The sequence below is a fragment of the Cornus florida genome, unplaced genomic scaffold (genome assembly GCF_030987335.1).
Source record: "Cornus florida cultivar Cherokee Brave unplaced genomic scaffold, ASM3098733v1 CherokeeBrave_3.0.0_Hap2_Chr09, whole genome shotgun sequence".
In the NCBI taxonomy this organism is placed as follows: domain Eukaryota; kingdom Viridiplantae; phylum Streptophyta; class Magnoliopsida; order Cornales; family Cornaceae; genus Cornus; species Cornus florida.
In genome coordinates, this window is record NW_026775579.1 from 85,137,933 (window position 1) to 85,254,488 (window position 116,556).

The 116,556-nt window shown below is 36.3% G+C and overlaps 5 protein-coding genes across 9 annotated transcripts; 4 read left to right on the top strand and 1 right to left on the bottom strand.

Annotated features, from left to right (window-relative positions):
- The first annotated feature begins 10,110 nt into the window (after positions 1–10,110).
- On the top strand, positions 10,111–55,584 carry LOC132274830 (protein NO VEIN-like). Of its 3 annotated transcripts, XM_059776172.1 has the most exons (14): positions 10,134–10,462; positions 11,999–12,480; positions 13,277–14,166; positions 14,292–14,415; positions 18,926–19,030; positions 25,975–26,152; positions 27,601–29,369; positions 38,725–38,937; positions 39,968–42,238; positions 42,727–42,839; positions 51,912–52,311; positions 52,401–52,718; positions 52,840–53,097; positions 53,876–55,584. In XM_059776172.1, exons 2-14 carry the CDS (start codon positions 12,019–12,021, stop codon positions 55,145–55,147), a joined length of 8,373 nt encoding a protein of 2,790 aa, XP_059632155.1. In that variant the 5' UTR covers positions 10,134–10,462; positions 11,999–12,018; the 3' UTR covers positions 55,148–55,584. The 3 variants fall into 3 exon arrangements, 2 of the variants coding, with proteins under 2 accessions (XP_059632155.1, XP_059632156.1); XM_059776173.1 differs by lacking the exons at positions 10,134–10,462; positions 11,999–12,480; positions 13,277–14,166; positions 14,292–14,415; positions 18,926–19,030 and adding an exon at positions 19,042–19,382 and having other exon boundaries at positions 53,876–55,575; XR_009470524.1 differs by lacking the exons at positions 38,725–38,937; positions 39,968–42,238; positions 42,727–42,839; ... (2 more) ...; positions 52,840–53,097; positions 53,876–55,584 and having other exon boundaries at positions 10,111–10,462; positions 25,975–26,247; positions 27,601–27,674.
- Positions 55,585–69,236: 13,652 nt separating this feature from the next.
- On the top strand, positions 69,237–73,216 carry LOC132274831 (elongation factor 1-alpha-like). Its single transcript, XM_059776174.1, has 3 exons — positions 69,237–69,355; positions 70,750–71,231; positions 72,047–73,216. Exons 2-3 carry the CDS (start codon positions 70,770–70,772, stop codon positions 72,926–72,928), a joined length of 1,344 nt encoding a protein of 447 aa, XP_059632157.1. The 5' UTR covers positions 69,237–69,355; positions 70,750–70,769; the 3' UTR covers positions 72,929–73,216.
- Positions 73,217–75,504: 2,288 nt separating this feature from the next.
- LOC132274833 (vacuolar protein sorting 38) lies at positions 75,505–82,202 on the top strand. 3 transcript variants are annotated; one of them, XM_059776175.1, is made up of 6 exons: positions 75,505–75,933; positions 76,779–76,985; positions 78,667–78,847; positions 79,314–79,462; positions 79,778–80,005; positions 81,944–82,202. In XM_059776175.1, exons 1-6 carry the CDS (start codon positions 75,739–75,741, stop codon positions 82,058–82,060), a joined length of 1,077 nt encoding a protein of 358 aa, XP_059632158.1. In that variant the 5' UTR covers positions 75,505–75,738; the 3' UTR covers positions 82,061–82,202. The 3 variants fall into 3 exon arrangements, with proteins under 3 accessions (XP_059632158.1, XP_059632160.1, XP_059632159.1); XM_059776177.1 differs by having other exon boundaries at positions 75,792–75,933; positions 76,745–76,985; XM_059776176.1 differs by having other exon boundaries at positions 75,794–75,933; positions 76,757–76,985.
- An 840-nt stretch (positions 82,203–83,042) lies between these two features.
- Positions 83,043–84,922, bottom strand: LOC132273037 (xyloglucan endotransglucosylase/hydrolase protein 2-like). Its single transcript, XM_059774070.1, has 4 exons — positions 84,748–84,922; positions 84,090–84,190; positions 83,733–83,932; positions 83,043–83,469 (listed from the first exon to the last, which is right to left on the bottom strand). Exons 1-4 carry the CDS (start codon positions 84,920–84,922, stop codon positions 83,043–83,045), a joined length of 903 nt encoding a protein of 300 aa, XP_059630053.1.
- A 5,186-nt stretch (positions 84,923–90,108) lies between these two features.
- On the top strand, positions 90,109–92,203 carry LOC132273038 (F-box/LRR-repeat protein At3g48880-like). The gene is made up of 3 exons (XM_059774071.1): positions 90,109–90,437; positions 91,380–91,937; positions 92,119–92,203. The coding sequence occupies exons 1-3, from the start codon at positions 90,109–90,111 to the stop codon at positions 92,201–92,203; spliced, it is 972 nt and encodes a 323-aa protein (XP_059630054.1).
- Positions 92,204–116,556: the final 24,353 nt, after the last annotated feature.

Below are 116,556 nucleotides of genomic sequence, written 5' to 3' on the forward strand. Positions count from 1 at the left end.
AAGTTTATTGTCAAGTTACAAGTCCATTACATACAAGATGCAACCATGTGAGGGAACTAATTAAATATAAGTTTGAAGACTTATCCGATTATTCTTGATTTGATACACCTGAGGGAACTTGCCAAGGAAATCATGAATACAAGGTTAGAAACTTAATCTAGCTCATGGAACCATTGAATGGATTTTAATTAATTCATTAAATTAAAATTTCTAAATTTTGAAACTCGTCCAAATGATCTCAAATTAATATATGTTATTAAACATGTCAAGACTTGATTTAAGAGCATGATACAAGTACATTCTATACAAGTTACGGCCATGTGTATTAAATTTTAATACAAGAAAAATAATAAGTGAAAGGCTTCAAACCAAATCAAATATTCTAAATTTAATATATGTGAAACTATATTGCATGCACATCAAGAATTTCAAGTCGAAAATCCAACGGGATGAATAGTACACTTGGAGCAAATTAATTAATCTAATAAATTAAATATTATTAGATTTCAAAACTTCTCCGATTACTCTCAATTTAATCTAAGTTGAAGAGCATGCTAGAGCCTAATATAATATACTATCACATGTTGATTTAAAGCTAGATAAGACCACATGATTTAATATTTTATTCAAGAAAAATATTAAATAAAATCTTTATTTCTTATCCAAATAATCTAGGTTTAATATATGTCAATCTACATATCAAGGAGTAATATTCTATCATGCCACATGATTAAACAAAGTTATGGACAACAGGGAAAATTAAATCCTTCACAAGAAAAATAAATAATAAAATCTCTAGATTTTGTGATTCAAGCATGCAATCAAGTTATAACACCCCCTACCTCAATTTGGATGAAAATCCCAAATCCCCACCGAAAAAAAAGTGTTCCGAATCCGCCGAAATTAAAGGGTTTTGTCGGGGACAACACGATCTACATGAATACCCAAGAAGCCCCATGAAAATCACAACTTGACCTCAACCCCAAACTCAAGAAATGGTCAGAAATGAATTCTAATAAGGGGTAATGGTAGAGCACAATGAGGCGAACAACAAATGTTAAGGCCGAAGGATTTTCACTTAGGAATACAAAGTGGAGGAGAAGGTCAAAGGGTGGCAGCCAAGGAGCTCCCATGGCTGCCGGCCAAGAGAGTGGAGAAGATGAGTGAAAATCTGATTTTTCACTTTAGGGCATCCTATTTATAGTAAGTCTAAAAAATTACCCCGAAAGGGCCCTACCGGGTCCGGAAAAGTGGATTTTGAGCAAACGCGCTCAAGCGGTAAAACTCCGTAAACAAAAAAGATTCAAAATGAGAAAATATGAACAACAGAAGAAATAACGTAAAAAACCGAGTTCCGAGCAGAGAGTTATGCCCCGAACAAGTTCGGCGACAACCGAGTCCAGAAACTTTGAAACTGGAGAAAAATGACTAGAAGGAAATTTTATGAATTTACGAGTCAACGAAAAGTGAAAATGAATCCTGTACAAGGATTCAGGCCCCAGACGAGATATTTGCAATAACTTTCGTTAATTACACAATGGCCCTTACAAAAAATGTTAACTGCGAAACTGCTCCAGAATGAAAATATCTTCCAAAAGATATTTTCTTAGATACCCCTGAAATATATATCTTGAAAATATATTTACGAAAAATACCCCAAGAACTGAAAATAATTCCAAAAAATTGTGCATCAATGCCCCTATGGACACCGGGAGCAATCAGAGTACTTTCTTGCAAAAGTAAAGATACGTATTTCGAGGAAACCACTCAAGATGAAAGCACGTGAAGTTAAAAACCAATTCTGAGCATGAGAAGTGAGGTTGTGCCAACAATGTGACAAACGGGGAAAAGACATAATAGGGAAAAAGACGAAACAGGGAAAAAAACGAAATACGCATAGTGTCCGAAAAGTAAAAATGCGAAAATGACTCGGTTCTCAAAGGAAGTTGTCAATTCACATGAAAGAGTTTCAGAAACCAATTCCGAGCACTCGAGATAACACTAAGCGACACGAAACAGAGCTCAGAAAAGAAAATTAAACGAAAAAAATTCATTCGTAAAATTTCAGGAAAAAGGAAAGGGAGGCAAATGACCGGGTCGTTACAGTGAGAGTCCTTTTAATGTGGATATATTTATTTATGGACTAATTAGTTATTGTTGAGTTGTCTAGGAAGTATCTGCGTATCGGATCTCTGTTTGGATTGTAATTATAGTAGAACTTGTTCGTGGGCCTGACCCATTATTATTTTTCAGGTATCGGACGGTTCCAGTTGTAGAACTTGTTCGTGCTGAGCTGAGACGGTCACTCATTCTTCCGACTACGTAGGACTGCTATTTATGTTTTAGTTTTGGATTTCTTCTTTAGTTCAGTTTTTTTGTTGGGATTTTTATTAGGGGTTCACTTGATGGATTCCCGAGTTGTTTATTTATTGGAGGATTTTATGGATTCTCTTGGAGGATTATTTAATTAGCATTTTTAAGGATTATTATTTAGAATTATTTTCAGCATTTTATCTTTATTCTTTAAATTCTTTTTGTAATCTATACTTGTTTAAATATTAATTGTTTGGTATCTCTCGGATCTGTACTCGGATTTGGTCACCCGTGGCTCTAGAATCGAGGGGTATCACAGTTACCACCTTCTACCACTACACCTCCACCTCCACTGCCACCATTGTCATTGCCACCGCGACCACTGTCGTCGCCTTCCACCACCACTGCTACCTCCACTACCACCGCCACTACCACCGTCGTCACCTCTATAACTATCGCCGCCTTCCACCACTACCACACCGCTGCCGCCTCCATTTTATTCCACCACCTTCACTACTACTGCCATCACCATTACCACTGCCTTCCACCACCATTAGGGATGGCAACGGGTGCGGGTTTGGGCGGGTGTACACCCCCCACCCCAGCAACCGTTTAGAAACCCCGCCCCCGTCCCCGCCAACGCCCAAAACCGTAAAAACGGGGGACTTTGCACCCTATCCCCGGCCCCCGTTTAACATTTTTACCCCCGTGGGTACCCGCCCCGCCACGTTTAAGACCAAAATTTCTCCTACATTTTTTTTTTTTATCAACTAAAATTATATAATTATTGAACAGATTCATTAAAAAATGGAAAATAAATAGTTAATTCAACATTAAAAACATTTTATAACAGCAGTTTCATAAAAGATAACATACCAAAACCAGACGAGTCAAATTACATCGTTCCAATTTGGCTTCCAAAAGAGTTTTAATAATAATAATAAAAAAGATAGTTCATTACATAGTGGCAAAAAGTTGTGATCAGAAAATTTAGATTTCAAAACAATCTTCTCATAAGTTTCTTCAATGTCTCCATAGTTACACAATTTCTTCAACATCCCCAAAAGAATCATATGCTGATGATTAATACGTAGAAACATCACTATTCACTAAAAAGTTCAAAATTAGCATGGAATATTAAAGTAGATTCTTATTAAAGTTGAAATAATACCTTGGCAAACCTCAGGAACACATTCATTATCATCATTATAATTATCATAATATATGTTGAGTTTGCATGGATCAAATATTGAATCAGTTCCTGAAAATAAAACAAAAGTGTCAGATAACTAATGCATTAGAAAACAATAAATTAAAGAATTTTAATATAATCAATTTACCATCCATGTCTTCACACATTAACCAATTATGAGCACATATCAAAGCCTCCAAAGTAGATGGATGAAGTCTACTCTGATGTGGACTAACCACTGTATCACCAGTGCTAAAAGTAGATTCTGATGCAACGGTAGACACATGAATAGCTAAAATATCACGAGCAATCTTCTCTAAAGTATGAAACTTAACTCCATTCGAACCCCACCAAGTCAAGACATTAAAATTTGGGATTCTCGGCGGCACACTCTCTTCCAAGTAAAACTCCAACTCAGTACTTGTATGAAAATTAGTCACACTCAAGTTGAGATACCTATCAAACTTAGACAGACTTGCATCCTCAGACAAATTAGTAGCTCAACTTAAAGTAGAATCAACATCAACGTCCATATTTCCATCTGTCATTGTATTGACTTGGTACACATAAAACAAGTCATGAACATTTTGGCGAACTTTTTGAATTTCACTATAAGTTTCACCTCCATATATCTCTCCAAAATGATATTCTACTAGTTTCATCTTATATCGTGGATCTAAAACCATAGCCACTGCCATCACCACATGACAAACATTCTAATATTTCAAAAATTTATCCATCATTTTTTATGCCATCACTTTAATGATCTCATTAGGACTTTGAAGCTAATGAGACAATTCCTCTCTAATTAAACAAACTTTATGAACATAACAATTGGAAGTAGGGTATTGAGTACCAGAAAATAATTTTGTGGTAGTGTAAAATAAATAAATTTTTTCACAAATTTCTTTTCCCCTTTCCTAATCTTCATTAGTTGGCAATCTAGTGTAAAGTTTCTCACGTTGTTTTAATCGTGGGAACACATCTTTATAATACAAAGCAACTTCAAGCATAAGATATGTTGAGTTCCAACGAGTTTTACAATCAAGAGTTAACTTTTTAGTATATGGGATCTTTAATTGGCGAGCGGTTTCTTCAAAATTTTCAATTCTACTTGGTGTAGCTGTCCAAAAACAAACACTATCACGTATTATTTCTATCCCATCCCTAATTACTTCCAACCTGTCTTTAACAATCAAGTTTAAGATGCGTGCACAACATCTCATGTGAAAAAAGCTTTCCTCAAGTAAAAATGCATTAGAATTAAGCTTGTCTAAAAAACAACTAATGATAGCGTCATTTGTGGTGCAATTATCCAAAGTAATTGTGGATAACTTCCTATCTATATTCCAATCATAAAAGGTATCCATAAGAACTTTAGAAATGACTTCCTTGTTATGTGGAGTAGGAACATACAAAAACCTAAAATGAATCAAAATAAAAAAATACTCAATTAATTAAGTATAACAAGTGAAATAAATAAAATAATTGAATATCTAGTGAATAAACATAAATATGTAAATGAAGAAATTAATATTAGTCTATTACCTCAAAATTCTTTGTTGCAACTCCCAAAAATCATCGATAAAGTGGGTTGTTATTACCATGAAACCTTTCTTCAAATAATTGCAAGTCCACATATCATAAGTGATGGCAACTCTACTCCTAAGGGTCTCCAACAACCTTGATGTTTTAGCTTTCTCAGATTCATAAATACTTAAGATGTCCCTTTTGATTGTATTTCGAGAAACCATTTTAAACATGGGTTGAAGGGCATTAACAAATCTTTGAAAGCGGGAATGTTCAATAATGGAGAGTGGATACTCATGCACTATGATCATCCCCGCAAGTTCATCACGTGCAACTTTTGTAGCTTGTTTATCAAACTGAGAAGTACGACATTCCAACTGTCCATCCAACTTTTTCAGATTTTGTTGCAAAACAAATTGTCTCATATCCTTATTTCCAACTTTCTTACACCTTTTTAAATGGTCGCGCAAGCTACTTGTTCCATTCCCACTAAATGCTTTCAACCTTGAAGTGCAATGGTTGTAAGCACCATACTCTGTCCCATTTATCTTTATCTTCTTAAAATCATTCCACACAGCTGATGTTATTTTTTTTTTTCTTAGGCGAAGTTGCTTCAAAACCTGATTCATCAACTGGATTTGTATTTGTTATTGGAGCAGAATCTGTTATTGGAGCAGAATTAGGGATTGGAGATGGGTTATCATTTGATGATAAATCTACAATCGTCCTTTTATCACCCTGTGACATCTTTCAATTTACTTATACTGCAAAACAGACAACAAAAAATAATAAAATTAAAATGATACATAATAAGACGTTAATAACCTATAAGTCCTATGCTGGAAAAGAATAAGAGACAATTCTAAATGATTGACCACTATTCAACATGTATAGAATATTTACATATCGTAATATATATATATTATACAATATCTACATAACACACACATATATATAATATTATATAATATATTATATGTATACGATATACATGTAATATATTATACATATATATAATAATATATATTATACATATATATAATAATATATTCTATATATACATGACGGGGCAAAGTAGAACTTACACAAAGAGAGTCAATTACAAATTCTGAAACTCCTGAGTGAAATTCCTTAAGCATATGTATACACTGAAATCAAAATATAACAAAGCTTAGAGTAAGGTTTTGCGAACTAAATGCCCAACATGAGAGTAAGGTTCTGCGAACTAAATGCCCAACATGCCACAATTCCAGACTCCTCGAGAAAATTCTCAGATGAAAATATAAAAATGACATTATAAAAAAATACGTATCATTTACAGGAATATATATATATATATATATATATATATATATATATATATATATATATATATTAAATAACAAAATTGATAATATGAAGTAAAAACAAAGTAAGGATATATATACACGTTATTGGAATCCATGATGTGTACGGATGAAGCTTGTTGGTAATATATTCTATATATACATATACATGTAATATATTATACATATATAGAATATATTATACATGTATTTCAATAGATTCTTCATTTTATAAGGGAGAGTGAATATAAAAAGACGTATACTCAAAAGCGTGATAAAATACAACATAAGAACCGTGAAAAGAATATACAAAAATAATATAAAACAACTTTTTTGGTCTAATTTCGAGATTCATTTACTTTCACAGTTTCACTATCCTTTTCCAATTATTGAAATATATAATGATATATAGACACACAAAGATAAAAGCACATTGTTGAAATATATAATAATATATAGACACATAAAGATAAAAACATAGAGGAATTAGAAATATAGAAGAGGAAAAGGGAGATAACTAACCCCTAAAGATCAGGTTGACAGTGACACGCCACTGACAATGAAGAAGATTGAAGAGTAATCAAGAGTTGTGACTTGTGAGGTCTAGGGTTTCTAATGCGAGTATATATACTAAATAAAATAAGGATAATTAATTACCTATTGGATGACGGGTAGGCGCCGCTGAGAGTAATGATGTGAATGAGAGAATTAACAAAACATAGGGTTTCTAATAGGAAATATATATAATAATTAATAAAAGGGTAGTTAAGTAATTTATATATCTAAACGGGGCAGGGCGACCTCCCCCAGCCTCCGCACTAAACTCGCGTGGGTTTTTGTTATATTAAACCATCCCTACCCAAATTAGTTAAACGGTCCCCTAAAACCGCCAAAAACGGGGCGGGGTAGGGCGAGTAACCGCGGGGGCGAGTCAAATTGCCATCCCTAACCACCACCACCATTGTCACCTTCATTGCCTTCCACCACCACCATTATCATCGCCTTCCACCACCACTACACCACTGTCTTCCATCGCCGCTGCCACCTCTACCTCTATTGCCACCACCAACGCCACCACCTTCTACCACTGCCACTTCGACCTCAACCTCCACCACCACTGCCACCACTTTCCACCACCACTTTCCACCAACGTTGCCTCCTCCACTACCTTTTACAATCACCACCATCGTCACCTCCACAACTATCGCCACTTTCCACCACCGCCACACTGGCATCGCCGCATGCGAGTGAGGAAATAGATAGAGCAAAATCTTGTAATATCGTCTAGTAAGCATTTCCACAAGGCAATAATCAAAGCAGCCATGAAAGTAGCCCTTTCCAGTGAGATCAACCAATCGTTTTGATACTTGCAACATAGGTAGGGCATGGTATTGTTTTTTTAAATAATCAAATTCCCAAAAAACCCTCATGTTACAAGTCCAAAAACCATCACCACCACCACCATTGCCTTCTACCCCCACTACTTTCCGCCACCGCCATTACTTTCCACCACCATCATCTTTCACCACAACCACTGTCTCCTTTCACCACCGCCACCTCAGTTGCCTTCCACCATTGTCACTATCATCATTACCATTGTTGTTGCCTTCCACCATCACATCACCACATTCTCTATTGCCTTCCACCACCGCAACCTCCACCGTCGCCGCCACCACCACCACCGACTTTCACCACCAACATATTCGACCAGCACCACCTCTATTACCTTCCACCATAATCGTTGCCACCATTACAACCACCATTACCGTTGACATCACCACCGCCACTTTCCACCACCACTGCCACCTTCCACCACTGCCACTGCCACCGCTGTCACCGCCTTCTGCCACTACCACACCACGCTTCCACCACTGCCATCCACCATGGCTGCCACCTCTACTACCTTCTACCATTACCACCTCCACCTCTACTGCCACTGCCATCGCGACCACTGTCGCCGGCTTCCACCACCACTGCTGTCATTTTCATAACTATCGCCGCCTTCCACCACTACCACACTGTTACTCCATTGCCTTCCACCACTACTGCTATCGCTACTACCGCCGCCTTTCACCACTACCACCATTGTCACCTCCATTGCCTTCCACCACTACCACTATCATTGCCTTCTACCACCACCACACCACGCCTCCACCACTGCCTTCTACCGCCGCCGCCACCTCTACTTCTACCGCTACCACCTTCTACCACTGCCACCTCAACCTCCACATCCACCACCACTGCCATCATCTTTTATCACCACAGCCACCACTTTCCACCATCACCGCCGCCTCTACTACCTTTTACCATCACCACCATTGTCACCTCCACAACTATCGCCGCCTTCCACCACCACCACACTGACGTCGCCGCATGCTTTGCCTTCCACCACCACCACCACCTCCACCACTACTACCATCGCCATCGCTAATGCCATCGCCACCTTCCAACGCCTCCACCTACACCACTGTTGCTTTCCACCTCCACCACCACCGTCACTGCCATTTATCACCAACGTCATTTCTTAAAAAAACTATAGAAAAATGCTATTTTGTTAAATTAATTTTTTTGTCAATTAATAAAAGGGGTATTTTGGATAATTTAATTTGAAATTCATTCTATTCTAAATTTTAAATTGATTCAACCAAACATTAGAATAATTATTATTATTTCATTCCTACATGTTTTAGATTTGCAACCAAACAATAGAATGAGAATGATCATTCCATTCCCATTTTAATTCTACCTGCACTTGCATTCTATTCAATTCCTGCACACCAAACATAACTTAATTTATTTTATTTTCATTTATCAATTAACCTAAGTGATTAACAATATCCTTTTCTTTCCTTTCATTTATTTATTTTCTCATAGAGTCATAGTCAGGGGCGGAGCCAGGAATTTGTTTTAGGGAGGGCGCCGTATTATATTTTTTCAAGCGAATGGTGATGGAAAACAATAAATCAAAAAATAGAACTGTAATAATGGTGGAATAATAATATTTAATAATTTAAAAAATAATTATTTAAAAAAAATGGAAACATAAAATACCAATCTTAAGAGTTTGTTTAGCAACAAATTTAATCACCAAACTTTGAAGAGAAAAAAAAAATAGTTTGAATACAGGAATGTAACTTTTTTGTTTTTTAAGAGAATATAAAAAAATAAAAAATAAAAGAAGAAGAAGAAGAATATAAAGAAGAAGTGGAGGAGGAGGAGTAAGAATGAAAAGAAAGGAAAAATTAAAGTTATTTTTTAAAAATAATTATTTTAGTGAGTATTTTTGTAAAATTTTATAAATTATAGGCCTATTTGCAATAAAACTTAATTGGCACAAGGGTAAATAATTATTTCACGGGGCATTTTTCACATTTTTATAAATTATTGGCCTGTGTATAATAAAAATTAATAGCCATTTTCTAGAAAAAAATTATTTTAGGGAGGACATTTTAAAAACTTTTTATAAATTATAGGCCATTTTGTAATTAAAACTAATGGGCCAGCATGGGCCCAGCCATTTTCTAGAAAAAAATTATTTTAGAGAGGGCATTTTAAATTTTTTTTATAAATTATAGGTCATTTTGTAATTAAAATTAATGGGCCAGCATGGGCCCACCCCCCGGGCGGGGCCTATGCTGGCTCCGCCCCTGGTCATAGTAATGTTATCACTTTTTTCATTTTCTGCTGTACCAAACATTACCTTTTAATTCACCCATTACCTTTCTTTTCTATTTCTTCCACCATATTTAGTAACGAAACTGGGCCTAAACACGGTACTACGTCTTACATTTCCCTCCGTGACCTTGCTTTTCTTTTCCTTTCATTTCTTCCCACTCAAACCGGGCATACTATACTGAATACGATTCGTGGAGCACCGAAGATCGGTCCTACACTCCTACTCCGCTACGCTATGTGACTTTTTGGTGTTAAGCAATATGCGACTTTATTTTACTTTCTACCGACTTTACTTTCCACTCCCTCTCAGCTTCGCTCTAGCGTCGCATGTCCTCGTCAACTCCGAGTCATGAACTCCCAATTCCCTCTCTATTTATCTTTGCTTTACTACTGCATTGTTGTAGCTGCGTCTTTCTGATCTACGAGGGTATATTCATTTCTCTCTCTCCACTTGTTTTATACTCAACACACACTATATGTATACACATGCATGTATATGTGTTCGTGGTAATGATAGTTGCGCTGATTCATTACATGCGATGTAGTTCTTTGTCTGATTTTGATGAATCGGTTGGTTTTGCTGTTGATTATTCTGTTGTTGACTGGTTGTGGACTCTTCTTAGACCTCAATTCAACTAAGTAAATGCTTTTCCAAAACTACCCTTCGTGGATATGTGAAATTCCTAATCAAATTTGCTGTTTTATTTGAACTTTTGTTGTTTCAGTCACGGGAGACACGCGTATAATTTTTTTTTTGTCCTTCCTGAGAAATTAGGCGCCCATTTGGGGACTTGAAAGTGGAGGAGATAACACTAAGTTACAAGCCCTCCACACACAAATTTATGTTTCTGAATCTATAGTTAAAGTTGATGTCCAAAGGATATAGATTATGACAAGTTTTTTTTTTTTTTTTATACTATTTCTAAATTCGGGTAACATTTGGTTATGTGTTACCATTTGCTTCTCAATATATATTGTCTAATCTTTGTTTATTTTTAATTTTTGTTTTTGGGTATGTATAATCATTTTCGGGTTGTCAGATACATAGAAGCTCTCATTTTGGATATATTTCTCTGCTTGAATTATGTTTATGTATAATAAAAATGATTAAATAATTTGAAGTTTTTTGTTTTTGTTTTTGTTGTTGTTGTTGCTGTCCTTTGAAATGCCAGGAATTGAGTTGTACAGTCATTTTCATATGTATGTTGATTTTGAGGATGTCTGGTTTACCCTTTTGTATCTCAATCCAAATTGCGTTGCAATAATATCTATATATTTTTTTCCTTCTTGTATAATGTTGTTGGTTGGCTGCCACATTAGTACTATTATTATTATTTTTCCCTTTGGAGTATTTAATTCTTTAAGTGTTTTGATTTTGTATTGGACTAAATATAAACTGATTGCAATGGACTTGCCAAGTGCCCAGTTCAGTCTGGTTTATTTTTGAAAATTTACCAAGTGGCTTTAGAGATATGTGTGGCAGGTCATTTAGTTTTTGCTTCTCAGAAGAACATACCGGCCTAAATTTGTATACTGTCTATTTTATGTAATTTGTATACTCTTTGTTTTACCTGTTTAGATTTTTGGGAATGATCTGATTTGTTTGCAAATCATGCAATCTTATAAATTTCTCTTTCTAGTGGAGTTTGGTTTGGTCAAAATATCGGAACAGGGATAATAAATGATTTGCACAATGAAATACTGTTTGAATAGTTAAGTGATACCCATGTGTTGGTATTTGAATTGGGGTATTGAGATTGTATTTGGTCAGTGTGGAAACTTTCGAGGATGAAAGCTCGTCTTTTTAGTTATTTTATTTATTTACTTATTTATTTTTGTGTTTGTTGGTTAATCATCAGTGTGTTTTTATTTTGCTTACCTCACCAATAATGTTTGTATTGTCATTGTTCATGTAATTTTAGTACTAATAGATCATTCTGTCATATTCAAATTTGTAATGCAGTCTAATTCCTGAAATCTATAATGGGTAAGGAGAAGGTTCACATCAACATTGTTGTTATTGGGCACGTTGACTCAGGCAAGTCAACCACCACGGGCCATCTGATCTATAAACTCGGTGGAATTGACAAGTGTGTTATTGAAAGGTTTGAGAAGGAAGCTGCTGAAATGAACAAGAGTTCATTCAAGTATGCGTGGGTGCTTGACAAGCTCAAAGCTGAGCGTGAACATGGCATCACAATTGATATTTCCTTGTGGAAATTTGAGACCACCAACTACTACTGCACAATCATTGATGCTCCTGGGCATCGTGACTTTATTAAGAACATGATTACTGGGACATCCCAGGCTGACTGTGCTGTCCTCATTATCGATTCCACTTCTGATGGTTTTGAAGCTGGTATTTCTAAGGATGGCCAGACTCGTGAGCATGCTCTTCTTGCTTTCACTCTTGGTGTCAAGCAGATGATTTGCTGCTGTAACAAGGTTGGTTATATTCTGTTTGCTTGTTATATTTGTTGTCGTCTTTACTTTTTTCTTGTGAATTGTTTAGTAATGCTCTCATGGCATGTGTTTTGATATACCTATTCCCCCACTCCATGAATTGGGGCCCGCCAATCTGCCAATACAATTCCTTCATAATATAAGTCAGGGATATCATGGATGATAGGTGGCAAATTAAGTCGGGTGTTCATTTCAAGGAGACTCCATATGATGCTTATACCACGGGATTGTGGTTCAAATGGTTAGAGCACCGCTCTTTGGGGCAGAAGCTGTGGGTTTGATCCCCATCAGTCCTGCTGGACGCCATAAAATTAAATCCCGTTTGCTTTCCACTAAATTTACTTTTGTATCAGATTTATTATTTACTTTTCCATGAATGTTGCAGATCATAAGATGAAATTCCTATTCATTGTTCAAATGGATCATCCTATAATATAGACCTGTTATGTGGTATGCTGATTGGTAGCACGGGAAACTGTGATTCATTTTTGAATGTCATCACGAGTCTGTATTCTGTTAATCTATATGCTGTCTCTATATGGTCTATGTTGTACCTGCTTCTGATAGTATCATGCCCACGGCAGTTCATCTGTGTGAAATGTCCAAGACAAGTGCTGTAAAATTGTTAGTTCTATTTTCAAGTGGTTTACCAGGGACCCATTATGTACAATGCAGTTACGTTTTCTAATATTTATTTGCATTTTGCACCTCATTTAGATGGTACATGGTAGCATGTGGTGTTCATGTAAGTCTGCGTCACTGCGTGTGTTGTCTGCAGATGGATGCCACCACTCCCAAGTACTCAAAGGCAAGATATGATGAAATTGTGAAGGAACTCTCATCGTACCTGAAGAAGGTTGGCTACGACCCTTACAAAATTCCTTTTGTTCCGATATCTGGTTTTGAAGGTGACAACATGATTGAAAGGTCAACCAACCTAGACTGGTACAGGGGCCCAACTCTTCTTGAGGCCCTTGACTTGATCCAAGAGCCCAAGAGGCCATCAGACAAGCCTCTGCGTCTTCCACTTCAGGATGTCTACAAGATTGGTGGTATTGGTACTGTCCTGGTGGGAAGGGTTGAGACTGGTGTCCTGAAGCCTGGTATGGTTGTCACTTTTGTACCAAGTGGGCTGACCTCTGAAGTGAAGTCTGTGGAAATGCACGACAAAGTCCTCCAGGAAGCTCTGCCCGGTGACAATGTTGGGTTCACTGTTAAGAATGTTGCAGTGGAGGATCTCAAGCGTGGCTATGTTGCATCCAACTCAAAGGATGATCCAGCCAAGGAAGCTGCAATATTCACAGCCCAGGTCATTATCATGGACCACCCTGGCCAGATTGAGAATGGGCATACTTCAGTTCTTGACTGCCACACCGCTCACATTGCTGTTAAGTTTGTTCATCTCATGACGAAGATTGACTGCCTATCTGGCAAGGAGCTTGAGAAGAAGCCCAATTTTTTAAAGAGCGGAGATGCTGGTATGGTAAAAATCCTTCCCTTCAGGCCCATGGTGGTGGAAACTTTCTCAGAGTACCCACCACTTGGACGATTTACTGCCAGGAATATGCGTCAGACTGTTGCTGTTGGTGTTATCAAAAGTGTCAAGAAGAAGAAGGAACCATCTGATTTAGGAAAAAAAAAGAAGGAACCATCTGGTGCAAAGAAGAAGTAAATTTTGCAGTTTGGAATTTTCAATGGAGATGCTTTACACCATTTTTATTACCATCATATAAAAGACCTGCCATATTCTAGTTTTATGGTCATAAGTCTTTTGGTTGATTTGTTTGCTGCAGCCCAAGGTGCAACTCGAGTGACGGACAATCCAACAACAAATGGAAATCTGAAAATCTAAGTGATTCCATGAGGATGTTCATCACAACATGGAAAGAGGCATGTCAAGAGCACAATGTTGATGAGGTATGTAGATTTCTCTTATTCAGAATACATACAAGTTATTTGGCAGCACACTCTATTGATCTGTATCTAATAGAATGTATTTGTAGTATCTAATATTAGGTTGTCCTTTCCTTCCTTACACTGAATGAAATTTGAAGTATCTAATATTAGATATCTTTATTTTGTTACGCAAGATTGAAATTTGTATGGTTTAAACCTGCTTCTAACTACACCATGGATCTCTGTCATAGAGACAGCTTTGTACTCATTTCTAGAGCTCCAACATATCTGTCCTTCCACATTCAGTATGCTGCTCCATCAAGTTATAGTTCATTAACCACCTTTTGAGCTGATTTCCCCTTCCACTAATTAGCTGCCCAAACAACCAAATATGATCAGTGAAGGTGTTCCCAAGGAATCCACAGATCCGAAGATCCATTAAGGGAAGGATTTGCAAAAACTCTGAATTTCATCTCGGATACTTAACCTTCCTAGAACGGCAAGTTACAATATTAGAATTCACTTAGGCACAACACCAGTTGGTATCATTGCACTATAGGGTGTTCTTTCTCCTAATGGTTTCCCAGGTTTTGGCAATTTTAAGTTTACCAAATGCAGTTGGGAACCTCGCCGCCATATATTTTCTATGGAACTTGAGAAAAGACTAGCAGGCATATTAATTTGCGGTTCCAGTACTTTGTGAGTGACGGCAGTATGTTTTTTTTTTTTTTTTTTTAACCAGTGACGGCAGTATGTTATACCTATTGAGAAATATAGCTGCAACTTTAGCATTCTTAGTGAGATTGTCATCCTCTATTATCTTCTCACCTTTTGCTGTACAATTGGACTAAAGGGATGCTACTTATGAATCCAGAAGAATGCCACCTGCCTATTACAAAGGCAAATCTTGAACATGTATCACACAGTCTTTTTTTATTTTTTTTTAAATTTTTTCCTGAATGTTGGAAAATTTATTGATACAAATAAGACAATGTAGTACAGAGGAAAAAGTGATCACCCAGAGAGATCACAAGTGGAAAATAGAAAATTCGGAAGATCAAGTCTTGGGCATACCCTTGACTTAAACAACAGACGAGAAGACTAAAAAGTCAAAAACTAACATGTAAGTCTGATAAAGAGATACCCAGGGGGGATATTCCTTCCAAACAAGCTTCCCTTGCTACATCTTCTGCTGTGGAAGGGAGTCCATCATGTAAGACCTTGTTCATGCACCACTGTCTTTCATACCCTAATAGGTTTCCACAAAATGAAGGATATTCTTGAGGTAATTTTTATATCCTTGAAACTTTTAGCTTAACTATATAAGTTTGCACCGGGTGCCTCATGAAAAAAATCCCCTTTATCAGTCAGAAGATGCCACATGTGCCTATACGCCCATAGGCCATAGACTTATTTCATTTTACCAGATGCTTCATCCTTAATCCCCCTTCCTTTTTGAGCCTTTTATATGATAGTGCATACGTCCTTTAATCCTGTGTTCTCTAGCTCTGTCCGAATCCTCAAAATAAGGTCTTAGGGTCTATTAAATTGATACAGAATTTTCTTCAGGAAAGATGAGTAAATTTGCCTAGAAAAGCTGAACTCTATATAACACAGGCTTTGTAACTGTAGCCTCCCGACATATGATAACAACCAACTTACCCCTGATTGTTCTTTTCACACATCATTGAGGTATTAAAAGTTTGCAGTCATCATCATTCAATTTTGAAGATATCACGGAGACTTCTGGGGGCTATTGCCTGTTGCAGTGGTGATATGATCTGGCTGTTAAGTCTGAGAATGCAAGTTTGAATCTTAAGAGCAGCCACTTTGTGCAAATAATGCCAACGATTAGGTCTGTATCCCGTCTGCTCCTCCAAGCATCCTCGTTTAGTGGGGACCACATTAGGTAATGACCATTAGGGGGACACCTCAATATTTTGCTGGTAAATCCTACTATCAAACACCTAATTATTTTTGATTAGTTCACCCTCAGTTACATCTACATCTGATAGAAACAAATTACTCCTCTATTAGAGATGAACCAAACTTTTGTTATCCAGAAAGTGGATGTTATGCCCTTGTCGGTTCGAGGTGTTACAATTGTTCAATGATAAAAACTGCTAACAAACATCTACTCTAAAATCTCAAGCTTTTAGAGAAGGTGTAACTTAAATATTTAAATCCTTCAACATGCCCCTTCACGTGTGGCCTTCTTTTGGTCCAACACATGTTTTTCAATTTAATTTTTTAGGGTGGCGGTGAGGTTTGAACTTGTGACCTTTGGCTCTGATATCATATTAACAACCATCTACTCTAAAAGCTTAAGCTGTTAAAGTGGGTGTAACTTAAATATTTAAATCCTTCAACAAAAACAATAATAAATATTAAAATAATCTATAGATGGTTAACCTAAATAAACTATTGAAGTATTAGATATTTTATTAGTAAATATATGAACTCAATGATTTGACTGCCACGAGAGGGTCAGCTTAATCTCGACCATGCGTAATAGGTTTGGTGAGGGCAACTCAAGTCAAATTAAATTAATAAATAAGTCAAAAATCTCTATTCAAAGCCTTAAATTTTGACTTATGAATTATAGCGGGTTTATATGACATGCAAAAATTGAAACTTCTATATAAGTGAGTACTTGAATGCCTTCCCATTCCCCACTCTCATTATATTCTCCAAATAAATTCATATAGTTCTTCATCCACCTTCCTTCGTGTTTTTTCCCCATCTCTCTTGTTTCTCCCTTTCTCTCTCCTCCCTGTCTCTCTCCCCACGATCAACCCTTCTTCCCGCTGATTTTTGTTTGCCTTTTACCTCACCAAAACCATAATATAGATAGAGTTTGAGAAATCAATTGCAATTCAATTCTTTTCCATTCTAGTATTTAAACTGGTGTAACTAAAAACTGGAATAAGAAAGATCATTTTATCTGTCACTGCATGTCTTCTACTAAAAAATGCAATGAGAATGACCATCTTATTATTGTATCTAAGGCGAGGCTCTTTATTATATAGTGTAGTTCTCTTTACAAGTCTTGGTTTTCATCCATACTGTATTTCACTCTGTTAAAAAACTAACGTGCCAAATGTTGATTGAGGACCTCATTGTGGTATGATGCTTGTGGTTAGTGGGTTAAATTAGTGTTTTGTTGGCAAATGGGATGGCTTGACGGTTTTGACTTTGTCTTTGATGTAGAGGCTTTTTGGAAGTGATGGCGTAGTCTAAGAAAGGTTGTGTTTGTTCCCATTATTGACAGACGATTGACCTGGAAACTTGCAGCAACGTGCAGTTTGTCTGCTACATATTATCATACTTGCCAAATTACCATATAATGCTCCGAAGCATCGTCTCTTTCTTTCTCTCTCACTTTTCTTTCAGCCTGCTTTACCATTTGTTCTATTTAAGTGGCCTTTCTCATTCCCCTATGTCCATATTGCTTGCTTCACCCACTCTAGCAAATGTACTTAAGACAGTAGTCTAGCCACCTTATTGGTCCTTACTTTATATGATTCTAGTCTTCTAGGCATTAATTTTACTATACAATGCTAAATGTTAATTAATGGGAATTTTTTTTATTTAAGTTGTACTGATGGAAACTTCTCGTGATACGGGATGCAGCACCATGGTAAATTCTTATGAAGTTGGAAATGGACAGGTTGGTTACAGGACTTGTGTGCATGAGAGAGAGAGAGAGAGAGAGAGAGAGAGAGAGAGAGGGTGGGTGGGTTTGAGCATGTGTAACCTTATATTACTCCCCTGATTGAACAAATGATTATATAATGGTTCTTTGCTTTTATTTTTTAAAAAAATGGTCCATCTTTGGATGATATGGTCATTGCTTGGTACAATGGTAAAACTTTAGGCTCACAAATTTTGAAGAAGGCAATCATTTTGTGTTAATACAGTGAAATATTAGATTTATACCCAGTTCATCACTTGGTATCAGTGCTACGTAGTGGACTATTTGTCTCTAGTTTATTATTTTTAGGCCATAACCTAACCAATGGAAAAGACACTTAAAAAGTCATTATGTGTCAGTGAATGCTATCAGCTTGCTACTATTGTCTAAAACTGGAAATTTGTTACAAATTATTGAAACATATGTAATGTGTCAGACAGGTGCATTAGCAGTATATAAGGTGTCAGTCACATGTTTGATTCTTTTATCGAAGTGCTCGAGCAACTTAGCTGGTGGGTGAGTTTATTTTATTATATAAAATATCCTACAGAATCAGTTTTTAGGTCATATGCGTCACTATGTGGTGGATATTATGTTCCTATGGTTGTTTTGTTGGTCAAGCTTTTGATAATTTGCATATTAAGATTCTGAAGCAAGATATTTACGTTGTTATGTTCAAAGTGATTCTTGTTGTATGTCTATGTGCGTATGTGCAAACAGTTATTTTTAAAAATTTTTTTTCACTTTTCTTTTCTTGATATCTTACATTCTTAGACTTTGTTGCTGTCATAAACATGTGCTGCTGTTTCTCACTGGATCTTGTCTTGTATTTTTAAGGTTCTTGAGAGGATGCTTCAATTCTATAAAACAAGTGATCGAAGAGTGAAGAAAATGAGATCAATGTTCACTTTATACCCATGTGTTGGATTGCTAAATCTCGCTGTAAGTTTATTGTTGTCAAATTCTGGCTTCCTAATTAATCATGGCACTTGTTGATTGGTATTTCTTAAATTGTTGAACCAGTAGAATGCTTCCTTTTAGAGTGGAATATCATTTGAATGATGCAAATTCATGACTAACTAACTATTGACACCAAAATGTGGTTTACTCTGTGAGATATTAATTTGTATTTTTGTTTATCTCGAGTCTTGGTCTTTCGGAGCTGAAGCGCAAGTGCCTCTTACTGTTGAATTCGCTGAGAACATCATTTAAATCAAGCATGTGAGTGAGGACACATTGCACTGTTATGTTTTGAGTTGATGGAGAATGCATTGATTTTTCAGAGTCAAAACAGGTATATTTTTGCTCCTTATAAAAGTTCAACCGGTTGCACTTTCAAACACAATCGGTTAAACTTTTTGCTGGTCAGAAAATTGCTCTCGGCCAAAATAGAACCTGTTGCACTTCTTGTAATCCCAGTAGTGGTCTAGGTAAAAACAGAACCAAAACATAAACATCTCATATTTCTAACCGTAATAGATATTGGATGCTTCAATTGGAAAAACAAATTTTCATCTTTTACATGAATATTGAAGCTTTTTGAGAGAGATTTTAGAGAAATCTGGTTGTTAATTGTTGAGAGTACATACTTAAACACAAGAGCGATTTAGAGTGATGTTCTTCTGATTAACGTAATCTTCAGAGTCTAAATCAGAATACACAGATTGATCAGTTCTGCAGAGTTTTCTTCTAGCCTTCAGAAAATTTAGATTTGAAGGAAGAGGAGGAATTGATTACACTTTGAAGGGGTCAGAGCATTCGAGGAGTGTTCGTTGATCTATTTGCAACCCTTCTACAAGCATCAAAGGATTAAGCCTGAATTCTAGTGCGTTTGGACAGGGAATCGCAAAGCCAGAGAGATGCTCAACAATTGGTACTTGGTAGAGCGGAGTGAGTGTGCACTTGAGTTAGAGTCCATTGTACTTTGCTTCAATTATAGTGGACCGTTTCACTTGGGACGGCGAAAGTCTCCGTGGTTTTTGTTGTTTCTTTTTCAACCACTCGCAAGTATACGAATCTATTGGAGTATAGACATGTAACAATGAGGTCGTATCCACAGGGATTGCTTAGAAAAATATGGAAAACCAATCCAAACCTAAATTAATTTAAATATAATCCAGTTGAACAAGTTGGTTGATTTGAGAAATTAAAAACATGCAAATTAAATGAGATACAATCAATAAAAACAAACAACAAGGCATGAATCCATAACCTTCGAGGTATTCATTTACTAATTCCCAAATTTAGAGTAGCAATCTAGAAATCAAATTATTGCTTTCTCAACATTTAGCAATAAGGCACACATGAAATATATATCCAAAGATAGATTCTTCTTCGCTTAAAAGAGAAAATTCTAAGCATCATATGAATCCAAAATATGAAAAACATAAGATCAAAGAAATTTACTATCAAGAGACAAAAAAAAAAAATCAAGCATTGATCAATTGAATATTGAACTCCTAAGTACCAAGAATACATGATGTTAATCATGAAAGTTCTGAAATTCAATCAATCATATGAAACAAGAATCATAAACGTTAAAACCATAATTAGGGATTTAAGTGAACGAAAACTAGAAGATCATTTCATTAATGGGGTTTCCTCCGCAACCTTAGGTGAGGAAATTAGAATGACATAACAAACACTTTAGACAAACAAAAGAATGAAAACATAGGCAAGGAAAAGAAGAAATGGGAACTGCTGTAAACAGCCCCAAAACCATGCAAAAAAAGCCTTGAACTCCTAGCTCAGCCTCCTTTTTCTTCCTTTCTTCCCCCCATTTTTCTGCAGCAGAATGGCTTATAAATAGGCAAATGAACTCAGGCCACTTGTGCAAGTGGCACAAGTTACTGAAATGAAAGGCCACTTGCACAAGTTGCTGAAGTGAGAGGCCACTTCCACAAGTTGCAATCTACTGCCTTTTTGCTGACTTTTTTTGCACCTGCTGATTGCTGACTTTTGCACCTGCTGATTGCTGAACTCTGCTGCACATGCTGAGAACAACCTGTTGTCCTTTTGCTGAGATCAATCTGCTGTCCATTTGCACAAGAAAATGCATAGAACACTACACAATCACAAGCAAATTAAGCAATAGACCAACAATCTCTAACAACAAAACATTTTACATAAACATACTAACTTATTTAATATTAAGGACTAGTAAATAATATTTAGGGATAATAATCATGGTATAAAATGTGCTCATCAGTTTTCATTCCTGTTGGTCGGATTTCTTCCAACAAATGTTTCCATGCTCAAAAACCCGGTGTCATCTCTCAAATTCTACTTCAGTTGCTTTACTTTACTGGCCTTAATTTTTTGTGGTTGTAGATGTGTAATTAATAATCATTGTGGGTAATTTAATCAATCACAAAAATCAAGCAAGTTGACCTATTCTCCCCCCTTTAGGTCATTAAAGTACTGTTTTCAACTAAATCAACATAACAACTTCCTCACCACGCTACTCACATACTCTACTGAGGGGGGAAAATGATTTACTCTTCTTAGTTAATGTCATTTTTCCGCTTTCCTTCTCACGCGATTATGCATGCTTGGTCAACTATTTGTGTAACCCTAGTACTCATTTTTACTTATGAAATAATCAGATTTTCCTCTTCTCGGGCTAACACGCATGCTGTCATTACAGCTTGGTTGATCTAGCTGTCGGGCTTAGTTTTCTTTATATTCCTAGATTGACTAAGTTGTTGAACTTTAGTCTCATTAATATTACCCTTAAAATGTAGTCTCGAGCTCATTGATCTTCAAGGTCCAAACTCCAGCCCTTGTTCCATTTGGCTGTCTCCACTTTTTAGCTCATCTTAAAAGCTTTTTTTCTACCAAGGCCTAAATTTCTATAACCTGTTGCGTGGCATTTTAAACCTCTCATGTGCATTATCATTTCCAAATTCAATATTCAAACCATTAGCTTTCACCCTCACCCTTTAAAATCCTCACCCTTTCCTTTCAACATGTTTGCCTCATCTCTGCAACCTCTCTACCATTGGGAGTTGCCTCAGCCTTCCTACCTCCATACCACTTCGATTCATCAGCATCATCTCTGTTTAGATGAGGCATGGCTTTCATGTGCACAGTCCACCCTTCATCATCTTTAATCTACTTGCCACTCAACTGCCCCGTTTTATCCTCCCCAAAGTGTATTATTAAGTTAAAATTCAGACAGATTTTACCCTTATCGGTATGACATACCTTTAAGGGCCTTCCTTGTCCTTTATGGATGCTTAAATGGTCCTACACATTCATTGCTACCAAAATCCAAGCCCACCTTTAATTTGGGTATAAAAGTATATATGTTTTATTGTCGTGTCCTTGCATGTCCGTGTCTCACCTTTATAAGATTTGTTGTGTCAACGTGTCCGTATCCGCGTTTCTTAGCTACACATCTCCTTAGCTACTCCTGCCTTTCAAAGGTGTTGCTGGATTCTCCTTGATCACTGTTTTCTGAAAATAGTATTTTCCTTCTTTACTTGTGTAGAGGTGGCGTTCGATGTGTAGGATGAAGGTGTCACCCGCAATACGAAAGACGTATGACAATAGGGTCCAAGGTAGCAGGCTTAGGTGGAAGTCCTAGCAAATCCAAAGAGAATCAAAAAAGTCAGCTAACAGGACAGTTCCTTAAGATTTCCCTAATAGACAGAGAGAGTTCTGAGGGGAGTTCCAAGTCCTACGATGGGGTTCCACAAGGGGCTTCTGCGAGTGGAGGGATAGAGATTGGGCTTGGTGCCTTTTATATAATGGTGGATGATTCAATAACCATGGGGTAATGAGCATTCGAGATTGTCAGACCAAGGCTCAAAGTCCAATAAAGTGGTCGTCTTAATCTATAATAGTATAATTATGGTGGCGCAACAAGGTCAAAAGACAAGGAAAGAATAACAATAAAATAAGGGGTACGGTTTGTGGAGGCATGGGCTATCTCGAGGAACTTGGAACCTCTGCACCCTCTTTGGACCCAGTCAAGGATCAGTCGTGCGAAATAAGCATCCTCAACAATTCCTGAACTCCTGCTTCCAAGCCACATGGCCTGAGGATCCCATGAAGTGACGTCATGAGGTTTTGTGAGCCCCCTAAGCTTTGCCTCCAACCTAGGCGACTAGGTCGAGGTGTCACTTCCCGCAATAATCTCCTTGAGTTTTGATAGTAGAATTGAGTTTTCTCGAGGTCTCCAAACAAGTCTAAAGGATGGGGTGTGATAAAGAATCATGGGAGGTCTTGAGGCCCAGTCAAATATATAGAATTTCCATGTAGCATAATTAGGATGCTGATGTGTCCATAACACTCTACATGCCACTTCACGTTGCTTTACCATAGGGGATTGTGTCTATTTGGGTTCCAACTATACCTCACTTGCCAAAAGGCCAATTTCACCTTCGATCTCCTCCGTGGATTTGAAGAATACCAGTGCATCATCTGCGTAAACAAAAGATGAGAAATAGGCTGGACATCCTTTCCAGTTTTAACACCACTGATGCGTGTCTTGCACAGATCAAAGGAGGATATATTAAAGGTTCACCAAAGAATAGGTACCCACAGCTTGCTTTTGGTTTTCCAATTCCCAAATTTTTCATAACGTTTCTGCTAGATTACTCTATACTCCCCGGTAAAGTTCTCTCGAATGAGCACACCTTGGTTAAAGCCAATCCCAACCTCTAACTAGCATACCTCCCTTCCAACATCCAGCAGTTGACCTTTTTAACCGAGATAGTTATCTACAAAAACTCATCACACATTCAAGACTGTTTCATACACCCAATCAAATCCTCCTTTCATCATTAGCATAAATCAAACGACTACTCAGCCCCCCTTTATAAGATTGAACTGGGATTCTGCTTCACTGCAACTTTGAGCATCAAATGTCTTGCTTCCTATCTTAACGACGATCCTACTGTCTTTGTTGGACTCCCCAGTCTATCAGACTCTTCTGTTGATCTTTGTGTAAGATTTTGAGAGCCTATGTTTCCTTAATATTTATACATATATTGATAATTAAGATAACATTAGAAGGCCTTTAAAAGGGGAACACATCCCACAAAATCTACGCAAGGACCAAATGGCGCCCAATTGGTGTAACCTAACAATCGTGACTTGCTTTGGACTAGGAAGCTTAAAGTCCATTGTTGCTCCTTATTGGCATAATGTGCTTGGGGTGTGGGTAATATGTTGATTTGGGCTTTGTGTGCCGTGGATGTAAGCCCTAGTGGTTGAACCACGTAATATCTTTGTGTTCTTCTTGTTTAATTTCTCTCTTCACTTGTATTTTATTATTTATATCATGGTATTAGAGCCTAATTTATGCCTTTTTTCTTGTTGCGACCGCCTAGGTACAGAAAAAATCCAAGGGTAGTCACCTGGAGTGTGCGACAGTGTAGGGAGGATCTCTTCCTAGGTTCGGAGTCCGGACCCCTATTTAGGGTATTCCTTTAGCGTCTGAAATGTGTTGGGGGTCTTTAGGTGCTATTTGTGACTTGTTTGGGCTGCCGGTGTGTTCAGTAACATTGTTCTTTGCCTTTGTTGTGTGTTCGGTGCTATTTGTGACTTATTTGGGTTGCCAGTTCGGTAGCATTGTTCTTCGCCTTCAAGGCTTCGCCATGTCTTCAACACTTTTATTGTCTTTTTCCAAATCGTTGGAAAAAGATCCGTTTTATGATTTGATATGCAAGTTGGGGGTTATTTCCATACACGCTCCAGCTTGTGGACGAGTGTTGGAAGATGTTATGCATGGAGAATATTATTATAGGAGTGATTTAAGCCCTTAAATCACCCATTGACAGAATATTGATATGAGTGAATCATGGGAATATTTTAGGAATCTTTCCTATATCATATTTATCACATGTTTGTATTTCTTTCACCTATAAATAGAGGTGATATTGTATGCAAAAACGAAGAGAGAATACAATAAATGTGATGTAGCCCTTTGGGCTTTCTGTGACGTGGATGTAAGCCCTAGTGGTTGAACCACGTAATATCTTTATGTTCTTCTTGTTTCATTTATGTGATGTTGTGGCCCGAATTTGGTGCTGGGTCGCGTTGCAACCCGCCTTTGACTCGATGACCGCCCTGAGGAAAAGTTTTGACCCGCCTTTTGCTCATGGGTCGTGGACCCTAATTAGTCTCTTGTAACCCGATATATAAGGGCGCTTAGGGTTTGGAGTGGTGTAAGAGAGAGACTCTGAAATTCGTACAGAAACAGAGTGAGGGGCTGAAAACTTGTAATCTCCGATTTTACACATAGTGAAGACTTTCGCCGGACCTCCACCGTAGACGTAGGCTGTTGCCGACCCACGTATAAATCTTTGTGTTCTTTGTGTGGTGTGTTTACTTTTTCGTCGTGATTCTTGATTCTATCTTGGGTTCGTTGCGTTTGTCGTAACAATTTCACTCTTCACTTGGATTTTATTATTTACAACAATTGATTTTTTAATTTTTTAATTTTTTTGGTCTCTTGTTGCTTTATGGAGGTGTTGTTTGAGCTGGGTTGCTCTTGCTTATATATGTTGGAATTCGGCTCATAAATTCAGTGGATAATTTAGAAGTTTTTGTAGGGAATACTCTCTTATGTTTATGCTTTTTGTTTTTATTTTTAAATTTAATATTTAATGTTGATAAAGGATTCTTTTATCGCTGCAAGTGAGATTTATTATTCCCTGGTTAATGGCACAGCGTAGGCACTTGATGATGATTGCCTTCTCTATATTCTAGTAGTAAAACTTATAACTAGCTTTCTGTTTGTATCTTCTGGAGCTTTGTTATTTGTTACATTAATTTCTACAAGTCTAATGTCTGGTATGAGGTCTTCGTATGCCCATTATTGCCTCATTGTGTTGTGACTGTATGCATTATAATCGAGTTGCTTGCTTCTTTTGCAGGTTACGTCTATAAAATGTGGAATGTGGGATAGTATGTATGATACCTTGCAAGCTTTTGATCAATGTGGAGTAGCAAATACACTTTCAGATAAACGTTCCGAGTATGACAACATTGAGGTTGAACCAGTTGAAAAGGATGCACTGGTCATCGCTGAGAATGTTTTAAAGCATAAGTGCAGTAAGTTGTGTTAGCTTAATCCAAATACGGATTTGAAATGTCAGGAATTTCAGAATGGCAAAAAGGGACACCAGAATGCTAAACTTTTGGTCCTCGTGAGTTTCCTACAATCGCTAGCTTTAAAATCCTCAAAAACAGAAACAACCTTAGTTGCCATCCAGGCTAGGAAAATCCACAAACCAATCAGTGAACCGTGAAAGACGGACCGACTAGGACAGATTGACAATTCAATTTTAATTTTGAGTTTGAAATACTCCTCCGTCCCAAAATAAAAAAGTCCCTTTTTGGGAATCTAACTTTCTTGGAGGACGAGTTTTAGTAATTTTGTTATTGTATTGGTAGTGAGTGAATTACCAAATCTATCCATAGTGGGGCCATAGGGATGTTATGGTTTACTTTTTATAAGTTCAATGCAAGAAAGTTAAATTGGTAATGTTATCAAGAGGGCAATTAGTAGTATCTGTTTGCCGTGACAATGATGACATTTAACATAACGGACACAGGAGGCAAATAATTAAGGAAGAACCTGAAGGGTCCATCCATCCTAGAATCTGCTAGGGCTTTGAGCCTATGAGGCAAAGAAAAAAGGTTTCTCGAAGAAGAAGAATCCACAAAATTATGCTTTACAGGGCTTTATATAATAGCAAACTCGAAATCCCATTAAAATACGTGACTCAACGCCTTAATAAAATAAACTACTTTTTTATATTGGGAGTTTCTTAAGGACTAAGTTCTTGTTTGCATTGGACCATCACATAGAAATATGGCCTGTAGTTTCCTAAACTTTGGGAATTTGACTTAACAAAAAATTAGACTTCTCTAAAAATTTTAGACTAAAAAGACCACAATTGGACCATGATCAAGAATTTCATAGGCGATATAACATAAAAATAAAATAAAAATAAAGCTGCGATAAATCACAGCAACGACCATTTTTTGTTCTGAAGATAGGTCAGTCTCCTGCAGAAGACTGGCCATGCCTTAAAATTTGTTTGGGGCTTCCAGTTGATATGTTCTGGTAGCTCATCCCTTTGAAAAAATTATTGCAGTTTAATGTTTCAACAACACAAGTTAGTGAGATCCTCTTGAGTTTTTAGGAACCCATCTGCTCCAGGTAGTCCACCACCACTTGTTCTACATTAGAAATCTAGGATATTGTAACTCTCCTTCCTCCTCTCTCTATCTCTCTCTCGCGCAAGCACGCGCACTCTCGAGACGATAGTTATTTCTTTTTATTATTATTACCATGTTCTTAATAAATGAGTTGAGGAATATGATAATATGATATTTCGAAGGAATTTTTTATTATTTTTTTGGTGGTGGGGGAGGGGCTTATTATTTTTACTTCTAAGAGAGTAATAGTCTCTCTAAACTATCTGCTACTGTTTAGAGGCTTCTTTTATCTGAACATAAATAGTTCTTTCTGATGTATAATCTACATTCCACAGATGTCACTCTTGAAGATATTGTCAAAAAAGTTTCTATATATTTTGAGCTTGATCATAACATTGTGAACAATGTCGGATCGTATTTGGAGAAACAATTTTCCTTCTTGCGGAAGCTTCGCAAATGTGAGCTTTGGCTGACTGAGCAATTTTCTGTCAAGGAATTTGACTCCCTTGGTTATGGAGAGTTTCTTACGTTCTTAGAGAATCATGCGTCTCTACTACCTAATGCATTGCAGAAGTGTTTGACTGGTGGCAGATGTGAAAAGTCCCCGTTGGAGGTTTGTATGCTCCATCATCAGTTATCTGTACTACTGTCCCAAGCTTCAAATAGCTTATGGGAAAATGAAAACATAACCAGGCAGGAGATTTCTATGCTGCTTACGAGGCAATTCCCATTAATCAGTTTCAAATTAGTAGAAAATGGTTCCATAAAAGATTTTCTGGATGGTGTAAGAGAGAACAAATGCAGTGCAATTTCTAATCGTGTCTTATTCTCTGCAACTTTGTTAGAAATGTGTTGTATTAGAGACTCATTGCCTCATGAGGAGGAAGATTTGTTAAAAGTTACTGGGGCGATAAATGGAGTAGGCCTTAAGGCAGGAAACCTTGGTTCTGTTACAAGCAAGGATGCAATTGAAGTCTTGCTTAGGGCACCAATGCTGTCAGATTTACATTCTTGGTCGCACTGGGACCTTATATTTGCTCCTTCGCTGGGTCCTCTTCTGGAATGGTTGCTGAGTGAGGTCAATACAAAAAAGCTACTGTGTTTAGTGACAAAGGATGGCAAAGTATTGCGGATTGATCATTCAGCAACTGTAGATTCATTTTTAGAAGCTTTTCTTCAGGGATCATCTTTCCAAACTGCAGTAGAACTATTATCTTTGTTTTCATTGTATGGGGGTAGAAAACACGTTCCGTTGTCCCTTCTAAAATGCCATGCACGGAAAGCTCTTGAAGTCCTTATGAAAAATTCTATGGAAATGGAAGTAACTGACTGTCAGAATTTTCTCATGCGCAGAAACCAATTGCATGGGCAGCGATTGCTTGATGAAGATGCATCCTATAATTTCAGCAGTAAATCATACAAAAGCAAAAACAAAGTTAATAGAGCGGTTCCTGCTGCATCAAGGTTTATCCTTGATTGTCTCAGTTATCTACCTAAGGAATTCTGTGGTTTTGCTGCAGATGTATTGCTTTCAGGGATGGAATCTGTTATCAGAGATGCTCCTTCAGCCATTTTGAGTGAATGCAAGCAAATTGAGCATCGTCTTATGCTTCATGAAGTAGGATTATCTCTTGGTATAGTGGAGTGGATTGAGGATTACCGCATATTTTGTTCATCTATGGCTACTGACTTGTCCAGTGGAGCATCACAAGTAAAACCTGTCAGTTCTGAGCTCAGCACAGGCTCAATACATATCCAAGATGCAGTAGATAAGAGGTGTTCCTCTGAAGGTGAAAGATTATTCTGTGTTACAACAGATCCGCATAATGAAAAAAGTTCTGGAGTTCGTCGCATGGTTAATAATGTAGCGGCTTCTTGTGATAACTTTGGGGATGATTGCGTACAACACTTATCTGAACTTGAAAAAGATGAGGATGCAGCCCTGGTTATTGAATCTATTAGGCGTCAAGAATTTGGTTTGGATCCAAGTCTTTCAGATTTGGAGAGGAGTATGTTGAAGAAGCAGCATGCTCGTTTAGGGAGAGCACTCCATTGTCTTTCACAAGAGTTGTATTCTCAGGATTCACATTTTCTTCTGGAACTTGTAAGTGTGCAGTTTTTCTTTCTTTTTTATATTGTGTATAAGATTTCTGTTTCTTAAAATAGTAGTTTATATCCTCAGACAAGGCTTTGTCAAGTTGAGCGTATAGCTGTTAATGTGCATTTCGATTCCTCTTCTATTGTATATAATTTTTGGTCAACGTGTTGGGACAAGGCTGAGTAATGTATATAATTGCTGATGTGGATTTCTGTTCTGTATATTATTTTCTTTTGTTGTCAAAATTATTAACACAATATATAGGCATATGCATACTTTTATGACATAATTAATGTGCTTTTATTTTTGAAGGATCTGGGTAAAGTCTCTTTGGTTTTGGATTTGTTTCCTCTTCCCTTTTTTTGTTTGTTACTTTGCACTTTGGTCCGTGTTAATCTGCTCCGTACTTGCAGGGTTTTCACACACGAGCCAGTGTGAGAGTCTGCTTGTGGGCTTAAATAAGGGGCAACATTTGCAAAACCAATAAGAAAGCCATCTATGATTCATTTATTGTGGGCTTAAGCTAGGCAAGTATGTTGATTAGGATTTAAGTGTGTGGAAGAAGGGTTGTTGGGTTTTATGATAACAAGGAATTGAGATTGGTTTGAATAGCCATTGTTAAGGATTTTAGGCGTTAGTGGTAAAAGCTTGAAGGCTAAGAAGAAGAACACTTCAAAATTGGAGCTAAATTTATGTTACACATGTTTCCAACATTGTAACCTTTTGACACTCAAACATGGCTTCCCTTTTCGGACTTCTCCATAATTTAAAACTGTTGAGAGAGAGAGAGAGAATATATGAAAAACCTGTATATTATTGAGTGAGTACTACAATAATACAATGGTGTTTATATAGGAGAAGCTACAGGAGTAGGTGAGTGGAGAACAAGTAAACACTATACATGGTAATGTTATATATGGTAACGAGGGGTAGGTGAAGGCGGCTACGGAATACAAAAAATACTAGTAAACCTTAGTATACAATGTAATCTAACTGTACACGTGTGACTTCTCATACAATATTGTACAACACTCCCCCTCAAGCTGGAGAGTAAATGTCAATAACTCCCAGCTTGCTGCATATCGAATCAATAGAGTTCTTGGAAAGCGCTTTAGTGAAGATGTTTGCCAGTTGTCTGCCAGAAGGAACAAAAGATGTAACAATCTCATTCGAATGAAATGGCAATCTACTTCAATGTGTTTCGTCCTCTCATGGTAGACTGGACTGCTAGCAATATGAATAACTGGCATTGTCACAATGGAGAGGTATTGGGTACTCGACTGAAATCCCAAGTTCCTGTAAAAGAGTCTTCAACCAAGTGCAAAAATGAAAAAAACTCACAAAGGAGAAAATTAGAGTTTAACTTAAGAAGGAAACTTTAACAAGGCTTGCCGGGGTCGGGGTTGGGGGCTGGGCCGAGGCCGGGGGGAAGTGCCCCCCGGGCATACATTGGCTCCACCCCTGTTGATTCTTCCGTCTATATATTTTTAAACATGTGTATGAAGGGAAATAGTCTGACAATAATGGTTGTTTACGGTCTGAGGAGACATGGTTGGTTGCTTATGGTAACGAGACATGGTTGGTTGGTTGCTTATGGTACGAGGAGATACTGTTAATGGTTTATGGTTGGGGAAAACACCAGCTGAGTCAGCTTATGGTTGGTGACGAGACATGGTTGGTTGGTTGCTTATGGTATGAGGAGATATTGTTAATGGTTTATGGTTGGGGAAAACACCAGCTGAGTCAGCTTATGGTTGGTGACGAGACATGGTTGGTTGGTTGCTTATGGTATGAGGAGACATTGTTAATGGTTTATGGTTGGGGAAAACACCAGCTGAGTCAGATAAGATGTATCCACGATGGTTTGGAGAAAATACTATGGTTATGTCTTGGCTAGTCAATTTAATATAGCTAAATATAGTCATTGGCTATAATTTATAAAGATCGTTTTTGAGGATGCATTGTCCAAGTTAGGCATTTGAGATATCCACGCATCATCTTAAGTGTGAGTGTTAGCCGAGATATGATAGTCTAGAATTATGGAAGTAACTTACTGTTAGCAGATATGATAGTCACAATTTATGGAATGAGTTACCATATTAACAGAGATTTGATTATGTTATAGAATATGCTGTGATTTGATTTAGTTTCCTTTCTTGTAATATGAGCATGTGCTCTTTATATCTATAAATACTAGAGCCGTTAATGAGTGATTTATCTCATTCAAGCCTTTACACAATTCTCTCTTTCTTCTTTTTATATTTATACTTGGTATCAAAGCTAGGGTAGTTCGACTGCAATGAGGGCATCGTGAGTTCGGCACCACCCATTCGGGAATGGTCTAAGGTGACATTGCCCATCCGGGAGGTGTCGGGTAGGCAGGGTGGTCCGACCTCAATGAGGGCGTTGTGAGTTTGGCACCACCCATTCAGAAATGGTCTAAGGAGACATAGGTTTTTTTTATTTTTTATTTTTTATTTATTTATTTATTTTTTTTATGGTTTGAGGAGACATTGTTGATTTTTTCATCTACATTGTTTAAACATATATATGAAGGGGAATGGTCTGAGGAGACATTGTTGATTCTTCCATCTACATGTTTTAAACATGTGGAGGGAAATGGTCTAAGGAGACACTTTTTGTTATTTACGATCTGAGGAGACATGATTGATAGTTTATGGTCTGAGGAGACATTGTTAATTGTTTATGGTCTGAGGAAACATTTTTGATTTGTTGATCGGCACTTCATTTGAGAGAAAATTATCGCTAGTCAGATTTGCACTTTGCAACTTGTAGATTTTGAAGAGGGTGCTAGCTAGATCGTGTTTGAAGATGCATTGTCCAAGTTGGGCGTCTCAGATATCCATGCACCAACTTAAGGGGGGGGAGTGTTTGTAGATATGATAGCCACAATTTATGGAATGACTTGCCATATTAGTAGAGATTTGATTATGCTATAGAATATACTGTGATTTGGTTTATGTTGGTCTGGGAATGTAAACGTTGTGGAAAAGTTTTGAGGAACACAATGGGTGGGCAATAATAAGTTAAGAGAAATGTTTGGAATGATAAACTAATGTTAGTCTATGCAAATAGGCCTGATAATTTAGTAATTAAACATATCTGAAGTACATACATTCATGCAAATGGAGGACACTTTTTTAGAATTCAAGAGTAAATGATAATCCAAACTGTATCTCATTAATGTCAAATTGTTAATTGTATTTAGTAACTAAATGTGAAGAAAAAAATGATACTAACAAACAAAAAGGTAATTGTTGGGAAAAGGGAAAGGGGGCAAGGAGAGGGTATGACACGTTACCGCTGTAAATACTCAGCTTCTTGGTCATTCATTGCTTAACATATGCTTTGGCTTAGCACGTGAAAGATTGCTTCCTTTATACTTCACAAAGCAGTAATAAGTTCATCCTGGATTTTTATCCTATTGTATTTTTATGTGGATTCATTTTCCCTGTGCCTGTGTTTGTTTGTGTTAGTTTCTTTATAAACTATTGAGAAACAATTGTGTTCTAATGCAAAACCATAGCTTAATATGCAGTGATTTTGTAGTTGTATCAATCATGCTACCATGTAACTTTGCCAGGAAAACAAATCACGCTACCATTGCATTTGTCAAAGATATACGATGTGCTGCACCAACATTTTTTGTTTCCAAAAGTTATTCTGCTGAATTTATTTAATATTTGTTGTACAGTATTGTATGAGTTGTCACGTTGTACATTATTATATGAGTTGTCACATTTGTACAGTTGATATTGTATGAGTTGTCACCTACCCCTCATTACCATATATAGAATTATCATGTATAGGGTTTACTTGTTCTCCACTCACTTACTTCTGAGCTTCTCCTATATAAACACCATTGTATTATTGTATTACTCATTCAATAAGATATACGTTTTCATATATTTTCTTTCTCTCTCTCTCTCTCTCTCTCTTTCAACATGGTATCAGAGTGGAAATCGATCCCTCTTAATTTTTTTTTTTTTAGTCTTATTCAGACTCCAATCTTGATTCCATCTCGGCTTTCTCTCAGCAATATTTTCTCGGCGATCTCTCCTCGGTGATCTAAATTTTCTTCTCGGCAATCTCTGTTGGATCCCTCCTCGGTTTTCTCTCAGCAATTTTTTCTCGGCGATCTCTCCTTGGTGATCTCAGTTCTCGTCTCGGCAATCTCTTTCGGATCCCTCCTCGGCTCTCTCCTCGATAATTTCTCTCCGGTTCATCTCGGCTAGATCTTGGTTCTCTTATCTCGGCTCCCTCTCGCTACTATATCTCATTTGTTCGGCAACTCTTGTGATGGATACTAAAGAATCACATCTATTTGGGTCAATCACTAGCACCAAACTGAAAGGCTCAAATTACCTTCAATGGTCTCGAGCCGTAGAGGTGTTCTTACGGGCTCAAGGAAAACCGTCATATCTTAAATCAACCAAATCCACCAGTGATGAAAAGATTATTGAGGCTTGGGAGAAAGATGATGCTCAGATTATGACTTGGTTATGGAACAGCTTGGAGCTTGAGATCTTCAACAATGTGTCATTCCTAGAATCTGCCAAAGATATATGAGAAAATCTTAGGGACATATATTCTTCAGAGAAGAATATTTCTCGTATTTATCAGTGGTACCAGGATATTTTTAATCTCCAGCAGGGAGATCGTTCTGTTAAACATTATTACACAGAATTGAAGGGCATGTGGGAAGAATTGAATGTCGACCAACCATTGACTACAAACATCGAACAACAAAAAGGGCATAGGAAAAAGTTTCGGGTGGCAAAATTTTTATTTGGACTTAGACCCGAACTAGCTCCGAACAGTTTGCAGATTTTGTCTGGCAAGGAGATACCCACAAGAAATGAGACTTTTGCTTGAGTTCGAAGAGCATCTATTCATGCCCCTGTGATTAAGAAGGACAACCACTCTGCACTTGTTCTTCTTACTGAGCAACATGATACTTTCTGTGGAGGACGAGGGGGCAGAGGTCCTTCTAACCCAAGCCGTGGTACTCGTGGCGGCAGAGGGGGTTGCGGCATCAAGAAGTGTACTCATTGTGGCCGAAACAATCACTATGTCGACTTCTGTTGGGCTCTTCATGGCAAGCCAACTTAGGCTAATCAAGCTTCGGTTTCGGAGGAGACTATTCCCACTCTTGTGAATGAATAAGTCGTTCTTTCCAAAACCAAATATGATTCTCTGGTAAAGCGTGAGCGAGCAAATCAACCCTCCTCCATCGCTACTATCGTTACTTCAGGTAATACGTGTCTCCATGCTTCATCTTCTACACCTTGGATCATTGATTCAGGGGCATCCGATCACATGACATGTAACCCATCTCTTTTTTCTGATATTTCTCATGTTTTCTGACCATCGGTTGTTACTACAGCAAATGGTGCCAAATCATCTGTTCATGGAATTGGTACCTTCCACACTTTGGGTCTCACTTTTTCATTAGTTTTATACATCCCTCAATTTTCATTCAATTTATTGTTAGTTTGCAAAGTCATATTAGATTTAAATTGCTCAGTTACTTTTTCTCTTTCCCGTTGTGTCTTTCAGGATCTCAAGACGAAGAAGACGATTGGTGGGGGGTTTGAGAAGGATGGTCTTTACTACTTCCAGCCAACTACTGCTCCGATAGCTCTACATTCCACCTCCTCTTCAGCTTACCAGTGGCATTGCCGTCTTGGACATCCCTCTTCAAATAGTCTTCGAGCCTTGGTCCCTTCTTTAGTTGATTTTGCTAAGTTTAATTGTACTACTTGCGAACTTAGTAAACATCGTCGGGCTACTTTTAAGTCTCGTTTTGATAATAAAAGTTTAAAACCTTTTGAGTTAGTACATTTGGATGTTTGGGGCCAGCTCATACTACTAGTTTATTTGGTGCTCGTTATTTTGTGTCATTATTCACGTTTAACTTGGGTTTATATTCTTAAAGATAGATCTCAAGTATTCTCCGTTTTTCAATCCTTTTATGCTGAAATTCAAAATCAGTTTAATGCAAAATTACTTGTTATTAGAATTGACAATGCCCTTGAATATAAACTTGATGTTTTTCAAAAGTTTATTGAGTCGAGGGGCATTATCCATCATACATCTTTTGTTGATACCCCTCAACAAAATGAAGTTGTTGAATGGAAGAATGACCCACTCCTAGCTATCGCTCGTGCCTTAATACTTTAAATGCATGTTCCAAAACATTTTTGGGCAGATGCAGTTCTGGTTGCTGCTTATCTTTTAAACTGCATGCTTTTTTAGGGTCTTTCAAGGAAAATCACCCTTCCAAATGATGTTTCCTGACAAAAACCCTTTTTTCATTCCTCCAAATGTGTTTGGGTGTGTCTGTTTTGTTCATAATCTAAGCCCGGGACGAGATAAACTTGATCCTTGTGCTCACAAATTTATTTTCTTAGGTTATTCTCGCACTCAAAAGGGATATTAATGTTACAGTCCAACTCTTCGTAAACAATTTGTGTGTGCAGATGTAACTTTCTTTGAGGATGTTCTTTATTATTCCCAGGAAGGCAGTCGTTTAGAGGACTCTATTCTTCAAGAGTTTGTTCTTCCAACTCCAGTTTTTGATTCTGACATCCCACCAGCTCTTTGTGTCCATGCTCGTCGCTGGAAAAGAGTATTTAATCATGTTCCAACGACTGAAGTAGTAAACCCAGCCTTGCCACTTCCACCAGTCACTTCAACGCCTGGAGATTCTTCCATCTTTCCGGACTCTGATCTTGATCAACCTATTGCTGTTTGGAAAGGTAAACGGTCTTGTACCAATCACCCTATCTCCAATTTTGTATCATATAATAAATTGTCCTCTTCCTTTCAAGCTTTTTCTTTGTCATTATCCTCTATTATTCTTCCCAAGTCCTACAGGAGGCACTTTCTCATCCAGGGTGGAGGAAAGCTATGGAAGAAGAAATAGACGCTTTAAAATTGAATCATACTTGGGACCTTGTTCCTAAACCTGCTGATATTCAGGTTGTTGGTTGTCGTTGGGTTTTTACTGTTAAACAGAAGCCTGATGGTACTGTTGACTGTCTTAAAGCTTGACTTGTTGCTAAAGGCTACACTTAGACTTATTGCCTTGATTATACTGAGACGTTCTCTCCTGTGGCCAAACTGAATTCTGTTCGTGTGATAATCTCTCTTGCAGCTAATCTAAACTGGCCACTTCATCAACATGATGTTAAAAATGCCTTTCTGCACGGTGACCTTACTGAGACAGTCTATATGACTCAACCACCTGGGTTTGAGTATAAGGGGGTGTGTGTGTGTCATCTCAAGAAGTTTATCTATGGCCTCAAACAGTACCCTCGCGCATGGTTTGATAAGTTCACTAAAGCAGTGGTAGCTCATGGTATGACCAGAAACCAGGCTGACCACTCTTTTTTTTTTTAAGAAAACGAACGTGGTATTGTGATTCTTGTGGTGTATGTAGATGATATCGTTGTCACTGGCAGTGACAAAGATGGGATACAAATTCTAATCCATCACTTAAGTTCTAGCTTCCTTACTAAGGATTTGGGCAAACTTCGGTATTTTCTAGGAATTGAGGTGGCTCGGTCGAAACAAGACATTAGTCTTTCTCAGCGAAAGTATACTCTTGATCTCTTACAGGATACTAGATATCTTGGTTCAAAACCTGTAGCTACACCTATGGAGACTAATGTAAAACTTAAGGTGGATGATGGTGACTCACTCGATGATCCAGAGATGTATCGGAGACTTGTAGGTAAACTTATTTACCTCACAATCACTTGTCCAGACATCTCCTATGTAGTTAGTGTTGTGAGCCAGTTCATGACCAGTCCTCGGGTACCTCACATGGAGGCAGTTGTACACATCTTGAAGTATCTCAAGGGTGCTCCGGGACGTGGTCTGCTTTATCAATCTTCTGGACAATCTTCGGATTGAGGGATACACAGATGCAGATTGGCCGGTTCTCCTTCTGATCGACGGTTCACCACTGGTTACTGCACCTTCATAGGAGGAAATCTAGTAACTTGGAGGAGTAAGAAACAGTTAGTTGTGGCTCGTTCCAATGCTGAAGCAGAGTATCGTGCCATGGCACACACTGCCTGTGAACTTACTTGGTTGAAAACTCTTTTATAGGAACTTGGGATTTCAGTCCAGTGCCCAATTCCTCTCCATTGTGATAATCAGACAGCTATTCATATTGCTAGCAATCCAGTCTACCATGAGAGGACTAAACACATTGAAGTAGATTGCCATTTTATTCGATCTAAAGTTGACTCAAATGAGATTGTTACACCTTTTGTTCCTTCTGGTAGACAGCTGGCATACATCTTCACTAAGGCGCTTCCCAAGAACTCTATTGATTCCATATGTAGCAAGCTGGGAGTTATTGACATTTACTCTCCAGCTTGAGGGGGAGTGTTGTACAGTATTGTATGAGTTGTCACACGTGTACAGTTAGTAGTGTATGAGTTGTCACCTACCCCTCATTACCATATATAGGATTACCATGTATAGGGTTTACTTGTTCTCCACTCACCTACTCCCGTAGCTTCTCTTATATAAACACCATTGTATTATTGTATTACTCACTCAATAAGATATACGTTTTCATATATTCTCTTTCTTTCTCTCTCTTTCAACAATATTCAATGATCATGCCCATATTTTACTGGTTTCAACTATCATTGGTGCAAGTTATTTGAATGGCTGGGGTTCTTATGTGGCTTCTACTAGATTAACTTGCCTTTCCTAGTTTATATTTCTCCTTTGGGAATTATTTATTTTATATTATGGAATTTGGTGGCTTCCCCCTGCTGTGTACTTATGTTTCTATGATTTAGCTGTCACAAAAAGATCATCGGGAACCAATTTTGATTCACGATGATGAGCCATTTTCAAGCTGTGATTGTGATTATAAGGAAAGGATAAAGATAACTTGGTATCATAGTAAACATTGGCTGTCTGGATACTTAAACATTGACTTTTTGTTAGAATTTCTTAGAAGATGTAGGTTTTCTTGTGAAGCTGCGAGCTTCTCTTACCAGGTGTGCTCTTTCTAACTACCATGGCAGATTTTATCGGTCAAGAATCCTGGTCATGTGGATTTAAATGAAAGCAACTGAACATAAAGTAAAATACTGCGATCCATTTATTGTTAAATGTGTTTCTCATTTTTATTATAATATTTTATTACTTTAATTAAGTACTAAAATGGTATATCTTGAGCTTTAACTTATATACTTGGTTTTTCATGTTGGAATTTTTTTTAGGCTTAGAGTAGCAAAGTAGATTCCCTTTTTTCCCCAGGAAAATCGTGGTGTTTTAAAGGCATCTACTTTCTGTTTTGTTGCCTCAGGTTCAGAATGCTGATGACAATGTCTACCAAGAAAATGTGGAACCGACTCTGACTTTCATTCTTCAAGAGGCAGGCATTATTGTTCTAAATAATGAACAAGGGTTCTCTGCTCAGAACATTAGAGCACTTTGTGATGTTGGAAATTCAACAAAGAAGGGATCTGGTGCTGGATATATTGGGAAGAAAGGCATTGGCTTCAAATCCGTATTCCGGGTATCATACAAGAAATATTGCTGCATAGTTTTTCTTTTTCTGTGAATAAAAAATTAGAGAAGGCAATATGTTGTATCCGATTGCAAATTGATAATAAAAATTGGACCGTATTTTGAAATAAAAATTATATTTGATTGTAAATTGATTTTTTTCATGCAATCCTGATCATTGACAATTGATGATTCAGGAATCTTTTATCTTATGTTTTAAATGTAATATTGTTACATATTACCCTAGATAGTTATATGTAAATTAACTGTTTCGTATACTAATAAGCTGTGTTTGTTTGAGGACTAATATGTTCTAAAATTATTAATGACAGAATTTGGAAGTATTTGTCTTAATTTTTAATTATTAGTTTTAAGCATGTTCTTTATGTGAAAAGGGGTCATTTTGCAGTCTGATCCTTGTTAACTGAGGGTGCTAGGTGGGTGAACCGGACACATACCTAACCTGTAGCACTAATTTTTTTTTTTTTTTGAAGTGTTTATTCTGAGGATTTGAGCTTGCATTCTCTCACTCGCGAGTCCGAGCATTTTACCAACTCACCAAGGGGGAAAGGCACTAACTTTAGAGTGCTTTTAGTGGCCTATGAAACAGCATCTAGTGTAGCTTCCCTCAAGCGAAAGCAGGCGAAGAGGAAGACTACTAGAATACCTCCTCCTATCCCTGCTTTCACACACCTCACAACCCGTAAACATTCCTGGCCCTTAAGATCTATATAAGTCTTATTAAGTATTCACTTTTCATTTGGTAAAACTGTACAATTCTCGATCTATCCTTTGATCCTATTTTCTACATTTTCTCATTTTGCCAATTCAGTTCTTACCTTTTTTGTGGGAACAATGATGAATCTGGGAATTCATCTTTTTGCCTGACACTAATAACATATATCCATTATAAATAGTTACCCTACATAAATTTACAGACGGAAGCGTACTAAGGTCGTTCATTGTTCTGGCGTGTTTTCATGATTCGTTGTATTCTATTAATATTCAATTCTCATGAAACATTTTTGGTCTTTCTGCAGGTCACAGATGCTCCAGAAATTCACTCCAATGGGTTTCATGTTAAGTTTGATATAAGTGAAGGCCAGATTGGTTTTATTTTGCCAACAGTTATACCTCCTTGTGATATTGATTTGTTTGGGAGGCTGGCATCTGCCGACATTGATCAAATGGATATTAATTGTTGGAACACTTGCATTGTGCTTCCTTTCAGATCAAAGTTGTCAGAAGGTTCTGCTATGACCAGCATTGTGTCTATGTTTTCAGATCTCCATCCATCTTTATTACTTTTTCTTCACCGCCTTCATTGTATTAAGTTTAGGAACATGCTTGACGATACACTCATCGCCATGAAGAAAGAAATTATGGGGGATGGTATTACAAAGGTTTCCCTTGGGAACAAGAAAATGACTTGGTTTGTAGCATCTCAAAAGGTGCAAGCTGATGTGATCCGTCCAGATGTGCAAACAACAGAAATCTCAGTAGCATTTACACTTCAGGAATCAGGCAATGGAGGTTACATCCCACATCCGGAACAGCAACCTGTTTTTGCTTTTCTCCCTTTAAGAACATATGGTTTAAAATTTATCCTCCAAGGTGATTTTGTTCTTCCTTCATCTAGAGAAGAAGTTGATGGAAATAGTCCATGGAACCAGTGGTTACTATCACAGTTCCCTGATTTGTTTGTCAGTGCAGAGAGATCATTTTGTGCCCTTTCCTGTTATAGGGAGAATCCAGGAAAGGCTGTGGCAGCTTTTATGAGTTTCATTCCCCTTGTTGGGGAAGTGCATGGATTTTTCTCTAGTCTTCCCCGATTGATTATTTCTAAATTACGCACATCAAACTGCTTGCTTTTGGAAGGGGATAATCACGAATGGGTCCCTCCATGCAAAGTTATCAGAAATTGGAATGAACAAGCTTGCACCCTTTTGCCCGATAGCTTGCTGCATGAGCATCTTGGCCTTGGATTATTGGATAAAGATATAATTCTATCTGATCCATTAGCGAGGGCACTGGGTGTTGAGGAGTATGGACCGAAAATCCTACTTCAAATTCTGTCTTCCTTATGTCATACGGAGAATGGTCTCAGACCATTTGGCCTTGTTTGGTTATCCTCTTGGCTCCATACTCTTTATACAATGTTATATCGTTCTTCTACGTACGGATCCCTGAATTCTGGGATGGAACTTGATCTTATAAATAACCTCAAAAAAATTCCATTCATTCCTCTTTCTGATGGTACTTATGGTTCAGTAAATGAAGGTACAATTTGGTTACCTTCAGATACTTTGGACACTGGGTTAGATAACAAGCATGGTCTGAAAGTTTTCCCAAAGTTGTATGGTAAACTGCGGACTGTAAGCCCTTTTCTTTTTGCTGCTGCTGCAGATGTTGATATCTCATGTTATGACGTGTCAATGGTGGACAATCTTACAAGGATGCTTCATCTTATTGGTATTCAACAATTGTCTTCACATGAAATTGTAAAGTTGCACATCTTGCCAGCAATTTCTAATGACAGGATGGCAATAGGGGATAAAACTTTGATGATAGAGTACCTCTCCTTTGTAATGTTCCACCTACAAGCAAGTTGCCCCAACTGTCGTGTTGAACGGGGGTACATAATCTCAGAGTTGCATAATAAAGCACTTATTTTGACAAATCATGGTTATAAACGACCTGCTGAAGTATCAATTCATTTCAGTAAAGCATTTGGGAATCCTGTTGAAGTAAATAAGTTGGTTGATGGCATGGATTTGAAATGGCATGAGGTTGATGTGTCCTACTTGAAACATCCGATGATCAAATTACTTTCAGGTGGGATGATGAAGTGGAGGGAATTCTTCCAGGAATTAGGCATCACGGATTTCATGCATGTTGCTTTAACTGAGAAGAGTATTACTGATATATCTCATGCTGGTGTGAATAAAATGATGTTGGATTGGGACCTGATTTCCCCTGGGTCAATTGCCAAGGATTGGGAATCCCAAGAATTGATTCAGTTGTTATCCCAATTATCCTCAAGTGGTGACCGGATAAGGTCTAAATACCTCTTGGAGGTGCTTGACACACTATGGGATGATTGTTTTTGTGATAAAGTTACTGGTTACTGCAATCTTAATTCTGCTGGGGATAGCAGATCATTCAAGTCTTCATTCATTAGTAGCCTCTATGATTATCGATGGGTGGCATCCAGTATAAATGATGAGCTTCACTATCCTAAAGATTTATTCTATGAATGTGATGCAGTGCGCTCAATTCTAGGTGCTACTGCTCCATATGCTGTTCCAAAGGTTGGTTTGATGATGCTAACTAGGTTTTTGCATTTTCACTAAAATAAGTAGAATACTGTTTTTTTTTTTTTGCTCAATATCTCTTGATCTGGAAAGGCATTGAGATCTCGATGGTTTATTGATTGCCTAAATTATTTGCATTACTTGGATTAAAAGTTAGTCATTGAAGTTATACCAATGTTTTGTAAACTTTTCTCAATGGTTGGTGTAATTTTTCTGAAGCTACATCAATTAACTTCATTGGCTGTATGTTAGAACGTAAATATTATAGTTGATATCGTTACCATTGTCGCCATTCATATGGGATAAAGGCAAGAAGGATTTTGATGATGTGATAATTAATATGGATATTGTTTCATTGCCTGTTGAAACATCCTACATTAATTGCATGTCACCTCTGATTATGAGTTCAGCTTTTTGGAACAACTGGTTGCTCTTTGAATTGGGTGAATTAGCTGATGCTAACTATGCATTTCTTTTTGAAACAGGTGAGAAGCGAAAAGTTTTTGGCTGATATTGGGTTTAAGACTCAAATTAACCTTGATGACATTTTGGCTGTTCTTCAAGTTTGGAGAAGATCTGAGACTCCTTTTAAAGCTAGGTATTGTTTCTTCCTCTTTCTATTATATAATAAATGTTTTTCTTTGGCATGCTATTTCATTTCCTGAATGCAAGATGGATTCATACATGAAGTCATGAACTGCCATTTGAAGCTTGGAAAATTTCATATAGTGTGGCTCTATTTTTGTTTTTATAATTATGAGGAAAATTATATCGAGTCCCTTTTGGTGTAGTCATAGCCAGGTTTCTTAGAGAGGAATGGATAAACCACTTATAGAGGTGCTAACTAAGCTTGCCTTATTTTTCTGATGAAAATCATGGCAAGCCCCATGCGCCTTGTTCTCTACGTACTTTTTATAGGTATAGGCCCAGAGGATGATTTTAGGATTTCTATATATTTATTATTGTTGAGAATTTTTTTTCCCAGAGGATATTATTGTAGAGATTTCCCTATATCTTAGGATTGTTAATTTTTGATGTAGGGTTTTATCAGGGCCTTATTTTATTTGCCTATATATATAGCACTTGGCACATTGAGTTGATTAGTTTTTGATGATTGATTGATAATATTGAGCATTGATATACGGATATCTTCCTCAATATTCCTCCTCTCCTTATTCTTCTTCTTTTCTGTCTCTTTATCTTCTTCTCTCTTGGTTCTACATCAATTTGGTATCAGAGTCAGGGACGGAGCTAGGATTTGGGCTCAGGAGGGGACAATCCTTGACTTGTATATGCACTTATATATACAAAGGCTAATAACAAAACTCAGGGGGGGTGTTTTGTATATTACAAATGATATATATGGTATTTTGTGCTATTATAAGATAGTATATATATGAAATTAAAAGAAAAAAAAGTCAGGGGGTCCAACTGCCCCTTGTGGGCCTTAGCTGCCTCCGTCCCTGATCAGTGCACTTCTGGTCTTATATTACTTAAACTACTCAAATTCAACTACATCCAACTCAATAAAAATTTAGTGCTTGTCCTTTCCGGAATAGATTATTAAATTGTTGAAAAGTCAACAAAAAACCACTTAAGTTATAATACTCCATTTCTAACCTAAATTACTCGAATTCAACAACATCTCAATTCCATGAGGAATTTTTTCTCAATTAGTTGGGATTGGATACACAAATCTTATTTTGTCATTCTGCTCCTCTTAAGCCAATGATTTCAATGATATTGAACTATCTTATCTTTCTTTACATAATATACATATCATTCAAGCCTTTACACAATTCTCTCATTTTCTTCTTTTTATATTTCTTCTTGGTATCAGAGCCGAGGTGGTCCAACTGCAATAAGGGCATTGCAAGTTCGACACCACTCATTCGAAAATGGTCTAAGGTGAGATCACCCATCCGGGAGGTGTCGGGTAAGCAGGGTGGTCCAACCTCAATGAGGGCGTTGCGAGATTGGCACCACCTATTTAGAAATGGTCTGAGGAGACATAGTTCTTTTTATGGTCTAAGGATACATTGTTGATTCTTTCGTCTACATTGTTTAAACATATATATGAAGGGGAATGGTCTGACGAGACATAGTTGTTTCTTTTTATAGTCTGAGGAGGCATTGTTGATTCCTTCATCTACATTTTTTAAACATATGTATGGAGGGGAATGGTCTGAGGAGACATTGTTGATTCTTCCATCTACATGTTTTAAACATGTGTATGAAGAGAAATGGTCTGAGGAGACATTGTTGGTTGTTTACGGTCTGAGGAGACATGATTGGTTGTTTATGGTTTGAAGAGACATTGTTAATTATTTATGGTCTTAGGAGATATTTTTTTTATTTGTTGATCGGCACTCCATCTAAGAGAAAATCATCGCTAGTCAGATTTGCACTCCATTTGTTACAAGCTCTTAGCAACTTGCAAACATTCTTACAAAGGGCGTCCGCAAGATTGTGTTTCAGATATCCACGCACCAACTTGAGGGAGAGTGTTAACAGATATGATAGCCATGATTTATGAAATGACTTACCATATTAGCAGAGATTTGATTATGATTTAGAATATGCCATTTAATATGCTTTAGAATATGCTGTGATTTGATTTAGATTTGATTTAGTTTCCTTTCTTGTAATATGAGCATGTGCTCTCTTTTTATCTATAAATACTAAAGCTGTGAATGAGTGATTTATCTTATTCAAGCCTTTACATATTATATATCTTATTCAAGCCTTTACATAATATACATATCATTCAAGACTTTACACAATTCTCTTTTTTTCTTCTTTTTATATTTCTTCTGTAATAACATCAAAAGTTGTAGCCTGCTGTCTCTTCTATTCTATAGCGTTATTCTCAGTTCGTTTATGCTATCTTATCTTTCTTTACTATATCAAACTATAAACTTGAAAGGAAAGAAATATGGAATAAACCTTTTTCCTGTATCAGCACACAATTCACAAGTTTACACGGGTTCTCCTTATAGGAGAGAATACACGCACATAACTAGCTGGCCTAATTAATAATTTCCTAATTTACTGCATTTGACCAATATTCTATTTATAGCAAATATCCTCCAAATATTATATTAACAGCTAATAATATTTGGTAGTATTACTACCGAATCTTACCCTTTCAACACTCCCCCTCAAGCTGGTTTGAAGATATCCTCCATAGCCAGCTTGCCAATTAGTCTGTCGAACTGTCTTGTAAGAAGTCTCTTTGTAAGCACATATGCAACTTGCTCGGTAGTAGGAATGTACGGCATACAGATCAATCCTTTTTCAAGCTTTTCCTTGATGAAGTGTTTGTCTACCTCCACGTGCTTTGTTCTGTCATGAAGCACTGGATTGTGAGCGATCGAAATAGCAGCTTTATTGTCATAGTAAATTTCATAGGCAACGGATTAGAGACCTTTAATTCATCCAATAGTCTCTTAATCCATAACACCTCACAAATTCCATGAGCAACTGATCTAAACTCGGCCTCTGTGCTGCTTCTTGCTATTACATTTTGTTTTTTACTTCGCCAGGTGACAAGGTTACCTCCAACAAAGGTGCAGTAGCCAGAAGTTGATCGTCTATCAATAGCACTCCCAGTCCAATCCGCATCAGTATAGGCTTCAACTTGTATATGCCCACGGTTTTTTAATAGTAGACCTCTTCCAGGGGTCCCCTTTAGGTATCTGAGAATTCTGTAGACTACATCAAAGTGTTCTCGTCTAGGTGAATGCATGAACTGGCTAACCATGCTGACTGCAAAAGTTATATCTGGACGTGTATGTGACAAGTAGATCAGTCTTCCAACAAGTCTTTGATACTGCTCTCTATTCATAACTTCGTCATCTTTAGAAGGCTGTAGCTTAAGGTTAGATTCAATGGGTGTCTCAGCTGGTTTACATCCTAGCAAACCTGTCTCACTAAGTAAATCAAGAACATATTTTCGTTGATTCACATATATACCTTCTTTGGATCTAGCAAACTCCATTCCAAGAAAGTATTTTAATGCACCCAAATCCTTGATCTTAAAGTCAGCTGCAAGTCTCTTTTTCAGTCTCTCCAATTCTTCATTGTCATTACCTGTCAAGACTATATCATCCACATAGACAATTAACACTGCAACCTTGCCTTCTCTACTGTGTTTGTAGAACACGGTATGGTCAGTTTGGCTCTGATAGTAGCCACAATTCTTCATAACTCTTCCAAATCTCTCAAACCAAGCTCTAGGGGACTGTTTGAGACCATATAAAGATTTTTTCACTCTACAGACTTTATTAGGTCCCAATTTTCCCTCAAACCTAGGTGGTAGATTTATAAAGACTTCCTCCTCAAGATCTCCATTTAAAAAGGCATTTTTTACATCTAACTGGTGTAATGGCCAGCTGAAATTCACAGCCAAAGATAACAAAATTCTGATTGAGTTTATCTTGGCTACAGGAGCAAAAGTTTCCTGATAATCAATTCCATAGGTCTGGGTGAACGCTTTTGCTACTAGTCTTGCCTTGTACCTCTCTATGTTACCATCAGTTTTACATTTCACAGTAAAGATCCACTTGCAGCCTACTGTTCTTTTCTCCTTAGGTAAATCAACTATCTCCCAAGTACCACTTCTTCTAAGAGCATTCATCTCTTCCATCACTGCTAATTTCCAATTTGGATCATCAAGAGCTTCCTGAATGTTTCTCAGGACAAACAAGTGTGAGATTTATGAGGTAAAAGCCCTATGAGTATGAGAGAGTTTTTTATAAGGTATTTGGCAATGGGATATTTTAGATTTGGATATTTGATTCGAATACCTTTCCTAACAGCTATAGGAATATCAAGGTCTGATGGTTCTTGGTTAGGGGAAACAATAGGAGCTGAAGATGAGTTAGGAACAGAATTACTTGTGATATCTGGAGGTCCAGTTCCCGGAGGTTGAGATTGATCATTTTCAAGAGGAATAGGCTGACTTGGACTCTTTTGATGAGGTATTCTACGAGTATAAACCAGAGGCTCAGTGTTGGGAACTTTAGTGCCCGGTTGTAGTGATTCTTCCCTTGTTTTAGATACAGTAATGTTTAGCACTATATGACTAGGATTCCCTTCATTGTTTTCATTGGTTTGATCACATTGTTCCTGACTTTGAATTTCGGGAATAACAGTAGGATGAGGTGAATGAGTCAAAATCACATTTGGTAAAGGAGTAGGAGATAAATCCCAAAAATTTTCTTCCATGACCTTATTCTCCCCCTAAAGAGAATTTTTGGGAAAGTAGGATTTATTTTCAAAGAAAGAGACATCCATACTTACATAAAATTTTCTTGTTTGGGGATTATAGCACTTATATCCCTTTTGATTAGAAGCATACCCTATGAAAACACATTTTTCAGCTCGAGGATCAAGTTTGGACCGAGTATTATTGCGTATATGAACAAAAGCTATGTAGCCAAAAACCTTTAGAGGTAAATCCGAGTATATCCTTGATAATGGAAAAATTCTTTTGAAACATTCTAATGGCGTGCTATAGTTTAAAACACGTGAAGGCATTCTATTAATCAAATATAAAGCTGTTAAACCAGCTTCCCCCTAAAGATATTTTGGAACATTTATTGAAAACATTATAGCACGAGCCACTTCAAGTAAATGTTTATTTTTTCTTGCAGCAATTCCGTTTTGTTGAGGGGTATCCACACATGTAGACTGATGATGGATACCCTTTTCTTTCAAAAAACTCCCCAAAATTTCATTAAAATACTCGGTTCCATTATCGGTGTGAAAAATGCTAATTTTTGCTTGAAACTGAGTTTCAACCATTGTGTAAAAATTCTTAAAAAAATTTTCAACCTCAGACTTTTGATTCATCAAATAAACTCAACATAAACGGGTATGATCATCTATAAAAGTAACAAACCATTTTTTCCTAGAGATATTAGTGACTTTTGAAGGTCCCCAAACATCACTATGTATTAAATAAAATGGTTTTGAAGAAGTATAAGGTTTTGGCAAATAAGTAGTATGATGACTCTTAGATAAGCAACAACTTTCACAATAGAATGATGAACAATCCAAACCTTTAAATAAAGCAGGAAACAAATGTTTAAGATATGGAAAGCTAGGATGTCCTAGTCTTAAATGTCAAAACATTATTTGTTCATAAATAGAGTTAGAACTAACACTACTAACGCCCTGAGCCTTTTTATTACCGGAGAAGTCCCCGTCAAAGTAGTAAAGTCCATCTATTATCTTAGCACTGCCAATCTTCTTCTCCAAGCTCCGGTCCTGAAATTCATAGTAAGAATCACAGAAAATTACATGACAATTAAATTCTTTGGTTAGTTTACTCACAAACAAAAGGTTACAGGCCTATTTTAGGGACATAGAGAATAGATTTAAGATCTATATTCTCGGATAATTTTATCAAACCTTTTCCTGCAATAGGTGAGAAACTACCATCTGCAATTCTAAGTTTTTCAAGGCCAAAACATGATGAGTAAGTGCTAAAAAGATTGGAAAGGTTGGTCATATGATCAGAGGTTCCAGAATCGATGATCCATGGAGTATAATTTAAACAATAAGAAAGGGCATTAAGTGCACTACCCGTTTGTGCAAGAGAAACACTAGGAATACCAGATGAGGAATTAAATTTCAGCAGCTTCAGAAGGTGATCCATCTGTTCCTTGCTTAAGGGACTTGTCTCAGCTTCATTAGCAGTAGGAACCGCATGCCTATTTCTGTCACCAGGCTTGCTACTCTTCCAATTCGCTGGTTTTCTGTGGATTTTCCAGCAGTTCTCCCGAGTATGGCGCGGTTTGTTGCAGAAGTCGCACCAGACCCGTGGCTTCTCTTTAGTTTTCGCTGAAAATTAACTGCTTTATCAGCAGCAGTCTTTGCAACAATAAGGGCAGAACTCTCAACAGGTCCGCTGGTAGTCTTCTTCCCCAACATTACATGTCTGCGGCTCTCTTTTCTTCGAACCTCAGCAAATACTTCACAAATTGGAGGAAGTGGAGTCCTGCCAATGATCCGTCCTCGTACTTCATCAAATTCCACGTTGAGCCCAGCAAGGAATTTGTAAATGCAATGAGCCTCCACGGTCCGTTTGTAGTGATTAGCATCTTCAGTGGATTTCCATTCATAATCATTGAACAGATCCATGTCCTGCCAAAGGCGCTTCAATGAATTGAAATACTTGGTGATCGAGTCTTCTCCCTGCTGAATCTCACCAAGTTTTAGAGTCAATTTGTAGATGTGAGACTGATTTCCCAAATCAGAGTACATCTGATTCATGTTGTCCCAGAGCTCCTTGGCTGTGGAGTAGCACATATAGTTGGAGCTAATATCCTCGTCCATGGAGTTCACAAGCCAAGTCATCACCATTGAATTTTCTACATCCCAGGTCACGTACGTTGGGTCCTCCGATGCTGGTGCCTTCTTGTCTCCCGTCAGGTACCCGATCTTTCCCCGCCCTCTGATGTACATCCGAACGAACTGGGACCACCGTAAATAATTGTCACCATTAAGGCAAATATTGGTGATCTGAACCGAGTGAGAATCAGTACTGGGGGCTTGGGTTGTCGGATTGGTTAACTGGGTTGTGATAGGTGAGGTTGAGATGGAGGACATGTCAGACATGGCTGATCAGCGAAGAAATTGTGCAGACAAGAAAATTAGGGGTTTTTTTTTTTTTTTTTTTTTTTTTCTTAGGGTGTCTCTGATACCATATAAACTTGAAAGGAAAGAAATATGGAATAAACCTTTTTTCTGTATTAGCACACAATTCCCAAGTTTACACGGGTTCTCTTTATAGGAGAGAATACACGCACATAACTAGCTGGCTTAATTAATAATTTCCTAATTTACAACATTTGACCAATAATCTATTTATAGCAAATATCCTCCAAATATTATATTTACAGCTAATAATATTTGGTAGTATTACTACCGAATCTTTCCTTTTCAACACAAATCATGGTGTGTTTTTTGTTTTTGTTTACTCTCAATGTAATCACATCACTCCTTAATTGATTCTCTTATTGCATCTCCAATTATGTTACTTCAATTCTCTCTCTCTCTCTCGACACGTCCATTTCAACATTTGCATGTTGGTTATACTTTTTCTATAAATGTGTTGTTTCTTAGCAGTTCAACATTTTCTCCTATAATTATAGTTGGTTTAATAATTGTTTTGTAAACATTACCTTTATATTTTAAAAATAAGCATCAATCACATAGTAAGCAAGACATACTCTACCATTTACCCATCTTGCTTTATTCTATGTTTTTATCATCATCCTCAATTTCTCCCCCTTGTATCTTCATTGCATTCCCCGCTTGTATTCCTAGTTTTACTAAAGTACAGTTACATTCTATATGTTGAAGGGGAGAAAAGGATTAGGAATAAGATGATATTTGCTTGAAGTAGTTCTACAGTGTGATTGAATATGACAATGAAGAAAAACATCAAGCAAGGAGCATATTACGATGCTAAAATAGTAATAAATTTTCTTGAAATTTTCTTTCTTGATTTAGTGGATTTTCCGTTTTTTGGTTCTTGGGTTTTTGGGGCCTGCCTTATATTGCCTTATGTTGTTACTTCTGAGGTATGGTATGTATTTTGTTAATAATCTATACATCACCTGCAAAAAAAAAATAAATAAATAAAAAATTCCCTCCCTTTCTGTTGTTTTAATTTTCACTTGCATTTTCGATGATCTCTATCAAAACCAGGCCTTGTCTCAAATTCCTATTCTAATTAGGATTCTATTTAGAGTTGTAGTATGTTAGTTAATTTCTTGTTTGGCAAATCTTGGCCTCTAAGAAATTGTAATCCTTATCCAACAAGGAATTGGGTTTGGAACTCTATAAATAGATACATAGGCTTTGGGTTGAGACTTATGAGATTGAGAGAGATGTAGTCTCATGAGGGAGTTGATGGGTAGAGGTAGTATGCTGGTTGGTAGAGTAGGAAAGACACTGGTAGCTAGGAAATAGACTCGTGGAGTGGTGGTGTTGGTACTCTATTGTTGTAATATCTCTACGAATCATAGTGGAATCTCTTCTCATCCATGGACGTAGGCCGGTTTTGGCTGAACCATGTATATCTTGTGTTTGTTTGTGATTGCTTTGTTGGCTTTCTTTGAATCTTTCTTATTCGCGCGCTTCTGCTGCCCCAATAGAAAGTTTAATTTGAAGTCACTGGTTCACAATGTAATTTGAATGACTTCTTGGCAGCTATTTTTTGAATCATGACCCATTTACTAATCTAATTATCTATCCCTTGTAGTTTCTGTACGGTGACTAAATGGTCATGTGTTTGCATGTATTATCTTTCTTGTGTGTTTTTGTGTTTGTTTGTTCCTCACGTGTTACTTTCAAGAGGCTCTTAGCTTGCCCCATGATTTTGCCTTTTGAAGCTTGCATAGTTTTCTTTCTTCTTGTTGTATATTGTGCGTGTGTGCGTGTGCGTGTTTTCTTTTTTATGATGGCGATTGCAAACTATGCTGCACTTCCTATAGTACTACTGTTTTCTTAATTTTTATTTTTCAAATATGAAATACTATTTTACAATTATGCATTTTCCATACAAGTCTCCCGTAATTTATCATTTTGATATGACCAGGATCATTTAATGGCTATTGACTCTTTATATTTTTTTTAATCTTTAATCTTATGCCAGCATTGCACAGATGTCCAAATTTTACACATTTGTGCGAAATGAAATGGTTACTTCAAAGCAAAAGATTGCAGAGGAATTACATTCGGGACCTTTTGTTTTTGTTCCATACTCATGTGGTTCCAGGCATGAGGATGTTGTACCTGGTGTATTTTACTCTCCTCAAGAAGTATATTGGTATGATCCAACTGGTTGTATCGACCAAATGACAGAAATCCATCCTCATTCTGGCTTAGGTCTGTCTAATCGTTCCTTAAACAAAACATTGCGGAACATTTATCCAGGCCTTCATTACTTTTTTGTTTATTACTGTGGAGTCAACGAGATCCCTTCTTCTCGTAGCTACCTTCAGATTTTGCAGGAGTTATCAACTATTGTGCCGCCTTCACAGGCGGCTCACATGGTAAGTAACCAAATTGTAAGCATTCTATATTGTGGTTGTGAGGAATCAGTAATTCTATGCCATGCATGTATTTCTTTTTTATGTCTCAGGTTTTTCAAGTTTTTCTAAGGTGGAGTGATGAACTAAAATCTGGATTACTGAGCTCTGATGATATTGTTTACTTGAAAGAGTGTCTTCTAAAATTGGAATGTACAGTTCTTCCTGTTATACAAGATAAATGGGTTTCTCTACACGCGTCATTTGGCCTTGTATGTTGGTGTGATGATGATGAGTTAAGAAAGGGGTTTAAGCATTTGGACAATATAGATTTTCTCAACTTCGGTGAACTCAGTGACGGTGAAAAAGAGATGCTTCAAAGGAAGGTATCTGGTCTGATACGAACCTTAGGGATTCCTTCTCTTTCAGAGGTAATCTCTCTCTCTCTCTCTCTCTCTCTCAATATGAGCCGTCCGGTGAGACGAACGTAATTGGGAAAAAGAAAAGAAAAAAAGTTAATATCTTCCCTTTCATAACATTGCATTCTTGCAGGTTACAACTCGTGAACCAATATACTATGGACCAGCTGACTCTAGTTTCACAGCTTCACTGGTGAACTGGGCTCTTCCTCATGCACAGCGCTACATCTACAATGTACATCCCAATAAATATTTTCAACTCAAGCAGTCAGGATTTGAGGAACTGAGTCATCTGCAAGTTGTTGCTGTTGAAAAGTTGTTTTATAGGAATGTCATAAAAAAATCTGGCATTGCATCTAAGAAGCAATTTAAATGTACCTGTCTTTTACAGGTTTGTAATGTTGCTGTTATTCTTGGATTGTGCCTCCTTGTTTTGTATAGCATTTATTCAGCCATGCCTATTTTGATCAACTCTCCATCATCTTTCTTTGGGTAAGTGGCATGTTTTTCGTTGGTGCTCTTTTTCCAATTTTGAAGCATAGGCGATTCTACTCACATTGGCCTTAGTGCCCAGATGGTTTGGCCAATCGTGGGCCAAGAAATATTGAATGATGATGTGGGCGGGTATGGTAAGCAAACCTCTGGAAATACTTGGTCCAATAGCTGGGCTGGATGTGGTTATCCAATACGGTTGCTGCCTTGATGATAATTCTTAATGCCATATATCTTGGATTGTTGAACTTCTAGGGTTCTTAGAATAGCTACATTTTTGGTACAATATTGTTGGTATGAAAAACATAATGCATTAATAAGTACGAATATTCCTTCTTCTTTTTTTTCCGTTTCGTGTTTTTTATTTAAATTTTATAATTTAAATTTTATTATATATAATTGAAAATTTGGAAACTAGTATAGAATGAGAAATTAGAATATGTTGCTGTGGAGGTGTTCCATGTCGGATTAAGATGCATCTTTGACTTGTGTCTTGTCAGTGTGGAATTTTGTCCGGTTATATTAAAGCTTTATTTGTCAATGTTATTGTAATTAGAGAAAATTGTTTTCCTTTTTTTTTTCCTGGACATTTGGAATGAGTAATATAATGATTAGTGGCATATATTTCCATATTTTAACCTGTATATGACATTTCACTTTTTACTAAACATATACAGGGCTATGTTCTGTACACCACTCAGGCATCAGATTCTCACTCAGTATTCATGGAGCTCTCTCGCTTATTATTTGATGGAACTCCCGAACTACACTTGGCCAATTTTCTTCACATGATCAGAGTTATGGCAGAATCCGGCTCCAATGAGGAGCAGACCAAAATTTTCATTTTAAATAGTCAGAAGATGCCAAAGCTTCCTGATGAAGAATCTGTCTGGTCCCTTTCATCTGTAGCATCATTAACAGAGAATGACGAGGCATTCCTGACAAATGGTGCTTCAACGATGATTAATAAGCAAAACCCTTCAAAATCTAAGAGAAAACCAGGGCGACCTGTGGGGAAAACTGCACCAGGGACACAAGCAGCAGTTCTGCAACCAAGAAGTAGACCGCAGGTGAGAATGGAGTATGTTTCTGAAGAAATGGTTGCACAGACAGATCATATGGAACAAACTAATGCCGAATCTAAGAGAAAACCAGGGCGACCTGTGGGGAAAACTGCACCAGGGACACAAACAGCAGTTCTGCAACCAAGCCCTTCAAAATCTAAGAGAAAACCAGGGCGACCTGTGGGGAAAACTGCACCAGGGACCCAAGCAGCAGTTCTGCAACCAAGCAGTAGCCGGCAGGTGAGAATGGAGTATGTTTCTAAAGAAATGGTTGCACAGACAGATCATATGGAACAAACTAATACTGATTCGACCACTGAAGGTCATTCAGCATCACTCACGATGACAGCATGTCTACAAGATTCTGAATCTTCAGAAGATCAGTCTTATCATGCTTGCAATCTGGTTGGTTCTGAAATGGATGTCACATTCAATCCAGACGCACCATCTGATGGACCCAACTTTGGAACATCAAAGTCTGGCAAGAGAGATCAGCTTTCTTTTGGCACACTGAATGCACAGCAAGCAATGTTAACAGGGAGACAAGGAGAGTCTGTAGCTTTCAACTACTTTGCTGCTAATGCTGGCAGGACAAGTGTGAGATGGGTAAACAAAGATACTGAGACTGGGCTACCCTTTGACATCGTCATAGGTGATAGCGAGAAGAGAATGGAATACATAGAAGTTAAAGCAACCAATTCTAAAACGAAGGATTGGTTCGCTATATCTGTGAGAGAGTGGCAATTCGCAGTTGAAAAAGGCGAATCTTTCAGCATTGCACATGTTGTTTTATCAGGTAACAATACCGCAAGGATTAAAGTTTTCAAAAACCCCGTAAAACTATCCCAGCTAGGCAAGTTGCAATTGGCTGTTTTAATGCCATAGCAGCAGAAGGAAATTTCCATCAATTGCTTACAGTGCTACCTGTTATATGTACTTCTGGAGAACTTTTCCTTTTAGGATTTGTGACGGCGTTGTAAATATTTTCAACCATTTTTACCTTCTTTTTCCCCATATTGTATATGTATATTCAGTGGAAGATGGCTCAAGAGGTTGCCAGAAACTTTTGAATGTATTTAAATGTACGGTATATCATCCTCAGCTGCATACTACCTATAGAGAGATAAGAACCCAGCAACAGAAATGAATGTTAATACGATTAGAGCATTGTACTGATACTGGATTGTGCATGCATTATATTAGTCCATAATTTTACTATTCTTACAGGTTTCAATGTATCTTTGGCTTTATAGAATTGGAATTGGAATTGAAGAAAATTTTGGTTTAATTTTCTGAGTTGTTTTTTTTTCAGTTTTTTTTTCAATTCCATTAAAGCTATGTGCAGGCATGGAATTGGAATTGGAGCTTTGGAATTGGAATTGGAAAAAAACAATTTAAAAAATTGAACCAAAATTTTCTCCAATTTCAATTCCAAGACTTCAATTCCATTCTGCAGCCCAATTCTAATTCTAATTCCAAAGCTCCTATATTTCTTTTATGGCTAGCATATTATAATTTAACATGGCGAGTGGTATTTACCCATGCCTTTTGTAAGTTTTTCATGTATTTGTAAGTTTTTTTTCCAATATTTCATTTCTTGAAATGTGTGGATTTTGACTCATGTCAGTAAGGAAGACCAAAAACTCCATGTTTTTATAATTTCCTTTTTAAAATGTATAAACAACACTTTTTTAAGATTTATTTATCACTACAATTCATTGATTTTAATATACCCTCGCAGCTGCCCTATCTCGATTAGCCACAAAATAATTGTGTTTAATAGGGAGGATGGACAATCAATGGAAGGGACATGGGAGGCATAGAAAAGACAGTCACACCAAAGAAGAAAAGGATGTCCATCAATTTTTATGTTCGATTAGATGATGGAGAAGAAAGCTGACAATGTCATTATTTTATTTAACAAGTATAACGGAGTATATAATATATTTTTAGCTCATATTTCTCTTATGGTATGCTCAGTAGGAAAGAAAGAAGATGGGTGAGAAGGAGACACGGAGAAATCGTCCAAATTTAGGTGGGAAAGAAAGAAGATGGGTGAGAAGGAGACACGGAGAAATCGTCCAAATTTAGGTGGAAAAGAAAGAAGATGGGTGAGAAGGAGACACGGAGAAATCGTCCAAATTTAGGTGAAGGTATGTGAGAAAACAAATGACGCTATTATAAAAAAAATTAAATTACAAAATTATCCTTCACAAATGTAATAAACTCTGCAATCTCATCTCACCCATAACCCCAATACAGAATCATCGTCAAAAGTCCCCAAACCAAGTTGCTCCAAGTTTCAATACTCATGCAGAGATACCACCTGCTGCAACAGAGAGGCCGATTCTGCAAAACAGGTTCGGGGACAACACCTTTGAAGAATCAGTTACTTCAGTTGAATGTTTCCGTTTTGATTAATTTCTGTGCTGAACTTTTATATTGAATGAGAATCTTATCCTCTTCGGGAGTCCATGGCCCTTTCTTCAACCTTCCGTTTTCGCAACACGGTTTTCTCTTTGTCTCTCTTTCTCTCTCTAAAAAAGATCATCAATAGGGAACTAGAAACAAACAAGTTGTATATAATTTCATACGGCTATACATAAGACTATATATAGGTACCGCCAATAAAATTGAATCATTGATTCAATGGAAGAAGAAATTGAATTTAGGCGCCTGGCTCTTTGAGGTACCCAAATAGATTCACAATTTTTTTTTTCTTTTTTTTTTTGGTAATTAAAAATTGGAAATTGGAATTGCACCAGCCAAAAAATAGATTCACATTGATCAACTATACATACATATATGTGTATATAAAGAGAGAACTAAAGGAGCTTTGGAGGTTAAACGCGCAATGCCCATCCAGTAAGTAGGATTAGATATTGGAATCCTTTGATGTAATCCCTCTCTCTAGTTCCACGAGGCGTGTAGATAGATAGTGGTTATTTTTTCTTTTATATATATATATATATATATATATATATATATACATATATAAATAAGACAAACAACAAAGTGAAATTAATCGTATGCCTAATAAAATTTCAAATGAGTAGTAAAATAAGTGAGGGTATAATGATAAAAATAATTTAAAATTCTTTTTTTTTTTTCTCTAACAAATAAAGTAAGTTGTCTAGCTTCTTCTTTTTTTTTCCATCCAACTATTTCTTCCTAGGATGTTTTATCATTTTCTTCTTCTCTCCCTTCCATCCAATTTTCTTCCTTCCTACCAAACGGAGCATTAGTCTTAATTTTGGATGGAATATAAAATGATTGGTATCATATGTCTCATCCATCCTTTTAGCGTGAAATCTGATAGTACAATAAATATTAGCGTTAATTTAATTGAAACTTCTTTAAGTTTGGTCAAATATCATTCTAAAAAATTTTCGAAAATAATTATCACTCACATGATACATTTTTGTTCTATTTTTTAATCACACCCCAATCACATAATGTAAAATGACTTAAATACTCTTTGACTTTTCCAAAACAACTCTTTAACCTAAAGAATCAAATAAAAAAATAAAATATCCCTAAAACTACACACACACATATAAACACACACATACCTTTGACATATATATCCACCACTACATCTGCCATTGCCCATTCTACTGGAGCTGATGTTACAATTTTATAACTATTTTTTAAACATCTCCTATAAATGAGTCTTTCATACTTCTTTTCTGCTTTTGTTTTACATTAAAACATTCGTAATTGCAGTTTGTAATGAAATCAAATTACATTATAAATCTTGTTGTTTCTATTTGTTAAGTTAATTTTTTATAATTATATGGGGGCATTATTGACTCAATTTACGGATTCATTTTTATGTAATCATATTTCAAAATAAAATTTTTATTTATTATTTTAACATACTATAATATTATTTTCATTCCTAATCCTATTTTATATACAAACTTTAAAAAAAGAAAAAAAAAAACTTATTTCCGTCGGAATTGTATCAAACATAAATAAAAAATAAAAAATAACTCAATTTCAATTAGTTTTCCAAATCTGTAGGTGCAAAATTTCGCTCAACCAATAATGATTAAGAAAAATAAAATAACTCACTCAATCAATAGTAAAAATAAACAAGAATAATATATGTCAAAGCGTAGAATTGCTTGATCCCTTTATTGGAGGTCTAAGCCTCTATTTATATACAAAAGATTGTAAAATTATGGTAGGACTCGCGTTGCTTGTCCTCCAATTCTTTCTGTATAAACATTCTTTACTAATAGAGTTCTTTCCATTGTCTAATTTTCCATACATAGAACTTGCCTTTTACAGAACTTCCTATCTCAGAATTTTCCTTCTACGGTAAATCCTTCAACTGGTAGGACTTGTGTATTCTTGAATAACTGGGCTGAACATACTTTGATCCGGCTGGGCTTGAGTAACGGACCGGATGTTCGATATTAACAAGTTGGGCTGATGACCTCTTGATTCGGCCTTGATGGAGGTTGGAAGACAAATAACAATGGTCTTGGGCTAAAAATACACTCAATTTGGGCTTGAGCATGATGGGCCTTATATGTCCTTGGAATGTAGATATGTGTAGCGATGACGTGTACGCTTCTTATTGGAGGGAGTTTTTTTCCCTCCACAAAATCCAAATCCAAATCCTCGGTTGGTTAACGAAAATAATACCTCAATAAGTAAATATACTTGGAGAGTTACCAAACAACTATCAAACTTCCACACACACACACCGTATCTGACACACACACACACACACACACACACCGTATCTGACACACACACACACACACACACACACACACACACACCGTATCTGACACACACACACACACCGTATCTGACACACACACACACACACACACACCGTATCTGACACACACACACACACACACACACACACACACACACCGTATCTGACACACACACACACACACACACACACACACACACACCGTATCTGACACACACACACACACACACACACACACCGTATCTGACACACACACACACACACACACACACACACACACACACACACACACACCGTATCTGACACTCTGACACACACACACACACACACACACACACACACACACACACACACCGTATCTGACACACACACACACACACACCGTATCTGACACACACACACACACACACCGTATCTGACACACACACACACACACACACACCGTATCTGACACACACACACACACACACACACACACACACACACACACACACCGTATCTGACACACACACACACACACACCGTATCTGACACACACACACACACACACACACACACACACACACACACACACCGTATCTGACACACACACACACACACACACACACCGTATCTGACACACACACACACACACACACACACACACACACACCGTATCTGACACACACACACACACACACACACCGTATCTGACACACACACACACACACACACACACACACACACACACACACACACCGTATCTGACACAATCTTGTGATCACGTAATCAAACGAAAACATTTCAAGCAAGATAGAAAGGATCGATAGATTCGAGAAACAAACTGAATAAAATGGATTACCAACCGGAAACTCCACATATGATGTTTCCCAGCAGCCACACTTGAAGAAAAAAAAAAAAAAAAACCTCCACATATGTGTGCTAAAAGCTGTGGCTTCTTCGGATCATCAACGACTCACAACCATTATTCCAAGTGCAACAATGATTACCTGAAAGAATAGTTCGAAACCAAATATATATATATATATATAGTTGTTCCTTGGTATACAAGGAGCAATATACGCGACTTTTATTTCAGTCGTTGGATGAACTGAAATTGAAAACAACTAATATTATTTGTTTGTGGTTTTTTAAAACTCCAAAACCACTCAAGTGTTTTAAATAAAATAGAAAACCTTATTGTGTCTAAAACTTTTTATTCTTTTTTTGATTAAACTACTGCACATTACATATGTTATAAAATTATATTCTTCTTTATTAAGAATTATTAAGGATCTTTGTACAAAATTTTTGATAGAAAACTTACATTTTTTTTTTATTTTTTTTTATCTCTTTTCCCTTTATTCATAATTACTAAATCCTTCCGTATTGTAAAAAATAATAATAATAAAATACTGATTACAACTTGTTACTTTAATTACGAAAAAATACAATAGTGTGTCCTTTTAAGGATTTTACCTCCTTATTATAAGGTCTTCTATTTTATTTAAAACACTTGAGTGGTTTTGGAGTTTTAAAAAATTACAAACAAATATTATTGATTGTTTCTAATTTCACTCGTTGGATTTCATCTAACGACTAAAATAAAAGTCATGTATATTGCTCCCTGCACACCAGGGAGCAACTGAACAAGACTATATATATATATATATATATATATATATATATATATATATATATATATATATATTGAGGGGAGTGTTTGGTTAAATATACAGAGTAACAATGTTAGAGAAATAGTGTTTGGTTAACCTTAATAATAAAGGGGTAAATTAGTCATTTTAGTAACTTGATTTTGAAATAAATAGGATTAAAAAAGAATTTAACCCTATGAGGGGTATAATAGTCATTTAAGTAACTTGATATTTTGGAATAAATATGATTAAAAAATTAGGGGTAAAGTTGTCTTTTTCATGCTTTTAACAGAAACTTTAACGGAAAATGATAAATGGACCTAAGTAATAATTATTTTCGAAAGATATTTGAGAGTGATATTTGGTCAAATCTGAGGGGGGTGTCATTGAAATTAACCCTAAACATTATCACGCATTGATATGGATGTAAGAGAGCACCATAATACAATAGCCATTATCATACATTCGCAAAAGCGTTTGCATCGAATGTTAGCAATTCGAATTTTGACTTAACAAATATTACTTCAGTCTTTTCAAGAGTCATGTTAGTTGATAGGGAAAAATATAAACCTACCCTACCCTCGATAAGATTGATTAGATTTCATTATTAAGGATAATGAAATCAAATCTGACGTGGTTCAACAAGTAAGAATAATCCTACTATAACTAGAGGAGGTCAAAAGGATTAAATCATATCCCGACAAATCTGGTAATAAATCTCCTATGATTTCGCACAAGCGGAAGATAAGGTCAACCATCGATATCAGCGGAATGATTTTGATTCCAATCGACAGCCATAAATAGGGCATCAAGCCATTAAAGAAGGTACGACGTAAAAACTATTATTAATCCCTGCCTTCTTTTTAGACCTCCGTGACTAATTTGATCGTCGGAGAGCTCTTGGTAGGCACCACACCGGTGCCGTCAAGGTTCATCGATCTTCTCCTCTCTTCCTTGCAGGAAAGCGGTATCGTATCGGACTGCGCGAATTTCAGCCTCAACAGTTGGCGCTGTCTGTGGGAATCACGATTCCCTTGAATCAATTAATTACTCGTTGGGTATATACGTTTGCAGTCCGGTATGGTTACCGAAGGAACACCGTCGCAGGAATCTGGTTAAAGGGTAGAGTCGGGTGAAAACTTGGACGGCCCAAATGACCAGGCACGGCTTGCAGCGTTGGAACTACAGGTTCAAACTCTGAGTCAGGGTATGAACCAGTTGATCCAGCAAAATGCAATGCTCTTGCAACAACTTGTTCCACCGGCTCAACAAAACTTTCCAGGACAAGATCTCTCAAGTCCAAACGGAGGTAATGAAAATCTTAAAGAGTAATGAGATACCCCTCGGATCCGAGACACGGGTTGATCAGGCCCAGGCCCAAACCCGAGGGAATATCAAACAATTAATATTTTATAATGAACATGGAATACAAAATAAATTAAGAAATGAAATTAAAGCTGGAAGGAACTAAAAATAGAATCCGCAAAATATTATAATTATTAAAATCCATCAAAACCAAACTCCAAAACTCCATCAGTTTACAACTTGGGAATCCATCTCTAGTGGACCCCTATTAAACATCCAAACGGAAGATAGAACAAATGTAATAAACGTCCAGAAATAAAACTATAGAGAGAGCCCTACATCGTCGGAAGAGTGAATAGAGACTTCTGCTCAGCCCGAACACGTCTAAGCCTGGAACTGTCGTGTACCTGAAAAATAGAAGTGGGTCAGGCCCACGCGCAAGTTCTATACTACTACAATCCAAACAGAGGCCCGATACGCATGTACATCCTAAACAATTCAACAATAGCTAATAGTCCGTAAATATATATATAGTCACACTAAAGGACTCTCACTGGACTACAGGCCGGTCTCAACCTGAATAGAGGTAACATGCTAAAACGCACACGAAGTGGGCATATGTACCTATACCTAAACAGGGTACACCTCTAACCATCGTAGCCAGCTACACATCCCGATGCATATACGCTCCCTAGCCATCGGTCCTGAGGCTCAAGCTCATACCGAGGCACCATAACAGTACATATATAAAATCCATCCAAAATCCCTGGTATTGCTGCTCAACAAGTAGTTGCCATGACAATACAAATCCACGGGACTTAACTTTTAGTTAATCCCATTCTTATTCCAAGTAGGTGGGTAATGGTATTGATTTAAAAACCAAACCCATCCTTAGTATGCCACCGTCCCATACCGGTGCCTACTTTCCAATCCTCCAGTAGTCAATAATACCAATAAATCAAGTATATATCAACTAAATTCCAACATCTAACATTCAATGTTAGCAGTGATAAAATAAACATTGATAAACAGGGTCACAACAACAACATATACATGCCCAATTTAAGTTGTTCCCTTTAGTCTGATACAAAGACGGAATTAATTAAAACTTCCATTTAACACCTTACAAATGACATACAGATATGTAGGGTATGTATCACAAAATCCTAACCTCCACAGTTGATACTAACTGTGATAATGTAAGCATCAAAACAATATTCACAGTATGTATGTAGACATGTTCAAATTATAGTGTTCCACAAAACCGATCTAGTGTTAAACTCAAATCCTCCTAGTATTTAAGTTCCAACAGTTGCTATTAGAGAAGTTAAGATAGCTATCATCTAGACCCATCCTTCCAATAATTTATACTAGCAGTGGTAAGAAAAAACGTGAACCACAGAACCACAATGCATCCACAAACATGCTTAGTCTAGGTTGAACAAGCATACAACACTACTGTAACTACCAGTTTCATAGCAAAACAGATATCATTTTAGTTTGGTTTAATCTTCATTAATCCTGGAATCATTTAAGAGTGCAAAGAGTATGAAGCCTAAGGGAAAGAGTAAGGATAGAATCTTGCCTCAGAAACTTTTGTTCAAAGTTTCAACGTCGTCTTCTTAAAAAATCCCGGCGAGTTCCAAAACCCAGTTACTGTTCATGGGTACGAAACACTATTCCTGAACTCAAAATCTGATCTCCACCGTTCAGATTGTGCGACACTGAGTCATGAACCTATTCTCCAAATTTCAGCTCGATCGGACCACGGACGAAGCGGGATCGGATGTTTGATGAAATTTGGGCAGAATGGAAAAAAAAACCTGTGCGATCCAGTTACTGTTCACGAGTACGAATCACTGTTCCCGAGGTCAAACTCTGATCTCCACCGTTCATATTGTGCGTCATTGAGTCGTAAACCTCTCCTCCAAAATTCAGCTCGATCGGACCATGGACGAAGCAGGATCGGACGTTTGATGAAATCTGGGCAGAATGAAAAAAACCTGTGCTACCCAGTTACTGTTCAAGAGTACAAATCACTGTTCCTGAGGTCAAACTCTGATCTCCACCGTTCAGATTGTGCGTCACTGAGTCGTAAACCTCTCCTCCAAAATTCAGCTTGATCGGACCACGGATGACGCAGGATCGGATGTTTGATGAAATCTGGGCAGAATGGAAAAACTACGTTTTTCCTTCTCCACTTCCACAAAACGTGTGCTTTGTTTAAAAAAAACCCTACACAGACGTTTACCTTATACTTATAGAGTTTTCCTAAACCCTAGGTTCATTTAAGTCCAACTCACAATCCTAACCGGCCCATCCAATTAATGTAGAAACCTACGACGGCTATAATATAAAACCCTAATTTATACTGTAATTAAAACCCTAATTAGATGTATTTACCTAATTACCCTATTCACCATTAAATACTTAACAAATAATCTAATTGAACAAAATAATAATTAGTAAACCCAATTAAACCAAATAAGACACACATAAAATAAGATACACATAGAATAATTAAACCAATTATACTTAAACCATTAATGCCAATTAAATAATTAAAACACTAACAAGTAATTCCAATCAAATAACTAAAAATAAATATCATTTAAATAAATTAAATCACCACAAAAGAAAACAATTAAGCACCTAATAAAAAAAATAATGACACATAATCAAATAAAATGCACTTAAATAATAAATTAAATACCATTAAATACCAGGAATATCTTTTTTAAAATTAGGGGTATTACAAAGCCAGGTGGGAACCCGACATAGAGAGGTGGTTCACCTATCTTTCCTACGGAGTTCCCGACCTCCTGAAAGCATAGCTTTCTGTCTTAAGGAAAAGACAAAGAAAGTTACCCATCTCGACTTGCAGATCAAGGATCTCAAGGGGAAAATGGAAGATGTAATGCAGGCTATGAAAGGGAAAGGTCCTGCCGCCGTAGATGATTTGGTACAAAGGACCAACTTGCCTTTCAGCCCCGCCGTTATGAAATGTCCACTACCTAACAAGTTCAGGATGCCTTTGTTCGAAAGCTTCGATGGGACCAAAGATCCCCTCGATCACCTGGAAACTTTTCAAGCTCTTATGCATTTACACGTTGTGCCAGATGAAATCATGTGCCGAGCTTTTCCCACTACACTTAAGGGATCAGCGAGAGTTTGGTTCAACAAGTTGAAGCCAGGAACCATCAACACTTTCGAAGAATTGAGTAAGCAGTTTGCGAGCCACTTCATTGCAGGTCAGAGGCATATGAGGCCGGCTATCTACCTGTTTACCGTGGAGCAACAAAAGGAAGAGTCGATTCGGGAATACATCACTCGATTCAACGCAGAGATGTTGCAGGTAGAAGAAGCGGACGACAAGGTAGCTTTGACCGCTTTCATAGGATGACTCCAAACCTCCAGATTCTTGTTCTCCTTATCAAAAGAACCTCCCACCAGCATGATAGAGTTGCTAGTCAGAGCGCAAAAACACATCAACGCTGAAGACACCATGAGTGCACGGAAGGAAGGAGAGGACAAGAAGAGACCAGCCCCTTTCGTCAGGGATAAAAATAATACCAAATATAAGAAATCGTTCTTCAGCCAGAGTGACAGGACATATCATGAGAATGACTCAGATGAGTATACCGACTAGAAATTGTCTCGCGGCTAGAATTAGCCTTATCAAGTCATTCACAATAAAGACTGGGGGCATCTTAGTTAATCATTTTAAATTGAGAGTAGCTTCATCACGTGTTATTTTGTTTTTAATAATGATGGTCTTTAATAAAATTCCTTTTAGTTTATACGTGCAGTATCCCCGTACTATAAGGGATAGTAAATGAGTGTCCTGTATTATAAGGACCCGGGCTGAATGAATCCCGTAATCCGTATCCCCGTACTAAAAGGAGATAGTAAATGAGTGTCCTGTATTACAAGGACCCGGGCTGAATGAATCCCGTAATCCGTATCCTCGTACTATAAGGGAATAGTAAATGAGTGTCCTGTATTACAAGGACCCGGGTTAAATAAATCCCGTCATCCATATCCCTGAACTATAGGGGATAAGTATCTTGTATTATCAGGACTCGGGTTGAATGAATCCCGTAATCCATATCCCTGTAATATAAAGATAATAAATGAATGTTCTGTACTACAAGGACCTGGGTTGGATGAATCCCATAATTAATATCCCCTTACAATAAGGGATAGTAAATAAAAATCCTTTATTAAAGAGGTGAGCTGAGTAAAACTCGTAAAGTTCAATTTCCTTACTAAAGGGACAAAACTCGTATAATTTATTCCCTTATAAAAGGAAGAGTACTGTTCCCTCGGGGAAAAAAAAAAAAAAATTATTATTATTATTACTATTCATGAACAGTACCCGCGGGTACTGTTCCCTCGGGTGCAAAAAAAAAAAAAAAAAAGGAACTATTCAAGAACAGTACCTGTCGGGTGAAAAAAAAAAAAAAAACTATTCAGGAATAATACCTCCCTCGGGTGCAAAAAAAAAAAAAAAAAAAAAAAAAAAAAAACACCCTGAGTTACTATTCACATGAATAATGCCTGCGGGAATAGTACCCGCGGGTACTGTTCACCGGGGTTGGAAAAAAAAAAAAAAAAGAAGAAGAGAAAAAGAAAAAGAAAAAGAAAAAGTATTATTATTATTTATTACATTCCCAAAGCTAGACGTGCAAGCTTGGGAATGGGGGCAACTGATAGGAAAAAATATAAACCTACCCTACCTTCGATAAGATTGATTAAATTTCATTATCAAGGATAATGAAATCAAATCTGACGTGGTTCAACAAGTAAGAATAATCCTACTATAACTAGAGGAGGTCAAAAGGATTAAATCATATCCCAACAAATCTGGTAATAAATCTCCTATGATTTCGCATAAGCGGAAGATAAGGTCAACCATTGATATCAGCGGAACGATTTTGATTCCAATCGACAGTCATAAATAGGGCATCAAGCCATTAAAGAAGGTACGACGTAAAAACTATTATTAATCCCTGCCTTCTTTTTAGACCCCCGTGACTAATTTGATCGTCGGAGAGCTCTTGGCAGGCACCACACCGGTGCCGTCAAGGTTCATCGATCTTCTCCTCTCTTCCTTGCAGGAAAGCGGTATCGTATCGGACTGCGCGAATTTCAGCCTCAATATTAGTAATTCTCATATCCACGTTAACAACTTTCATTCTCCAAAAACAGACACTCTATCAGGTTCTTCGGATTTTCGCTTTTCATGAACACTCATTTGCTTATCTGAAAATCATCACTACATTCATTTCCCTCCATTGTAGCAAAATATCATTATTCATTTCCTCCAATTTCGAAATTCAAATGTCAAACAATATCTTTGCAAATTATTAAAAAGATAGGATTGATATTATAATTTTAAACAATACATTATTCATTATATGGATTAAAAAATATACAATTAATGTTATATTACATAACTTTAGACAATGCATTATCCATTATATGTATTAAAAAAGTTAGGATTAATATTATAACTTTAAACAATACATCATCCATTATATGAATTAAAAGTTAGGATTGATGTTATGTTTCACGATATGCCAGCGATATTCTAACTTGAATTCACCGCCTGTTTGATTACTAAACACCTCTTTAGTTTCTGTCATATACACAAAAACATAAGAATAAATTAAAAGTCAAATATTTAAAATATTTACGAATTATATTTAAAACAATAAATAACTTATCATATATCACTGTGGCATTTCATTTCGATGTTATTCATGCAACCAGAAAATTTGCTGATTTGTTTTTGGATGGTGGACCAACGATTCATTAAAGCTTTTGCATTTCGCGAAGATGAAACACCAAGATGTTGTACATAACTTTTGAGGATTCACTTTCCATAACTTTTTCTTCCATAACTTTTTCTTACTTTGATCTGTCCCCGTAATCGTATTGGAGAAAATGGATATTCATGCCCAACATAAAAGCCTCATTTTTGGTTGTGGACCAATTTGAATTTCGGATAATCGGTTGTTGTGTAGAATGTTGGGAGTTACTTGATCGAAGATCCATGAAATCGTATTGAGTTTGAAAATAATAGCTAAATTTGAGAAAATAGAACATGAAGTAACTTGAATGGTAAAGAATAGAGATGGGTTAGATGTGTGAGGTGAATTGTGGTAGGAATTGAGGTATTTATAGAAGAAAAATAAATTTTATTTTTTTAAAAAAATTTTAAAATTTTTTTATTTTTAAATTATAACTGTTAAGGCACTGTTTGTGTCAGTCAAACATTGCCTTAACGGCCAAATGTACTATTTGCAGCAGAATTTTAAAATTTAAATTCTAAAACAAAAAAAGTTAAAAAAATATCAAATTTTAACTGGAAAAAACAAAAACAAAAAGTTTTTTAATTTATTTTTGACTTAAATCAAATTATTTTTGGACAAAAAGTGCCTAAACAATATATTTTTTATTTAATAATTTTATTTATATTTTTCTTTTAAAAAATGAGTTCAAAATAACCCATTTTTGGGTCTGATTTAAAAAAAAAAAGAAAAAAAAAAAAGGCTCCCCCCAAAACGACATCCTAAGGGAGCCGGCGTGACCCAATATTTTTTGTTTTTTTGGGAGTATATCCGTAATTTCTAATTTATTATCCTTTTACACTTCAAGATGAATTGCCTAAATTTACAACTTTTGTTTCCAAAACTTCCGAAGCACCTTTTTTGTAACCCTACTTTTGGATGAGCCGTCTAAATTTAGAACTCTTGTTTCCAAAACAACTTTTTAGTTCTCTAAATATTATTGAAACTCAGTTTGGAAAATATTATTTATAAAAAAACAGTTTCAAGCACAACAAAAATAATTTTTTTTATCACTTCCAACTTCCAAAACAGTTATCAAAGGTGGTGTAACCTAAAGTTTTGTTTATTTTTCTTTTTCATTTATAGAATTTTTTTTTATTTCTTTATTTCAATGGAAAAGAAAACCAAGCTCTTTTGGGCCAGTACTAAGCCCAAAAGCCCAAACTAGTACTAACCCTAATCCAATTTTAGGATCGTTTTGATTGATGTAAAAAGCAAGGAAAGGGTGATTCTTATGTAACTTATGTTCCTGTCACACCAATGTGGCTTTACTTTTTCATTTTATAGAAATTTTTAAAGACCTTCGATTCAATCGTTGACTCTATTCTTGCAGTGCAAGGAAGGTCGGACAATTTCGTAATTCTTCCTCACTTTAAAGGGCATTAATGTAAAACAACTTTCATCGCATAATCCATGTGAACCCTAGCTCTCGCGGAGTCTTTTTGGCTATAAAAAGGCATGCACTCCCCAATAGCTATTGCGCTTTATCTGCTTCGCTCTTGCATTGTTGTTGCGGCTTAGGGTTTCAGTCTTCCCTTCTCTCTCTCTGTGATCTACGAAGGTATATTCATATATCTCTAAGTTTTTGATTCAATTCTACATGTCTGATTTGTTGATGTTATTTTTAGATCTAATATGTGTTTAGATGAATCGATTGGTTTTGTTGTTGATTATTCTATTGTTGTATGGTTGTGGACTCTTCATAGAACTCAACTCAATAAACAAATCAAGTTCTTAATCAAATTTGCTATAAAATTTTGTTGCTTCAGTCACGGGATTTATGCAAACACGCTCACACACATAAATTAATGTTTCTGAATGTACACTTTTAGGTGACTCTAATTAATGTTTATGACTATTCTTATTTTTAACTATTTTTAATTTCGGTATTAGAATTTGCTTCCCAATCTATAGTCTAGTATTTGATTAATTGGTTTGATTTATGTATTTATCTCCCCATCCCGTATTTTGATTATTGGTTTGTAGTATTTTGATTAATTGGTTTGATTTATGTATTTATCTCCCCATGAATAGGGATTTAATTTTTGCGATCTCAATCGAGTAGATGATTAGATCTATCAGGTTTTTTTTTTTTTTTGTGTGTGTGTGTGTGTGTGTGTAATACTGAGTTCTTGTTTTGATATATTTTTTCTGCTTGAATTATGTTTATGCGATATTAAATAATTTGATTTTTTTATTGTCATTCCTGTGGAATGACTAGGTACTTTCTTGGTTGTTGGTTGTTTTGAGAAATATTGGTTTACCTATTTTTGGGTTCAAATTGCAGTTCAATAATATCTATAATTTTTACTCCAATTTTCCTTGGAGTTTTTATATTTGTTTGTTGGCTTCTACATAACTTTGGAGTTTTTATATTCCAAACTCCTTTGATTTTGTGTTGTCAATATTGTACTAACTATAAACTGATTGAAATGGACTTGTTAAATACTTACTTTCACTCTGGTTTATTTTTGAAAATTTATCAATTGTGTAAACGAATTGAAACACTCTCTCTAAATGAGATCACTCTAGTTTATTTTTGAAAATTTATCAATTGTGTTTTAGAGATATGTATGGAAGGCAATTTAGTTTTTGCTTCCTGGAGTAACTTGCAGATATGTATGCAAATTTCTATGCTTTCGTTTCATGTGGGAATAATCTGATTTTTTGCAAACCATGCTATCTTATAAACTGTTGAGGATGTAAAGCTCCTTTGAATAGCTAAATTATTCCCATGGTATTTGTGTTGTGGTTTTGTTATTATTGTATTTGGTCAGTGTGAAAACTGTTTGAGGATGTAAAGCTCCTTTTCTAGTAATTGCAATTTTTTTTTTGGTGCATTTCATCGAAGTGTTTTCTTTTTCTTTTTCTTTACTGTTTATGTTTTTTATTTTCAATGAACATGCCACTTGAGAACTGATAGATTGTTATGTCGTATTCAATTTTGTTTTGCAGTTTAATTCCTGTGATCTATAATGGGTAAGGAGAAGTTTCACATCAACATCGTTGTTATTGGCCATGTCGACTCAGGCAAGTCGACCACCACAGGACATCTGATCTACAAGCTTGGTGGTATTGACAAGCGTGTTATTGAAAGGTTTGAGAAGGAAGCTGCTGAAATGAACAAGAGGTCATTCAAGTATGCGTGGGTGCTTGACAAGCTCAAGGCTGAGCGTGAACGTGGTATCACAATTGATATTGCCTTGTGGAAATTTGAGACCACCAAGTACTACTGCACAGTCATTGATGCTCCTGGGCATCGTGACTTTATTAAGAACATGATTACTGGGACATCCCAGGCTGACTGTGCTGTCCTCATTATTGATTCCACCACTGGTGGTTTTGAAGCTGGTATTTCCAAGGATGGCCAGACTCGTGAGCATGCTCTTCTTGCGTTCACTCTTGGTGTCAAGCAGATGATTTGCTGCTGTAACAAGGTTAATTATATTCTAGTGCTTGTTATTTTTGTTGTCTTGTCTTTTATTTTTTTATTTTTTATTTGTGAATTGTTTAGCAATGCTCTCATGGCATGTGTTTTGATATACCTATTCCCCCTCCTCTATGAAATGGCGCCCTTCAATCTGCCAATGCACTCTCTTCATTATATGTCAGGGATATCTTGGATTATATAAGTGCAAATTGAGTTGGGTGTTCATTTCAAGGACTCCTTATGATATTTATACCGGGATTGTAGTTCAATTGGTTAGAGCACCGCCCTTTGGGGTGGAAGCTGCGGGTTCGAGCCCCGTCGGTCCCGATGGATGTCATAAAAGTTAAAATCCCATTTGCATTCCTTTAAATTAATGTTTTGCATCAGATTTATTATTTATTTTTTGCTTTAGTGTTGCTGATTATTAGGTGAAATGTCTCTTTATTTTTCAAATACATCATTTTAGAATCTAGACCTGTTATGTGGTATGCGTATTAATAGTATGGTAAACTGTGATTCATTTTTGAATGTCTTTATGAGTATTTTTATGTTAGTGTCATTCCATGGCAGTTCATGTTTAGAACCTCAATGTCTTTATGAGTATTTTTATGTTAGTATTATGCCATGGCAGTTCAATGTGTAGAAAATTGTTCGTAATTTAACAGTGTCCCATTATGTACTATGCAGTCACATTTGCTATTCTATATTTGCATTTTGCTCCTCATCTTGATGGTACATCGTAGCAGGTTGTGTCCATGCTATTTGTTTTTTTAAATTCGAGACTCTGATGTTCATGCAAGTCTGTATATATCTTATTTGCAGATGGATGCCACCACTCCCAAGTACTCTAAGGCAAGATATGATGAAATTGTGAAGGAAGTCTCATCTTACCTGAAGAAGGTCGGCTACAATCCTGAAAAAATACCTTTTGTCCCGATATCAGGTTTTGAAGGTGACAACATGATCGAAAGGTCAACAAACCTCGACTGGTACAAGGGCCCAACTCTTCTTGAGGCCCTTGACTTGATTTCAGAGCCCAAGAGGCCATCAGACAAGCCACTGCGTCTCCCACTTCAGGATGTCTACAAGATTGGCGGTATTGGCACTGTCCCAGTGGGAAGGGTTGAGACTGGTGTTATTAAGCCTGGTATGGTTGTCACTTTTGGACCTACTGGGCTGACCACTGAAGTCAAGTCTGTGGAAATGCACCATGAAGCCCTCCAGGAAGCTCTGCCTGGTGACAATGTCGGGTTCAATGTGAAGAATGTTGCAGTGAAGGATCTCAAGCGTGGTTATGTTGCATCCAACTCAAAGGATGATCCAGCCAAGGAAGCTGCTAACTTCACATCCCAGGTCATTATCATGAACCACCCTGGCCAGATTGGGAATGGGTATGCTCCGGTTCTTGACTGCCACACCTGTCACATTGCTGTCAAGTTTGCCGAGCTCTTGACGAAGATTGACCGCCGATCTGGCAAGGAGCTTGAGAAGGAGCCCAAGTTCTTGAAGAATGGTGATGCTGGGATGGTGAAGATGATTCCCACCAAACCCATGGTGGTGGAAACTTTCTCGTCGTACCCCCCACTTGGACGATTTGCTGTCAGGGACATGCGTCAAACCGTTGCTGTTGGCGTTATCAAAAGTGTGGAAAAGAAGGATCCTTCTGGTGCTAAAGTCACCAAATCTGCTGCCAAGAAGAAGTGACTTTTAAAGTTGGGAGTTTGCAGTGGAGATGGTTTACACCATTTTCATTCTAAAGACCTGCAACATTATTCTAGTTTTATGGTGATAAGTTTTTTAGTTGGTTGCTTTGTTTGCTGCAGTTTTTTGTCTCCGTTGTCTGGTTGCCACACTCAGAATTGGGTGTTAGACCGGCGGTGGCGACAAAATTCTTATCCCGTTTAGTACAAGTTTTGACTATGTTTTTCTATTGATGGTTTTGTTATTGGATGATTTCGGTTAAACCTTTATAATATTTTTATGTTGCTTTAATATTTGTTTTAGTATGCCAATTAAGTTAGTGTGTGGTTTTGGTTTGCCCTTTATTATGGTCTCGTTCTTTTGGTTTTTTATCACCAATCTCTGGAACTTTATGTGTCTAGGTTAGCTTGTGGTTTGTTCTTGTTATGCTGATTAGTTGTGGCATTGTCTAGTTTTAATGTGTTCTCATATTGTTAAGGTGTATTTTCTCGATTTAATGTGTTTTAAGCTGTGTGTGGCTGGCTTGTGGTAAGGTGCTCATGGTGCGGTCTCTTTACCAGTCTTTTATGAACACAGATAATCAGAATTAAGATCAGTTCGAAATCCAAAACTAGTTTCAAGCTTCGCTACTATTTGGTTTCACTTTCAATATTTGAACATAGGGGATCTGTTGACTGTCACTAGTCAAAAGAAAAATTATGGTTGTCTGACCAATGTGATCATTTGTGCAAAATAAGCTCCGAGTTGACCAAATCGGAGATTTAATAGCAAACTTGGTTTTGGAATTTGGGCCCTAATTTTTCTATCACCGTAGAAAACGAAAGCCAAGCTCTAAGCCAATTGCTTTTATGTTTATTTAAGTTTAAGTAGATTTAGGGGTCTTAAATAATAAATCAGCAATTTGGTGGAGTTAGTTAAAATAATTACATATGCATTAAAAAGTATTATTTAGGTCCAAAATATCCTCCAAATTCTTATTTTAAAATACCAAAATATCATTCTTAAATCAAATTATTTCTTCCACTTGGCCTTGGTGTATATATTATCAAAATAAATAAAATAAAAGGCAACATATATATATATATATATTATAATTTTTGTGTAAAATTTTTTAACGATATCTCCTAATCTCAAACCTACAAACATTAATTTAGAAATATACAAATAATTTAATGAAAATTCATTATGTATAGAACACTTTTTTTTAGTAAGTGCAAATTCATACCATATATATATATACACACACATAAAATTTTATTTGTACATAACTTTAACCATATCTATTAATTCATACCAATATATAAATGGTTGCTTCAGTAAATAGTACATCAACAATCATTTATTTCTTTATTTATAAAACAAGTGTACTTAATTGAGCCAAAAAATTGATGATCATTTCCAAACATTTTTCGTTAATGAGACGATAAATGAAATTAGTACAATAGCCAAAATTCATCATACCAAAATTACTCTGTTTTCCATACATGTATGGGGACTTCATTTGATTTATATATTTAATTATATTTTCTTTTAGGGAACTAACCTTTGATTGTCCCATTTTTTATTTTTTATTATTTGTATAAGTTATCGTGTATATATAAGAAAGTTGCAGAGTTAAAGGAAAGAAATTATTTGAAGAAAATACTTGATTTTAGAGAAATAATTTTTAGTTATTAATGCATATGTAATGATTTCATTTAATTTAACTAAAATGAAAAATGAGTTTGTTATTTAATGTTGCGAACTCTATGTAAGTGTAATTTTTCTTTTGGGCACTTAGATTCCTACCTACCTTTCAAACGTGGCATGCATCAGCACTCAGCACCAACCAAATTACATGAATGGAACATCATCCACATTATCTTTGTATTATTTTTCAAATAAATATAGAAGCATATACATACACACGCATATGCTCTCCATATTCCTTAGAATTAATCTAGCAGCCGGCAATTGCATTAGAGAGTGCATAGGTTATAGGTGTGCCTCCCTCTGCTCCTTGTATTGTTGCTCGTTTTTCTTCTATCATAGAGTGAATAAATTTTTAATTTTTGAAAATTTTCGAAATTTTTACTTTATGGTGTGAAAATTTTGGATATTTTTACTTGTTTCAAGGGAATTATTTTACTCTTTTTTATTAGTTTCAAGTTCAAATCCAAAATAACCCATAGTTATATCAAAATTATTTAATATAAATTTACTATTCCATCTGTTCCAATATACATGTGGGAATCTAACTTTATATAGTAATGGAGTTTTAATAGTTTTTTTTATTATATTGATAAAAAATAAATTTCAAATATGATCTTACTAAAAGACAAAATAGTGCTCCATAATTAGTGCACTAGTTTAGTTAAAAGGACAATTTAGAAATGTTATAAAAAATAGTATATTAATATTTTTTTAGGATATCCCAAACGGAAAAGATTGACAACTATTTTAGAATTGAAGGAGTAAAAAAATACATATTTGTACATCTATTCAATTTACCTAAAATACTGTTATATACTAGTAAATTTCAGTTAAAAAAAAAAAAGAAAAAAAAAGAAAAGAGAGAGAAGGGAATGTGAATAGTAAATACCTAACTAAAACACAAACCTTCCAATTGTCATCCTCCATTCAGTTTTTTCACCAACCCATACGCCCTCTTCTTCTTCACTTCTTTTCCCCAACAAACGTGAAATTCAAAGCCCTAAACGCATCCCAATTTCTGTATTATTTAAATCGATGATGATCTTCAAACCCTAATAGCTCAATCAGGACGATGGTGAGGTTGCCCCATGATTTCTTCCTGAACCCTAATTCGATCGTCAATGGAACAAAGCCGAACTCTTGCTTCAGAATCGTCGTCAAAGAATGCAGTAGCAGAAGATCAAGAAAGCTTGAAGGTGATTCAATGGGAAGATTTCGACCAAGAGCTCGCGCGTCTCTGGAGTCTCTCCTCTGCCCTCAACGAAGCTAAAGAAAAGAAATTTTCACTTCAGCAGAAGCTCGAGTCCTTCATACAGGTAGGGTTTTATTGGTGCAAGTGTTTGTAGTTTAATTGTTGTCAGAATTTCGGTTTTTATGCTCTGTGTGGTTGCTGAGAAAGTGGGAAAACTGAAATTGGATCCAATTTTGGGTCTGATGGTTTATGCTCTTCTGAAATCCAACGAAAGTAAACATAAAAGAGAAATTGGCCTCAATGAGGGCTAGTAGTTGTGAAAGATTGAGTTAAGTGGATGTTTAACTGTCTGAAGTCCATAAATTTATATATTCCTTTCGTTTAAAGCTTGATTTTTCATAAAAGTAGTTTTCTTTGATTGGTACACCGCACAATTATAATTTGAGTCAATCTGAAATTTTATGCTTTGTTTGGATGCTGAGAGAGCATAGGAAGAGAAATAAATATGAAATCAAATGAACAGAAAGCAACTTTAGTGTCTCATAGTTTGTGCTTTTTAACGGTTTTCAGTATTGAAAAAATAGGGAAGATAAATTCACGAGTTGTAATAGTTTGAGTTGAAAGAGAGGTTTCAGTTTCCTGGTTTTATAGCGCTGTTTGGTTGCTGAGAAAATGAAAGAAATGCAAAGCAAAAGAAAATCAAGGGAATATTTTGAATTTTAGGTGGGTATTTTTTTTACACCGAAGAATTAATAATTTGTTAGAAGAATGGAAAAAATAATGTTCAGTTTTGCTTTACTTGCTTTTCCTACATATTATTGGCAATTTAACAAAGAAATATTAAATAGTGAAATCTGCAGAAAGTTATATTTGAAAACTTATTTGTTATGTATTTCGTATTTCCTTTTTGAATTTCTTGTGCTTTAATTGATTAGCCCGCGGATTAGCGGGCGGCCACATGGTGGACAGGTGGAAGCAGAGTCATTGAATCGGTCAAATGAGCTTGATGAGATGCGTGAGAAATTGGAGTCTCGGAAATTGGTAATGGGAAACACCTTGATGCATTCGAGGGTTATAGATGAGAATGTTAAGAAGCAGGAGGAGCAGCTTAGTACCGAAATTAGGTCACTGTTGGTTGCTGGGACATCCCTTTCTGTAGCTAGTAAACGCCTGCAGGTAATATTTAATATACATTTGTTGAATTGATGCATTTTTTTCAAGGGATATTGGATAACAATTATTAAATATATACTGGACCTTTACTGATCATGTTAGTCCTAGCTACCATCATATGTAGTTCTTATAAATATATAATGATGAATAGTGTCAATAAGACTATGAGGGGGATATAGAAGTGGCAAATCAGCTAGAACTTTAAATTTGGCCTTGAAAGCCTGTTCATATTCTATATGGATGCATCTTCTTGTTCGTTCAATGCCTATTCAACCATTATTTAACATTGGCTTACAACAGGCAGGCAATCTTGTTGTAAGTGGAGTATCAATGGGTTCTGTTGTCAAATTTTAGTGTGGCTTTCTGTCTGCATCAGTGGTATTTGTTATATACGTGTGGATGCTGTGTGTACTCACGTGTGATTGTAGACCTTCGGTGAGCTTTTAATTTTGACGATTTATTTTATTTGGATGTAAGGAGTACTGTGCTTGTAGATTTGCTGACTAATTTTTATTTTATTTTATTTTTGTAAAGATAGCATTACAAGCTATTTCTAATTGACTTTGTACTTAAAGGGTAAATTTTAATTGATATGACATGAAGGATGAAAGAGTGATTTGGTTTGTTACGCCATACAAGTTCAGATTTGCTGGACAAGTACGGGGAATGGTTTTTGGATATGAGACAGTGTCAATTTGGAGGAAATGAAGTTATGGATGAAATATGAGTATATACCTTTCGCTAAAATGAAAATTGTTATCTACTCATTGTTCTAACCCAAGAAGCACTATAGTGATTGGGGGCATGAACAAGGAGATGGAATTCAGGACCTCAGGCTAAGGTCTTTGATGTCAAAACTCTCTTGATTTCAGAACCTTGGTGTAGGGCTATATTTTATTTCAGTCAAATGGTGATCTACGTCATATTTGTAATTGATGAGACTTTCTTGTTGGTACCGAGGATCAGAATAATATCAAAATGGGTCTATTTTCACTGAGCTTCAAAACCTGTCCTTGTGCAGTTGGATTAGAGCTCATTTACAATTATGGGATATTTGGAAGGTAAGTCCGTGGTGGTTACTGTGAAGTTGGGGGATTAAATGATTGGTATGGGCTGTGGATCTTCAGTCACTAAAGACAAGGTCCGTAGTCATGATTATAGCTGGTCAGGGTTCTGATTTCTTGCTGGATTATGAGGCGAATAGAAATGTATTTTTAGTTGATTAGGGAGATCCCTGTTAAATAACTTAAATGTAAATTAAATACACAATCATTACTATCTACCACGTAGGAGTATATAAAGGGTAATTGCTGGTCGTTTGTAGTATGTGGTGTTGTATTGACGTACCTGAAATGTTAATGTTCTTGGGAGACCCCTCTTTTTGTTTTAGTTCAAAGCTGGTCCCTGTTTCATTTTCATTGATTTACTGTTGTGTGCATCTTGTGCAGTTGCTTTCGAATAAGTAAGTTACTTTTATATATTACTCATTTATGAAGCTAATTACCCATTTATGAAGCTAATTATCATTTGCAAGTTCATTTTGAATGTTTATTTCTGTAAAGAGTCCGTAAAATTTTCTCATTATTTGTCATTTTTCACTTTTTTGGGAGTTGGATGCAGGGTAAAGTTGCTAGCATTTTCTTACTTCTGTGCCACTGTATGTCTGATTATGTTCTTTATACAGGAAGCAAATAGGTTACTTGCTGGAGAAAGGGGTTATTTTCATCTTAAAAGTCTGCAGAAGTTGCTAAGAGTGAGGCAACAATATATGGTGTCACAAGTTTCGTTGCTCTATCCTGTAAAAGTCGTGATTGGACAAGGACAAGAGCATGAACTTGAATCATTTACCAGTTGTAGTAGATCGGGTAATACTCTAATTAATTGAACCTTGTGCTAACTGAGGTTATTTACAAACACACACAAACATACATATATTTGTGGCAATAAACTGTAATGAAGAAATTTAGCATATTTCCATAAGGATGTGGGGCCACACCATCACAGTTTTGTTATCAGGAAAACATTACCACATAGGTGCCCTCTTTTATTATTTATAATCTCGTACTATATTTTCTACATTAGTAGCACGGAGTTAGAGTTTCTTGAGACTCTTTGCTTATTTCCGAAAACCGTCCTGCAGGGCACACCTATGGAATTGAAGCTCAAATTTTTTTGCATCTGGCAATATGTGTCTTTGCCAGTGAAAGTATTCAATTTAGTTAAATGAGAAAGAAAGTTGGACTTTAACCCATACCTGTAGTTATCTGGCAATATGGCATTAAGAGTCTTGTTTTTCTAATTATATTTACATTTATATTTTTCACTTTTCAGAAAATTCTGCTGGATCAAAACATCTTGAGCAAGGATCCTTGACTATTTCCGGTCTGCATCTGAATATGCTCCCCTTTAAGAAGATTAGTTTTTTCACTGATAAGAAGGAGGTCCAGAGATCTGCGACTGCCCTGGGATATGTAGCACATGTTTGTTTTTTCTCTTTGCTTAACATAAAATTATTGACTAGTATATTTGCTTGACGGTATTCTTTTTAGCGACCAAAGAGCATTCAGCGAATACTCTTTTGCCACTAATGCATCTCCAAACCCATTTGATATGGGAATCTACTTTCTTAAACAACACAAATATTGAGCACAATATATGTTTATTATATATTAACCTGCATGATGTGAGATTACTGTATGTTTTCATTGTGTTTTTGTTCTTTATAAGATTTGGTCTTGTTATTGGCTCAGTTAGCTAGCTGCTGAAAAGGATTTAATTGGCTAGTTTTCCTGCAGGCTGTTTCACTTATTGCTTCCTATTTAGAAGTTCCTTTGCGTTACCCTTTGCGATTGGGAGGTTCTCGATCATATATTCATGACTATGCACCTTCGGTTGAGTCTACATCATCTGATTTGATGTTGAATTCATCACTTTCCACAAATTTGAAGCCCGTAGAATTTCCCCTCTTTTTAGAAGGTCAAGATACAACTAGAGCAGCTTATGCCGTATTCTTGCTAAACAAGGTGATCTTTCGAATGCCATATGTTGGTTCAATAGTACTTAGTTTTTGTCATGTTATTGCTAAACACACCATCTTTTAAATGCTATATGTTGGTCCAACAGTAGTCGTGTAGTTTGGAGTATGTGCCACAATGCTTTCACGGAAGCCTGATCCCTTACTTATTAATTATGCCATTATCTTTATCAATTGTTTTGTGTATCAATAGTTATAGAATTCAGGTTTCATCAATTTAGTTATCTATTGCTTCTCTCTCCCCTGGGTTTCTTTCGCTGAAGGAAAAATGGAGGGAAAATAATCAGGACATTGGAGAGAAATTATGGACAAAAATAGACTTGCAGGGAGAGAAGATAAGAGAAAATTTGAAAGAGAGCATCGAGAATACGAAAATCAGTGGTAGAATATTGTGGTTCAATCTCCAAGAGGTTCTTGTGTTGTATCTTTCAGTTCTTGTGATCCAATATGATGGATAGAGAGAGAGAGTATACTCAATAGAGTATTTCTCCAACTGAGCCAAGGCTAGTATTGAAGTGATTGGGCTTGGCTTGATCAAGTTGAGATGGTGGTCAAACTTGGCTAGTAATCCTGAGCTTGATAAGCTTCATTGGTGTTATCAGGCTTGGCTTGACAATTGTTTGGTTGGGAAGGGAATTAAGGGAGACACCCCTATCCTGATAGAGTTTACGGAAATGCCTTTTATTTTTCTAATAATTCCTATCCCTTGTATCACTTCTGCCTGTGGTTTTCCAGGGTCAGACTTTCACTCTCTCTCCCTCTCACCAAATGTGCTGCACCAATCCTTCCCCTCAATGTCCTTCCCTGTTGGAGAGTCACTGCTATTTCTGTTGCCTCAACCTTTCCTCACTGCCTCTTGATATAGCCTTTCTGTGCTTGAACGTGCTTAAATCTGAAAAAAGAGGATTGGTTTCTGCAAGGGCTTAGAGCAGCAACCTTATTGAATCTCCCTTTTACTCTTCATCTCATCATCTCTTTGATTCTATGCCTCAGTAAAAAAACAGATTTCTAAGGGGGTGCTTGGATTATGAAATTTGTTTCATTAAGTTGTGTTTCAATAATCAAATAATGTTTGTTGGGTATCAATCCTTTTTTAATCTATTATGTGCAACTGAAAAACAGATTGTGATTATATTCGATGTTAGGCATGCAAGGGTTAGAGGGGGAGGGTTTGAAGAACTAGAATCAGAGTTGGTCGGTTGCTGATGTGGTAAACTAGAAAAACTTGTCTTCAGTTTGGATGGGAATGGCAGGGTTCCTCAGCAGAACGCTGTGGGGATGGTGTGCATCCTTCATACCTGACCTGTTGTCATCCATAATTGTAATGGTTGGCCCAATGGAAGAGAGAGAAAATGGGTCTTTTCCTTTTGAAATCGGTTGACTTTTTCTTGAAAAATAATTACTAAATATGGGTATAAAATCATTAAGTGCACTCTTTGTTAACACCGACAGAAGGGAGATTAATGGAATTTCTAAAAGGATAGGAGATATCCCTGTAGTGTTGCCCATTGAAGAATGCTTCTGTCATTTTCCTTGTTTCTAACATTACTTTTGCAGCCAAACGATTTTTCGGTTCTGTTTTGGTTTCAAATTAATTTTTTTTGGGTAAATGAAGTGTATGGTTTCAAATTAATATTTTTTTGCGTAAATAAAGTGTATAGTTTTAAATTATTGGAAGTGTTTTGATTCCATGTTTGGAAATTGCTGTCCTTTTATGCAACCTTTTTCTCAATTATGTGAGCAAAGAGTGTTCACATGGTATTTAGGTTCTTTTATTAACATCTATCGGGTGAATCAATTTGTGTTTCTATTGAAGTTACATTGCATAAATTGAAATTCTTTTAGATGATTTCATCATTATTCTATGTGCTTTTTCTAAAGTGGCCTTAACATAGATATATATTTTTACTTTGCCCAATGATTTCAGGATTTAGAGCAGCTTTTGAATTTCATTGGTGTCAGGAGTTTAGGGCCACGGCATGTATTGGGTAATTTAAAGGAGCTTATAAGGACTATCCTTTCTCCAGAATACATAGATACGTGATCCAAGCTTCAAATATTGAGTGTAAGTTTCTGTAAATGGTTTATTTGTATTTTTACAAGGGTGCAAATTTTTTGGTGGAGCACCTAGCCATAAGCCTTGTCAATTTTTGCTTTAGTGCAATGGAAAATATGAATTTAAACCATGAACATTTTGTTCTGCTGTGGAGTCTGTTGTATAGTGTTTTAATATAGGGAGATGATATACACACTCCACTTAGTATTAAGAGAAAAAGGAAATGACATTATTGCCCTTCAAAAACACACCCATACAACACAATGATTACTAAGTGTGCTCTTGCACTTCTCTTTGGGGATGATGTTGTCACTTAATTTATTAAAAAATTCAAATGGGTTGCAAGTGGTGGGTAAGTGGAGATTGAATATGATATCTTTTTGGTATGGTGTCTTGATTTACTGATTTATAATCCGGCTAAAAGCACACTTGACTAAGAACATGTTATTTAGCTACTGGACTAGATTGTGGTGTACAAATACTGGACTAGGTGGCGTTACACGTGTAAGAGCACCAAAGTTAAAGTTGGTAGATTAGTTGCTTCTTGATTGTAGAGTTGCTGCAGACATTTGTACCTTTTTTATGAATCCCTTTAGAGTCGAAATAGGAGATCTTTTGACGGAGAATAGGAATCGTTATATATAAGATTGAGAAAAATTATAAGGTGTACAATATAGATTGTCAAGTTCAGTTTTTAGTTGTGTAAGCCATCCTATATTGCATACATACATGATAATGATGATACATCCATTTCACATGGTATTGATGGGTTGCACTTTTTTGTTTAAGCTCAATTCAATATTAGGACAACATCTTAGAAACAAAAACATGGATTTGAACAGAGCACTGTTCCCAAATTTAATTGATTGATCAAATAAGAGCACAAGTGAGACCCGATTGAAGCTTAAAGTACAAAGAGAACTCTTTCTAAACTTGGCTGATTCACTGAACTACTCGGTTAGAGTGATTATCATTGGGTAGGGGGAAACAATTGTCCAAGTTGCTGGCATTCTGGGGGAGGGTTTGGAAACCTGAATTTATCATCAGTACAGTAATTGTAGATCATATATATATCTTTGACACGTCGGTATAATTTTACTTGGTTGAGGGTTAGGTTCAAATACTTCTTTTTGTTCCACCAATATTCAGAAGAATAGCAAGAGTTCTGGGTCCCATTATAGACGCAGCCATTGATGGTGAAGTTTCGAAACTGAGCTATGAAGGGTGCATGGCTCCAATCAATTGTTGTTTCACCATAATAGCGAAAGACCTTCAATTGATCCAAAGCTTTTTTATTGCATATAGAAGCCACAACTTTCATGGGTTTTGTTGGATAGGGGACTCCTTTTTTTGAGTTGTTTCTGAAAACCCTAATGGGAACTTCGTCAACAGAAACTCTGTAAATCAATGGAGATTAGTTAGAAGTAGTGCAATAAAGAAGAAATATCAAGTATAATGATATGTATATATAGTACCATAAAGCAAGACATTTTTCTGTTAAAGAAAGGAACATAATGAAAATATATAAGATTATCTTTGGTTATTATTTTAAGTCACTGGAATGGGATTGAATGAATCAAAGATAGTTTGCGCTGTGAAAGTTGAGTAAATATATATATATATAAATAATTTAGCTTCTGTGCTATTGTGGTTTGCTTACACTATTTGGTGAGGGTTCCAGAGGATGGTGTAGTCATGGAAGCTTGCAGTGGGATCAAACCATAGACGGATAATCTGCTTTCTGTCCAGTGTATCAATTGCGTACACATTTGTTTGGACTAAGTATGCTTTTATCTCCCTGACATATAGGAATTCTAGTTCAACCCAATTTTCTGGAGTGTAGGTTGTGAACGATTCGATCTGCCCAAAAAAAATAATAAAAAAGTACATATATTCTTATAGTTCTTACCTAGAGGTCGAATCGAACTAGTTATATAAAATTACAAAATATATATATATATATAATAATAATAATAATTATTATTATAAACATGTGATATATATGTATTTTTGTTACCTTGAAAATTGTTGCAACTCCTGTGGAGTCATTGCCGGGGAGCTTCATACTCATGCTGAAGGAACCAGAACCATAACTTGACTTTGAAATAAATTCAGCTCCTGTTTATTTATGTAAATCATCAACTAGTATAATTAATTAGCCAGAAAATGACATAAGAAGAAAAAGACTTAGATAAACCCCTTTGAGAGCTTTGATAACTGAGGGCTGCTTCTATACCACACTGTATAGCCTATTGCTTAATGTTTGTCATGCCTTCACTCTATGGTTTCAACCATTTACTTGAACATGATAAATGCGTTTCATAATTAGTTGCATCCATTTTGTTCAGTTTCTCTCTATTTATTTCTCTCTCTCCCCTTTTTTTTTTTTTGGGCAGAAAATTCAATCAAATGTACACACGCCCACGACATATTCCTGGTATGGCTCACCAATGCCCGTTAATAATTTAAGCCGTGGCATTGCTCGTTCACTCTTCCTTCCGGATATATAGAATAATGACAACGATGCCGATAATGAAAATGAAATATCTATGAATGAACCATAAAAGAAAAAAAAAGGTAAATAATATGAATGATATATATATATATATATATATATATATATATATATATATATAAAACTAATAAGGGAATGAATTGTATAAAAGAGAAATGACCAGAGGATGGGTCAGTGAGGGAGAGCTGAACTTCTTGGCCTTGATCATAGGACTTGAAATAATCTTCTCCCCATAAAATCTCATAGTTTTCATAGAAGCTTGGAGCACACTGGTTAATTGCAAATACTTCACCAATGAATAGAAACACAATGAGACTTAATATATGCAAACTCATTGCAATCTCCTCTCTCTTATTGGGGTTGGTTCAAGAAATTGGTCTTCAACTCATACATGCATATATATATATGTATATATATTATGTATGTATGTTCAATTAGAGAGAGGAGATAGAGAGAGGCTCATGAATTCTACTAATTATTAATTATCAATGTCCTCTACATTTTGGAGCGTTGCACTTATAAACTTAGAATATTAATGGTAATTCAAAACGGTCACACATAAATAAGATATATTACAAGTAACGAATTGAATTTAGCACCTTTAGTGCAACCATAATAAACTTGTAGATGTAAATTTGACGTTATGATGAAGCATATGGACTTGTAGATGTAAATTTGACGTTATGATGAAGCATATGGACTTGTAGATGTAAATTTGACGTTATGATGAAGCATATGGATTAATTATTACAACAGTGGGATCTATTTTTCATGTGGACTAACCTCTGAAAATAAATAATATAGAGAATTTGATGGTAACTTGTGATATTTTAAAGGACCCTCTACGAGTTTTCAATTCGGTCTAGTGGTGTAAACGGATCAAATTTGAATCAAATAACAATTCCAAATTCAATTATATTAAGATTATATATTTTTTTGGGTAAATTATATCAAGCATATTTTTGATTGATGTCTACCATATATATATATATATTTTTCACCCTGCCAGTCCCCAAGTAGCATAAATACAAGCCTCAGTGATATGGATGAATATTCTAGAGGAAATTTGTACATACTTTAAGATGTAGAAAATATTCTAGAATCGTGGAGATTTTTTAGATGGTAAATAATTAATACTTTATGTATAGAGTTTTAGTGGAAGGAGGATGTCTGTAAATAGGTGTAGAGATTATTTTAACCAATAAGTTCGAGAAGGAAAGTGCTTTTGCTCTGAGGAGTTACAACCCCTAATGAAAGGGGGAGGAAAATGTATGAAAATAATAGAGTATTGCAATATGATAGCATGTAGCGGTTGAATATATATGCCATTCTGTATTTGCTCAAACCAAATAATTTTCTGTTTTATAGATTTTATAGGCTTGATGGTACTTCGACCAAAAAATATTTATCAAAACATAAAAAAATCAAAAGTAGAGTTTATATGTTTTGTTTGATTAATATAAAATAATTGTCAGTTTAGTCGAGTTTATAGGTTTGATTGTACTGTGTTAAAAAGAATTATCTTTTTAGTTCGTTTGAAAAATGTAAACAATTTATTATTTAATATATAGCATAGAACATTAAAAAAAAACATACATTTGTTTGATCTCCTCTACAAATCAACTACGGTATTTAATACAATACCCACTTAATTTGGGTTTGAGGGGGCTACTTAATATGTAAGAAACAAAATTACATTATAATTTCAGTATTACATAAGATTTGGAATTGAAATTAGTGAATTTGAACTAAAATTTTTTCCAAGTTCACCAATTTCAATTTTAAAGATTTAATTTCAAAGGATTAAGACATATTTATATGTATAAGTTTCAACAATCTCTTTTTTTTTTTTTGCTGTAAGGAGTTTCTTTGTGATAAGGCTCTCCTCATCAATAATAATGTGTAATAAAAAATAAAGCAATTTACTTTTTAACTTTTATATTCAAAATTTACACATATCATTTTATAACTGTTACACATTATTGGTACGAGGAAGATTCTTACCCGTGAGTGGACACAAATTTTGTTAGTTGTTGAATACCCCTACTTGTTTGATGTACCGAATTACCCCTCTCGAGATTATTACTTGCGGAAATGTTCAAATTCAAGGAACTCCATATTTTTCGCCTTGAAAAAGATTTTTAAACTGAGTTTTTTGATAAGTGGTGGTGCCTGTGGGATTGAGGAACAGCTTGTATTGATTCTAGTACCGAGAGTTTACGAGACCTATTACGGTACATATTTTGAAAGGGATACAATCTTTTTTATTAAAAAATAATATGTACAAGCCGATTCAATTTAGGATTTTCATCATGTTGTATGAGTTTTAATGTTTCTCCTATTTTTAGACTTCTATGTTAGTCCGGTGCACTAATCAAGGTTAATTTTAAGAGTGCCTTTTTAATAAAATTTTAAAACTATCATTGCACGGGTGTTTGGGTCCTGGAGTTTCATTAAATTTCAAGTTTTAAGTTCGATTTGTTTTAGGTGTGAGCAATTTTTTGGAATCACGACTGCGGACATAGTCTGAGTTTTACCCAATTCGTATGAGGGATTGCTTTACACGAGTCTCGTGAATTAATTAGAACAAAATTTCAAATACCCCGATTATCAAAAAAAAACTATCATCAATTTATTTTATACAAAACAACAGTGATCAGTAATCACAATTACAACCCATTTTTGTCTCTCTAATTTGCGTTGCCCATGGCTGATGCTATATAATCAATCACATGAATTCGCTAAATGAGGAAGATAAGACCAAATCTAACGGCAATTTCACTATGTGTGATCATAACTGTTACAGTGAAAAAAACCTATTACAGCAAATACAAGTAGGTGAGTGAGGGTGGAATTTGTAACCCGAAAGAAAGGGAAAAAAAAAAAAAAAATTGATCACTAAAAACTATTTTATTCATTAAATTTGTTATTTTTTATTAAATTAAATTATTTTATTATATTTTCTCTTATATAAATATTTATTATACTATTTACCTTAATTTTAATATTAGTATCAATTTATCATATAAATGAAAAAAATAAATAGATTTGTAGCTATCATTTTTTAAAATAATTAATTTATTATTAAAATTTTATTATTTATAATAAAATATTAAATTTTCATCAATATTTTTCTACATTAAAGTTTATAATAAAATTTATTACACCCAGTTTAAAAAATTTTAATGTAGAAAAATATTAATGAAAATTTAATATATCACTTAAATAAAAAATATCTTCTTTTTAATGTAATATATACATGAAAAATTAAGAAATTAATTAAATTATTTTAAAATTTTCTACTTAAGATTTTTATTTAAATAATTAATTTCAAGGGGTATTATGCAAATAAAATGAAGAATATGTCAACAAATTAGTATTAATTTTTTTCATAATGTATTTAAATAAAAAAATAAATTAAGTGTAATTCAATAAGAAATGACATTATGGTCATTTAATGTAATATAGTTTAGGGATTGAGGCATTTTGTAATAAAATATGATAGTTGAAGGAATTTTATGCACAAAATATAATTGAGGAGATATAATTGAGGAGAGTTATTTGCAAATTCAAACATTGATTAGATATTTTTTTTTTGTACTTTACCCCAATATTTAATATGAGTATGGCTCCTAAGACATCCTTCCCATGAGGGAAGTTTTCTATTTTTTTTTTTTTTTAACTTAGATACATTAAATAATTGATTTAACTTTTTATACATTTTAAAATATTGATGGTTAAATAAGAAAGACTCTGACTCTTCTCATGAGTGTGGGACCTCTTAGGACCATTACTCATTTAATATTTTTTGGCGGCCCATTAATTACAAATTTGGAGATGGTATGTAATAAAAAATGAAAATAATTTTTGCACCGAATAATTGTAATGAATTAATCTATTATTTTTAATTGGTCATTTATCTAACAAATAAGAGAGTGTGGCCCTTCACTTATTTATATTTAGGATAAATAACTAATAAAAAATCATTAGGTTAGATAATTCACTAATGCAAGTCTTGGTATTGTATAAGTATCCCTATTCAAAAAAAAAAAAATTGGTAGTTATTTTATTTTTATTTTTTGTAGGTAAGTACTTAAAAAAAAAAAAAAAATTACTAATTTTGTTATCGTATAAAATCAAGGAAAAAAAGGGACTGTGTAAAAATCTTATAATTCTAGGGTTTTGTTACTGCTTCTCCGAATTCTTCTCAACCTTTCTTATCTGGTGTGTATATATATATGGGATAATATTCTACAATAGCTTTGGGAGAGTGACCAACCCATAATTGAAGCACACTGAGATCATCTTCTTCAAACCCAAAATCATTGGTATTGTAAGACTTTTCGTCATCTTGATACCATTTGCGTAGTATGTGTGTGTGTATATATATATATATATTATATATAGCACATGACCATTCACGTTTGAAGCACCCTAACATGATTTTTCAAGTTAAATCACATAGATTTTTTGCATGATAGGGCTTGTTTGTTTTCCTTTCTTTTTTTTTTTTTTTTTTTTTCGAGTTAATTTTTTATTCATGTAATATTTTAGCATTGGTTTTTGGGTATATTTTGTAATGTCGAGTCTGATGAATTGCAATTTGGGGATTTTTAATTACAATTCGAAGTATAATGTTCTTTTAACTCTTCATGTTGGCAGAGAGGATTTGTTCTGTTTTGGTAATTGTGCTATTGTGATCTACCGTAGGCTAAAGCCCCGAACCTGTAATGTTCTTTCTTATTTGTTTCTACAATTTAAGTACTAATTTACCTTTACTTATCTTTTCAATATAATCCAACATTTTATTTATTTTCTTCAATTAGTTTTTCAACTTCTTTGTTCACAGCATATCAATCTACTAAAATGGCGATTGATTTTTTGTTTCTTAATTACTTCCTAAGTATTAGATGTAGTTAAGTAAAGCCTAGTGTAACCCCAAAATATTAATAATAATAATCCTAGTTGTGTCGCATCCTAATTAATAAAACTAGTTACATTAAAGTGTTAACCTCCTAGCTAAACAAATTCTTAACATAATAAAGAACTTTTTTCTTTTTTGTTTCTTTTTTCCTAATTCAAAACTGAAATTAGGATGATTGCGAATTGAATAGAGGAGTGATAACACAATTCCTAATTATTTTAAAATCCCAATATAATTTGTTTTAGTTTCTTATGAAAACTAATTTGGTTAGCTCCTCGTAATAACAAATTTTCATTTCCAAAGTTTGTGTGAAACTCCAATATTTTCATTGGAGAAAAGTAGACTCCAATATCTCTGCCTTCGCAAGAGTCAACATATTCATACATATTTTATGACGAAAAAGTTCAAATTCTCCAATCTTTTCCAGAATGAATGACTCGAATATAATTTGGTGTTAATTATGTAATATATGTGAATGGTATATGCATTTATCAAGTGGGAAATTTGGTTGTGTGTGTGTGTGTTTTTTTATTTTTTTTTATTTTTTTATTTTATGCTCAAAATGTTCACAGTTGTCTTCATTTCAAGTTCACGTAGATGGAAGTGCGAAAATGGGAAGACCTAAACATGGATTGTTTGGTGAATGCATTTGGGAGATTGGGAGTAGAGTCCATGCTATTTGACGTTCCCTTTGTATGCAAGTCATGGTACAACGCAACTCTCGATCCTTTATGCTGGCAGCATCTTGATTTTCCACGTGAAATCTCACACTCCTTCAAATCAAGATTAGTGGATAAATATGGATTGGAGAGGTTTGACACAACTGGATTGATTAAGTTTGTTGTCAATCGTAGTAGTGGATATGCCGTTTCACTAGTTCTTCCCAGCAGTTCTACTAAAGAGACATTGATTTGTGCCGCAGAAGGGTAAGTCATCATGTTTTTAATTTCAATTTTAGACACTTGAATACCACCATTGGAGTTTGAATTTGAGAAGTTAAAAATGAAGCATGAGTAACACAACTAGAAAACAAGAAAGATAAAAGAAAATAAAATCTATACCTTATATGGTAATTTGAAAATAAGTATCTTCATTTTGTAACTCTACATGGTTATATGATTTCGTAAATCCCTTTTATTTAGAAGTATTGTAACCACTTCCAATTATTTTTGTGTTCCAAAATTTCATTAATTCATCTATATTGTTTCTTTTAGGCAATTTAGTTTTCAGGATTAATGAAAGGAAATGAAAGATGTGCAAAGGAAGTCCTCCTTTTTGATGTTTGGTTATCATGGAACGGAACAAAAAGAAGATAAGAGGGAAAGTAGGGGTGAAATATCCTAGTTTTCATGTCATTTTCCTTTTCTTTTTCTTTTTCCAAATCATATTTTAACAATTCCTTGCTTTCTGATCTCTGATCTCATTTAACCACTAGAGAAAATATGGAGGAATCAATTCTTTTTCCTTTTCCTTTGCCTCACTAAATTCTTTAACGAAACAGAGCCTCATTTTCCGAACTGTCTTCGTAGAGCTTGAAATCATTCTGTTGTCATATCAGTTTTGATAATGAAGCCGTCACCATACTTCAATTATTTTTTATTTTTGCCTATGCTTGATATTTAGTGTTAATATATGAAACAAATCAATTTAATGGAAAATCTGTAGAATGAAGCAATCTGAATTTAGAATTGTTGTCCCTTTGTCTGTGGGGAGGAGACCTAGATGACCACAATTTACCACTTGAAAATTTCTTACTTTCTTACCTTGTATCCGGCTTTAAAAATTAAAAATAAAAACAAAGAACTGATAAATTTTACTTCTGAAGAAAAATGTAGGAATTTTTTTCTCACAATGATTTCTGTTGTTAGGTGTCCTGCCTTAAAATTTTTGACGCTGTCTTGTCTACTCGAGAATGACACCGTTGAAGCGTCCTTTGTTGCAAGTCTTATAAGAAAGTGGAGAAACTTGCAGATGCTAAGGCTTGGAAGCGGCTTTGATACGGAAGAAATCCTTACCCAAGTCAGCCTTCATTGCAAGGATTTTGTTGATTTTGGCCATTTCAGATTAAGTAGTTCCAATTCCATATCCGTGATAAGAGATGACGAGATATGGGTTATAGTCACCTTACTGCCAAACCTCGAGTACTTGGATCTAAGGCGGACGAATCTACATTGGCTGAATCTTGAGAGGATTTTGAAGCGCTGCAAAAAACTTGTGCATCTTGACGTTAGGGATTGCATAGGTTTCGAGGTTAATGAGAAGATATTGAAGCTTGCGAGGGTTCAAGAGCGCGGCGTCACCCGAACTCGAGCGATGATGAAGACTGTGGTTATATTTTACCTAGACATAGTTTTGATGACAGCTCTGATGATAATGATCACAACTTTGATGATGGTCACAGCTCAGATGATATTGATTTCGACTCCGTCTTTCTTTAGTTTTTTAAAAATTTTCATGGTTCATAATTGTAATAGTTGTGATTCAGTTCGGCTACTCCTAAATTATTACTATTTCAGGACGCTTCTTTTCCCACAGATTGTAACCCATATTTCTCTCTTGTTAGTAAGAAAAATATATTAATAATTTCATTCATAAGTGGGGTTGCAGGAGTAGGCATGTGTTAACAAAGGACATATTAACTCACAAGGAGCAAGAGCTAAAGCAAGAGAAAGCAGAAAAATCCAAGTCATAAAAGAAATCTAAGTCATAAAAGAGTAAAGGCGCGCAGATCCAGGGTGGGCTTGAGCCCGTCCAAAAAATAATAATAATAATAAAAATAATTTTTTTTTTTTTTACTAGAGGTAATTTTTGTCCAGTCCAAAAAAAAAAAAAAAATAAAAAAAAGAAGAAGAAAGAAAGAAGGGGCGCCAGAACAAACTATGCACGGAGTGTGAGAGTCTAAAATTGGGTACATATTCACAGTAAGGGTTTAAGTACCGTTCTTTAATTTTAATTTATTTTATTTTTAATTAAAAAGAATGGGTCAGTTTATTGGTCCTAGCAAAATTTAAGTATAGTATGTTAACAAATGAAAGTTTTTTTTTTTTTTTTTTTTTTTTTTTTTTTTTTTTTTCTTTTTATTATTTATTTATAAGATTAAATATTAAGAACTAAAAATTTTAAAATTGAATTTAAGTATTGAAATTTAAACCATGACAATAATTTGAGATTTTTTAATATATTTTTAAAATGTTAAGTGTTATGTGTCATAAATTTAAGTGAAATGTAGTAAATTTTTGGTGGTGTCGTTATCAAACCCCAACACCACCAAAAGTGTTTATTCGTTATACAAAATTAAAATTAATTGAAAGCAGTCAAAGTAATATTTTAGATTTAAAATTAGAGATTTTTTTTTTTTAAATTTAAAGTGTCAATTCGGTGCTTCCAAACATATTATAAATGTATAAATTTCAAAATTTTAGGATAGTTTGGTTAAATAAAAATATCAAGAAAGAAAAGGAAATGAAAAATTTTTAAACACTTAAAAAGTTTGATTAGCAAGAAAAGAAATTCTTCTAACAAATTACCAACAGGTGAGTGGCCTATTGGTATCAGGTTCCTACTTTGTAAAAGGAAGTCAAAGTTCGAGCCTTAGCAGAGACATGTGAAAAAAAAAATTTCTTCTAAAAAATTATTGGCGGTTATGAAAAGTAATTTTTGCTATTTTTTGTTTTTTATGAAAAATTATAGACAATTTTTTATTTTATTTTTGACAAAGTTTTATGAAGTTATGGTAATACCTTTTCTTTTATGGTAAGTCTTATAATTTTTTTTAGGATAAATTACACAAATCACCCACGAGGTTTCTATATTATGCATGTAGATAGAAGTTATAGCAATATCACACAAAGGTCCTTATTGACCGTTTGACCACAAAAAATCAATATAAAGTTACACTTTTGACCTAAATTAAAACGTTTATTTTTAATAGTTACATGTTTTTTTTTTTTTTTTTTTGGTACTATACTTTCTACATATTAATGATCATAGCAAAAATGATTTTAATTTCTTTGATTTTCGATTTTGAAACTCTTCTGGTGGGTTTTAGTAGTTGAGTATGGACTTATCAATAATTCCTTAAGGCATAGTTTTACATCCATATTTGTTTCTTGTTCTGTTTGTTTGTTTGGACGTAAAATAATTTTTAAAATTTTTTTTTTTTCATTTTCAAGCAAAATATATGTATATATATATATATATATATATATATATATATATATATATATATATATATATTTCAGTATTTGGCAAATGCATAGATTGAGATTGAAGTCGAACCTATCCTGCAGGGTATATAAAATAACTTATACGGAAAATTTATGAGTAAATGAATTTTAAAACTATTAAAAATAAATGCTTTAATTTTAAGGTCAAAAGTGTAAATTTATATTAATTATTTGTGGTCAAACGGTCAATATGGACCTTTGTGTAATATTGCTATAACTTCTATCTACATGCACAATATAAAACATCGTGGGTGTTTTGTGTAATTTGCCTTATTTATTATTATTTTTTTAAATGCTAATGAAAAATAGGATGATTTATTTTAATGTTAATTTCACCTAGACCCCCTAAGGTTGGCGCATATTTCACCTAGATGAAGATTTGGTTTTTAACGACCACTTAGACCCCAATTTGTGAGTTTGTATTTCACTTACATCCCAAATGTCAATTTGTAGTACTTTTTAGGTATAAAATGACAATTCTACCCTTTTGACCATATGTTGACTTAAAAAAAGTGTATTTCAAATTTTTCATGACAAAAATACCCTTCAAGTTTTTCATCACAAAAATACCCCCAAATGAGCTTACCACCGTTGCCTCTGCAATAAATTATTTTTTTCTCGACAATGACCATTGCTAATAAAAAAGAAAATTTCAAAATTTTCACTCTTATTTCTTTCTTAATTTATTAATTGCCAAAAAAGTGAATTTCAAAATTTTCAGTTCTATTTCTTTCTTAATTACTTGAATATTAACATGTAAAACACCTGTTAAAAAAAAAAAGCCTGTTTCTTTTTTTTAAAAAGCCTTTAAAGCAACTGTTACAATCATGTAAAGCAATTAATCAACAAATTTTAATTTAAATTTAAAACCTGTAAAAGAATTGTAATTTTTTTAAGCCTCTAAAAATCAGATGCTGATACAGTCCAATTGCATATACTGCTGCTGTAGATTTTTTTTTAAACCTCTAAATCAGAACCTGTTAGAGGATTGCAAAATCAGATGCTGATACAATCCAATTGCATATACTGCTGCTGCAAAATTTTTTTTAAACCTCTAAATCAGAACCTGTTAGAGGATTGCAAAATTTTAAAACCTGTTACATTCCAAAATATATCAATACTTGATAAAGTCTCAAAATATATCAATACATTCCCAACATAAAGTCTCAAAATACATCAATACACTCCCAACTTAAAGTACAGAATATCATAAATACCAAATACCAAACTTAATGTACTAAATAACTGCCACAAATAGAAAATGCCATCAAATTCATTCCATCTCAATGGTGTTAAGCTCTTACTTCCTGCTGGTGCAACATGAAGGCTGAAATAAAACAAAAAATATTTATTACAATACAATTATATTCCTGAGAGCTTTGTGTTTTGTTGTTATTAGGATCAATAAATGAATTACATACCTGAGAGCCTTGTGTTGATGTGGCTTGAGTTGCTCTTGTTGCTGCTGCCCTACCGGAAGCCTAATATGAAAATTGAAATGAAGAAATCTTTATTGAAATGTGAAAAAAAAAGAAAAAAAAAATTGAAATGAAGAAATCTTTATTCAATGAATTTAGTACCTCAGAGCCTTGTGTTGCTGCGGTTACTACTCTATTCCTTTTTGATCTTTTTGGTGGATGTCTTCTTCCTCCTACTTTTGGGCCTGCTGTTGTTGATGATGATGATGGGCCTAATGCTGCTGCTCTTGCCTGTTTTGTAGTAGGAGCCTTTTGACATCCCCTCTTGTTGTGTCCAAAATGTCCACATACACTGCACTGCACAATAGTTGACCTTTTCTTTGCTTCTGCTTCACCATCCTCCCTCTTCCTTGACACTCTTGGTCTACCACAGGGTCTTTTGAGCTTTGGTGGATCCAATTCAGGTTTGTCAACCTCAGTCCACATACTTTCATCATGCATGGGGTGGATGAAAGGAGTGTAAGTCTTTGTATATGTATCCTTATTGTAGAAATCTGAACATAACTTCTCAATATCCACCCTTGTGGTAGTAATGGCTGCACATGCATGCATACGAGGAACTCCACTCACCTGCCATTCCCTACAACAACAAGTCTTCTCCCCAAGCATAACAATATAACTGTTCAGTTTTGCATTATCACTTACCTTATACACACCTTTAGCGGGCCATGTCAATTCACATGTACCAGCTTTGGATATATTGGAGTTTAATCTTTTCTTAATTTTTGGCACTACCGTGGTTGTCCAATCTGCTGTCCTTCGAAACCTTTTGTTGAATTTGGACATCACCTTTGTTCTTATACATTCAAAAACAGCAGTGATTGGTTTTGCTCTAACATTCCCAAGCCAAGAATTAAATGACTCCACATGATTATTGGTGACATAGTCACATTTCACCCTATCATCAAATTTGTGTCTTGTCTATGTCTCCAAAGGATGCTCCATCAACCAAATTGAGGCATCCTGACTAATTGACTCAATCTGCCTCATTGCAATTTTGAAATCTTCTTCATAATATGCATTTACAGCTTCCCAGAATAGTTTCTTGTACTTCACACCTGGCCACCGTGTCCTAAAGTTAGCATATATATGCCTGCAACATTTCCTAGTTATTGCTTGTGGAAAAATTTCAGAGAGAGCAGTTAAAATGCCCTTTTGACCATCTGACATAAAAGTCCATGGTATATTAGTTGTTGTTGTATCACCTAGGAATTTATGCAAGTGATCCAGAAACCATTTCCAACTGTCTTTAGTTTCAGACTAAACTACAGCTACTGCAAATGGATATAATCTATTATTTCCATCAAGTCCTATTGCACTCATCAAAATACCCCCAAATTGCCCCTTCAAAAAACAACCATCAATACCAATAAATGGTCTGCAACCATTAATAAAACCATTTTGACATGCTGCAAATGATAAAAAAAGTCTCTTGAACTTGGGAGGGTCATCTATACTTGGTTTTATAAAAATTAAACTCCCATGATTAGTTTTAACTACCTCAGCTGCATATTTCCACAGCTTTTTATATGAAGTAGAATGGTTCCCTAGAATCTGATCTCTTGCTATATTTCTAGCCCTCCAACAAGCACTAGTTCTTACAATTGCAAGAAGTTTTTCTCTAACTTCTTCTTTCACATCTTTGACACTAATTTCAGGATTCCTTTTAAACTTCTCCATAAGCTTTTTTGCTATAAAAGGAGCAGTCACACTCTTGAGCTTACTTATTCTGATGCAAGTGTGCTCTGGGCCTACAGACTTCACCTTATATGTCAACTGATCAGCCAATATAGTTGCATGATTTCTCCAACTGCAGCCTTGGTTGGCACAGTGACAAGTAATTCTACCAGTCTCATTTTTTTCCCTAGCAAGGTTAAAACCTTTTTGGACTGAATACTCCACCAAAACCTCTCTGAAATGGCGGATGTCATAAAAAATATGGCCCTTCTCAAATTCAATTTTTCCCCCTTCAGCATATTTGAACAACTTCCCCTTCAATGATTTATATAAATAATCCACGGTCCTTGTTTGCTTTTTTCCTTTCCCTTTCGTTACATTACTCTTTATTTCATCCTCACTTTCTCGAGTCAAATCTTGATTCTCACTGTAATTAGATAACCCATCACTGCTCACATTTGAAATTTCATTTTCAAAGCCAATGTTTTGAAGATTATGATCTCCCAAATTCTCAACTCCTTCATGAACACCAGTCCAATCTTCATCATCACTATCACAAAAACTATACTCAGATCCACCAACATCACTCGCACTGTTCTCTTCTTCACTCATCTCTTCACCGACATTTTCTTCTTCACTGACCTCTTCACTAACATTCTCTTCTTGCCTCACCACTACTTCTATCACCTCATCAACATCATGCAATATGTCATATGCCATTTCAAACTTGAATAACACACAACAAAAATGAAATGAAATGCAAAATCAGAGAACTCACAAGACAAAAAAAAAAAAAAATCAAATATATATATATATATATATATATATATATATATATATATAGAAAAGAATCGAAATGGTGAGACATTGAAGCCCCAATAAATTGTAGACACACTTAACTCGAATTCAGTGACTATCTGCTGTTTTTTGCAGAGACATGAGCAGTAAGCTGCCATGACAAGACCCCTTTCTCTCTCTCTTCTCTCTCTAAATAGTATCTACAATATAAGAGGGGAACAGCGAGACAGAAACATAGGGTTTGATTAGGATCGTACCTGAAATTAAGGTTCTTCAACGAATGGCCTCTGAAAATTAGGGTTTGATCTACCACAGTGAATTACTTGGTTTCGCCTTAAAAAATGGTCACAAGAATCTACTCAGGAGCTTCAGCAAAGAGGATCTCTCGAACGGGCGGCCTCTGTAGGAGAATCACTGAGATTTCAGAAAAGCGGCGAAACCTCCTCGTACTGGCGGAAGCTACATCATTAAGGTTGATGGCAAGATGGAATGGCGGCGGAGGCTAGGTTTGGTTCGGAGATAAGGGTGTTGGGTGTTAGATGCAGAGACGATTGAGGGTGTTAGATGCAGAGGAGAGTGTAGGTTTGTGTTTGCCGTTTGGTTCGCCTCTTTTGGGTTTTTTTGTGTACAATGTCATTAGGTGTACAATGTCAGGGGTAGTTTTGCCTTTTAAAATTATAAATTTTTTGGTATTAAATTGTATTAAAAATTTAAGGGTAAATGGGTCAATTCCCTTGTGTCAAAGTCCAAAAAACAAATTGGGGTCTAAGTGGTCGCTAAAAAACAAATCTTCATTTAAGTGAAATATGCGCCAACCTCAGGGGGTCTAGGTAAAATTAACCCTTTATTTTATTTTATTATTCTTTCATTCCCCTTCACTTTTTTACTTTTTACACTCCAATTTCGAAAGGGAGTCTAAGGTTTGTTACTGCTTCTCCCAAGTGAATTGCTAGAAGCCTAAACTGATCACCCTTCCCTCCCACAACCTCGTGAGTCGTGGCAACTGAAACAAACCCTAGGATTCCAAGGTTAGTAAGCTACAGGTATATATATATATATTTATATGAGTATATCTTTGTCTTTGCGTGTATATATAAATACCTTTTTGTTGGTTTCTCTCTTTGCGTGTGTATAAACACCACCTGATCGACGAAATTACAAACTGAATATGTTACACAATTCGGAGGTAGAGAAGACACAAACGATAAATTTTGAAAGATATGATTTCTTATGCTTGTGTGTGTAAAAATTGGACGTGGGTTTCTATACTTCAACTGGTTTTTTAGTTCTCGTTTCCGAATTATTTTTATTTTTTTACCGTGATTTTTTCCACTTGTCCAATAAAATATAAAATTTTCATGATAGATAAAGACTGGATTGAACCAGAAACAAAAAATACCGGAGGAGGGAAACCCTGAAAACAGAGCCTTAGCTCAGAAACATCAAAGCACAACTAACGTTTAAAATCTGTAGATTCTCGATTGAAGATTTTTGATGAAAAGTTTAAATTCTCCTCCATTTTTTACAGAATGAATGGCTCTAATATAATGTAGTAATTTTAATTATGTGATCAAAAAATAATAATTATGTGATCAAAAGTGAAAAGTATTTGTATTTGGCTAGTGGGAGAAGTTGGTATTTTTGTTTTTAATCTCTTTTTATTATAAATAATCATAAAATTCAGAGCTGCCTTGACATTCTCTTCATATAGATGGCAGAGCGAAAATGGGAAGAACTAAATATGGACTGTTTGGTGAATGTAGGGTGTTCCCTTCATATGCAAGTCATGGTACAACGCAACTCTCAATCCTCTATGCTGGCAGCATCTTGATTTTCCTCGTGAAATCTCAGACTCCTTCAAATCAAGATTATTGGATGAATATCGATTGCAGAAGTTTGATGCAACTGGATTGATTAAATTTGTCGTCAATTGTAGTGGTGGACAGGCTGTTTCACTAGTTCTTCCGAGCTGTTCTGAAAAAGAGGCATTCATTTGTGCTGCAGAAGGGTAAGTTATCATAGTTTTCATTTCAATTTTAGACACTTGAATGCTACCAAGTGTACCATTGAATTAAGATGAATTTGGGAAGTTAAAAATGAAGTGCGAGTAGCACTGCTAGGAAACAAGAAAGAGAAAAGAGAGGAGATAATAGGATCTCTACCTTATTGGTAATTAGAAATAAGCATCTTCATTTATTGATTAAGACTTAAGTTTATCATGGTTGTTTGATTTTGTATAGCCCAAAATCTCTTGGTTGTTCCTAGTTACTTTCTGATCTAAAATTTCATCAATTCATCCAAATTGTTTCTGTTAGGTCATTTAGTTTGCAGAATATATTAATGAAAGGAGAGGAAAGACGAGTGAAGGAAATCCTCTTATTTGATGTTTGGTTATCATGGAAAGTGACAGGGAAGAAGACAAGGGAAAGTAGGGTGAAATATCCAAGTTTACATGCCATTTCCCTTTTCTTTTTCTTTTTCCAAATCATCCTTTTTAAACAATTCTTTACTTTCTGATCTTATTTAAGCTTAATGGTTTCGGTTTAGAATGGTGTCCCTTGGTTTGTGTGTGGTGAGTGGTCTAGATGACCACATTTTACCAATTGAAAATTTCCTACTTTCTTACCTTTTATCCTAACAAGGCTTTAAAAAGAATGAAATTCTCAAATTTTACTTCACAATGATTTCTTTCACAATTAATTCTGTGGTCAGGTGTCCTGCCTTGAAATTTTTGACTCTCCCTGATGATCTATACTGGGATGAGCTGCATATTCTTCCCAGTCTAATGTGCAAGTGGAAAAATTTACAGATGTTAAGGCTTGGAAGCATCGCTTATATGGAAGAAATCTTTACCAAAGTCAGCCTTCATTGCGAGAATTTTGTTGATTTAGGTATTTCCTTAGCCTTGATGGACACCGATGCAACATGGGTCATAGTCACCTTACTGCCAAACCTTAAGTATTTGTATTTAAGGCATGCATCCTTTAGGTGGCCGAATCTTGTGAGGATTTTGAAACGCTGCAAGAAACTTGTGCATTTTGATGTAAGATTGCGAAGGTTTCGAGGCTGATGATAAGATATTGCAACTTGCTTCACATATTCCTACCTTCTTGTATGAGTGTTCAAGAGTGCGCATGCCGCGGGAACGGGAACGGGAACGGAGCTCGAGCGATGATGACATTGGCTATTCTTTACCCAAGCATAGTTTTGATGACCATTACAGTTATGGTTACATCTCTGATTAAATGATTGGCTGGTTGGTTGATATAGAGTGTTGCCATTGTTTATTAATCTAGAGTTGGTTTGAGAAAACAGGTTTTGATGATTCAGATGAAATACGGGGGGACTAGTATGCTCTGTTCTTGAATTCTACATGTATCTCAGCTTTTGTTTTCTGATTTTTCATTTCATCAGTTTATTGTTAGTTATAACTCTCACTGAGATAATTAATAAATTTATTTACGGAAGAAGTTGGAGCTTGTAGTGGCATGAAATTGGACAGTGATTGCTCAGAGTCTGCAAATTAACTAAAAAGGGCTTGTGTAATTGTAGTCCTCTTGAACTCTCACTTTTTTCACAAATTATCACAATACTAATAATGTGTCATCTTGAAATTCTTAGTAGTTATGCAAGACACAGAGTGATATAAATGGTTTATGTGGGTGGGTGATGATGCAATATTGAAGATTGATTCTCAATGTTCATACTGTCCCTGATGGCATATCAAATAAGTCTTGCTATCTACAAAGCTGTTGTTTCCACAGTTTAAATTGTTTTTTAAAAAATTGGACAATTGTATAAGCCCAACTTATCTAGAGCATTAACTTCTAACTTGTACATTTCAAATGTGATTTGTGTGATCAAATCATGACACATTTTCTTGCTACATTTGATTCCTGTGATCATATTATCACATTGATCATACATGACTTTAATCGATATAAGGCATTTGCATTTTCGTTCTTTTAACTTTCATCAAAATGACACAATGGTTGTGAAAAAACATAAATAAAAGTGCATTTTCGTTCTTCTTCCATCAAAATGACACAATGGTTGTGAAAAAACATAAATAAAAGTGCATTTTCGTTCTTTTAACTTCCATCAAAATGACACAATGGTTGTGAAAAAACATACATAAAAGAATCAATTGTGATATTGGAAGAAACTACATGAGTTGCTTGGGATCTCAGTTTATACTCTTCCATTTGTATCTTGCCACTTTTCCATTTGTATCTTGGCACTTTTCCAGCGTTATACTCTTAAATTATTTGTACTTCTAATTAATTATTTAAACTAGCACTTTATTAATTTGTTTTTTACTAATTAAAATTGTCTAGAGTAAACCAAGGCATCCAAATGGATACATTGGGCTACGTGACCATATAGTCATGTTACTCCAAAGTGAACATATATAGTCATTTTGAAAAAAAAAACTTTTTCTTATTGGCTGTTGATGACACGCTATACTGACAAAAAAAAATTACAAAGGAGTCTCTAAACTACAAAATATTTAGTTGTTACTTTTCAATGCCATAATTATCCTTCTCTTATAAATTCAGTCTCTCCAATTTCAATTCATTCATCTTCTCTAGTCTTGTAATACCCCCTAATTTCAGAACACGGGTTGATCAAGTCCGCGCACAAAATCAGGGGATATCAAACCAATTAAAGTATTTAAACAAGCACGGATTACAAAATGAAATAAAGAATAAAATAAAACGCTGAAGAAATCCAATTAATAGTAAATCCATTAATAACTTCCAAATGGTTACAACTCGGGAATCCCGTAACTCAAGGACCCCTTAACCAAAAGTTACTATTTAGACTTTCAACCAATTAAGTACTAATATCAACTGAAACAAAACTAATATCCTACTTTTAAGTAAATAGAAGGAATGGATAAGTCCTCCAGCTGCGGATCCTCAACCTTGAGACTTGACCTTCTACAACCTGAAAAATAAATCGCGGGTTAAACCCTACGAGCAAGTTCTCTCTACCAAGCCTCTGAAAACCAATAAACAGATCATCTTTACCAAAACCATCCCTAATTAAGCTTAACAGGGCATTAAATTGTCAAAACCACTCACCAATAATTAATTATTAGTCATACCTAGACCAAGCCCCCCCTTTTATAATTTTCTCATAAAGTAAACCACACTCACCTTAACTCCATCCTAAACAGTAATTTAGTCATCTACACATATAGCAATTTAAATATGCACCGGCAAATCAACCATACCATTTATAAATATATTTATTTATATACTAGCAATTCAACCATGCTTCCTTCAATATATTTACTTTTACAATTAATTAGCAATTCAACCATGCTTCCCATATATGAAATTTATCCATAACCAATAAGGCAGTATATCAAAGCCTTTGGCAACTCATCCATGCCTACAATTCAACCATGTATTAATTTTAAACTTAACTCTAGGTATAATTATACTAGACTTCACATGCATATAATAAGCATGTCCTTAATTTAATAACCGTGTATCTATTACGATTTTAAATCAACCATACCATACACGAATCAAGTCATACCAAACAAGATTTATAATATTTAATAATCTTAAATAATATATATATACACATATATTTTGTAATATATATATATATATGTGTGTATCATACATTCCATACCAATCGTTGACTATTTAAAATCATATCTACATATATATACACATATATACACCTCCTTTCATTGCAAAAATATTTAATTAATTATATTTATACCACTAAATGCTACTAGGTATCTTAGTAACACTCTGAGGCTCTCAAAATATCAAGAACACACACTCTAATGATTAATTTTAACCCTAACAAGCTTAAGATAAATACTGGAACTTCACCGGAGTCTCAAGCAACTTTCCAGGACCTCACACGCATCCCCACGCGCCTTCACGTGCCGCCACATAGCCCTAGACTACTCCCACGCGCCTCCACGCGCTTCCCCTTATCGGCAGGCGCGTCCACGTGCCTGCACGCGCCCTCACGCGCCTGTTACACTCTCAGCACGTGTGTGGCTTGTCCCTATTGGTTGCCCTTCTGCGTTCTGGTGCACTTGCTCGCACCAGATCATTTTTAGTTGGCTGGACCATATCTATGGTCCAGATGCTAACGTGTACCAGCCCATCATGTGCCGCGAAGCACTGAATCAACCGCCCTTCCATCAACTCTTCTCAGCCACTGGATTAGTTTTCACACAACCTTATAATATGCCGTACACACTGGATTCATCTTCCTTAGATCGAGCAGCATCCATGGTGCTGATCTGCGGCTCACCATACTACCATGGACCGCGACACACTGGATTTTACGCCTTTGATGATGCACCGATTTGCAAATCCAACCCCAGTATGTTGTTTATACTACAAATATTTATATATATATAACAGTATATAATAAAACAATTTCTAAAATAACATTCAAAATATAAATTAATTCTAGAAAATTTCCAGAAAATCCTAAAAAAAATCCCAAAAGCTTTATTTATTATTTTGGGCATAATTAAACATATATAATTAAATTAAGATCTATTTAATTTAATTCATCATACCACACAAGGTTAAAGCAAACTATAAAAAATTTCAGAAATAAAATTTAATTAACCTAACCCCACATACAATATTTAAATATTCAGAACAATTCATACATATATTCACATGCTTAAATTTATAATTTTGTAAAGAATAAACATGCTGATCTACACTGATTAACAATTTGATTTAATAAGTTAAAATTAAAATTTCGATAATTAAGGTGATAAGCTTATGAGTTCTAAGAGGAGAAGTAGAGAAGAACTCGCCTTTTCCTTTCCAAATCCGGTCTCCTCTTACGTTCTTTGATCCGGCTTCCTCTTCGTTAGCCCTTCTTCTTCTCTCTCTAATTCTCTTATTTTTCTAACGTGGAAAAACTCCTAACCCTAGAGTCTTATGTGTCTATTTATATACATACAAAAACTAAATCCTTTTCCCATTAGGATTATCATATAAAATAAATAGGGAAGAATGTAATACCCCGATATTGTAAAAAGGATTTCTTAATTAAATTAATTTATATTATATTATTATTATTATTTTTAAGTGATTTGTTTTATTTAATTAGGTGCTTGATAGTTGTGATTTGTTTTATTTAATTAAGTGCGTAGGTAAATTGTATTGTTTTAATTAAATTATATATTTTGTAATTTTATTTGTTAAATTTATACGGTGTTTGATTTGTGGAATGCTAGTTAGTGAAGTGTTTATTTGATTTGCGTGATTTTGTGTTGGTGTACCTTTATTGTTAATTATTGGTAGCTATTAAATTTAATTTCATTATTTTAGGTATTTAAGTTATTTGTATTGGGATTAAAGGAAGTTGGACCAACGGATGTGGTATTGGGCTTGAAGGAAGCCTTGTTGGGTTAATTGGTAAAGGCCCGTGGTTGTGAGGATATTTAATAATTATCTTTGCATAATTATACCTATATAATTACATGTGTATATTAATTCATTATTAAATCATGTGGAGGGGTATATATGTCAATATAATTATATATTGATATATATAGGTATATATAATTTATTTAACTAATGGTTATATATGGAAGGTAATATATATATGTTTATAGTAAAATATATGTATGTATATATATTATTTAAAAGATAAAAATAAATTATATATACCTATATATATCAATATATAATTATATTGACATATATACCCCTCCACATGATTTAATAATGAATTAATATACACATGTAATTATATAGGTATAATTATGCAAAGATAATTATTAAATATCCTCACAACCACGGGCCTTTACCAATTAACCCAACAAGGCTTCCTCAAGCCCAATACCACATCCGTTGGTCCAACTTCCTTTAATCCCAATACAAATAACTTAAATACCTAAAATAATGAAATTAAATTTAATAGCTACCAATAATTAACAATAAAGGTACACCAACACAAAATCACGCAAATCAAATAAACACTTCACTAACTAGCATTCCACAAATCAAACACCGTATAAATTTAACAAATAAAATTACAAAATATATAATTTAATTAAAACAATACAATTTACCTACGCACTTAATTAAATAAAACAAATCACAACTATCAAGCACTTAATTAAATAAAACAAATCACTTAAAAATAATAATAATAATATAATATAAATTAATTTAATTAAGAAATCCTTTTTACAATATCGGGGTATTACAAGTCTCTCTATCCCCTCCCTCTCTGACTCTTTCATTAATGAGATAGGTTTAATTCATTTCAACTCAAATGCTTTTAGTCCTACTCGTGCACATTTTATGTATTATGCTAGACACACGGTGTAGGTGCAAAATTTCGCCCAACCAATAATGATTGAGAAAAATAAAACAACTCACTCAAAAATAATAAAAATAAATAAGAACAGTGTGTAGAGAAGCGTAGAATTGCTTGATCATTTATTGGAGGTCTTAGCCTCTATTTATATACAAAAGATTGCAAGATTATGGTAGGACTCGCGTTGCTTGCCCTCCAATTCTTTCTATATAGCCATTCTTTTCTAATAGGGTTTTTTTCATTGTCGAATTTTCCATACATAGAACTTGCCTTGTACAGAACTTCCTATAGAATTTTCCTTCTACAGTAAATCCTTCATATGGTAGGACTTGTGCATTCTTGGGCCGAATATATTTTGATCCGGCTGGGCTTGAGTAACAGGCCGGATGTTAAATACTCATAAGCTGGGCTGATGACTTCTTGATTCGGCCTTGATGGAAGTTGGAGGACAAATAACAATGGTCTTGGGCTATAAATACCCTCAACTTGGGCTTGAGCATGATGGGCCTCATATGTCCTTGGAATGTAGATATGGGTAGTGGTGACGTGTGCGCTTTTTATTGGAGGGCGTTTTTTCCCTCCACACTTTGCCCCAAATTCCATTTTTAATTGAGTGACGGCTCCTATTAAAGAGGGAATTGACACCGGTTTTTACTTTGCTTCAGAAACGGTTCGTGGTCTTTCATTATTACTCCGTCATACAAGATTTTGCAAGAGTTACATTTGCCCTTGCTGCACCTCTGCGTCCTTTATTCCATCGCTTCCTTCGCTTTGTCAGGTTAGTTTCACATCTTTCTCTTCAATCTTTCATTATGAGTACTTCATCTACTCCCGAACGTGTAGACCTTGGGGATTCTGAATCCACACCTTCATCTTCCCCCGTTCGCATTAGGGCTCCCCCTCCTAGGGTTTCTACAGATCGCCCTTCGTTGAATCCATTAGGTACTTCCCCTCTTCCAACCGACACATCCACCTCAGGCTCTGATTATGTTCTTACCCATGAAGAGAAGAAAGCAATCATCTCTATTCGCCGCATCAAGTTTTCTATTGCTTCGGTAATGGAAGAATTTGATATTCCTGAGGGAGTAGAAATTGCAGAATATCCCGAGGGTGCCGATTTCACCTCCGGCGAGGGAATTGAGGAGGATGAGTTGCTTCTTTCGGTAGGGCACCTTAACGCCCTCCGATTCCCTCTTCATCCCTTCTATCATTTAGTTTTCAATAAGCTAGGTTTTGCCCCCCTTCAGGTAAATCCCAATTTCTTTCGCATCATTTCGGCACTGTTGGTGCGCCGAAAATTAGAGGCTCTGGATTTGACCCTTGCCGACCTTCTGCTTACTTACAATATATCTAAGCACGGGACCGAGCCTGGTCGCTTCTTTTTTACTTCTCCCCTTCATTAGAGGATATGCACGAACCTCCCTTCATCCGAAAAGAAATGGAAGGAAATGATGGTTGTAGTTAAAGGAAAATGGTTCGTGTCCCAATCAATTGCGCTCCCTATCCCGCGCAAATTCGGAAAATTAGGTATAGAATATTTAACCTCCCTTCATACCAAGTGTTCTGGCTGTTTTCCTTGTCAAGTCTTAATATTTCGCCGTATTTATGAGTTTCTTGGTGTTTTTTCAGCTACATTCCCATCCTCCGCAGCAAGGAACAGACTTTCTTTTCTTGAGGAACGAGTCTGGAGTGACCCCTCGCCTATCGAGGACCTGCTAACTTCTTCAAACCTCAAGGACATTGCCTCCAGTGTCGTTGCTGCAGACCTCTTGGATCTGTCTCTACCATCCTTTGACAGTTTCCCCATGACTGAGGAGGAGATACAGAGGGTTGAGGCTTTAAAAAAGAAAGCCGAAGATGCCCAACCCTTGGTCGTCATTGGATCAACTGAGGATGAAGTGGAGGTTGAGGAACCACCATTGAAGAAATCTCGCCTCAACCCCTTATCTTCTGGCAAATGCAAGGTCCCTTCTAAAAGCAGAGGGAAAAAGGCTGGAGAGGCCGAACCTGAAGATGAAGTCAGGGCCTTTGTTCTAGCCGAGACTGGGGCTCCTTGGACTCCTTCCTTCACCAGGGCTGATAGGTCAGTCCTGCACTCAGGGGATTATGTGATTACAGACCCTTCAGCTGCACCGGCGGTGGCTCGAGGAATGTGGCTCCCGAAGGACGAGGAAGCCATCAGCCAAATGGGGTTGGAGCAACTACTCCCCTCTGCCCCAGTCCGGGCCATAGAGGTTCGCATTGCTCCTTCAGAATTAAGTTACTCTTGCTTGCTTATATTTCTATTTATGCTTATATTTGCTTCCCTGTTAAACAGAGTCTATACCACACCATGGCCCTCTGCGCTACTGCTGAAGCTCAATCCCTCTCCATCAAGAAGTTGGAAAAGGATCTTGATAATGGAGAGAAGAGAGCCACTACTGCCTCCACCAATCTGAAGATAGCTTCTGAAACCAAGGATGCGTATAAGAGGCAGTTGTCAGCCTCTGAGGCTAAGGTGGATTTTCTTCAGGCCGAGGTTCAACACCTGACCGAGGCTCTTACTACTTGCTTCAAGGCGGGGAAGCAAATGCAGGGGCGCTACTCTTGTCTGGCGCACCTGGCTAGTGCTAAAGCGTTCCGGTCTGGCTATAATCAGGGCTCAGGCCCTAAGACGATGGATTCGGACGCTTTTGACAAGAAAGTGGGGGTGCACTTCCCATACGATGAAGGGCCAGAGGCTTTGGAAGCTGAAATCCGTTTTGCCGAGATGGTGAAGGCACACCTGAAGGGTACTCCTAGCTCCCCTGCTCCTGCGGCATCAACTCCTCCTACCTCAAATCCTAATGTAGTAGATGCTTTTGAATCTACTCCCTTCGATCCGAAGAGGAAGTAGAGCCATGTATTTTGTTTTTATGAACAGCCTGTTTTGGGATAATGAATATAATTTTTCGTTTTAGGCTTGCCTGACTTGTTTTTGCTGTATGTTCTTGATACTGTTCATATTTCTCTGTCTGGTAATGTGTTTAAACACTAAACATTGTCTTTATGCTTCGGATTTATGCTATTCGTGAAAACGCAAGGATTGTGGGAGGAAGGAGATCCTTTTAACAGTTTAGTTGATATCGCAGGATGATTCATATGGACAATGATTTAACTGTTAAATGAACCCTTGCCTTTTACTTGCTTGTAGTAGGCGTATACATACTCTTTCCTTCTCATGTGTTCCTGATGTGAGGTGGAGTATGATGAACTTATGATATATCTGCATCCACAGGGTATTAAACACTTGGAGTCTGGTAGGAAGAGTTATGATCCGGGTACTAGAGGTCTAAAGCGAATTACTCCTCGGCACTGAGTGTGGAGGGATATTGCTGAGTAGGACACTTAAGGTCCGAAGCTGTCTCGAATACTTAGGATCCGAGGCGAATTATACATTCCCTGGCGTGGAGCCGGAGGAGGGTTTCGCCTAGCCGAACACTTAGGGTCCAAGGTGAGATTGTCGCCGAGCCGAACACTTAGGGTCCGAGGCGAGATTTTTGCCGAGCCAGATACCTAGGGTCTGAAGCGAACGACCTACTCTCCGGTGCTGAGCCTGAGGGGAGGTTGTGCCGAACCGGACACTTAAGGTCCGAGGCGAGAGAACTACTCCCCGGCGCTGAGCCTGAGGGGAGGTTGTGCCGAACTGGACACTTAAGGTCCGAGGCGAATGAATTACTCCGAGGCGAGAGAACTACTCCCCGGCGCTGAGCCTGAGGGGAGGTTGTGCCGAACCGGACACTTAAGGTCCGAGGCGAATGAATTACTCCCCGGCGCTGAGCCTGAGGGGAGGTTTAAATGAATCATTCCCCGGCGCTGAGCCAGAGGGGAGGTTTTGCCGAGCCGGACACTTAGGGTCCGAGGGGAGAGAACTACTCCCCGACGCTGAGCTTGAGGGGAGGTTGTGCCGAACCGGACACTTAAGGTCCGAGGCGAATGAATTACTCCCCGGCGCTGAGCCTGAGGGGAGGTTATGCCGAACCGGACACTTAAGGTCCGAGGCGAATGAATTACTCCCTGGCGCTGAGCCTGAGGGGAGGTTTGTTTTATATTTTTCCTCAAACCACTTATCATGAGGCCGAGGACTCAAAAATGATAGGAGGCCAAGAAAGCGAGTAACAGTGGCTGTGAAGTTTTCCATTTGTTGACTTTAGATACCTGCCTCCACTGATACTCCCTTCTTGGCAGCCAAATGTTGTGGACCACGCATATATGAACCGCATTTCTTTTCTATTTCTATCCGATGTGGGACATAGACTAAATTTTGTCAAAAAAGTCGGTGTAAGGAATGCCTCTGGTATTGAGCTTGACAGCCTTAAATACCAGTGGGCCCTCCTTACACCGTAATTAACTATTTGAATATTCCCATATATAACAGAATGTAGCACATACTGTTTTATCGATGTGGGATAGAAAGTTTTAAGCACAGGCCATAAGTCATGTGTTTTGTGTCTTGTGTGCTTGTTGTTTTTTGTTTGTTTTTGTTTGTTTTGTAAAAATCATTGATTATAACGCATAGTGCGACTTGACATGCGCATAAAAGTTGCGTAATCATAGAGTCGTATGACATAAAAGTTGCGTAATCATAGAGTTGTAGTATGACCCCCCCCCATTTTTATAAAAAGAAACAAAAATATAAAAAAGTGTGGCTGACTGTGGACATATTCAGCCTTATTTGTGAAAAACTTGTAGCAAAATTGACAAACTTAACTAATGAAAATACCTTTTTAGGTGTATTGCGTTCCAAGGACGCGCAATGGGACGTCCACCAGCTTCGGCCAAACGATATGCTCCTTTCCCCACTACTTCGGTAACTCTGTAGGGTCCGGTCCAGTTAGGTTCCAGTTTCTTTACATGAGCTGTCTCCTGCTTCAAAACCCAATCGCCTACCACAAAGCTCCTGAATCTGACGCGTTTGTTATAACTGTTACACACCTGTTGTTGGTATGCCGCGAGCTGAATTGCTGCCGCATCTCTTCTTTCGTCCACAAGATCAAGGCTATGTTCGAGTTGTTGCTCATTGTTCCCTTCCAATACCAAAGATGTCCGAAGGGTTGGGATTATGGACTCGGTAGGAATGACAGCTTCGGATCCATATGCCATAGCAAATGGGCTTTCTCCCGTGGGCCGTCTTGGAGTGGTTCGATAAGCCCAGAGCACTTGAGGGAGATTCTCGTACCACTTTGTCTTCAATTTCTCCAATTTTTTCTTTAAGCACCCGAATATCGTGCGGTTAGTTATTTCAGCTTGCCCATTGCCTTGTGGATGACTAACTGCAGCCAATTTTTGCAGGATTCCATGTTTACTAAAGAACTTTCTTGTACTTCTGTTATCGAGGTTCTTACCATTGTCCATTACGATGACTTTTGGTACCCCAAACCGGCAAATAATGTTGCTCCAAATGAAATGCTTTACTTCTTCGTGGGTGACGCTAGAGAAGGCTTCAGCTTCCACCCACTTGGTGAAGTAATCCGTAGCCAGAAGCACATGCTCTTTTTTTTCCATGGTTTTGGGTAACGGTCCTACTATATCAATCCCCCATTGAGCGAACGGCCATGGATTAGCCATGGCGTGCAAACCTTCGGCAGGTTGATGCTTTATTGGACCATGGCGCTGACACTTGTCACATCTTCTTGAGTATTCCTCGGCATTCCGAGCCAAGTATGGCCAAAAATACCCCTGGGTTAGAATTTTGTGTGCAAGGGATCTTCCTCCGGAGTGGTTTCCACAATCTCCTTCATGAACTTGTTTTAGAATTGTGAGAGCCTCAGTAGGGGTTAAACACTTGAGATAGGGACCGGAGAATGACCTTCGGTACAACTGGTTATTGATGATTGCGTACTTAGCCGCGGTAAGCCTGAGCTTCCTTGCCTCAGCTTTCTGATTCGGGAGAACCCCTTCCTTGAGGTAGGCCTCGATTGGATCAATCCAGCAGGGCTCGCGTGGTACTTCCGGGATCACCATCACCTCTTGCTGGGGACTAATGCTGGGCTCTTCGAGAACATCAATTGGAATAAGCCGAACCAACTCTTCATCTGAAGATGATGCGGCTGCAGCCAATCGATCTGCTTCGGCATTTTCATCTCGTGGTACCTGATGGAACTTGATTTGATCGAACTCCCGGATAGCACTCTCTACAGCATCTTTGTACAACTTCATACGTTCCTCCTTGGGAGAATATTGCCCTGTCACTTGATTGATCACAAGCTGTGAGTCACTAAAAACTTTTAAACATCGTACCTGTAGCTGTTTAGCTAGCCGAAGTCCGGCGAGCATCGCCTCATACTCGGCCTCGTTATTAGTAGATGGCAAATTTAGCAAAATTGACTGCTGCAGCTTGGTACCCTCGGGTGTTGTGATGTCAATCCCGGCCCCGGCCCTTTTTCGGTTGGAAGAGCCATCAACTCGTAACTCCCAGTATGGCTCTTGAAGTGTCGGTTCCTCAGGTTGATCTTCGTACTCTAGTAGGAAATTCGCTACCGACTGCCCCTTGTGAGATACCTTCGGTGCATAGGTGATGTCAAAAGAGCTAAGTTCAATAGCCCATTTTGTAATTCGACCAGACAGGTCTGGTTTAGCTAGGATAGCTCGTATAGGGTGATTTGTAAGTACCACTATGCTGTGAGACTCGAAGTAATGTCGAAGTTTCCTCTTGGCATAAATTAACGCCAGGATCACCTTTTCTGTCTTGCTGTACCGTGTCTCGGCATCCGTCATCGTTTTGCTTGTGTAAAAGATTAGGTGCTGAACCTTGCCTCCTTCTTTGATCAACACTGCACTTGTTGCTACAGCTGATACTGCCAGGTACAGGATGAGAATGTCTCCGGGCGTTGGAGCAGAAAGGATTGGAGGTTTTGTTATGTAGCTTTTCAATTGATTGAGAGCTTCCTGCTGCTGAGGTCCCCACATATCTTTGTTTTTGGATCGAATAGCATCAAAGAAATGTTTATACTTATCAGATAATCTGGATATGAACCGGCTGAGAGCCGCAATTCAGCCGGTTAGAACTTGCACTTCCCTGCGGGTTTTCGGCTCCTGGTTCTGTATGAGTGCCTTTGCCTAAGCTGGGCTTACTTCTATTCCTCTTTTATTTACGACGTGCCCAAGGAACTGTCCTGACGAGACGGCGAAGGAGCACTTGGTGGGGTTCAGCTTCATATTGTATCTCTTGAGAGTATCAAAGACCTCCTAGAGGTGTTTCGGGTGGTCCTCTTTCCGTATACTTTTGACCACCATATCATCGATATAGGCTTCAACCGTATTTCCCAGCAGATTATTGAAAATTTTATTGACAAGTCGCTGGTAGGTGGCTCCGGCATTCTTTAGACCGATGGGCATCACTCTGTAGCAGTAAGTGCCCGTTTCTGTGATGAAAGCGGTTTTCTCCTCATCTTCAGGATTCATGGGAATCTGATTATAGCCGGAGTATGCATTGAGGAATGTGAGCCTTTCATAACCCGTCGTAGCATCCACCATTTGATCAATCTTGGGCAGAGGAAAGCTATCTTTTGGGCAAGCTTTGTTAAGGTTGGTATAATCTACGCATACCCTCCATTTCCCATTCTTCTTTTGAACGACTACTACATTTGAGAGCCATTGTGGGTATTGCACCTCTCGAATGAATCCTGCTTGTAATAGTTTATTTACTTCCTCGGCTATTATGCGATTCCGTTCAGGTGCGAATCGTCGGTGCCTCTGCTTGACTGGCCTGAACTCTGGGTTAACCCTCAGACTATGGCATGAGACTGTAGGATTGATCCCCACCATGTCCGAGTGATCCCAGGCAAAGACATCCGAATTGCACCGAATGACCCTGATCAATGCTTCATTCTCTTCGGCTGTGCAAGATGAGCCAATATAGGTGATCTTCTGAGGGTCTCCGAGGACTACCTCTATAGCTTCGAGGGACTCCTCGGTAGGTGCTTCAGCTTCGGCTTCTTCCTCTGCCTTGAGATACTTGGGCAGAGGATACTGTAACTGCTATTTGATTGCGTCTTTGGGATTCGCCTCTGACTGAGGTGATTTTGACGCTTTCTTTGCTTCGTGTAACGTTAGCATGTAACATTCTTTGGCAGCAACCTGGTCTCCCCAGAGGTCGATTACCTCCCTGCCATCCGGGGATAAACACCTCATTACTTGATGAAGTGTAGAGGGGACTCCGTTCATACGATGGATCCAACCTCTCCCCATAATGAGGTTATAAGATGGATGAATCTCTGTCACGACGAAGTTTTCCTTCAGAGTTCTTTTTGCTGCAGTAACGGATAGATCGATCACCCCAAGCGGATTCACCTTAGTACCGTCAAATCCCATTAGGGGGCCGGAAGTTGGCTTGATGGACGATGGTGAAACTCCCAACTGATCAAAAGCTGTTTTTGTAATGATGTTGGCGTTACTTCCCGGATCTATCAGCACTCTCCTGATCATGTAATTCGCTACCAGGAGGCTGATGACCAAGGGGTCCTCATGCGGGCGCTGGACTCTAGAAAGATCATTGTTATCGAATCCAATGTTGATGCTACCTGGTGCAACTGTGTTTACCGAAGACAATCTTCGTAACTTATGAGCCTCTCTCAGCCTAGATCTGTACAACTCTTCAGACTCTTCATCATCCTCTGACCTTCCGTGTATAGCATGGATAACCTTTACCTGACCGCCCTCTATCCGTCGAGGGTTAACCTCCCGAGGTTTTACGTGCTCCTTCATGGCGAGATACTCCACCAATTCTCCTCTCGCTATCATGCTTTCTACCTGTCGCTGTAGGGACCTGCAATCATTGGTGGTATGCCTATAATCTCTATGGTAGGCACAATGTTTGCTTTTGTCCCTCTGCTCCAAGGGTTATTTCATGGGCTGAGGAGTCGCGAACCTCGTCTTATTCTCTTGGAATAAGCGCGCCAAGGTAGTACGGAGAGGGGTAAGCCTGTCCTCTGTCCTTCGCCTTTTCTCAGACGCTTGGGTGACTTGTGTGGCGGTATGAGGAACCTTCTGCATCCTTGTGCTCGCAGCTTTCTCTCGAGACTTGTTTTCCACTGTGACGAGGGTAGCGTGCTGTGCACGGTGAGCTACGTTTTCCTCCAACCGAATGTAGATTTGTGCCCTAGCGTTCAAAGTCTGCATATCCGGGGGGGAATATTTGACCAAGGATGTGTGAAACTTGGTTCCCTGGATCATTGCCAACTTAAATGTTTCGATTGCCGTGGCAGGATGGCAATCTGCTATCTCCGAGGCCTCCATGTTAAACCTGGATAAAAAATCTTGCAAAGTTTCTCCCTTCCTTTGCCTTATGGTGAAAAGGCTGGCGATACTTTTCTTCTGCTTCTTATTTCCGCAATACTGGGCTAAGAACATAGTGCACAAGGTCTCATAGTTAGGGATAGACTTGTGTGGCCTATTCCTGAACCATTCTAACGCTGCTCCGGTTAAACTGGTAGGAAAAACCTTGCACATCCACGAATCGTTATGATCGTCCAGTGCCATCTTTTGCGCATAATGATCGAGATGCCGAGAGGGGTATTGTAATACCTCGATATTTTAAAAAGGATTAAAAAGGATTTATTAATTAAATTAATTTATATTATATTATTATTATTATTATTTTTAAATGATTTGTTTTATTTACTTAGGTGCTTGATAGTTGTGATTTGTTTTATTTAATTAAGTGCGTAGGTAAATTGTATTGTTTTAATTAAATTATATTTTGTAATTTTATTTGTTAAATTTATACGGTGTTTGATTTGTGGAATGCTAGTTAGTGAATTGTTTATTTGATTTGCGTGATTTTATGTTGGTGTAACTTTATTTAATTTCATTATTTTAGGTATTTAAGTTATTTGTATTGGGATTAAAGGAAGTTGGACCAACGGATGTGGTATTGGGCTTGAAGGAAGCCTTGTTGGGTTAATTGGTAAAGGCCCGTGGTTGTGAGGATATTTAATAATTATCTTTGCATAATTATACCTATATAATTACATGTGTATATTAATTCATTATTAAATCATGTGGAGGGGTATATATGTCAATATAATTATATATTGATATACATAGGTATATATAATTTATTTAACTAATGGTTATATATGGAAGGTAATATATATATGTTTATAGTAAAATATATGTATGTATATATATTACTTAAAGGATAAATATTATTTATTTTATATGATAATCCTAATGGGAAAAGGATTTATATATGGAAGGTAATATATATATGTTTATAGTAAAATATATGTATGTACATATATTATTTAAAGGATAAATATTATTTATTTTATATGATAATCCTAATGGGAAAAGGATTTAGTTTTTGTATGTATATAAATAGACACATAAGACTCTAGGGTTAGGAGTTTTTCCACGTTAGAAAAATAAGAGAATTAGAGAGAGAAGAAGAAGGGCTAACGAAGAGGAGGCCGGATCAAAGAACGTAAGAGGAGACCGGATTTGGAAAAGAAAAGGCGAGTTCTTCTCTACTTCTCCTCTTAGAATTCATAAACTTATCACCTTGATTATCGAAA

Coding starts and splice junctions, on each gene's coding strand:
- LOC132274830 (XM_059776172.1), top strand. CDS start 12,019: ATGGGTAAGGAGAAGGTTCACATCAACATTGTTGTTATTGGGCACGTT. Junction 14,167..14,291: donor CCATCTGGTGCAAAGAAGAA/GTAAATTTTGCA, acceptor TGTTTGCTGCAG/CCCAAGGTGCAACTCGAGTG. Junction 42,840..51,911: donor GAGACTCCTTTTAAAGCTAG/GTATTGTTTCTT, acceptor ATCTTATGCCAG/CATTGCACAGATGTCCAAAT.
- LOC132274831 (XM_059776174.1), top strand. CDS start 70,770: ATGGGTAAGGAGAAGTTTCACATCAACATCGTTGTTATTGGCCATGTC. Junction 71,232..72,046: donor TGATTTGCTGCTGTAACAAG/GTTAATTATATT, acceptor TCTTATTTGCAG/ATGGATGCCACCACTCCCAA.
- LOC132274833 (XM_059776175.1), top strand. CDS start 75,739: ATGGAACAAAGCCGAACTCTTGCTTCAGAATCGTCGTCAAAGAATGCA. Junction 75,934..76,778: donor AGCTCGAGTCCTTCATACAG/GTAGGGTTTTAT, acceptor CATGGTGGACAG/GTGGAAGCAGAGTCATTGAA. Junction 79,463..79,777: donor CCCTGGGATATGTAGCACAT/GTTTGTTTTTTC, acceptor GTTTTCCTGCAG/GCTGTTTCACTTATTGCTTC.
- LOC132273037 (XM_059774070.1), bottom strand. CDS start 84,922: ATGAGTTTGCATATATTAAGTCTCATTGTGTTTCTATTCATTGGTGAA. Junction 84,191..84,747: donor CCTCACTGACCCATCCTCTG/GTCATTTCTCTT, acceptor ATAAATAAACAG/GAGCTGAATTTATTTCAAAG. Junction 83,933..84,089: donor GAGTTGCAACAATTTTCAAG/GTAACAAAAATA, acceptor TTTTTTGGGCAG/ATCGAATCGTTCACAACCTA.
- LOC132273038 (XM_059774071.1), top strand. CDS start 90,109: ATGGAAGTGCGAAAATGGGAAGACCTAAACATGGATTGTTTGGTGAAT. Junction 90,438..91,379: donor TTGATTTGTGCCGCAGAAGG/GTAAGTCATCAT, acceptor TTCTGTTGTTAG/GTGTCCTGCCTTAAAATTTT. Junction 91,938..92,118: donor ATGATATTGATTTCGACTCC/GTCTTTCTTTAG, acceptor GTGGGGTTGCAG/GAGTAGGCATGTGTTAACAA.